General features: G+C 40.3%; 2 long non-coding RNA genes across 4 annotated transcripts; one reads left to right on the forward strand and one right to left on the reverse strand.

Annotated features, from left to right (window-relative positions):
• Positions 1-20436: 20436 nt before the first annotated feature.
• Positions 20437-113348, reverse strand: LOC134170200 (uncharacterized). 3 transcript variants are annotated; one of them, XR_009967152.1, is made up of 6 exons: positions 113122-113348; positions 111651-111751; positions 63979-65015; positions 49867-50017; positions 32855-32932; positions 32361-32541 (listed from the first exon to the last, which is right to left on the reverse strand). It is a non-coding gene; the product is annotated as an uncharacterized LOC134170200 (long non-coding RNA). The 3 variants fall into 3 exon arrangements; XR_009967154.1 differs by lacking the exons at positions 32361-32541; positions 32855-32932; positions 49867-50017 and adding an exon at positions 20437-20686 and having other exon boundaries at positions 63975-65015; XR_009967151.1 differs by lacking the exon at positions 49867-50017 and having other exon boundaries at positions 32361-32932.
• Positions 53943-63179, forward strand: LOC134170212 (uncharacterized). Its single transcript, XR_009967157.1, has 4 exons — positions 53943-54078; positions 56285-56335; positions 60752-60791; positions 62896-63179. It is a non-coding gene; the product is annotated as an uncharacterized LOC134170212 (long non-coding RNA).
• Positions 113349-144179: the final 30831 nt, after the last annotated feature.

The raw sequence follows: 144179 nt of genomic DNA on the forward strand, positions 1-144179 counted from the left end.
AGATTTGTCATTTTCTTTCTGAACAAATTTCTTTTCAATTTCAACATGAAAACAGCTCCAATAAATCGGTGTATTTTGGCCAAGCTTTGGTTTTGACACTAAAATTCTGACTGATCTGTCCAAAATTCATCAACATGGGTATCTGAGCATAATACGGTTTTTCTTCAAAGTCCTATTAAAAAGAATATAACCTTACACCAATGATATCAGCATGTTGAGACTGCTTTCTCACTCTCACACAGTGTTTGAGGATGAAAGGGGCTGTTGCAGGTCTGGCACATGATGCTGGCTGTTTGCAGAGATGCGTTAGCTCCTAATCTGAACAGGTAAATAGCAGTAAATTCACAGAGCCTATTTCACCGGAGTTAATGTTCTTGTGAATAGTAATAGCAGAGCACCACTCCAGACATCCTTCAGGAGGGCCGTGATTTACGTGATATGGGAAAGGTCTATTCTCTTTGTTCAATATAAACCATAAACAAAATTTGTCCAAATGACTATTATGAAAAGTAGCTTCACAGTATTGCATGAATCTTTCCACATCCTATATCTTATCTAAAGTTTATGCCTGGAAGATGGACTACTTGTACTGCAGGAACTCTATAGATTATCTCCATTACAGATTAAAGAGACTGTCTTTTCCGTGACTCCTGCCTAACCATTTGTTACCTCCTTAAATGAGTGAAGGGTCTTTTGATTAAAGGGTTCTTTGCCCAGGAAACCACTGTATTTGCAAACACAAATGCATATATACACTCTAATGAATAATGAAGGTTATTTATTGCCTGTGCTTGAAATAATGGTTGATTTTGGAGTGCCTTTCATAAAACCCACATCAGAAAGTGTGTTATGTCCTGACATTTTCATTGCAGTTCAAGTAAAACAGTCCTCGGAAATTGTCTTGCTACCAAATTGCAATCATAAAGGCATGGCTTCAGACTCTGGGAATCACTTCAGATTGTGAACTTCTGGATAATATATAACATAAAGAGTTTAATTGAATCAGCCAGTTGGGTTTTTGCCCAGAAAAGTAGAAATTTAAATGCTGATGCAGCTTTAGCTTCCAATGATACCAGTCAGCACTCCTTAGATTGGATTGTAAATAATCTTATTTGAGGATATGCAGTATGATGGGGATATACTTGTCTGTAAACTTGCTAGCAAAAGTAATTAAATAATTCCATTGTGTACTAAGACATATGAAAAATCACTGACCCCAAAGAAAGATTCGATAAGTGTTTACCAGCAGCTAGAAGAAAATACTGACTTTTTAGCAACTCTTTTCTTATTTTGGAGTTGCTAGGACAAAAGAAAACAAAATAATAAATCAAAACGCAGCAACAGAGAAATCTGTTTCTGACCCATGTTTGAAGATGCTTGTGGCAAATGCCTTTTAGCCCACTTGGACAGCAGTGAGAATCCACTGTCTGAATGCTTGGTCCACATCCCAGTGTTTAAAAGTTCATCTGGATTGGTGTCCTGAACATCTCAAGTGAGGTTTTTCAATCTTCAGCTACAGCTGACAGAAAAATAAATGCAAATAGGTTTCCCACCTGACCCATCATAAGGTATTGCATCCATTCAAGCCCAAAAAAAGGAAACCTGGTCAGTGCTTTTTACCGAAAATCGTTATTACCCCCAACTCACAAGTATCTCCAAATCTTTTATTTTCCAGAAAATTCACTCTTGCTTAATGAGAAATGCTAAAAGTGAAACATTTAAACACTTCTAACACCTTTCATGCTTTCTTGTGCCCTTTTTTTCAGAAACACTATGAAAATGAAAATGAACAATTGAAAGAATTAAGGGGGTAAATAGAAAAATGTGGAGCAAAAGTTCAAAAAAGTGAAAACATTGATTCTGTTTAAAAAGCGCAAAGCTGCATGTTTAAAGGGTTAGGGTTTTTTTATGATTTAGAACACAATTAGAACTTTCATCTACAATTTTTCAAGAAAGTAAAGACCTGAGTTACGGATTTTCATAAAATGTTACTGATGCTCTCTGATCTATAAATACAGTGATCTATAAATTCAATGCAAGAGGCATCTGATCTGAAGTACAAGGCAAAAAAGTTGTCTTAGAGACAGTAGTTAGGCTGGGAGATGATGGTCCTTTTTACTGTAGCTGTTAGTGTGTGTACAAAAGCTAAAGAATTTGTATTAAGTGTGAATTAAGAATTCACACTTCAGATGTTCTTGTTTTTCTACCCATACTACTCACAGGGCTTAAATGCTACAGCTGCCTTCATACATCCTGCTTCATGCTGTTGTATCATTAGCCCATGCAGATTCAGTCATGCGTGCTAGACTGGATCACTAATGTTGTTCCACTGGATCTCTAAGAGGAGAATTGGAGAAAATCTCAGGCATTTCACAAAATGATGCAGAACTCCTCTAAAACACTAATCTATACCCTCCAGCATGGCTATTTTTCTGCCAAAATTGTTGTTTAAGGAAAAGTTGTATCATCAGAGGCTATTGACTTGTAATTTTAAAGTTGTGTTTCACCTGGCAGTATAAAAAGGTAGCAACTTTATGGATCTAGTAAAATTCAAGTTGGACTCATCTTCCTTTCCTAGTGCACTTAGCCACAGTTACTGTTATCATCTAACAAGAAACCTCTGAGGGCTGAAAACACAATACACAAGAATATATGGACAATGTGCCTAGGTCACCTTGGTCACTGCACAAGTTAAAGGCTACCTGGTCGCATTGGGTTAATTTTCCTAGTAGCTCTGATGACCACAGAGCTAGGAGGAAATTACACCAACTCTGCACTATTTGCAGTGCAAAACCTCACTTTGCCACAGGTCTGTATCAAAAGTAGCTTAGCCAGGATGGAGAACCAGCACCCCTGTTTCTCCCCAAAACTTATTAGCCACCAGACCTACTTCAGCTCCAAAAAATGTGAATATATATCCAAAATCAACTTTGCAGATGGATTTTGCTTCCATTAAATTCCATGGTAAAAATAAAAAAATAAAAAAATCCATATAATAGGTTTAATTTAATTATGGGCATACAGTACTTGCAAAAAACCCTATAGCTTCATATTTGGATTTATGGAATTATTTTACTGAAAAAGAATTACGTTACATATTTAAATCCCTGGTGGCTACTAATGTTTTATTAAATACAGTGTAAATCCAGCTGCAACCATGCAATAAAACCTCCAAGGGGGCAAAAAAAGAGAGTTTTATATTTGATTCTGCAAGCAACAACTTGGTCTCCTGAATCCTGCCCATATGCCATTATGCTCTCCTTGACATTGATCTTTAACGGAGGTTCAGTATGCTGAACCCCTCTTTAAATGTACAGGAGGAATACGGTAAGATTACACACCACTTCTAAAACTTCATGCATGTGGCCCACTCACCAAACAAAACCTTGTGCTAAGCTGTTGTACAAAAGTATTTAATGTCTGTTAATAAAATACACAGAAATTCAGTGTGTAGTAAGACAAGTTTGATTTCCTTGAAGAACATCAGAAAATAATGATGTGGCTCTGTGGAAAGTCACCCATAGTAATTAGCTGGAGAATAAATCCATTTGGGTTTTGCATTTTCTTATCAGGACATGCATTTTCACTCTCATGTGCCCAGGGTTTGAAAGGTTTACATTACATAAAATTAGGACTATATAAACTATGAGCTTCATCTGTTTTCTAATATGATTGCCCCTTCCCTTCCACAGAGTAGCCTAATTGATAGCCTCCATTGTATGCGATGCACGTCAATAAATACTGAACATGAATGTGAATCAATATTGTGTTAGCACTGGGATTAAGCAAGCTATTTTCTCCTTTTTTTTAGTTTTTTGTTGGTTTTTTTTCCAGAACAGATGAATATAAGTAAATAAAATGACTGTTTGTCTGAAATTGTGCCTGAGGATTTAGCTTTGCATTTCCCTCTAGAAGCACAACATCAGCAGTGACTCTGGTCCTAGTACTTTTGCCCAGTGTGGATAATAGAAGCAAATACCTAGGTGGACTGCTGGGAAGAACAGCCCTTGTTACTAAAAAAAAAACCCAAAAAAAAAACTAATGCAAAAGATGTGACTTCTGATGTCTTCCTTTTTTTTTTTTTTTTTCCTCTTTTTCAAGCCACAAATTAGAGGAAAATTTATGAGAGCCTAGAAAATAATTTATAGGACCAATATTGACTGCTCTTGACCCTGTGTGTTATTTTGCAGTCTAAACAATGCCAAATCGCTTAGATGACCCAATACCATGCCAAAATCTATAGACACCTGATATATATTACACAAATTTTTAAGGCATGGAAAAAGCACAACACAGTGATAAATGACCGCAGTATTTCAGATCAGCTCTTGCAAGTGCAGAGAATAAAAGCTTTGACAAGTCTCTGAGGTTTTGGGAAAAGGCGGTATATAATGTTAGGACCTGTTAGCCATTAGATCAAAGTTCAGATCTAAGCCCAGAAAGACAAGAGCTTACAAAAAACCTCTGGACCAGTCATTGCCCATAAACACTCAACCGGTTCAGCTGCAGGCTAGTCTACTTGCTAAAGTGCTTGACATTGCTTTACATGGCCTCAGGGGAATAGCCTCTGATTTCCAAAGGGTCAGAACTCGTTATCCCAATGGTGACAGGTTGGCGCAGAAACCCCCCGCACACCCTCCTGCCCCTTTCCAATAGGCACTGTTAAATCCTCCCTTGCACTTATTATCTGCTTCAAGCAGAGGGAGACTAGTTTTGTTTCTGGTTTTCCAAAAGCACCTAAGTGAAAATCAGTGGATCTTAGATGTTTAAGAGATTTAGGAATTTAAAGTAATTTTTTTTTCCAGAAACATTTAACTATACAACCAGCTCCAAAGACCTGGTTTCAAAAGGGCTCAACACTAATGTAAATACCAAGGTAAATGGCCAAATTTCCTAAACACTTCAAGGCAGAGGCAATGTTTGCTTTATGAGGTCTAACTTCTAGAATTGATATGTTCATCAACAGCAATTTATTTAGAAGGTAGATGCACTTTAGGACAAACTCTTTCTGCCCCATGTATTTTTTACAGAAGCCAAATCTATGTGAACGACATCTCAAATGACTGCCCTAACCACAGGTCTTGGTAGGCAATAAGCCAATATTGCCATTGTAACTATTATTTCATGCAGAATGGTTTCATTAGGGGAGAGGCTAGGAGATGGTTCCCCCATTCTGCTGCCCTAATCGCACAGTTACAGAATCATTCCTGTGCTTGTTTTAGTTGAGGTTTTGGTTGTTTTTTGTTTGTTTTCCATTGCACAGAAATGAAATAATTTCCATTTATTCCCAATTAGAGGTATGGGCATTTTTATACTGTAAGTTAGCAAAAACTTTTAAATTATATATATTGGAACATACATGTGTATACACATTTATACATACAAATCTGTATTTGCTAAGACTGTATGCTTCATTTGCACAAATGCATAATCCACAGCAAGTAAAAAATCATAGTAGTGACCTCTTAAAAAATGTGCTGTGTTTCTTGCAACTGAATTTATTTACCTTTATACATAGAATGGGAAAGTACTACATTTTAAGGATGTATTTTGCAGGTTATTTTTCCAGTAACAGCAAACAGTTTCTGCACAACTACTCACAGTAGGTGAATTACCATTTTTCCTAGCTTGAATGCACAACAGTTAATCTAAATGGTGACTTGTGGAGAATGCATGGCTAAATCAAGGCTTCAGCTGGAGGGATCAGCTTAGTTTTCTGTGGCATCTTGTGTCACAATATGCCACACGAGCGTGGCTGCATGAGTGGATGGGATACTCTTAAAAAAGGCATCGCTCTTAAATGGGTTTTTTTCTGAAAAGCCAAAAAAGCAACCAAACAAAAAAATGTTAATGAACTGGATCTCCATGTGTCAATCTGTTCTTATGGTTAATTACTGTACCAGTGGAGGAGTTTGGGGGGTGGGGAAAGAACACAGGTTTGCCCTGCGCAGTCATTGCACTCGAACCTTTTGAATTGCAGCCTGCACTGTTAACCTGGATCACTGCTCCAAAACACCTGAGACGTTCACAACACTACAAATTCCAACTTTTCTTCTTTTTCTTTTTTTTTTTATTTGCCTCCCACCCTTTCCCCTTTGTTGCTATAGTAAAAATGTTTCTACTTTTCTACATCTGTCTGCTGTTGCCAACAAAACACTGGAGAACAGGAGGTGATCTTTCTGTTTTCGTTCCAGCAGCCTGGCCCTGAATGAGTTTAATCGGCTGAGAAACGCGACTGAAAAGAGCTTTGCTACCCTTTCTAACTTCACTGCGCTCAGGCTTTCTGTAGCCTAGAGAGTGACACCCTATGCCTTATTTCACTGTGGATTATTTAGAATGCTTCAATTGTGACTTGTCAATGTGGTCCAGGGTAGATCAAGGCAAAACCTCTGACAAGAAAACAGCAATGCGAATATGATGTGACTGGCTGCCACACAATGGACTAATACCTCTTAATTTGGACTTTTAGCAATCGTTTACCATCCTTATGCCCTTGAAGATTCCAAATCCACTCTTACAGAGAAGAAAAAAGTCCTTTTCTTTTTCTTGTCTCTCACTCCTCCCCCCCTTCCCCCCATAACTCGAGTGTATCGATCAATGTCCCTGTATGCATTTAATAGCTTTATTTCAAAGCACTTTACTCTTAAAAGCCCCTCTCACCAAGGTACACTATTGAAATACTGTGCAGGTGTAATTAAATGAGCCAATTTTTCGCCCTGGACTGTACCCTTGTTCTCTCTTTGGCATTAGAACTACAAGATGGTCATTTCTTATCTCTGGGCAGCACTGATTTTGGGTTTGTATCTTGTTTTTTTTTTTAATTAAAAAAATAATTAAAGTGAAATTACTTGGTTAAAGGTTAATAGATGTAGAGATTGACATCCTTAGCAAAAGTACTCCACTTGTAATGACAGTGCAGAAGTCTTAATATATTACCAGCTAGTTATGTCTGTACTACACCCAGGAGTAATATGGTCAGGGCATCACTGAATGCCAAGTATCCTGTGACTTTGCTGTGGAGGCAGCTTCAAAGTTATTCAGTTGCTGCTGGATGCTGTGACTATTTGCAGTGATCACTGAGAAACAGAGGGAAACCATTTATTTTACATAGGAAGTTTTCACACAGTGTTTTTTTTTCTCTCTTCAAGATCTACAGAAACAGTTCTAAAATAGCATTTCAGAACATCAGTGTGAATAAATTTCATACATCTCTAGATATTGTTTCTGTTCTTCATCAAGCACGTTGTACTAACACTTGTCTGCATGAAATTTTGCCCACAAAAAAGCTGCAGGAGGGCCTTGTGGGTGCTCGTGCACATGGATTTTCACCAAAAGGGTTAGAAGGTCAGTCAAAAGCTCTTTGCAATACGGGTGCCATCCAGTGAAGACAGAAACGTAGCTGTGCATCTTAATCAGACTTCATGAATAAGAAATACTCAAAGCAACAATCATAGTGAATGTGTGCCTAGTCCACATTAACCACATGCCAAATTATTTTGAATTGTGAACGGATTTGCTAAAACCAAAATTTGCCAATCGATAAGTCACAAGCAGAATAAAGGTATAAATTTCTCAGATAGATTGCTCACAAAGGATAGAGTGCTGCAACCTGGGATGGTATTGAACCCTATGACCCAGAGGTGAAGGGCTGGAGAGCCCATAACCAATCACCTCTGAATTCAGTGTACTGGACTGTCTATTTGAAAATTAAACAAAGACCCAACTGTAGTAATTGTGTCACCTTATGTACTTAAAGTAATTTCCCCAGCTCAGCTCAATATCTGGAGGAGCAAATGGAGAAATTGCCTGTTGTGTCACTTCTCTTCTCTAAGGCTTTATATCTACTCAATTTTTTTCCTCAGTGCTTCCCTACTGCTCTTCACAAAACCACAGCAAAGTTCCTTAGAACAGGCAATAAAATGCACAGATGGCTGAGCCAACAGAAATAAAACTAAAATAAGACCTTCACACAAATGTGAAAAGGTGAGACAACAAAATCTCCCACCTTTGGTAGTTCTTTTCTTTAAACATTTGTTAAGGTCCAATTTGCCCACACTGAAGTTACTGAGATAATACATTTATTTGTCAGATCACTGTTGTAATAGAATTACTTCAACTAAAAAATCTGAAAACTGAACTTGCTCTGGTGAGTGTCAGTCATGGAGACGTGGCATAAAGGTGACCTTCTAATTCTGCGTGGATACTGAATAACTAAAATCCATTCTGGGACATATTGGGTTTAAGAGCAGTTACTGTCCTTTGCAGCTAACGTTGGCAGCTGGAAGAAGAGGTTTTACTCAGACTGCTCACGCTTAGTCCCTTCTCAGTGCACTAAGTATGGTTTCCAGCCTACGGACAAAGTAGGACTTGAAAGCCCCTTCTTGCCCCAGACCTCAAGGAGTCAAAGCTGCTACTAGAAAAGAAGTCATTAGCATTGCTGTCACTTCTTTAAAGCAAATATGTGAGATGCCTCAAGGAACCCAAACCTAGCAAGACAGCACAGCGAGAGAAAGCACTTAGACTGATTCGCAAACCATGGTAAAACAAAATCTTCTCTGATGCATCATACCTCACCCAGGCATTTTGGCTGTGAGATCATTTCCATCCATGCCAACCTCCCACCCTGGTGGAACAGACTGATAATGAGGGCCAAATTCTGCTAAATATGCCACTACTTTCTGGGAGAAGAACAGTTTCTTTCACTTTGCCTCTATAAAACTATGGGCCCTTTCTACCTTAGCTGAGCCATGTTCTCAGCCAGGGTAAGCCAGCGTAGATCCACTGAACTTCAATGGATACGTGCTGCTTTACAACACCCAACATCCTGTGAAAATGAATAATTATGATAATAATAGCCTAAGAAGAAAAAAAAGAATCCTTATTAGCATGAAGATGAATTTAGATTCTGATTTTTCAGAATCCTATTTTTCCATCACGTTCCAAGGAGCTTAAACCAGAACAGAACAGGCTTTAAAGTCTCTTTTAAGACTTAAAACTTCCCTTCCAACCAACTGTGCTTATGTTACCCCATTCACCAGCAATTATTTAGCTTTAGCCCAGCCTTCCTACTTACCCACAATTACCATCTCCTTTGACATGGTTAACTAAAAGTGAGTTTTAATATGGATTTAATGTTGTTTCAGAAATTGGTGGAGCACCGAGGGTGCCAATGACCCTACTTTCACTTTGTACTAAAACTGTGTTGATCTGTGGTTTTTGGCTGCTGCTTGAATTTGACTTGAAGGTTGAAAGTAAACACATCACTCAAGCACATGGTGCATGAATTAAGGTCTTTCTGTCACCAGCCTCTGCTTTTTTTTCCCTACTCCCTGGGTCAGGCACCTCAGAGTCCCCCCCTTTCCCCTTTCCTCTCATGGGACCCTGGGGAAATATTTCTCTTGACATGAACTCCTGCGTGGCTAACACCTGCATTTCTTTCAGTGCACATTTCCATGGGGAAAGTTTTGCTTTTTTCATCTTTTTTTTTCCCTTATTTTCTCTTCCCCAGAAAATATTTCTCTAAGAATGATCAGCTTTTCTAAGCCACTCCAAACACAGAGACCTGTTGCATTTCCAGTGTTGGAAAGCACACTGCTTGACATTGAATTCCCTTTGGCCAAGAGATCATCTTCAAAATACGAGTGGTTTAAATGAACAGACTTAATCTGCGCTATTATGGGTGGTGATGGAATTGGAGACATAGCAAAGCCAGGTTTTTCTGCCTCTCAAAATAAAAATAATAAAACCTAATGTGGCAAATTTCTCTTGGCTTTCAGATATTTGAATGCATTCAACACATCTTTGACAAGTTTATACATACAAGGGTTTGCTGTGTCAAAAACCTCCCTCTTAGAGGATGCCATTTTTAACAGCAAAAAGGGTCATTGTTTGTTATAGTTTGAAGTAGTTCCTTAAACAAAATAAATCTATGCTGTAAAATAACTTTTCTCAGCATAAGTCTCTACATCAGTGCTTGTGCTGGCATAAATATGTTGGTTGAGGTGTATGGAGAGAGGATTGTTCTTTTTTTATTTTCACACACTGACATCTTTATTCCAGGGAACAAAATTAAGTGTAAACCAAACATTACTGTCTACAGCATTTTCTTGGGGTCAAGGTTTCCAGGGAATAATAGAAAAAGAAAGCTTCCTAAAGACATATCTTTGAGGAGTAGGGATGGGGGTTCCAATTTACTAGTCTTCATCTTATTGAGGGCAATAATTTCCCTGAAGACTTAATTGGCAGGCTATCACTGTAGAAAACGTTTGCTGCCGGCAACCCTATTATTTTCCATGAGAAATACAGTCCCGTGAGAAAGCACGTTCTCACTCTATTTCTGTGGGAAACACCAGGAGAAGAAGAATTCCAAATCCCGCGAGACAGAGCAACTGGAAACAACACCAGAAGCCCTCTTGTTTGTGTAACTTATTGCAAAAATATCAAAGGGGGGGGGGGTTGGAGAGAGAAGAAGAACATGTTTTCATAAAATTTTCACTTTGCAGGAGCTCAGTTTTAAAAAGACCCTGGATTTATATTTGACAGCCCAAAATCCCAAGGATGTTCAGTCTATTCCAGTTGTCAATTTACGATCTTTAAAACATTTTTAAAATTGACTGAACCTTAACTACATCCTACCTCATCTTGTACTAGCCAAGTTTTACAGATGCCATCTTAAAAATCAATTCAAAGAACAGCCATAAACTTGAAAGCTTCCTATTTGAAGTGTATATGGCAGAATGCAATTTTGTTTAATTTTAATTGACAGAGATGTCAGCCTAAGAGAATATTTTAGAATATTAGTAGGAACAGTAAACTCCTGCCTTGACACTTTTATGATATAATGGTATAATTCTCGGGAAAAAAATCACCACTGTCAGGATTTACACAAAAGCAGTACATGTTTTACTTTTTCCTCAGTAAAGGAGTGACAAATGTATTACTAATTACAAAATTACTTTATTATGTAGAACCAGTAATAAAACCCTTGACGTACACTCAGAAAGTCCTAGTTTTATTAAAAAAGACAGGATTTTTTTTCCTTTCTATTTTTCTTTTAAATTAGTATTACAGATCTTCTGGTGAGGTTTCAGCCTGTGGGATGAGGTTCAGTTCACTGCCCTCTGCATTTTTGCATGTTTGCAAGGCCTGTTTGTTCCTAAGGAGACAAATCCTCAAGTGGTGTAAAAATGCTATCGCTACCTATTTGAGCAGCCTGAGCATTAAGCTTGAAGAAACATCATCAGTTACTGCAAAAGATCCAGTCACAGTGATTTCTCTTGGTTTTCTTGGATACTGATTTTTATACATCTTTAAAATTTTTTATATGAGAAAACAACTTCACATTAAGAAGTAAATGCATCACCTAACATAAGCTACTCATGCTGTAAGTCCAGGTGAAATAGAAGTAACATGCACAGGAAACTTCCCTAGTTTTGAAAGTGGCCAGATTCTGAATCTACTTTTTTTTTTTTGCAAAAGTCTATAAAATGAAAAAGTGAGTTCTCAATCCTCCACTTTGGGTCCTGCTCCAAATTATATGTTACTGTCCCTTTGCACCACTGCTGTAAAGAAAATTCCCAGACAACAAAGAGGACCACAGTGATCCTCTTAGTTTGCAAAGGCAAACTAAGGAACTTGGCGCTGCTCTACAATAAATATAAATGCTCCCTAACTCCTCAAGGCCTGATCTACCAAACTACTTAAGTATGCAGCTGACTTTAAGCACATGAGTAATCCTTTTGACTTTAAAGAATCAGTCATGTGCTTAAAGTTAAGTATAGTGCCCTGCTGTATTGGGATCTAGCCTCCAAAACAAAGTATGGCTGCGATTCAGTGATTAATTACAGCCCACAGAAGGACAAGCCAGTTGGGTTAAACAAGAATTGGCCCAACCCTTTGCCCTTCTCCAAAAACAAATCTGAATAAAGGTCAAAAGAGTTTGGTTAAGGATGTACTTGCCAAACTTTCAAACCTTTTGAGGACCATCCACCACCAGTAAAGGCTCTCACATTGTATCCCTCTGGGAGTCCCATAGGCATAGTCGGTTGTAAACTCATTTTCCTATACGGTCAGGCACGCGTGTGGGGGAGAGGAATGAATGACAATGTGGAATGGCCAAAGCTGGTGTCCTGTGACCATGGAGCTTTTAATATGGAGGCACCGGAATCAGGATTAAGAACTGCAGCTGCTAAGATGCTAAACCCCACATACAGCTCCTATGGCTCAGATGTTATCAAGCGTAAAATCTTTTGAATAAAGCCTTACATGGGGGCACCATTGTAAACTGCTTTCCCAGTTAAAGCCTTTACGTACCGGTAAGAGGGAAAAGGTTGTATTTTGCTGTATTATTTTCAGTAATATGCCAAAGGCCACAGAAATCAATTCCCATTAATTTTAAAGGACTTTTCAGAGTAAAAATAATGCCCATTAAAAGCACTATAATGGAACTGCTGCTTAAACTGTTCCATTCCTCTACAGACGGTCAGCAACTAATTGTCTTCAATGAGATTTTTTGCTATAGTCTCTGTTTATGTTTGCTTATATCTAATCCAAATTTTCTGTCTTTAGTATTTATGTCAATCTCTGACATAGGCATCAAATTCTAATCCCAGCACTGCCACTATCTGGAGCTGCAGCTATGAGCAAGTTCTCATCTCAGTACAGGTGGCTGACTAGATTAACTACATACCTTGTGTTAATTCACAAGCTGTGGTCACACTCCACTTATGTGTATTTAACAGATACACAAATGAATGTTTAGCTGTCTTTCTCTAGCTACCAGAATAAAAGATCCACGATGGAAAAATTCCTCCATACAGAAAAGCATAGTAGAGATTATGTACCACAGAAACTCAAAAGACAACAGAATCTTCAATATTTTTTCATTAAATATTATTTCTTTTTTGATGTTCACATTCCTGGAAGAAACATATAGAATTTCAACCCAAGCACAAACAACAATAGTGGTTTAAATTTGAATGGCTTCCTGCAGTTTTTGCTGACTAAGCAAAAAACAACCTAAAAGAAAATTGAGGCCACAGGTTTCCAAGACTGAGTCAACAGTGTATAAGGAACCTCTGTAACGAGCAGCATAACATAAACAATAGTTCCTGACTCCTTGAAAAGTCAAACTAGCAGCAACAACATGGGTGGAAACACCATCAATAAAAGAAGACATTATAAGGGAGAAGAAATGTACTGGCAAGTAGTCCACTGGCAAGTAATGGGAAGGCTGGAGGTGAAGAGATTTAAGAAGTGAGAAGAGGAAACAAGGAACTGATGGATTTTTTTCTGCATTTTTTTTAGGAAACGGGTGGGAAAATAAGTTTCCTTCATCAGGTTTATCCCTCCTTATTCACAGCAGGCACATGGCCCATATGAAGTATTAACTGACTGCTTGTAAACTGTTCTGTTTTGCTATTAAGCCATTTTTAGCTGCAATTTGGCCAAGTGATGTGTGTACATCTGCCACCCTATAACTCAGCCATGACTTCTACCATGCTCTGAAGAAAGCACCACACCTGGATTGGCATCTCCCATGCCAGCATTCAGCCCTCTGAGATTTGCATTGAGTTTAGGGGATTATCACATTTTAAAATGTGGCTTTGTAAACATAGAGTAAGAACAGTAATCGCTAAAGCAGTATAGTAATGCTTTGTGCAGCTGACAAACAACACTGGAAATGGTCGGTTTCACGCCTTTCTCAGGAGCTATTTTTAAATGTATCTGCTATTCTTTTGGACAGCATAAAAAGTTTCAGCCCATGGTATTGACTAACAGGCTATAAACCCTCAGGTTTAAATGAAAACTGTAGCTTATTCTTGTGATATCTAGGTGAGCTTCAAAGCCACTACAAATAATCACTTAAATGCTCTTTCCTTGGTTTTCCAGAACTTTGTGTAGCTTACTAGATAGAGACACCTGAATCAAAATCTGTTGAAGTAAATTATTTCCATCGACTTCAATGAAAGTTGCAACTTGCCCACTGAGTTCTAGCCAGATCTAATTTTAAATGAATCCAGTTGGAAATCATCAGCCATTCTTCTGAATGCTGTGATGAAAAAGACTTCTTTATTCCTTAGCTCAGACTCATTGGGTTTAAGACCTGCCACGTGGGACTTACCACGTCTAACTAGCAAGCATTAAGAGGCCTTCCTTTTTCATTACTTTTGTCCTCTATATTGCATAAAATGAAGCTCTTTATGTTTGGGGATGGGTTGGTTGCAGGTTTTTCTAACATTGGTATCTTGCCCTGCTTTATTGGCTCCACATTTTTTGCATGAGATGCTTTCAGTATGGATACTTGACAGTCAAATCCTTCCTAAATAGTATCAACATTACAGTGTATTCTAGTAATACAAAAGACAAAAAAAAAAAGGAAAGAAAAAGAAAAAAAAAGCTAAAAAACAACTGCTGATTTTTAGTAATATCTGGCATGAAATTTTAAGGTAAACAATAAGAAATGTGTTGTATAAACATATAAAAGAATGCAATTCTGAAATCTGTAAGAAAATCTGATTTGGCCAACAGTTTTTACACAGATTATCTGTTAGCTTTCATTTCTAACAAACCATGTTATGAGATCATGCCTCTCTGTCTCATCTATCAGCCAGTTTCAATTTTGATGACAGGAGGAGGAGGAAAAATATCTCAGAAGACAATAAAAATCTCTCACAAGTCTTACAAATGTTTAAGTTCATGGAAATAGGAGCCAGTTAGCAAAAAGGGACCTAAATTGAAGGCCCACCACAGGAAAGAGTGAAATAATCTATGTGAGGAACCTACAAAGCACAAAGCTGGCTTTTGCTTCCAAGCAATGTTTTGAGAAGTTCACATTATATAGATAAAACGAGGATGCTGTTGAGCAAATATACAAGCCGAGATAAATTTGTTTTCCCATGATGATCACATCACAGTGGATGTAGAGGCTTGTTCATGAAGGCAAAGATTTGGGAATGGCCAAGTGGTCTGGAAAGGCCAATCTCCTGGCAATTCCCATTTCCCTTGAAACGCTGAGAGATTTGCAGTTTAGTAAAACTGGAGTGCTTCACATGCTTTGTTGCTTGGAGGCAAATCTCCACACACAGTGACCTTCAAAGTATATTTTTATACCCCCCTGGGCTTTCACATTCAAAACCTATTGCAAATATTGCTAGTCAAAAGTGATTTGCAATGGAGCTAAGATGCAACCTGCCTTCTGCAGCCCTTGTTCACCCTAAATAAGTTTGCTCCACAAGGATTTCTGCCAACTTCTGCAAGAGCATACAACTCTACTTCATCAAACCTGTTCCAAAGCCTGTATCAAGCCCCAGACCATGACTCAGCGCCACCCTTCTGAAAGAATACTGTTTTACCCAAAGAAAAATGATAAAAATGCGGAGACCACCAGATTTAATTCCACATGACCAAGGGTCTATCACTATTCTCAATGACTCTGGACAGCATACTTAATTCCCATGCCCTAGTTTCCTCAGCAATAAGTTGTACCAACCTCCGCTGTGGATCAGTACCAGATTTAAAGATGAAATTCACTACATGTTGTGCAGGCACTACTAGTTGTTATTTTTTAATAGAATATCAGAAGTGATCTGTAAACCCAAGCAATAGGAAGCACATGGGAGGCTAGAAGAATAAAATTAGATAAATTGGATCACTTAAGCAATAGAAATAGAAAACCTTTCTTTCATTTTTATGTTATACAGAAGGTTCATTATGTGCTGTATCGACAATATAATATTTTTCAGTGTCACCTGTTCATTAAAGAGTCATTTTAAAGGCACTTGATGGGTTCCAGAATCATACAATTCATCTAAGAAAAGTATTCTTTAGTTTGTATGTTACATTTCTCTTCCTGCTGGTCTGGTAATCCTTAAATGAAATGTCCCGAAGGTACTGATTCTCATCTCACATCAGTGTATATTAGTAAATGCATTAAAGTTAATAGATTATTGTCCATTGATGTAAGAAAATCAAGGCTAATGAGGCTACTTGGGTATGCAAGAATTACAGGATTGGAACCTACTGTCATTTAATATTTTGGAAGGTTATGTGCCTTTTCAAGATAGGACATAATTTTCCTTAACACAGCTTTCAATAGAGATGCATTAGCCTCTAGTGGCAGTAGAGGTGATATACTGTATTGCTAATTTAAAGGATTATCCATGAAAAGTGAATATATTGCAATAATTATGAAGTCTTGTTTGACTTCACTTTTCCACAAGTGTACTTTGCCGTGCTTTAAATACTTCATGGATTTGAAAAGCAAAATCAAGATGCTGTAAATTGGGGTGAAATAAAAAGCCTATTAGCACATTCTTAGAGCAGATTTAGGTTTGGAATATTTTCTGTGTGATTGCCATCATTACTGCATTTATATCCAAGCAGTGCCTCTACCGATTTGATTGCGAGCATGTGTGAGCGTGTGTGTGCACGAGCGTGCAGAAGGGGTCATGACATTTATTAAAGCAGTCAATAAGGTACGCACAGGACAGGCGTCTAACCCTGGAATATATTTATATTTATACTCATTTCTGATATGGAAACTAAAGAGGAAAAATCAATTGGAATCTAATGTTTCATTGTCCTTCACCTTGACTCTTTGGTTTAAAGTAAGCAGTTAAAGAATAAACATTGCTGGGGAGAAATAAATAAATAAATAGATGAAAAAGCCACTCTCTAACATTATTAGGACTTCCAAAGTAAATAAAAAGTGGTAGAGCTGAGAGCAAATTGCTGCAGTGGTGCCAGGGAGAATCCTGATTTTAGCACCGCTGTACCAAATTTGTCATTTAGGAAAGCTCTTGTTCCCTTTATTGAGTTCCACTGTAGTGAACAATTTCTGCCTGCATCCCTCGTGTGTCCTTTTGGTTTATTATCTTTCACTGTGAATTGAGCATCCACAATCAGTTTCACAGGAAGCCTAATTTCACACACTGCTTATACATATGATGAGGACTTCCCTCTCCCTCCCCCCTTCCCCATCCCTTCTCCCAATGTTCTTATCAAATGAAGAATTGTGGATAAGGGTTAGGTGCAGATAAACATGAGTGTAGCACTTCCAGAAAGGTCATGATCCCCCCATAAGGTGCTTCTTGTTATGCCTGACCTTCAGATTTTCATCATCAGCCCGCCTGACAACTTAATAATGCAGAGGTGCAGGATTCATTTCTCCCCTCTGAGAGAGCCAGTACGGGACGCCCTTTTCCCTGATTATTTCCCTGCACTCCCGGCTGCCCTTTATAAGCCAACCAGAACTCCATCAATCATGCTCTTCTCTCCTTTCCTCCTCAGCCCCCAGTCCTGAAAGCTCCAAAGCTGCAATGTCCCCTTTTGTCTTGCGCTGCTACACAGCTACAACAACAGAAACGACTCACTGCCTGAAAACACCCTTAGCAGACAGCAATCCACCTTCCTATTTCAAAGAGAGAGTCCTTCAGCTTTCCACCATGCTGATTATGTTATGTTACAGAATAGCTCTTCATGGACTCTAAGTGTCAAAGGAGGAAAGAAATTTTAGCTGAAATTAGAAGTTTTGTTCCTTTTTTTCTCTTTTTGATTTTTTTGCCTTCTTGTTCTTGCACTTCTTTTACTATAGATCAATAATAATTAAATGAAGAGGAAAAAAACTTTCTAGAATTATTCACTCTCTTTTTTCTGTTCTTTCTAACAATAAGGGATAAGCAAAGGCTTGATATATTCAGTGTATTAAGCATGTCAGTTTACTGAAAAGAATACAGAAAAGTTTGGAAGAAAGTCGTCTTAGGGTAGGAGGATAATGATTCAGATCACATTTTAAAGTCTGCAATAAACTCATATTATAAAATATGTATTCACTTCACCCCAGCCTTACTAGTGCTTTTTCAGCCAAAGATTCCTAGAGTGAAAACGGGATGACAACGCACCATGAGCATCTGGTGAGAGCGAAGTACAGTATGTTCCATGACAGAGCAGGGATATGCCAAGGCCATCTCCTATTGCCTAAAGCAGCTGCCATTTGTATCTCCAGGAGGGGAAGTATCCCCTGGTAAGCTACAGCTCAGCTGGGTATGAGAGCTACACTATACCCAGCAAGCAAGCTTAGATCCTACCCTGCCCAGTGGCAGCAGGATGCAAATCTGTGCCCAGCTGGATAGGGAAGTTAATGTGATAGCCCAGCTCACCGTTAAGTCACTGTGCTGGATCTGGAAGGATAAATAAATAAATAACAGAGCTGCATGAAGCACCGTAAAACCACTCGTTTGCCAAATATCAGCATTGTGGCTGAAATTAAGTTTTCCTCACTCCTCCTGTGCCAGGATGCACTCAGCACTGGCGCATGAGAAAAACTAAACTCATGGCTGTGGAGTTTTTAAACTGAACCTCCCCATGGAAAGTCAAAACCTGCTTAAAAGCAGAGAAAACAGCCTCAGCTCTATTCAGTCTCCCAAACAGGTATTGTGGGAATCGTTGGGAAGCCCCTGAATAATGTTTTACCATCTGAATTATTTCATACATCATAGATTTGGAAAATCCCAACACAGATTTGGAGCCAGTAGTGACATGCGGAATTGCATTTACTGGTTGTGAAAGCTAAATAACTCTTCAGAGCCTTCCTTTTCTTAATAAAAAAAAAAAAAAATTAAAATCTTTCCATGAAGATCTTCTTTCAAACTAATAACATGTCAAATATTGCAAACTGCCAGCTGAAGAAAGATGGAAAAACTAGCAAATGTTCAGAAGATGCAAGAAAAGGGAGTCTGTCCCCATCTCCCATTGAGTCAATTAGTGCTGTTTCTGACTCCAGTATGATTTGGACAAAATCCCAAAGGATCATCTGTTTCTTTTTGGGGCTGTTCTCCTGTTCAGTCTAGGGCTTAAGACAAGTCTAAAGAACATCTTAGAAAGACCAGAAAATGAGTCAAACCTAAGAAGTTGTGGTGAAAAAAGCTTAAGAAACAGATGAAAGAAGGAGGAAGAAAGGATACAAAGGATGAGGCACAGTGGAGAAAAGGGAAAGATCATTCTGAGATGGTACAGAAGAAAAATAGATGAGTGGTAATGATCTATGAGTGGGGGAGAACCTGTTTGAGGGAGAGAGGCAGGTTTGGACAGCAAAGGGAAGCACAAACAAGTGAAACAGAAAAACAGGAAGGAAAGCAAAGCAAACTGGTAGATATAGAGGAAAAGCAACAGGAAACCTGCAGTGCCCAGTATCCTTTCTTGACCACTAGATGCAGGAAATCACACTTCAAAAGAACAGCCAAGAACTGGAGACCTGATAAGAATGATACAGATGCCATCGCCACCAGATCAAAGTGTTGTAGGGACGGAGAACATAGAAGGAGGAAAAGCAAAGGATTAAAGTAGCAAGAAGTTGATCTCAAATGAGGCTGGAGTCCCTTTTTTTTTTCTTTCAATTTTCAACCCAAAACATGTCCAGCTTGTTTCTCTAAGCAGGGAGGGTGACTCCCTGGGATATTTCAACTACTCCCAAGTCAAGTTCCATTTAAGCTTCACAACCTACAGCAAATGCAAATGCTTTGCTTGGCACTTCTTCTTCATTTCAGTCTTGATCAGCTGCAGCAGCAGTGCCAGTGGCTGTCCACAGCCCTTTGGCAGAGTTTTCCTAGCTGCATCTCACCTGGGACCCAAGCTGCTCTGCTCCTCTCCAGCCCCAGCCTCAACACCCACAGGGGCATCTTTGCACGGTCCCAAGTGAATGAGGTACAGAAGGACACACAGGGTTAGGCTGCTCTTTGGGGTGGAGTTTCCCTCTGTGAAACACTGATTTTGTAAGGAGGAGGAAGACTGTTCCCTCCCGACATTTGCCAAGGGAAAATGAGGAATTGTTTGGATCCTGACCAGAGGGCCATGGCTACATCCAAGCCCTTGCAAATTGACTTGGCAAGAGAGGATTCTCCTGAGGAGTGGGGAAAACCAGAGAGATGTCAGTCAGAGAAGTAAACACCATATGCTTGTCTCACGGCATCTGACAGTAGTGAAGTGGACAGAGCAGAAAGGCTGGCAGATCTGAGAAATAGGGCAGTGTAAATCAAGACACATTCTCCTTTCTCTGCTTCCCAGAGGAGCTCCACAGACATGAGCAGTGTATTCCTCCTAAATCCAGGGGCCCTTCAAAGCCGATTGGTGTTTTTCATACTGATTATTTATGCTAAGCCTTGATTGAATGAACTGTAGGTTACAGAGAGGTGACTTTTCTTGAAATGTATGAGATAAATCCTTCTCGGTCTAGAGGGCAAAGAGTTAGTGAGAGAAAGGGAAAGACTACAGAACATTTAATATGGTGTAATTGGTTCTAAATAAGATCTTCTCCAGCTACATATTTTTTTATTTCCTCAGTGCTGAAAATTTTGCAGGCAAAGTTTGCCCAATACCTTCACTTTTCACAGTAAAATGCTGTCATTTGATTCACGTGAGGGTAGTGAAGGTGGAAGACAACTGTTCTCTGGTGCTCCTTTGCTTTACTATTCCACCTATTCTCTACTTTAAATTTGTATCAGGGCCACAATTCTCTCTCTAGACTTTTCCAGAAATGCTATTAAACAGTGGAGACAGGCTGCAGAGACGCCAGCGAGACTCCAGTCCATGAGCAAAACTCATTCCTTAAGTCCATCAGTAATTACTCACGTGGCATTCAGCCCATCAGGTTGCTATTGCTTTTTACGGATGGTTTTAAGCATTCAGAAAACTTTCTGAAAGCCCAGAGAAAAGATTAGAGCTATGGAAATAAACAGCCTGCAGACAAAAAAAGGTAGGTTGTTGATAAGACAAGTTGGTGAGGAAGTAAAAACCTTGCTAGGAAAATATTATTGAACTTTAAGTTAGAGCAAAAGCTTCTGAAATGTGTAAAGCTGTATTAACCCCACTATATATTGATACCTATAAGAAGAAATAGCTGAATTAGAAATTTTACAAGTGTAATCTCTGACAGGCTTTACACCAAATATTTACTTCTTTTATTCATCAGGTTAATAAACTCATAACCTTCTCTTGCGCTGGTCATTTCCTGGTGGGATTCAATTTTCTCCTATCTGGCCGCAGCACGCTCAAGTGTTCAAAGCAAGTTTCAAACACAGGTATATCTTCAGAGCTGCCATTCAGCTCGGAGGAGGTGGCTCTGAAGCCACTAGCTCTGAACCATTTCAGCTCAAAATCAATGGGAATTTGCTCATGTTGCGAGTGTAATTTTAGCCATTCAGGAGTGCCATTCTGTTCGGCAAACCTTTCTATTCCTCTTGTTAGCTCAACCCAGGAGTTTCCTGCCTTTTAGTTTAGAATTAGGAAAGTTTTGAGCTTTTTCGGATCTGTCTCAATTATTAGCTCTAGAAAACTGATATTGAGAGTACAAAACCTTCCCTCTCGTATGATCCTTCCCTTTTTGTTAACTTGCACACAGTAATGCACACAGTAAGTCTGCCTATTTAAGTAGCTAATATCAGTATGACATAGAAATTACACTCTAGGACATGGACTGTATTTCGTCTGACTATGCACATTTTGTTGGCGTTTCTAGCTTAAGCAACTATTAAAAATCTCCCAATTCACTGTAAAAAGAGTACAGCAGGAATGCTACCTGTGAGCAAGTGGATAGTAAACAAATACAAAATACACCAAACTGGAGGATCATTAAAGAAAAATAATCAACTAAATAGTCCATACTCTGAATGACTATTTTTTTTTTTAATCAGGGGAAGTTAATGAAAGGCCATAAAGCAAATCATTGCAAAAAGAATCTGAACCATAACCAGTAACACAGAGAAAACTTTGTTTAAATATTTTAAATGTTGTAACATAATCAAGTTCTTTTGCACCATGTCTAATCCAATGGCTCTTCTTTACTACATTCTATTTTTGATTTACTATTTTACTGTTAAAAATCACTCCTGTCCAAAGACATATGAAAAATCCATCTTTTTTCATTGTATTATTTTTATATTCTTTTTTAATGATATGGTATAAAAATCCTATTCTAATAAAGAACGTATATAGCATAAATACACTAAGACACTTTTATATCAATGGCAAGAATCTGTAGTCATTTAATACCCTGGTATGATGGATAAAAGCTCAAAAATAGCTTCAGAGGAGTAACCTTTGTGCTAAATTAACAAAAATAAATATTAACTTCTGAAAAATGTGATAGAAAATCTTTACTGCAAACCCCAAAGTATTTGTTCAGAAAGATATATCAGTTCCTACCCCAACTCAAACGAAAATGGTCATTTTCATCTGCTAAATATTTCCCGGGAATAATCATTGTGTTTGGTGAAAAGCTGAACAAAAGATCACATCAGAATGAAGATTTGTGAGCAAAGAACATATCCTACATGAAACCAAAATATCAATTTCCTCAGTGCCTTTCTGCTAAAGCTCTTCCTCTTCAGTTCTTCCTAACCAACTGCACCCAGCTTCCTCATGTCCCAGTTCAGTAACCAGTACCACTGCACAGTCAAAAATAAATGTATCTTTTTTATGTGGGACTGTTTTATTTCTCTGCCTTTTTTCACCAGTATATCCCAAGTTGGGTCCCTTTCAGAAAATAACACCTTGTTTTTGTTTAAAAAAGAAAGAAGTAAAATAAGCAGAAAACTACTTTTCTCTGCAGGAATTCACTATTTTTTATGGTTTAATATCTCATCTTAAAAAGCAGAAGAATATTTTTCAAACTTCAAATCCATTTGCCAATCAGTTTTTAATTGCTTCATTCTGCCACTCCACTGCAAAGTCTTCCTAACACCTCGCAGCGTGATTGTTTCCTGCTAACAGAGACATTTTGCAGACAGATTGAGTGTCAATATTATTAGCAGCAAATTATTCACATTGCGTGAATAGCCTTATAATCCTTAGTTAGTGTGAATATTCAGGAACCTATTGTTTTAAAAACGATAACTTTTAATAAGCTCTTGTGGTTCTGATGGCATCTTATGGATGTTATCAAGGGTTTTGGGCAACAGAGATAGAAATGTTATTCCTCTGACTCAAAGAGTGACAGTGACACCAATACCAAGATTGTCCCTAAAATGCTGAAGGCTGCAGAAAACACGTGTAACAACCTTGTGCCCATACTATTGGGCACTAGTACTTTTCTGCTTGTGTGGTACATAGATAAAGGTAGAGAATGTGTAGCTGTATCAACCAGTTTGCTGCTAAAATAGCCTTTCACTGTTTATTTTCCAGCTAAGTCAATTAGGCAAGGTGGTGCATCAACATGCAGTATGTGCTGATTTCAGATATGTTGGCAGGATTTTAAATAAACACCAATGAAAGGAGTATACATCTGTTAAAAAAGAAGGCAAGCTTCTAGGGAAATAAATACCAAAGATGGCATGCTATAACCCAAAACCACAGAAATTGGAAGACTGTTTTGTTGTTGTGTTGGTATTCTTTTCTGTACATTATTTCATTTCCCAAATAGCACTGCTGTGAGATGGCTTTTGGGCTGTTTTTTTTTTAACAAACACAAAAATTTAATCTTTCTCAGTTACAATGTTGTCTAGTTTGAATGCATGCATAAATAAATGTTGATCATCTGCTTTGGATCTAACTTTATGTGAAAGAATAAAGAGGTAGTTTTGAGCTATCTAATTGAAACACTGAGACCTGCCCTATTAATTCCAATTTTATGTCAACATGTGTGCTACCATAATTCAAAGAACCTGACTGTTCCAAGCCTGGTCAGGATTCATATAAATTGTGAAGGTAGAATCAGCCAGTACTTTTTTGCAAGGATACCCCCTGATCAACAGGGCTATGCTCTGCAGGCACATCAGCCCAAAGATGTGTGGATAAAATAGAAGGGGAAAGTGAAGTGTTCAAGGTCAGACAGCAAAATATGACAGAATCAAGAGTAAAACCTAGAGACCTTAATCCCAAGATCAGTGTACTACCTGCTGTATCTATAAGTCAATAATTATCCCAGTGTAACACCTAAATACCATTTTTGATGCATTTGGCTCACAAGTTGGTGCTCCCTCTCGTCTGATTTGTCAAAGCTCCATTTGATGGATTTGTTCCTGCCATGCTACAAAGGGTTAAGAGATGCCACCCACCAGAACAATGACTTTTATGGACAGCATTTTTCCTCCTCATCCCCCCAGCCTCTGCTTTATTAAACACTTGGTCAGTTATCTTAAAAATTAACCATATGGTGCTGTTTGTAGGGTATAGATTCAAGGCTCAGGAAGGGCATGATCTGTTTAGCCTCTCTGGGCAAATGATTTCAGAGTGAACAACACAGTCTATTTACTGTCATTAGTGGAACACAAGCGGGAGACTAGGAAACTTTTAAAACCATGGATCTACAAATAAAGAAACTAAACTACCCTAAGAAATAATCTGATGACAGTAGCATATAGAAAAAATGTGAGAAACTGTGAATGCATTGAATTGTTTCCAGTGTATTAGTATACTTCAATCCGTTTGCCATCACTTATTAATTGTACAGCCACAGGAACTGAGTGAACTACAACATCTGTGAGTCCCCATCATGATTCAGAATATTTGTTTCATCCATGATAATGCCATCTGACTACTCGCTTTATGGAAACATACAGGCAACTAGTTATTGCTCAGATAAAGTTTTGGGGAATAGATATTCTGGCCAGGGAAGTGTTTATATTCCCACAAACATAGTCTTGCATGGATTGAATATTTGATGTTCCTTCTTCTGTTGCTCAAAAAAAAAGTTATATTAATCAAATCAAGAGGAAGAAAAAATAACTTGTGATCTAGGTTACTAATATCTGCCAATTGGCAATCTTGAGCATCAAAACCATGGACAGTTTATAGGACAAAAATTTGGCAGTGTACAGTCATGCAAATAATTACTAAAAACGAATCAATTTTATGAAAAACTGCACGTAAGCAGAAAAAAGTCACTGTAATATGAATAATTTAAGCAACTTGAATACACAATATTGAGCTTTCTTTGCAATGTCATCAAAATCATAGAAATGGCAGTTAGAAATAGTCTATACTATTCTGACTCTGTAACCCATGGGAAGTTATGTTACATCTAGGTGACCTGTGAGTTTGTCCGTCTCAAAAATGGGTATTTTAAATAATATGAATCTAATCTCAAGGCTGTTCTCAGTCCAGTTAGTGTTTGGGAAATGTTCTCAGATCACTATGCTATATTAGTTCAAACAATGATGATTATTATCTTTCAGGGATTTTTATCCTCTGTGAAAAGCAAAAAGAATTACTGGCCAATTTTGTCTAGTAAATGCTGAATACTTGGAACACTTCCCGTACATACTCATTCTGTGGCTTTCTTGTGTCTGACTTATGTTTATCTTCATTAAGTGGAATAATGCAAGTCAAAATAGCTACAAGTAAACTGTCTGCTGGAGAGGGAACAGTTGTTAGTTCATGGGAAATGGATCGTAAAAAATGTGCTCCTCTGACTTCAGAAGAGCTCTAAATTGATCCATTTCCAGTTCAAAACTCCTTAAAGCATACTGAGCAATCTCACCTGATACTTCATCACCTGATGATGGTGATGTCTTTCTAGTTCAGAGGGGATGGATTACTGTGAAAGTTTTTGTCTCTATCAAAGTTCACAGAAAGTCCTGATTCGCATGGGAAAGTGGGGAGAACATCTATACTTACTGGAAGCCTGTTCAAATAAGCAATTGTCCTGAGTTCTTTGAACTTTGGAAGAGGTGGAGATGCAGTCATATAGAAGACGAACTACTTCCCTTGAAGGAGTACAGCACATATCTGTGCAGATTGATGGAGTCATAAGTCACTAGAAGCTAACCTGGGTACAGCCTGAGGTAAAGCTGAAAGCTAAAGTCATTCCAGGTGGGCTGGTAGAGGGAAAAAACAAATCCTAGACATTCACATATGAGGTCGTAACTTCTGTTCCATTGCAGCCCACATATAAATATTTTAGATTTATATTTTGGAAGTTTTAAGCCTCTCTATAAATGCATTTAACTTCAGGTTTTATTTTAAAATGCCTCTTGAGTCAGTGAGGTGCCACACTCCCTCAAGGATTTCAGGCAAATCTCTTTCGACCAATCCAAATCCATAAGCCAAACCATATGATTCCAAAATACCTTCAATTGCCTCCTGGATCAAATGTCCACATCTGGAAATGATGGATATTCTCTTCCCAGCTGCAGAAGAGGGAAATTCTGCATTAGGCTAAAAACACTGTGTAAATTGCAAGGGAGAAGGGTCAGCTTTCTAAAATTACAGTGGTCAAGGCAAGTCAAGCACTTTAATGGCAGGCTCAGATCCAAGATCAAAATCATTTTACAAATCTTCAAGCAGTTCTCCCTATAAACATGCAGAAATTTTTGGTTGGCTTTATATGAAGATAGCCAATGGGCAGCAAATTCTCAAAGGTAAAGACTAACCTCCCTTCACAAGGGACACAAAGCAGGTGCGCTCCGCAAGGATGAAACTGTGCCCCAAATTCTATTGATATAAAGCAGGAGAGAACTTTCTGGTGGGAAATGGCTGTAAATCACAGGAAGATCAATCGAAAACAACAATTCAAAGCTGAAATTACAGTTTTGAGCTCACCCTGTTGAAATCTCTGTGTCTAAAATACACTTAAAAATGTTAAGGAATTTGTTGATCAATTACAATAGGAAAAAGAAAACACTTTAATGAAGAAAATGGGAAGCAACTGTAGAATTTATGAGATGTATGACTGAATTTAAACAGACCACTTGTGTTATCCTAAGTACCCCTTTTCTTAACTTTATGTATAATTATCCATGCTGAGATGTCGTCTTCCTTAGTCTAATAAGAATCACTCTCATATTAAGTGATACACAAAGAATTCATTGGAAGGTATGTCACTGCACACCATCATTAGCAATAACAATACATTAATAATTAAGATGAAGCAAATAAACCATTTGTCTGTCTATGCCTCTGAGTCATTACTTCACAAAGTCTTGTCCGGGAAAATCTTGCTACTTCCAAAAGGAAGCACCTTGTGTCAGAGCTTAGGTAGAATGAAAGCATTCTCTAGAAAGGACCACAGTATAGACTGTATAGAGGTTTTCTTATGTTACATTTCTCCATTCAGGTAGCTTGGAAATACATGAAAATGGTGAAGCAAAAGAAAAAAGTATGGTCTGAAGATCTCTGAAATTACAAGATCTCAAAGCCAGGGTGTGCAAATCAAAGTGAATTACTCCTAAGCCAAAGAAAAATACACTCAAGTTTGGAGATTGATAGGACTGCACATTCTTGTCAGATACCCATCTAAAACTCTTGAGTGGGGAGCAAATCTTTCAAGATAGCTTTCTCACAATATTTCTAATGGCTTCTGTTTTTAAAGAGGCTAGAGATAACAGGAAAGCAGTACATATCCATGTTATTTTGACTCTTGCATCTAAGTGGTGGCTGGAATACAGAGAACTAATGCCAGAGCTGACGTAAATAAGCTTACTCAAAGACAGTGAGACAACACCAATTTACACAAACCAAGGTTCAAGCCTGGGAAATTTAGATACACACAGCAGTTTAGATAAGATACATCTAAGCAAATATTTTAGGTATGTATACACATCTATATATAACACTTTCTAAACCACTTTAATCTCAATCTACGTATATGGGCTGCTTAAAAACAAGAGGAATTTGCTCTTGGGAACTGAGTTGGAAGGATGAGAGAAAGTTTAGAAAAGTTCCTACTCTGCCTGATTTATTTCCTACCCACAAGTTTAGCCCCAGAACATCCAGTGAAAGAGGCTACTCTTCCAGTGTCATCACTGGAAGGAGAAAAGAAAAAGTCCTTTTTCCAGGGGGCACTTCAGAGGTGCTCTGAGCCATACGGTAGAGGATCTTCATCCCCCATTTTCTACACAGGACTCCTTAGGAATGACACTGATATAAGTTAATGCTCCTAAATAAACAGTTTCCCTAAAATGAGGCCATTTGATTGTCCTAGAAAATAAAAAATATACTAAATAATCAGCTCAAGCATACGATTAAATATTCCAGAAGTTTACTTCCAGTTTGAAGAGAAGACATACTTCTACTTCTAGTGCTCTGGTCAAGGAGTAAAGTTGTTTGACTCAATTCCCCACTCTTTAAAAGGAGAATGGGCCTATCTCCCAGAAAAACACAGAGGTTTCATGAGTGTTTAGAAAGCACATCAGAGATGGATACTTCAATGTGCTTTATTTGTTCTGGTCCCCCATCTTTCTCAACCTATTCCCCATGCCTCTAGCGGGGTAACATGAAACAAGAGCATTGCAATACTGTGCATTTTTCTTGGCAAAAAAATTAACCACAAAGTCCAGGGTTTGTATTTTTTTAAGCAATATTCACACAGGGCTCAAATTATGCGCATAAACATTGCTAATGTATTTGCTATTAGTCTGTGTGACACCTTATTCCTTTAAGTTTGCATCTCTTGCCATGGACTAGGAAAAGTCGTTCCTCTCTGAGAGGGCTAGTTAAGATGTATCTTGCTGTTTCCCCATATCTTTAGTATGCAGGGAGCGCAGAGATGGAGATAAAAGGAGAAATGTCTATCTTTGAGTCCTCTGCAATACAGAATAAGTTATCAACCTACTAACATGCATGTCTGAATAGACTCCTTTGGCAGGAGGGAGATTTTATCTGTCCTGACATGTGAATTCCTCCCTCATGTCAATCCATGAAAGTACTAAAGAATAAACTCTCTAGTAAAATGAATGTGGCATACCACTGGGACTTAGAGAGCATCATATTTTCCCCTAGTTACTTTTTTTTTAATTCTCCAACTGAATCCTTGATATCCATATAAATTAGTCACTCTGAAGAACTACTTGAAAATCCACTGCTTTAATCTCGTGCTTGGGGAGGGTGGCTCACTCCACCAAGCCTTGAGAGTTTGTTGTCTATTTTTTCCTCTTCAACTGAGCGATGTGCCTGCACATCCAACCCCCACACAGAAGTGTTCAAGTAGCATTTGTGCTGGAAGCTTTGCAGCTGTGCAAGTCAAATGAGCAGGCACTACGTTGCCCTCAGATCTGGTAGGCCCCAAGGTACAGATATGAGCAGTCAAAATGTCCTATTTAGCATCATGAAGTGCCCACCCATGCGCGAGGGAAAAGGATGCGATGCTTTGAATGAAGCTGACACAGCTGCAGTTACATTGTAGGGGCATGAGTGGGAAAGTCACATTGGTCTGTTTGCAGATGAATTATCAATCTGGTTTCACAAATATTTGTCTCCATGCTCATCACCAGTACAAGGGCTCTTCATTCACCAGTCTCTACAGCACCTAAACCAAGGCTGTCTCTCTGCTGAAATGGATCCCTTAGTCTTCACTTATGCAATAATTTCACAACAATAGTGGTGGTATGAGAATAATCACTTTTATATAACAAAACATAACCAAAATAGTAAAAAAAAAAAAAGCAACAAAAAAAAAGGTAACGTAAAAATTGACCATATTTTCATCTTTTGGTTTCCAGTGATTACCCCTAGATATTTGTGATGTACTACACAACATACCGGTTTTCACTGTATTCTGTCAAAGGCAAGAAGTTATACATTGATTTGTGGTGTGCCCAAGGTTTTGTGTCTCAGTTTAGAAATTTAACTGCTAAACAATTATTACTCCTTTTTACTAATATTTATAATCAGGTACACTCCAGACTCTAATGCCCTTCTTCACTTTCCCGTATTTTATTTGCACTGCTTTTATTTTCACCTGCTTTTTGTGTGCACTACATCCGATGCCAGTTGCAGTCCACTATACTGCTTGCCTTCTATTCCTTTTCATGTCTGTACATCTATAGCTAGAGTGTTGACTTCAAAACAAACATAAAAACTCAAAGTAAATCCACCAAGTACTTGATGGCCTGGATATAAACCCATGAAATGGGCTCATGGACAATGATACCCTCTTCCTTTTTGTGAATTTCCAAGGGATATCTAGAGATTTGATAGGAGCCTACACACTGAACTTATAACCAGAACCCTAAGTTTTAAAAAGTACACAGTTGAGGACTACATAAACAAATGTAGCAGCCTAATAATCCTTCAGACAAGAAAGGCAGGAAAAAACAAGAACCAAGTGAAGATTCTGGACGCAGATCAGAAGCATATTAGGCTAATGAGAGGCAAAGGGATTGAGGCGCTGCTACATAACAGGCCAAAGGAGCACCCTCCAGGATTTCTGCAACCTGCCTGTGGTTTCTTCTTCTGCTTTTAGATGAGAGACACTCCCTCTTTCATGAACAGCCTCCAGGGGTGGATGATCCACTGTGTCTATTTGTAATTGAACCAGGGACGGAAGAGCCTGGAGAACAATGCTGAGGTTGCCAATGAGTGTGCTACCACCAGCAGCGCATGCTTCTGCCTTTAGCTCTCTAACGAAGGAGTCTGAAGTTTTGCCACAATAATAAATGGATGGCAGAGGGTTGTAATGTACCTCATTCATTGCTTTAAAAGAAATCATTTACACCCAAGGGGACATTTTCAAACTGCTGTTTTCAGGTCTTTTCAGCTAAGCTAAATTAAATCTTTTTAAAAAACTTAGAGGTGAGTTAAAAATAAAAACCACTACCCTCTATTTTATGGATCTAAAGATTTTCCAATAGATTAAGACTTTTCATTTCTAATATTACAAATTCCTCATTTTGAGTGCAAAACTAGGGGGAATGGGGAAGAGACTTGGGTTTGGAGTTTGGAAAGGTCTTGGTAGGAGCTTCCTTGAACCTGAAAAGTAGGAAAGGAAATAAACCCCCAAAGCACACATCCTTATCCTCTCTTTTCTTTACCCTGAGCACCAGCTGGAAAAATAGAAAGCCTACAAACGTATGCAGCATTGACTTAAAAGTTACAAATGCAAAAGCAACCTGTTAAAGGAGAAGAGTCACACACTGGGTTAAATACAGAGTGGAGAAAGAAAACAGCACTAATCAGCTGTTTCATATCTGTCTCTCTCTAGACACATATGCACATACACACACAAACACAGCAAATGTGCTTGATCCTGCCCGTTTCTATGCAAGAGCGTATCACAGAGTAGGCGATAAATCATCCACTTGGGCATGTGCACACAGAAGCCAGCTCGAAAAATACAAGAAGCAGAGGAATTGCCATATTGAATCAGGCTGTTGGTCCATCAAGTTGGTATCATGCCTCCAGCGGTGGCAAAACCCTGATACTTCAGAGGAATGCAACCCTCAAAATCCACAGAGCACTTAGCTCGGTCCATAGGTGGGGGAGGGAAAAATATCCATCCTAACCCCTGCAGGCAGTAAATGTGTGTCCTATAGAGCAAGCTTGGATTTTCCCTATGCAGGGCTGCAACTGTAATTGCTAGTTTGAAGCAGGACAGCAGAACAATGTTTGCAAACATTCATTCACATAAAAAGCCGCTAATTCACTTTGACATCATTTGTGACCCTTTTCCAGGAAGGTTCATTGGAGCAAGCAGTTTTGTTTGTGGAAAGCAAAAGTTTGCTAAATACTCTGGAAGTGCTCCTCTCGACGTTTGTTTCAGAAATGACGTACACAAGCTTTTCATTTATCTCTGTGCCTTTCAATAACCCATACAGGAAACAGAGCTGCATGATGCGCACTCGAGCGGTGAAATGACAGCTTTCAAATGGTGGCTCGCAAATACTCAAAGAAACACACGACAGATCAAAACCAATGTGTGGGATGCAACTTTTGCAAATAAAATACTGTGTCTCCTTGAGGAACAGCCTGACATTCCTGGAAAATCATCCAGAGTATTTAACCCAACCTCTTGTATCAGCAAAATTCACAGGCTAGTTACACACTTTTGGGCTGAACCCAAAGTCAGTGTAAAGGGGAGGTTTTTTTGTCACCTATTTCTAGATCAATTTAAACATGCTATGTGCCACTGAAGAGTTTAAATGTCGAGGAAAAATACTTTGCTGTGTCCTTTCCTGCCCACTTCTGCTCACATATTTAGTCACCCCTGCTCGCAGTGAATTTTCCTGTCCCAAACCTCACCTGCAACAGAATTCCCCTGCAAACCCCCAGATCTCTTCCTTTTTATGACTAAGGAGATAGCAGGGAACCACAAATGGTTTTCACAACAAATTGGCATCTTTATCTGGTTTAACAGCACATAAAGCTTACACAGAACTTGTCTTTCTTGTTCTTAATTAGAAGTGGGCGTGAGGGGCAGGAGACAATGGGGATAGAAAGAGACACAAAAACAAAGGGTGAGCTCACAAAAATAGTTTTGTCTGGGGTCAGAACGATACTGTTACATTTATATTAGAAAAGATAAAGAAAACACCTACCTTAAAAAGACTGTAACTGTCAAAACTTGTCAGCACCAGTAAGCACTGACTCAGACAAAAAGGTTTATCCCGAAACATTTATCTACAAGTCATACATGGCTTTTTGTTTATGTGCCATAGACTCATACTGTTCCCAGAACTGCCACGCATCCACTTGCTTTCATAACTAGGTTTGCTGATATTTAGTCTAGGCAACTTGGTTGAGGCCCATGCTGGCTTCCAACAGGTTCATGAGCCTCAGGGAGCTATTCAGTCTGCTTGTCTTGAATGGGAAGTTTTGAAGTGAAGGTTAACTGTGCTAAAATGGAATAAAACTTCGGTCAAGTTGGTAACCTTAGGGTATGTAGAAAGAAGGGTATGAGCCTCTTCTTGCTTCCCTAAAGCCCTCTCAGCCTGCCTTTCTTCTCCCACCTCTTCAGATCAGCCTTGTCAGCATGAACTGAGCAATGCGGGGAACAGAACTTGATGCGATGTTCTTCCCTTAAATCAATTCCTATTACATTTACAATTTGTTTTGTAGCTTCTTTAAAAAAAAAATAAATTAAAAAAATAGAAAAGGGGGTGAAAAAGTCTCTCCTGTTGTGATTTCCACCCCCCCTCCAGTTCCCTACCTCCTCCCTAGGGCCTCAGCTTGTGCCTCTGTGTAAGTCCTGGGGTCCCGAGTGTCAAATGTCAGGCCTTGTACAGAGCTGTCAAAGAGGAGAATAGGCTGAGATGATTGATGACTGCAAAGCCTGAAATCCAAACCTCTGCTGCAAATGCTTCTTTTACAAAAAAGCTGGGGCAACCCACAGTGGCTATATTCAAGGTCAGCTCGCATACCATTACACCCACCGCTTTGGGCTTCTAACAAGCCAACGCATTCATGGAGGATTTCTCATCTCTCTGTCCCTCTGTGCGTGTCTCTGCCTTTCTCTCCCTCCCCTTACTCTCCTGGCAACCCCCTGCCAAAATTTTCAAGCACTTAATCCCAATAAAAAAAGGCATGGCCTCTTTTTTTTTTAATCTTCCCCTCCCCTCCCTTTCCTTCAGGCTGCTTTCGCTACGAGGAGCCACGGGCTGAAGCTTAATGCTGCACAAGTCAGATGACAAGATTATTAATGGGAGCAGGGGAATGTCATATCTGATTTCATGCATATTCATGAACGGAGTCATACAGCTGGGACCATGTGCCATGGAGAGACAGAGCAAGAGAGAAACTTTTACACCCCCTCCTTGCCGTGAAGAATCTGATCCTGGAGATTAAGAGTCCTGCCTTGCAAAATTCAATTGTTCCCTTTATATGTTAATAAAAAAGGGGAACCGTTTGCATGATAATAATGACGTTGTGCCAAGATGGTACTAATATCTCTTTTTATCCCTGTCACTGAAGTAACTGCCCTGAAGCTGATCTTAGCCTGGAGAGCACTTTCTGCAAGGAAAAGAGTACGTACGCTATCACCTAAAATCAGAATGAATTCCAAAGAGTCCCAACGCAGGTTAAAAAAAAGAGGGAAGAAAAAAAAGCTTTCCAAGTACTCCAGTGTTCACACTAAGTGAAAGGGGAGACACTAAGCGTAGGAGAACTTTACTAGGGTTCTGATTTGTACTCAGATAGCAGCTGTTTGAAAGAGGTAAGACATGAGGGTTAAAGTACTAATAGTATTTTACTCTGTAGCTTTACTCTGCAGTTAGCTCCTTTTGTATTTTTTTCCGATAGTGCCTTACATGGGGATTTTTATTCCCATTTTACACCTGGGTAGATTGAGGCATAAAGTTGTTATAGCTTATTGGCCCCATATCAGCCTTATCAGAAAGCTTCCCATTAACTTAGCAGGATAGGACCTATAGGCACTTCAGCTGAAGTCAAGAAGTGAATAGCAGAGCAGTAATGCAGCTATACCAGGGAGCTAATTTCATCTTCTAGTCTATGTTGAGAAATAACACATCTTCCTACAGGACAGCAGAACAAATAGAAAAATGTAGGCACTGTGACACTTAGAACAAGATCTATGGTATTTTTTCCTATTCAAAATCCATCAGTATTATTGCTGAGACTTTGTGAGAATTAAACTCTGTTATACCTGCCTCTCACACTAGTTCTAAGTAAAAGTCTATTTTTCACACTCTTAAAGTATTCCATTTGTCTCTGCAGCAGCATCTACTTGTGAAGAGACACAGTCAGCCCATTCCTTTGGACAGGTGAAGACCAAAATAAATAACAGAGGCAGCATGTGCAACTGTGAAATCAATTTAGAATTTAATTGCTGAAAACCATCTGACAATAAACTATAACAGTGCATGAAATGGACCTGTAATAGAAGTGGTGGCTATTCCTGGAGTAAATTAGAATTAGTTGTGGGGAAAGCACAAGATTACCGTAGGAGACCAGACTAGATACTGGCCCTAGCAAAAAGACAGATGACTTCTTTGCACCTTTAATTGCTATCATTCAAGGCCAGCAGCATATTCTCTCATGAGGATGCCAAACCGCTCACGTGATCCAAATGCTCTTTGGTACAAGCTGATCTGAGTTGCCCGTAGGGCTATCACAACAGGCTTCCTGGCACAGAATGACAGAATGGGAATGCCTGGGCAGATTCAGGCTTTATGAGAAACAGTGGGTTTATTCTGGTTTGCGGAAAGGGGATGAAGACAGGGATTATTGCTATTTTTCCTAGAGGGCTCATTTCATGACTGCACACAAATACATTCCCAGCTATTCAACCCTCATTGTGAAGTGTATACAGATAGTCCATATCTAGGCTGAAGCAGGAAATAAAACCAGAAGTATCTCTAGTAAGAACAATTGGAAACTTGCTGGGCTGTGGCTCCAGCAGGTATGGTTTAGCATGTGTTGGGAAAAGTGGCTGCAGTGTGCAATAAATCATGTTTCACAGCAATAGTAGGGCAACACATCTTTACTGGGTAGAGCTGGGACACATGGCAGGAACCTGGCTCCACCACTGGACTAGGGAATGACCTTGAGTGACTCACTTTACTTCCCCATCCCTCAGTTTCCCCATCTGCAAATGAACAGCAAAAACTACCTTCATTAAGTGCTTTCAAAGCATGTCATAAAAGATATTTCTGTTATCACTATGCAGATGGCTATGACTGTCATAATCAACTATCAGATGATAGTGACAGCCTTAAGGATTCCGCTTTAGCCCATACATAGCATACGGTTAAATATCAAACCATGTTTTAATTTCTGTATTTGAGGATGTCACCTCCTATCTCTAATCATTTCTCAAGTAGTGGTTAATTTAAAGGACTGAAAAAATGTCATTTTTCTCATTCAAACAAGCAAAGCAAAAAAAAAAGGGGGGGGGGGGGAGCAAAAAAAGGGCCCACAACTGATGGAGATTAGAGCAGTGGGAAGAACATGACAGTGATATCAGAACAGAGGAAATAACATGTTAATGACATTCAATATTCTCCCCGTGTCAAGTCATCAGCATTTTTATTGCCACTTTTCCTCCGAATACAGTATCAGAATTTATTGAGACAATCTGTCTCCATCACCTGTGATATAATATATTTTATTCAATAAGATATGAAATAATATTTATCTTTCAACTCCAATGACTAGTTTTAAGGGCAATAACAGCTTTTTACACAACAGTTACAAGTGCAGAGTTTGTGAGTTTTAGTGCTAGACCTAAGGGCTACAAAGACTTTTCCACCAGGTAGAGAACAGTGAAACCAGGTTTTTGATTGTATGCCCTTTGCTATGTTTCTCATTCATAAAATAGCTGGTGCCAAAAGACAAAACAAATGGTCCAAATGCAGCTCCTGTGAGCTGGTTGTTAATGGAAACTGAGGCTAGAAGAAGCTGGTCCTGGTCATAAATTCAGAACCTCAGCAGCAGAGCCTGTGTTTGATCTCCAAGGGGGAAGAGGACAGCCAAGAAAAACCTCTCACATTATTACAGAAGGAAGGCAAGCAGAAGAGAAGCTGGAAGAGTGAAATGAGGAAGGCTGAGGGTTTATCATCTCTGGCATGGAGTGCACGTCTGCAGTTTAACAGAACCAAGCCAACTTTTCAACTGGCCAGTTTGAATAGCAATAACAGCACATCTCTGCAAATGCAGATGCCATATCCCTGCTTATGAAAATGTTTAGGTTTATGTGCTCCTTGAGGCAGCTGCATTTTGCAGCTGTGCAGTGCAGGGCTGTTTCCTCTTATTTTGGGATGATACCACAGAAGGGAACCCTGGCTGCCTTTGCAGACCCCTACATACCAGCTTCCCTTAGGGCTTTCTATGCCAGCAGTTTGGCTACTCTGTTTTGATTCTCAGACAGGTCAAGGTCCCTCACAACCACATTGTCATCCATACTACCCCTTAAGTAGCTGTAATTCACTCCACAGCCAGCCCTAAGCAGCCTGATTGGCTTCAAAACAACTTTCTTCATGTACTTGAGATAGTGTCAATTTGGGGCACACACCTTTAAAAAGACAGAAGAGAAAGGGGGAAAGAACCAGAAATGCCTCATTGGTTTGGGTTTGGACTTTTGTTTGTTTGTTTCGGGGGGGGGAAGTTGTTTTGAGGTAGGGAAAAAAGCAGTAACAGAAGAAAAAAGATGGAAACCACTTTGAAATATAGCCACAGCTGCTCCTGTTCTTGCTCTCCTCCTTTCCCTCAATCACTCCACAAGGAAAGGCTGTGTACTTCAAATCATTTCCTGCCTGCAGCATCCTGATAAAGGCAGGCTTCCTGCCATTTGCCCAGCAAGCTGGCACTCTGTCCCGTGCTTGTTCCCCTTGACACGTCCTAAGGCCTTCAATCAACTTGCTCTGCAGATCTCTTAGCTGTGATCTGAGACACCAGATGCAATCAAGGATGAGAAGTAGCTATGCTTATGCCTACACAGCATCCCAGGCAGCAGTGCCATCCCCTAAAACCACATAACCCTCTCCCAGCCCTGCTTTTCTACCCTTTTTTTCAAGCAGGTCCAGCTTAGCTGACTGGCTCCAAGCTGCTTTCAGCAGGTTGCTTGCTCTGCCTGGGCAGCCCTAGCTCTTTCTTCTTGAGTGGCATTCCTGTTGCCTAGAGAAAAGAAAAACTACTTGGCCAAAAGTGAGAACCATCACTTTATTACAAGCCAGAGCTTTGGGAAGGGGCTGAAGAGCTCTCTTGTTCCCTTTGTGCATCTACTAGCTCATCAGGGACAGACTGGAACATGGAGCAACAGCCACAACATCTTGTAAAGTTCAGGTTCTCGAAAGCTGGTGTTGGAGGAGCAATGAACACATCAGCAGAGAGCAGGGAGTAACCTGACAGTGTCAAGGTAGGAAAGCAGTCAGGTTTTTATAGCCCAAGTGACACACAAGAAAAGTGAGGAGACAAGAGGAGTTGTGCATGCCCCTCAGGAAACCTAGAAATGCTGATCTGTCCTCTGCTGATAGTACTACTCAAAATAAACTTCATCTCCTCATGTTTGAATAAGGGATTCCATCATAGTTCAGTGGCTGCTGTGGAAATTTGACTAACCATGGTACCCCCTCCACCTGGCATCAACAGTCACCCTTGTACCAAAGCAACAGGTATGAGCAGGCCACATCTGCTTGGCAACAGGCAAATGTCATTTTCAAGCACATCATGTTAAGCCTTCGTCCCTGTGGTCACATCCATCTAAACCTACTGCCAGTTTATTCCCTTTAACTAATCCCCTATTACACAGCCAGTGGCAAATATAAACCTTGTTTTTGAAGTTGCCTTTCACGGGCTAATGGAAAGGACATCGCCGCAGTCGGCACTGGAGCCTACTCCCCAGCCACCCTGGCCAAGAAAAACCCTGGCTTCCCACAGATCACAATGTTTTGACCTTTTTAGCACTGCTTTGCCTGTATCCTACCATCTGCTCCCACCCAGGTATCCAGCAGTGGTGGATAGGGTGAACTGGCGAAAGGGCAAACATGCAAGCATGGGCTCCTACCTTCCTGGGGCTCTGCGCACCCTGGTGCCTCCTATACATCCACCACCAAGTAGACGTGGGCTGATGCTGTCAGAAGACCTCTCCAGTGCACATTAAGGTGTGCTGTCTCTCCCTCGCACACATGTACACTCCTCCTCTCTCCCCAGCAGTGTGGCTCCTCGCCAGCATATTGCACTGCCTCCGGGTATCTCACACTCCCTTGCTTGGCTGACTCTTTACTCACCTGACCCCACTGGATCTTTCTGATTTCATTCGTGCCTTCCCTTTAGGCACAAGACTTGTCGTTATTACATTTTCCACTCCCCGCTGGGCTGTTGCTTTGCCTTCCTAATAATTCAGGATATTTTCAAGTAATTTGGGGTGTTTAATTTGAATCTTTCTTCTTCCTCACTTCAGAGGAAGTAGGTATGTATGCAGAGGAAAGGAAGAAGCTGCTTCTCTCTCTGCATATTGACAGCCTTGCACTTGTGTGTGCATGTCATGCATCTTCTAGATAGTGATTGATATTCGTAGTCTATATGCATATACATATACATAGTATGATCATTGTGAAGCTCTACCCACTCCCTTCTCCTGCAGCGCTGAGATATGTTGACCTCTCATTGCTTCCTATTCACTTGACACCAGGGCTTCTAGTTTTATCCAAATGAGCGGGCTGAATGAAGTTCTTGGCACAATTTTTTTACTTCAGAATGGAAGACAAAGAGGTCTTTCGAGACTGACTTCCAGAAGGAGCTTCCTTTACCTTTGCTCCCAGCCTCACACACCTCAGACAGCAGGCAGCCTAGGCAAATCAAACAGGGAAGTCTTGGGAGGTAGAAAACAATATCCGCTACAGTTACTTGGCATCCGATCCGATTTACTTTGCACACATTATCATAGTCCCCGCTCATATGAGAAATCTGGCGTGAGCAGTATGGGCTGGATTTGGCCCATCATATTTATCCCAACAGAAGTACCCAGACTTTTATAGGGCTTCAAATATTGCAGAAACATTAAAAGTAAAGCAAACAGGTGGCTTTTTAAAAAAAAACAAAATTACAAATAACTGCAGCTTTACAGGCACATAATATCAGACAACTTACACAGGAAATATAAACTGTGCATGGCGAGGAGGCAAACTAACACTCATCAAATTTTCATTTACAACATGAGCTCCCAGTCTCATGCCTGATACATGAAGCTGGACCACTATTTGCCAACAGGGTCCTGAGAAGGGCTTGTTCTGTCCCAAGCTGCCCATCCTTTTGGGCAGAGTGGAGGCCCTGAATTTGATTTTGGATATGACTATCATGGTCTGGTGTCTTTCCCCTGTACCCTCATCTTAAGGAGCTGAACATCTTCAATGGCAAGACAGCTTTACTGGTTGATATTAAAAAAGTATTACCAGATGCCTCATGTATATGAGGGAATTTCAAAGTCCCATTAAAACTTCACAAACTTGGGTGCCAGGTAAGAAAAGCCTGAACAACACATCCAGAGACAAGCTTGAAACAAACCCCATCTTCCTTGTGTGCATCAGAACCCGAAGTGATGCCACCATGTGCTGACATTGAAATTCTCCTGATGCTTAATTTTCTGTTCTCTTTATTTTGGAAGCCTATAACACCTTTCAGGTAGACCTATGGCAGGCAACGATGGAAATGGGCGAGGTTACAGACCCCTGCCAGTGCCAACTGGCACAGGGGCACCAGGAACATTTTAAATTTGCTAATCCCCTCTCAAAAGATGCAAATTGCCAAGGCAGTTTTAATGCCAACTTGGCTGCTTCTCTTCAACCAAAGAATTTAATACAGCAGAGGTCCCCTGAGAAGGAAAAATAGATTAACCCCCCCTCCTAAACTTTGGTAGCTGGTTTTACATACTGCGAGCCTCAGGCTGTTACTTGAATTTCACTTCAATCGTTTACTGCAAAGTATCAGCTATTTTTTTTCCTATCCGCCTGGTTGCTCTTTAAAGGAGAAAATTTCATTAACAAACCATGGATATAAAATATGAAATCAGAGATCAGCTACTGCAGAGGAGAAGCCAAACATCACTAAAAAGGATTAGTTTCTTTCACTGTCTAGAAATTTCTCATGGAAGACCTTGGCTGCCCTTTTGATATTAAAACTTCCTAACAAGTATTACACAGGAGTTTTAAATTAGAACTTGCTGTCATTGGGACAGTTATAAACTCTTAAATATGTCCCTCTGCAAGTTGAGCTCCTGCAAAATGCATGTGTGCGTGGTGGAAATCACTGGGAAATGGGTGTGTATCTGTGGAAAATTGCCAGTCGGACCCATTAATTACAGCAGGAGTTCTGCCAGCTGATTTATAAAATGAGCACCCAAGTTACTCCAATTAATTCCCATAATTCCGCTCTGGATAGTGAGCCACTAGTCAAAGTAAAATAAAAGTTTTTGCTCCCAAGTGTGACCTAGGAAAACCAATTTTCTTTCCTACCGTGAATTCAGTAGAGTTCCTCTGGTTTATGCTGGGGGAGAGGATCATTGCTTCCCAGGTTGCTTTCTAATTAATAATTATATATAGTGCAGTTGGGCAAGGTTACAGGCCCCCTCCAGTGCCAGTTGGCACAGAAGCACCAGGAACATTTGAAATTTATTAATCCTTTCTTTTTTTTTTTTTTTTTTCAAAAGATGCAAATTGCTTTAAAAAAAATAATACATGAGAGCAGTACTGAGAGTTTTAGGCACAATCGCAAGTCAGGGACAGAGGCATCTCTGCCTGCTACTAAGAAATGTTGTCAGTTCCATTTCCATGGCTTTCTTTTGCCCTTTACCTTCTGATATTGGCCTCATTCCCAGCCATCACCTGAAAGCCTAAACAGTGTTCCAGGAAGCTATAATGTGCTTGTGTGTGTGTAAGGACTTTTGGCTCCCTTGGATGTTTGTATCAGGTCTAGGAATATATGAACTGTGACTAGCATACCAATCACTAGAGGTAATTGGAAACTCTATTTTCCATGGAAATTTAAAATTTGTATGTGAAAAGTCAAATCATTTTGGCGTTTGAGCATTCTGTTTCAACAGGACATCAAGGTTTTCTTGCAGAGTGAACGTTTTATTTCAAAGGCGGAGAAGGAGAAGAGTATATTGTTAGCTCAGAAACAGTTTCAGACTTTCAAGAGAAATTCAAGCAGGCTGCTAATAACACTTCAGTGGTATCTAGCATAATTGAAAACTCCACTGGAGCCAATCAAGTTAAGCCAGTGTAAAAATGGTGCAAGTGAAAAGAAGCCAGTCACGTTAAAATGGAACAAATGTATAAAACCACACTTCCTTTCCACCTGTTGTAGAGGGTCTTTTCCCCCTTTGCTGGGGAGTCAATCTATTCTTCATTCTGTTTCAATTCCATTTTCTAGTTCTTAAGCCCATGAGCAATGCAGCCTTTTCTGGCTTTGAATGTTTTATAAGAATGAGTGAAAAAGTACTGACAATATTTTCCTTGAAAATAGTTTTGTTCTAAACATACAACTCCTGGTTTGGAGTTTAAGGTATTTTCTTTCAATGTATGAGAGTGGAGTCAAAAAGAACCTGACTCTACAACCTGTTATCCAATACACTAGGTTTTCCAGAACAACTTATTACATCTGTTCTGTATCATCATATCTTAGGGGGGGTTTGTGTTCATGATGTCATCATGTCCCAAACCCACAAACAACATGAAGTTTACTCAGGTCAATTACAAATCTTCCCTTCCTCCTATTTTTTTTCTTTGTTTGTTTTATTCTGTTTCTGACAACAATAATCTCCTTTAATTGCCGGTTCTGCCAGTCACACAATGGACCTTGCCTTCTGTTATCTGACCAGTAGAGCTCGTAATTAGTGCTTAATTATAGTTTATAGAGCTACTTTGGTCTGATAGGAAAAATCTGCTTTGTTACAGTCAATGAAGTATTTAAAGCTATGTCCAGGATTGGGATAGGTTTATTAAACACTTGGGTAAGCAATAATAAACTAACATTGATTGAGCAACTCGATAGCTTTCTTTTATGCACTGGTTTTAGGAAAAAAAAATAAAAAGATCCAGATAGAATTAAAAATAACTTGGCATGGTAATGGAATGTCTCCGCTAAGAACACACGGCTGCCAGTGGGGTCTATCACATTGAATGTAACTCAATCTCAGCTCCAGAAAAGAGCACTTTGCAAAATATGTGGCAGCATCATTGCTATTATCTGAAAAGGAGGAGGGAGAAAGTATTCACTAAGGTCCTTCAGTCTGTTCAGAGCTAAATAAAGAATGATACTGCTGAGCATGGGTGTGTTTCTAAGGGAAGCTGCCAGAACTAATGAAAAAGCATAGAGTTGATTTTCTTTTTAATTTTGCTTCCCTGCTTTCCAAGTCTTTCAGGAGAAATTGGAGATTGCCCTGAAATCAGGACTATTTTGAGTTTTACACAGCAAATTCTGATTCAAACACATTTTATCTGCCTGCAGGTGCCCTCACACCTATCAGCTAACTGAGACAATATTATTCTAGGCTTGGTTCCAGTAGGTCTGCCAGGCCACACAGACTGAAATGGGGAAAAGAGAAATAAAATAGCAATTTTTGAGGAACAGAGGAGGGAAAGGATTGTGCAACATCATTTCTTACCAGTTTTCATGGCAGGCAGTAGCCTGTCCAACCCCATCATTCACCCCTCCATATCAACACAAAGATTAACAAGAGGTATCTTTTAAAGGACAAAATTATCATTTTTTTTTCACCAGGTTTTCTGAAGGGAAATTATTTTAAAGATCTGCATAAGAATTCAGTATATTCTCAGTGGGGGGGCAGGAGGGGCAATACTGCTTGTTGAGTGGGTTACATGTATCAAACCCAAACCACCAATTATTTCAGTCATATTGGCTCCTCTCTTGATAAGGGTGTTTTCCTCAGTTCTTTCCTTCTCTCCCAAAAACATAATACACGTTTTCATATCAAGTTATGATGAGATTCCCCCTTTTTCAGTTTGATGTGGGGCTTTTTTAGCCTTTGTTGGGGGAGGAGAGAGAAAAAGAAAGGGGAAAGAAAAAATCTGCAAAAACAAAATCACTAAGGAAGGTTTTTCTAAAGTGACAGCAGCATCCTTCCTTGTTTAGCTGTGGACAGATGGAAGGCCACAGAAATGTGCAGCTTCAGTCTATAGCCTGTTTATTCCTTTCATAAGTTTTATTTCTTTTTCAGGGAGGCTGATTTCCTCATACTTGAAATAAATAGCTAAACAGATGATTTATTCATTACAAGAGGTAGAGCAGTGATTATATTTGACCTTTTTTAATATACCTGGTTGTGGTTATTTAAACAGACTCGGATTAGAACAGGATTGGACATCTCTGAAAGTTGCATTTGTCCTGCTGCTATTGAGTTTGCTTCTGTCTCTTCCCAACTGATGAAGTCATATTGTTATCAGCAATATATATATATAATACTGTAACACGGTATCACTATATCTTGGGGAAGTGGAATTTGCACAGGTTGACTGTGCTGAGCTCATAGATGAATTTCTATTGTCCATTATCATTTATATCTAATATGATCCATTCTACACAGCTCGTCTCTAATCCCCATGCTTGTTAAGGAGCTTAAAGAGTAAAATCAGTGATTTTGGGGCCTTTTGGAGTTCAAGGTCAAAGTGATTATTTCCTTCTTTTTTTTTTTCTTTTGAAAGGTATGGACCCATCACCATTTCCAAAGTCCAATTCTTTCCTGGTTCCCTAATTAGAAACTGTACCAAGAGCATATCTGGAGGCTTTTATACATGAGATCAACCCCTTGCCCTGGGACCAATTATGGAAAAATAGCTTTACTCATTTCACTGTTTGAATACCCGATGATCACACATGCTGTCGTGTTCTACAGTGAAGCCACGATAAAAATCATACCATTAGCAATATTGGTCTATACCATTATCATAGTTTAAAGCAAACATACTCACACCAACACATAAGCCTATTAAGCACCCCTTCCACAAATACAGACTCATGACATACACTTGCATGCTTGAAGTCACATGCCTGGAAACTTATAGTAAAATATAATCATAAGTTAAAGTCACTATCAGATTTTCCTCTCTTGAATACTTCAGACTTTAGCAAAATGCAGGTTTTTGGAAAACCCAGGAAGCCAATAAAAAAATAATCTCAGTTGTTGAGTAAAATCAGGTATTTCCACAGAAAGTATGTGTTTTCCACTATTTGTTGTTTAGTTAAAACCTGATCATTCTTAGGTACATATAACCATTCCAAAGTCATGCAAACTGCTAGTATAAAAACATGGTTACACAACTAAGAGCTTGAATTACTACTTTACAACCTTTATAGCTCTGACACATATATTAGGACATATCAGACAGGTAGGTATAGATATACATATGTAGACAGGCACAAAGGCAAGTCAGCAATAAGCATGTGAACCCATTATCAGAGCAAGTCCCTGTGCGTAAACATAAAGCCTCCTGTAACAAGTGATTGCCTTTCATATTTAATCAGTATTTGAATGAGTTAAAAAAAAAGGGTCAGAGATTAAAAGGGATTGTTTAGGATTCAGGAGAGAGCTTTATGTTCCCCATTTTCAGAGCTGATAAAACATATAATGCGGGAATGTCCCTAAAATGCTCTTATTGCTCCCTCTGCCTATCAGCGCTTTGGTCCCGAGGTTGATGCTCATGCTGCTGATCTGAGCCCTGGTCATTGACCTCCTACTAACCTCTGTAGTAAGCCACAGATATTTAAACCAAAGGCACACTGTGGAGTTAGGCCTGATCTGGTGAGAGACAAAATCAGCTCCACGGGGCTTGAGCCCATGTCCAAAGTGAGGGGTACAGGAGAAACCCAAGGAGTCCTTTACTGAAAGGGTTCTTCTACGCCACAAGTACTGGAGACCTTTGCAAGGACCTGCTCTATCTAAAAGCATATTAGGAATTCAGATGAGGCAGTACCAGCATTTATCAGACATTTAACTTTTAAGAAAGTGCTGCCTACACATGACTCCATAAGTGGCTCCATGCTCTTGAAATGCTGCTGAAAGCCTAATGGAGACTGCTCCGTTACTTTCACCAGCCTTGTTCAGTGCTTTACCACAGGACAAAACACTTGACTTCTCTCTTTTTTTCTTTCTTAAAGTCCATAATGAAGACCAAATACCACTTCTCCCATTAATTAGCATGGATAGAGAGTCACAGACCCCCTTTGATCCTTTGAACTAGTGTTGATACTCAGAGCCTACTGCATCTAAGCCTCTAAGCCATTCTCAGTATCTATCCTCCTCCTTCTCTGCTGTGCACAGCTTAAAGGAAAGGGCTGATACTAGGTCAACAGGGTCAGGATCTGCTGTAATCCTGAAGGAGAGTTCATGGTAGAACCTGAGCATATCAAGCCAAAAAAAAAAGCTTTAGATTACTACTCACACAGATCTTTTCTGAAGTGATTTACCCCTAGGTTTCACAGTTCTCCCAGGGCAGGGCATCCTATAGGAATATCACAAGTAACAGACTCCACAGCCATATTATTCCCTTAGGATATTACCAAAACAAATCCATCCATGTAAAAGAACTTCAGTGGCACTTAAGTGGTCCAGGGGGTCAGTAAAGGGCCAAAAGCACTATGGCTGGTTCAATCTGTGAACAGTCTGATCTGTACATCTGCACTGCCCGAGTTGTTTTTCCTTTCAACAGGAAAACTCTCCCCTCCACCAGCTGCCAGTTCTCCAAAGGCATTTAGTATCATAATGTTAATAAATACCTCTATTCCTGTGCCAAGTCTTGCTGAAACTAACCAGAAAGTTCAAAACTTATGAGGGAGAGAGTGGCAGATGGATGGACAGAGTCAACGATACGTTACTAAATATTAACAGGTTCTTCCCCAATGACGTTTTAGCTTAATTACTCATATCAGCACCTTCTCAACTAAACAGATGAGTTGCATCATGGCCAAAAGATCATGAAATAGGACCCTTGTTGAGGCAATAAGGGGAAATGGGTAAAGGAGTTCATGACCTTCAATTTGAATCATTCCTTACCAGCTTTTTAAATTCAAACAACCATTAAAAGTAATTCCAAACAGATTCTATCTGCCATAATAGTGACTAGCATGCCCAAGAGATGGTATTTAAAGTACCTAGTCACCAAATTTCATAGTGCTTTATAAATCAGTATCAACACTGTGAATTACTTGTGAAAGCAAACTTGGCCTCTTGCAAATTCTGGGAGCAATTCTGAGAACGTAGATATGTTTCTGTGCACTTACATCAGCCCAGCAGCAACGTTAACCTAAATGCCTGGAAATATTTAGTTTTATAAACCCCACCAAGAAGTAATTCAGTGAAATTACAAAGGGGAAGTAGCTATCAAGCTACTTACATTTCATTTCAGAATAAGGGGTGTCTGTCCTTGCCAGTCCCTCTATCTGGGGGCAGAAGGATAATATATATTCTTACCATGCCAGAGATGGGAATGGGAGACACATTGTAAAGGCAGCAATGGGGAGGTCAGTTGGGTTGGATAAAGGCAACAGTCCAGTCAAAGCAACAAATATCCACCCAGCTCATGTCAAAAAAAAAAATTTAAGGCTTGTAACATATTGACAAATCCCTCACCAAACCAAACTGCAAGTTGCAACTTGACAAGCTGAAGCATGCAAACACTCGCAAAATAGACCCTACAGCCCTGATTCCAGCTCTGCTAAGCCAAGTAGGTTACTACTACCCCTTTGCATGAAGCACAGATAGCTTATTTCTGAGAAATCATCTCCCAGACAAAAACGGAGAGGTTTTTCCCACCTCTATAAAGGAAAAATGCCACTTTCAGGCTTCCAACAGGGAAAGGGAATAATAAAGGGGGGAAAAAAAGGTTTATAAATTATAGAAAGCAAGTTGACAGTGTGTCCTTATAAATATGAAGATTACCTATGCTACCTTCATGAATCTGAAAAGTCACAGTTTAAAAAAATATTAAAAACTACAGATTCAGCAAACCGAAAAATAATGGGCAGGTTTTGCTGACCAGGGAATAGTCTGCAATTTAGTTCTTTTCTTGTTTAACATTTACTGTATATTTCACCATCCAGAAATATTATTATGTTTACAGGAAAAGCCCCGTTTTTCACAGAAAGGTCCCACTATTGACAATATGAATATCACAGTGAAATACAGTCTGATACCTTGGAATATCCTCTGAATCTATTTAAAGTCCCCAAGGAAAATTCCTCTTTTTCTAAAAACAAAGATATTTGTTATGTCAGCCACTATACATTGACACACAGATATATATGAGTCTGTGAGCCTGTATGAAAGTCACACGCACAGTTTCTTGCTTACAGGGTTACTATTTCTAATAGCTCACCAAACCACAGCATTAGGACTGTTTATGGATAAAGTGATGGAATGGTCAGTTTAAGAAACACATAAACATGCAAATAAAAGTGCGTTCTTTCTCTTATCCAATGCCTATATACACAGTACATTTTATACTATAAATTATGCTGATCTCAACTGAAGAATCTAGGCAATGCCATTACTAACACTTAATCCTGTTCTAATCCATAACAAGTGTTCACTTTAGGTTGATAGTTACTGGAGCCTAAGGTGTCCCATCTAATAAGTGGTTTGAAGTGTCAAAAAGTGCTTTAGTCCCACATTGAAAGTTGCAGGTCAGGATATTTTCCATCAATTTAAAATAGATTAAATGCTCCATTACAGAAAGTCCTTTGGAAACTTGAATGGTAATTAATTTCAGCAAGTTTGGTAACAGAAAAAAATATATATTTTTATTACGAGCACGAACACTGAAATGGGTCACTTAATGCTTTCAGAACTTTCTTCCTTGCAGTACTGAGGAGTGGAGAATTAAATTGAAGCTGGCCTTCTTTAGCTAGAAAGGACTGAGAGTCAAACTTCCCTGAAAATTTCCCTTTTATATCTGCTGAACACAACTTTGGTTTTCTTGGGAATTATTTTTTGAAACACACCAAGTTTTCTCTATTAGTGCTGTATAAATATCATCTCCAGTGCAGAGCCTGGAGGGAGTTCAGGAGTATGACTTAATCAGAATAACTAACGTGTTCAGAAGTTTGGTTTGGAAAGTAGCTGAGAATACTGAATACATTCAGCCAGCCCTCCTTTGATTAAATAGCTTCGTACTTTACAAGGAAGACAAGTTCTCTTCACCATAAAAACGAATCTTTCCAATCTGAAACGGTGCCCACCAGATCTGCGTTTGTCTTCAAAGTCCTGATGAATTTTGGGAGCATGGAAATAAAGAAATGTAAGGGAAAAAAAAAAAGGATTAATAATTTTGAATTATTGAGCAAGGTTAAAATTTACATTTTCAATTTGGGAGATGAAAAGTTTTCAAATGATTTTCTGCTGGGGGGAGGGGAAGCAGAAATCACTTTTCTTTAAATAGACCCTTTCTATAGAAAAGGAAAAAAAAAAAATCTACTTTGTTCCCCAAAGTTTGATTTCCTGTCAGGAAAGCTGAAATGATACTTCCTGTAAGCCAACACTGAATGTTTTTGTCCAGTTTAGATTAAAGTTTGTGAATTAATCCCACTAAGCAAAGCTGGAGCTAGAACTGCTTTGTATGGATAAACAGTGCTAAATGCACAAATGAAGACTATAAACCAGCTGTATCCTAAGGAAATAACCAAGCTGGAATCAAACCTGAAGGATTTTTGCAGTCAATACCATTTTCTTGCCCTGCTTCTAAACCACACAGTGACTCTGGAGATATTCAGTGCAATCACCCTGGCCAAAGCAGTTCGCCTACCATAGTGGCACCAGTTCCAGCAACCTGTGGGTGAATTAAAGACATGGAAAAAACACTGCCCTGGAGGGATGTGACCCAGCAGATTTTCAATCAGTCATACAACTTCCTAATGCAGTGGCCTTGGAGGGGTTTAAGCAGGGTGCAAACGGAGTGCCTCCATTGTGAGCTGCAATTGGAGTTTGTCATTTTATCTCTAAAGCTGTCTTGTGCTTTCCCCTTTTCTCATTTATGCACCTAACATAGTATTTTCCACAGTGTACATTTCTCATCTAGTAAACACCTTGACATTTCTAGCCCAGCTCTTACAAAAAAGAAGTATGCAAACATATTCCTTCCTTCCAAGAGCAACTTGGTGTCATTTAATCCCTTGAATCATCTTCGGTTACAGACTGCTTTTATTCCAGCTTCCATGAGCAGATGCAGCAGCCAAACTAGGGATGCTCATTCCATCACACCGCTGTGGCTCTCTGCCTGCCCTTCTCCCTTGAGCCCACCACCACCGGGCTGGTAGATGGTCTTAGAGCACCCCACCACAATTTGGGACCTTGCTCCCAGTTTAGCAACTCTCTGAATCCTGGTTGTATCAAACCATCTGCTTGTGCTGTGTGAATCCAGAACAAATCCCGGGGGATCAGCAAATGGCTTTTAAAAGTAACTTGATCAGAGAGTTCAGTTTTGCCTGCATTTGTTACACGGCTTGGAAGGTGGCGTGTTTAACGTGGCATGACGGACTGTGGACAGGGTTGACCCATTGAGCTGTCCTCAGGTGACAGATGCCTGGAGTAGGGACAAAGGGCATGACGTGGGGGGAAAACTCATGCTCTTCCACCAAAACCCACCCAGACCTTGCTCCTTAACCTCCAGTGATTCAATAGACTTTAATATGGGCAGGGGAAAAGGAGGAGGAAGTCAGGCTCCCAAAATTGAGTTTATTCCAGGTAATACTTCTTACACAACAATCTGTTCCTTTCAGAAGGACACAGATTAGGGAAGTATTTGGTCAAGGGGCAGTAGAGGGCACTCCAGGCCAGATCAGGTTAAGTTTTGGTCACTTTATCTTTCCTTGTTGACGTAAATGCTCGAGGCCATGGCCTGGGGTTTTCCTGCAGAAATGTGTTTACAAGCAGGTCAAGGACTTGCAGACAGATAACCATTAGCAAAACAACTTTTCTATTGACAAAAGAGCACAGAATAGTGTTGGCAGATGAATTCTCTTGTTTCGTTAAAAGGAAAGATAGAAAGAAAACCAGAGAAGTTAAATCAGAAGGCTGGAATTCATGTGATTCTCATGACTCCCATTTTCCAGCTAGGATATAAGATCATGACTTGTCCCCCCATCCGCTTCCAAAATGACACTGAGGACTTATGCCAAGGTGCTGTACTCAGTAATAAATTGAGCTGGGATTTACTACTGGTTAGCAAACGTGTGAGGTTTGTTAACATATTTGTTAACTCCAATTCTGCTTCCAAAATGAGGATCTCCAGCCTCAGAAAACACTCGGCCTGGGAAGCTTACCTGGTTTCAGGTTTCCTTGCAACCCTCCATCCCTTTCCTACCCCCTTCAGCCCTTAGCGGGTTCATCAAAGGTTTTGGGAAAGTTCAGGAACCATTCGAGCAAACCCTGGCCAATTTATGGGTGCATAAAGCACATGAGAGCTGCAGCTCAAGGGAACCCAAACAGCTCAGGCTCAGTTTTGTCCTGGTTCAAACCTGTGTCTGCTCAAAACCCTGAGAGCTTAAAGTCAATTGGTGCCAGTGTTTGTAACCAACCAAAATTGCTACCTCTCTACCCAAAAGCACTGTTCTTCATGCACAGGAAAGGTCAGGATTTTAAACAGCCATGAATGCAGCAGACAAAGATTTTAACAAAAAGTAGTTAGAAAAAAAAATGCCACTCGAGAACCGCTGTTGCTTGCTACCTGTCAGTCAGGGTTAGGATATAACCAGCGGGGGAAGTGGCTTCTCGGAAAGCCTTGTTCAATCTTACTGGAGGAATTTGTGGTCTATTCTGTATACAGTTTGTGGTATCTGAGTCACGACCTGACTCTAAGACATGCTGGATTTCAAATGACAAACGCCGTCTCTCTGACGGAGGCCTCCCATTAGTCAGAAACCAAATGTGTGTGCACTGGGGAGAGCTGGGACATTCGATGCCCAAACAATAAAGCAAGCAAAACAAAATGAGCTAAACCAACTGGAATCAGCAGAAGAGGGTTCATGAAATTTATCTGTCTGTACAAGCATGTTAAAATTCAGCCAACAGTGCAAGCAGCTTCTATATGAGCTGGAGGGGAAGACTGGTGTGTGCCTTTAGGCACATAATCATGCCTGTGGTTTTACACACAATGCAGGAAAAGTGAAATTATTTTCAAGGACATGCTGGAAACTGGGCAGAAAGTACAGATGGATTAAGTCTGAGTTCTCATTAAAATAGTGACTCTCCGTTTGTTTTCTTTTGAGTTCCTTCTTGATCTTCCCTCCCCATCCCTTTTCTCACTCACGCACACAACCCGCCTTGACATCGACAAAGGGTCAGGAGGCTGTTGCTAACTTTTGCCTGTGGAAGCTGGACGATGTGGCATGTGCAGGCTCAGCATCGAAATACCACTCAAAACCCCTGCCTTCACCCCAACCCTCCCTTTTAAAGAGACAGACACTGTGAAATAAGCTATTTTTCAAGGAAGAGCTGCCTCATCTTTATTAACCAAGACATTAAGTGCTACTCCATTGCAGTAGCATTCCTGCTTCTCCAAAGCCACTTCCCTCCAGCCCCATTAATACTATTAAAAATTCAATAACTTTTTCTATCACCTTTGTTTAAATCATATTCCTTTATGAAGTATAGCTATTAAAAATGCCTGTAAACTCTTCCTATTGAAATGACATTTTAAAAGGCTTGATTTGAACATGGCTATGTCACTTAAAGTGGAAAAGTTTCTGTGAGTTCCCTTCCAAGCTGTTAAAGATTAGCTTGATGTAGATAAGACTATTCCCCAAACTCATTATCTGTCTTCAAAATGCACCTTAAGGACTACTTAATAAAGTCAAGGTTACGTGAAGAGTATTTCAGTGAAAACCAGTGAATGACTATTAATAAATCTGCATTACAGATTGGTTATTTTGTCTCTGTCTTTCATCTAAGCAATAGATGATCCTTCTGTTCTTTTTTCTTTTTTTAACAATAAGCATGTGTTGCCTCCTTGTACAGGTCACCAATGAATCAGAGGCAGCAGCAGTAGTACAGACCATTTTACCATGATTACAAATTAATGTGGTCTACACAAGTAAAATATTTTACAGAGAAGGGTCACCAAATAAATTATAAGTATTCCTGACTGGGCCAAGCTTACATTTAGGAAGAAAATCATCATGCTGCTTTTTGAATAACAGCATTTTTATTTCTCCTGAAATCTTGTTTCCTATTTATTTCAATGTTATAAGCATGAAATGTTAATCCCATGAGTACCAGTGCCAAAGAGCAGTAAGCTCCTCCAGAAGTGAAACACTACAACTTTTTGAAATATGAATAAATCCTGCCAAATAGTTTTCCTAAAGCCTTCTCATGTGTTGTCCATAGCACTTCAGAGCTGCTTTTTTAAGAGTTTGGCTGGTGTTGTACAGCTCTGCAGTACCCAGTGCTGAGGACTGCCATAAAGCTTCATCATCACCTGTTTCTGACAGAGCAGATTGGGAAGTTTCTGATGTCTAAGGACTGGAGTCTTATCTTGAAACTGGTCTCATTGATCACACAGCAAATGGCACTGTTCTGCCCTAGGTTCACATGCTGGAATAGTTTTCCCAGAGAGGTGGTGGATGCATCATCCCTGGAGCCATTCAGGCTGGATGCAGTTCTGGGCAACCTGATCTAGGTCAGATGTCCCTGCTCATTGCAGGGGTGTTGGATTAGATGAGATTTTAAGGTCCCTTCCACCCAAACAAGTCTATGAGCTTCTTCCCTACTCCTCTCTATGGAGAGGGTCAAGCTGCTCCAGAACACACTCATATTTCTCCCTGTGGACATCAAGGTGAGTAATATGGGGCTACTGGAGAGAGGGAGAAAAACCTACCCCAGCCAAGCTGGCTGGAAATTTGGACTGGAATTCTGAGGATGAACTCAGGCTATCTTTTACATTTCTCAGTACCTCTAATGTCTAAATACTCTTTATTTTTTTAGAACTATTTTTGGTTTCAGCTGAAAGCAGTCAACACAGAAGTTCACAGCTGTGTATGCAGCAAAAGGAACCACACAGATTTTTTGCTAGACTGACTTGCGGGAAATTGTTGATTCACTCTACATGGAAGAGCTCCAAAATACAATCTGTTACCTGTCATTCAACTATTCCAGAGGAATTTGCATAACACAAATGTGTCCATATTGGCCATGCTCTACCTTGTTCACTAAAGATTAGACTGATTCAAGGACAGAAGGAAATAAAAATGCAAATGTCTGTATATAATCACTAGCTGCCCCTTTCCTTTATCTTTAAATGCTTCCATGAACTCTATGATTGTTAACTATGCAACATGTATTTTTAGAGATGGGACTATATATTTTGCCATCTCATGTACTGGGGCCCCTCAAAAACTTTTGGGTAAATCCACAGGGATTACTGCACAGAACTGAAATCCTACTCAAGTCCATGCTCAGGGTTTGCCAGATGGAGAGCAGCTCTTGTCCAATAGTCACATACTTTATTAGTATGCTGCTGAACCTGGGCCTCTCAGCAGGGTATTTTGCCTTGATCACAGTAAATTTAAATACATCCACAATGCCAGCAGAGGCGAGCCTACCTCAGTGTGCATGTACAAGCATAATAATAACAGCAGCAGCCAACAATTCCTCTACAAAAGGTTGGATCTGTTTACAAAACACAACACAAATTTTAACCCTGAATTTAGGTTCTTCAGTTTAGGGGACTTGCACAAAAGTCATGGGAAATCTGGTAATTAGGAGGCAGGCCCTTGTGAGTCTCCTTATTTTACTTTCCAGATGAGATGCGATTCACTCTGTGCTTCACCTTTAGGAAAGAAGACTGGGGCAGGACCTTGCAGTAATACTGAGAGCTCATGTCATCGCTGCTTGGGAGAAGAGCTGGGCCACCTGAATTATCCTGGAGGAGAACTCTTCATTTTTTTCCACAGATAGCAAAAGATTTTGAACAGGTGAGTGGTATCATACAACCTAAACCTTTTATTCTGCATTTCACATCTTCCTGGTTTATCTAAAGCTCGTGCTACATTGAGTGAATTAGGAGGTTGATTGAAAAGTACATTATATAGTAATTACCTGCGAGATGTGCACTTCAGAAGTAAAGGTTTAGGGACACAGGAAAGGCATATAATAAAGAGTGGTGTGCTTTGAAAGGTCTAGGCAATGCTGCAAGAAATGACATTACCTCACAGTTGTCAAGGCTCAGAAGTTTTATTACCAAGGAATTTCACTTTTGCCTCCTATTCTTAACACATTGACCAGTTCTGGGACTGAGAGGATTTGCTGATCTAATATAGATAGTGATTTCGTAGGTTTGTTCAGATTTATATAGACAGCACCCTGGGATCAGGAATTACATTTAAAATGTAATAAAATGTTCTTGTGCACTTTTACTCACAAATACTGTACTTAAAAAAGTAAACATCAAATAATCTCAGATATCTTTCAAGAAAATGTTGACATAGCTCCAAGAGCTCATACAGATGACTGAATAGTTTTCTGAGTAAACTTAATAAACTCATATTCTTATTCTTTCAGTGTAGCATGAAGTATCACATCATGGAGAAGACAGAAAGCTGAGCCATATAATTTAGCAGAAATCTATTTTAAACATATATTTCAATGTATGAAGATGGAATATAGACATTTATGTAGGCATGTTTTTATAGTATTTACAGTCTTAAGGTTTAAGAAATGATAGCAGTTAAGTTTCCCCCATGTAAATGAATTAAATTCACATTGCTAAAAATATGTCCCTGTTCCTAAAGTGAGACCTCAGTCCTTTTCCACTCAGCAGCAATTTTACAATAATTTCAAGGGGCAGGATTTGACCCCCTAATGTGTTCAGAGGACTTTGTGCAAGTTAGGAGTTTTAGCACAATTGCTCCTCTAAGTAGTCAAAATGATTCATCTACATTATCTGTCTTTATTAAACAGTCATTTACCCTAGTGAGTCCCACTCAAGGGAATCTTTATTATTCAGACAAGCCCTTACAGTCATAATGACACAAAATATATAGGAATGGTTAATAATACTGTTATTCCTATGTCTCTGGGTAAACATCAGCTGGTAATTTTATCTCAACAGACAGGAGCAGAAACAAAAATCTACAGTTTACATAAGCAGGCAACCCATAATAATGTGCCGGAGGTCTGGTGAATACTTTAAAGCAAGACAGACCCCTGGGAGACACCAAATTTGGGTTCTTAATATATTTTGCCCAGCAACATAAAATGAAGTCTTTCTTATAAGAATTAATGAGACTGCTGAAGACTGAGCAGAAGTATCACTTGAACTCTACTGAGTCTGTAGCAGTGCCAAAGCTGGTGGCATGACTATTATTATCAACCTAAAATCATTTAAGAACAAAATACTAAAAAGTATATTCTATGTTATAGAACCTGCTTATATTCCAGGTTAGAACCTACCCAAACCATTGATGGTGCCAAGGCCACCTCCAGCTGAAAAAAGTGCCTTTGCAATCATTTCTTCCTCAAAAGACTACACGTGGACAATGCAGCTTAATAATATTGGCATGTCTCATGTCAGAATCCAAAATTAAGTCTGAAGAAAGGCCTCAGGGAGGCCTTTTTGTGGTTGGGAATATCTACAACCCTTTGAAATGTTCATAATAATGGCAGTCAGGGCCCCCACTTCTAAGTCAAGGGTAGGTGGAAGAAGGGGGTTTCCAATGCAACTTTAGGTTGGAGCCTCTTCATAGGATTAGGTGAGCATTTTCACCTCCAAGGCACTTCTAATTTCAGATGTGTTGGATGCTGAGAAGGCTCTTGATCCTTCAACTCTTATTTGGTGGAACAATGTATATTTTTAAAACTTTTACATCACTTTAATGAAGATCTGGTTTGTTAAAGTCTTGAGGGAACAGACTGCTCATTTTGTGGCTTTTAATCATCTACTGAGGCACTGAAACTTCATGATTCATGAGGTTTTGTACACTTCTGTGCTTCTCTGCAGCTTTTTTTAAGAAAAGATAAATTTTATCATCCCTCATAGGCTGCTTCAGATAACACAGGCCTTGGGGTAGCCTCCAAAGGCACTGTCCTGTATCAAAGCAGTGCAAAACACTTCATTTTGAAACTACAGCTGAAGCAGTCCAAAAGTCTGAGCGACATACTGGTAATTTTTCTCTCCTTCAGTTTTCAGATGTTCTGTGCCATCCCCCAGTGTAGTACCTCAGCCATGAGCATGTGAATTAGAGCTGTAGAATGAACACTGCAAGACTTTATGGAGTATACTGCTCTTTGATCTCCCTGGTTTCTGCACATAGATGAACACAGCAAGCTAAGCACAGCAATTAGCAGTAACAACTATTAACAGGCTTCACAATAGACACAAAAGGACACAAGTAGGTGGTTTACAGCATGGCAGATAAAAACAAAGTGGGTACTTTCTTCTGCACACCACTCCTCCAGCAAGTTTAGGCTAAAGGACCAGAGGTCTAACTGGCAAAAATTCCACTTTTAGTAAATAGACCTAAAAAAAAACATACTGAATTTGTGGCTAGTCCCTGCATCAGACGAAATACATTTGTCTTGTCCTTAACAAAGACACCTATGAACAAAATTTATGGGGATAACTATTCTTGGCTTCAGTTCTGACTTAAGACTGAAGAAATCAACATGGACATCACCATAAACACTTAGATTTCCATGCATGAGGAAATCGAAAGGAAAATCAGACACTGACTGCTTTGCAGAAGCATAGTAATTTCCATTGACACTGCTGCCCAGGGAGAGGGTGTAAGCAACAAAAGCAGTTATAGTGCTCAACGACACTTCACAAGCCCATCCTCTACCCCAACCAGCCCTATGAAAAACCAAGGAGAATACCTTAAGCCAACCTTCTGCTATCTGGCTCTGGTGCTTAGACCTCAGCAGACCTAAGGACTGAGCTACGTCATGTCTGGAGGTTGTTCCCTGTAGACCATTCAGCTGGGTAGCCCAAGGTGTATCCCATCACACCCACTCCCTTCCCAAACACTTCCCAACTGCCTGGGATACAAGAGCCAGGGCACAAGTGTACTGCGTGATAGTTCCATACTGCAACTATGGTAGATCACCCTGACTTTTCATGCTGCTTTAACAGTAGAAGCAGCCTCCCCCTTGTCCCCTATAAGCCTGTAAATGACAGGGCCACATTTGTTTGGTGTTGTTTTGACAAACAGCACATGCTGATTAGCACATCCCCATCAGAGGATAGATTTGCAGACATGGCCTAACAAAATTCATTCTTCAAAACAAATACCAGCCTTTAGAGACAACTCATAAGAGTATTGCATCAGAGATATCTCTAAAGCTGACATTTTCAAATACACATATTTATACTATACATACATATATATATATAGGAATAAGAAACTGGAAAGGAAAAAAAGAAGCAATAAATCAGAGAACATCTAAGGATCTTTAGCCATAAGCTATTTCTTAAATCAGGAAGGAAAATATGCATTAATCAGAACATTAGCTCCTGACAGTGCAACAACATCAGGAACACTGCTACTGTACAGAGAGTCATGAATCACTGTAGGCCTACAAAACATTTATATAACTTTAACATCATCATTGGCTTTGATCAATAATATAACCCGTGAAAGATAACAGGTTCATAACTTTCTCCCCCAGTGTGAACTCTGGATGTGTAAAAATCTATGAAAATAACAAAAATAATAATAAATAATTTTTGTCACCCAGCACTATGTCCGAGGGCATCTCAAAGCAGGTTAGAGGCACAGGCTGATTTTCTACAGCCATTACAGAGTACAGTGAAATCAAAGCAGCCAAAAACTTGTGCTGTAAACTCTGGCTGATGATGCACTGAACAATTTCTGCTGTGCACGCTGACCATGCCCTTCTGCCCATGATGGTGGGTGGGTTCAGAGGAAAGAATAACATAAAACAAAGATTTTGGTCAGTAGAGTAATCCCTACATGAAGCTCTGCAGCACACTGAATCTGGAGGAATCCCTGGGACCTTTTAGATGTTTAATTTTCTTGCTGCAGTGCTGCTTATCTGGGTTGGGAATCTTCGCAGAGGACAACTTTATGAGCATTTACTTTCTTTTCAGCCACTGACTTCAAATGCTTACTCTGAATAAATGGAGAACCAGAACACATGGATACATGCAAAATGTTGAGCTATATAATGCCCTCTGTAATGCCCTCCCTTTTTCTTTCCAATTAATAACTCTGGATGTTGTAACTAATCTAACTTGGACCTGGAAAAAGCACTTGGCTCATATCCCTTAATCGGTATCTTTAGCATGGTGGAGATAACTGTAAATTATCAAAAAGTCTGTTAAGTGAGGAATGGGACCCTGCAGCTGAAAGAGTTTCCATGGCCTTGCTACGTGCCAATGTTTAAGATTGAGTGCTTCGGTGATGTGGGAGTTATATTTAAAACCTCTATATACATTTATATCAACTTAGACTTAAAGAGACATTTTATCTTTTCCTCTCAGGGAAAAAGTGTCCTTGGATCCAGCTTCATTTAATCACCTTTTGTTCCAGCTATTGGTGAAACTTCTTATGGCATTGATTGCTTGAGGTTTGCTTTAATTCCTTCCTTCAAGAGTGAGTCATGCAACGTATTCACTACTAAGACACATTTTTGAGAGCTAGCTGGGGAAGCATGATGGAAGCAGATATCACAAAAAGATAAATTTTCCTTCCTTCCCCCCCCTCCTTGTTCTTTCACCAAAACATGGTACATGGTTAAAATCTAACAGGAACCCAGTACGCTGTTGTAACACCCTCTCTTCGCATCTAATCTGTAGAACCAGTCATCTGATCCCAATTCTACTATTATTGTAACGGGCATAACATGGACTGCAATCCAGGGTCAGGATAAAGAGCACATAAAACCTTCAGAAACATTTGTCAAGATTTTTCCCTTATACTTACAGATGTTAAAACCAGAGGCACAGAAGCAGAGGACTCTTAACACATATGCTAACAGATACCAAGTGCTAAAATGATTTCTAATACGAAAGCCTATAAAATAAGACTGATATTTCTGTAAACACTTCTTTATGGCACTTTGTCCCCCATAAACTCTCCCTAATGCCCTGTGCTTTTTAATGTTATCTTTATCTTAAAATTTTCATAATCAGAATCACTAATACAGCTGCCTGACGATGAATAGAGCAAATATATCCAAAATTGTATAACAGTTTTGACAAATACTTTTCTTTGTTTGGAAAAGGCTCGCTTTAACTAATCAACACTAGCCATTATGTGTCTGGAGATGCTAATCACCTAGTATTTTTTCCATTCCCTGATTGGAAGCCTGCAAGTTATTGTAAGGAAGATAAATGTGTGATTATACATGTGTTTGAATATTTCTCAGATTAAAAGTTACCCTTGACAAAAGTTGTATACGTTCAGTGATCCAAAACCATGTGTATAAGTATCCACTGTCTGAATATCCACAATAATTAATGATGTGATCTCCTTATATATGCTAAATAAAAGCTAGCACTATCATTCATAAAGATATCTGGAAATTTATTTTTGTTATTACTCAATTGCACTTTCAAAACTATTTCTTTCAACAGGAAAGTGAAAGTCTATAGAAAGCAAATATATATATACACACCTTATCATACTTAACAGATCTCCATATCTTAATCATAATGAAAAGATGAAATAAGAGAAAACAAATCAAAGCTATGAGAAGACTTTCCCAGCAGCATTAATGTATCAGTTTCTCGACTGTGTAAACTAGTGTAAACCAAGTTAGGTCAACCTAACAAAACCAGCTCCAGACCTCTGAGCTTTTCTTAGGAAAAAGTACTTACACTTTCTGCTTAAAACAATTTTACAACATGACTGTGCTCACATTTTAGGGGGTTCTCTTGTTTTTCAGTCATAGAGAAATGAGAGTTTAGGAGGAGGATTTTCATTTTGTTTTTAATAATTCACCCCAAAAATTATCCTCAACGATTATTTTTTCCCTGCTAAATAATAAAATGAGAAAGCTCTAATGACACGTCAAAATTCCACCTTTAACATATTCTGCATCACAGCAAGGTAGACTTTTGGTATGTTGGCTTATTAAAACATATATATTAATTTGGTTATTAGTCATATTAGCCTATAAAATTCACTTTGTTCCTCAGACAGTACAGAAATCAGTGGACCTCAACTGTCCTTAATTACTTTCTCTGACTGTGATAACTCTTCTCAGTGGGTCTGACATCCAGAGAAGCCAATGTAAGTCCACAGTCTTTAACCCTTTTGGACTAAGATATATACATCATTATTCTCCCTACTCTTTCTTCTGCTTTCCTAAAACAACAGAAAATGAAAATAAACTTTTACAAGCCTTCAATAGGTTGTGCAATATTGGCCCGTTACTGGCAGGATCAGGTTATGAAATCTGAATACATGAATTCAGGTGGGGTTTGTTTGTTGAGACTGTTTATGCAGTCTCACACTCCACGCAGTAAAGGTTTAGCTATAGACAGAACTAAATTTTGAAAGATAAGAAAGCTCTCTTAAGAAAATCTGGAAGAAAAACTTCAGAGCTAATAGGATACTTGCACTTGAATATCTTAATCACTGAACACAATGTTATTGAATTGCAATCTCTTCCTTTGTCTTCCAGAAACTTCCAGAGTCACAGTGAAGTTTCCTGCAGTTTTAAGGTAGGGCTGTGTGAGAACTGTGTTTTTTCTCTAAAACAAAATAAAAACCAAGATCAGCTTTGAGAGCCACACTCTCACACACGCTCCCTCTCCCTCTCTCTGTTAGGCTTCATTTGATAGCTATGAACTGTGGATAAAGAATAAATATGGCTTTTCAGTGCCCTAGGACTCTCACCTGACTTATTTATGTCTGACCTGGTAGAACACCACTGACCTTGGAAAGTTTAATTGAGGCTGGGATTATATGGCACTGCTTGAGGCCACCTGAATTTAGAGGGTGTGACACACACTTTCTCTTACTGACTCTCTTTTATCTGCTGGGAGATGCACGTGTGGGTGCACATTCACACACCCCAAATTGAGCCTAGCACTGGGAAAATACCTGCACTACTGTAAGCCTACAGTGTGCAGTACCATAAGGGAAAAGATTACTAGTGCCAGGTAGAATGCACAAATGCATAAGGGTTGGTTGGATTTCTGTGGGTCTGTTGTCTCTTTTCCTTTCACAGCATGTTTTCTCTGAGATTTGATTTTTATTGTTGACTCTTAACTTTTTATAACCTGATTCTGCCTAAGAACTGAGAGCTTAAAGTGTGAAGGAGAAAGAATTATACTGACACTGATTATTCACTTGTACATATCATGTTTAACGTTCTTTAATTAAATTTAATTAAAGCATATGATGAATGCTGATCATTTCACTCCTTTTTCAAGAAAGTTACAGATGCTTAAAAATCCCCACATTGAAGTTAAATGTAAAGAGAGAGAAGGGGAAAAAAAAATAAAGGGGGGTGGAAGAAAAAGATCCATAAGACTGAAATGTGGAATAAAATGAAATGGCATAGATATCCGTTAGCCAAAGAGTACTATCTTTCCTACTGGAGATTGTCCCTAGATGGATATAAACAGCTCTCATCCGGGTTTCTTCAAGGCAGAGGCCAACATAGACGTCATATTATGCATGGAGTCTTTTTATGGCACAGAATATTGTCCACTGGAGACCGAGCAGACACCACTAAGCAAACCTCACCTAAGGCCACAGGCAAGCATCAAGCCCAAAGGGGATTCCTCTCCCATCAAAAACACTGTCTCTTTTCCAGCCTGTAATGTATATTTTGCCCTGTCATTTAAAGTTTATCAGTGCCAAAGCCCTGAGACAGCCTGGCTTGAGCCAAACAGGTAGGTGCGAACAGTGAACTACTGGAAAGGTTAAAATATTCCTGGATGGAAGGAGTCCAAAACCTCCTCTGAAATTAAACAACTCCATAATGCTTTCAAGGCAAAAATTATCCATTCTATGCCTTATTTCTAATGTGCCGCCAGACTGAAAGTGTGACCGTTTTCTGTTTGTAGGTGTCATAGGAAATGAAATGAGGAGAGAGTTGCTGTTAAGAGCAACTGCAATTCCCCTACCTCTCTCCAGCAGACTATGCCATGAATAAGGATATCTTTTATTATTTTTATAGTTCTATGCAGTGATGTAGAGCTTACCCGAGTCCCAAGCAAGGTGATACCAAGATCTAGACACATTAAAATCCTGGACGAGCTGTCAATTAAATATATGCTCTTTACAATTCATGGTCTGATTCCCAGTGTCTACATTATTAAATCCACAAACATTGCCAGCTAGGGATAATTGCATCTGTAAGGGAAAACATCCAAGATGGGTGAAGAAAGCACCACAGTAAAGCTATCTGCGGCTGTCTCTCATCACCAGTGACATCTTGCAGATGCTGCAGACAAACTGCATTTTTGGAGGTCTCTAGTGAACGGAAGGGATTTTAGAATGAATAACAGACCTCAAGAGGAAATTCTGCTTTTTCCTCTCTTTTTTACCAATCCCTCTCTTCCCACTTGGTGAAGCAGCAGCTTAAGCAGCAGCCCTTTCCAACAGCCAAGAATAACACCAGTCCATGGAGCTGAACTGTTTCAACAGAGCTACGCTGCGCTCCACAAACCAATTCAATGCACTGCGCTGCTGCCATCCAAGAGCCTAGCTCTGAACATCTGGGAAGCTGAATACTCACTCAAAACCAAACATTGCCACTACCGATCACAGTAACATTTACACTGATTTTAACTCAATTTCCATCCAGTTCAACAGCCTTTATTGTGCTCTCAGAACTGCTGGTCAAGATTTCAGGATTCACTGACTTACTAATACTACAGTTAAGTCCCTAAGCAGGCCAGTAAGGCTGTCCCACAAGTGTATAATTAAGTCTATAAATTAAATATATATATTCTCATCATTAATCTGGACCTGACAGACCTTCAGTATAAACTGACTTGCATTTATTTATTCTAAATGGGAAAACAGCACTAATACAGATACAGTTCTGAAGCACTAGAGACAATAACAAAAAAAAAAGTGTTGGGAAAAAAAAAAAAGGATTTTTTTCTGTGATCCTTATTTATTACATTTTTAATAGAAAGTCAGTGGAGGTCTTATCTGATGTCATTTGGTTTAGGTTCCATGGTATTTTTTGTATTTGACCAAATTCCCTTATCTTCTCATTGCTTGCGTTCTGCTCTGCCAGCATCCAGCAAACTGATATACTTATCTTCAATTTTATAATAAAGTTTTAGCTTCCACAGGGTAGAAAAAAAAAGAGGAAAGGAAAACTGTGTCTAAGATACTAAATATATCAGGCATGTGCGAGTGTCAAGAAATCCAGCAGTTAACCTTCTTCTTACCATAGAAGCTTTAATTGTTAAAGACATTTGACTCACAGGCTCATGACTGTTTTTCTTTTATGCAAATTCTTAGTTATTGCTATTTATATGGTCAAATTAAGAAAACTGTTATAATCTCAGGCACTATGCAGTGAATATTTTGAAGCAAGGTTGGTGATCATTAGTTTTCTGTGATTGCGGTTAATAACCAAAGGTGAAAAGATAATTAGAAGTGACAATTCTGAGGCAGGGAATATAAACCAAGGACTAATGAACAAGTTATTGTGCAAGTGTCCATCTTCTCTTTAGAGATTTATTCCCCACTCTATCATGACATTTTTTCCTTCTCTTTCTTCATTAGGTTTCACACTTGTTATGTCTCTTCCCTATCTCCTCACCACTCATTGTCTCCAAAGTTCTACCAAAAACAGCCTGAAAATCAACATAAAAGCCATCTCCTTACTTACCCTGCTTGTCCATTTATTCTGCTTATCTCTTGTTACATGCGACCTACCTTAATTTGCTGAGAGAATGTCCTTTCTTGGTTGTACTCCTTCTTCAGAGGTCCCATCTTAAGAAGAGTCTCCTTCCTCTCTGTAGAAGCCAAGATCTGATTTGCAAAGCAAACCAAACTCTTTCAATCATCCATTTGCTTGTCCAGCTTATAACCAAGGCACATTTGCTAAGTGTTGAGGATGAAAACATAACATTTTTTCTGGTTTTGATATAATTAAACAAAAGAAAATAGGGTAGAAATTGAAGCTAAAAGACCAGAGGTACCAAAGAGAACAGAGAATGAGAATGTAAATCAGGATCTAGGTTCCCAGCTGAAATAAATCAGTCTCATCAGTGAGAGTGGAGCAACACCAATTTAAAACATCTGAGGATCTGGCCCAAGGTGAGCTTTATTTTGCTTTGATTAAAAAAAAAAACAAAAAAACCAACAACACACCATATCAATAAAACTGGAAAACAAAGAACATGGCCCTAGTACGTCAAGCTGGGCTGGGTCTGAAGAAAGGGAGCTAACTGGCTTATTATATAGATGTTATACTTTGACAAAATGTGACAACTACACCTTTTCATTTCCCCAGTGGCCTCCAGGAGACTTAAGATTTAGTATCCTATAGAACACTTTAAGCTTGAGAAACTTCTTCTTATGGTTTCTTATGAGTCCTGGAGGCTGTGAAAGAGATTACAATGCTTTATATTAACTTCTCTCAGCTTGCGAGAGATAAGCTAGTGGACTGATACCAAAGTCTCCCCCCTTTTCACTGATCTGCAGAAGTGGTACATCTGAAACTACAAGTTCTTCCCCTCTAAGTCAGAAAATGAGCCATTTGCAACAGCAGCTCCACAGTTTTTCACAGCCCTGCCAAGTTCCAGGCCAAAAGTGTCAGCATTGCCACGGCTTCTGATCTTGTGCAGCCATCAGTTGAAAATGTGCAATTTCCATGCACATCTATTCTGGGCTCAGTGCAATTGCAATCCCCGGGATAGCCAAGACATGGTGAGATCAAGTCTGCTTACTCTGTTTTGAAGTCAGGTTGACTGAAAAATAAGAAATAAAAAGAAGTGAATAGTAAGAACCAAAAAGAAAAAAAAAACAACTCTTGCATGTTTGCCCATCCTTCCTTTTTCCCCAACTGACGGGGTCTGATAAAATCCAATGGAATATTTTGCTGTGGAATAGTAGATGAAAGAATAACCTTCTATGTCAGGCCTTTTGAAGGCTTGTATTACCTGCACATCATTCAGCTGTTCTCAGAGTAAAGTGCATGCGATTTTTGCTGTCTGAGCACACAGTATAAACAGAGTCAGCTCTCCCCAATGTCCCACAGATGGAGATCCACAAAGACAATTTGTTGTGTGCCATCTAAGCAAGGGAGGTTGTTACACACTCATGTGCTCTGTTTCTCATGTCTGTATTTCAAAGGTTGGTCCTGATGTATTTATATTCCTTGTGATGACATCTCTTAAAATCATGAAGTTCTGGGAAACAGAAAATTGACCAAACGCTCTTGATCAGTTCAATGGATGACCACAATGTCTGTTCTTCCCAAGATTCTTAAAGCAGCACAAGACTGGAGAGAGCTGGGCCCACTTTAGCTCCTGATTAAACAAGTGTCTGAGACATGTTATATCCTACAGTCAAGACAAAATAGGGACATCTGTCCCTATGCAACAAAATCCCCAAAGCACTGATCACCACTGTCTATTGCTAAATCCAAAAATCCCACTTTTGGTAAACTCTCCTCCATAAACTGGAAGTTTCATACTTCGCACATGTGGGAAAACTTAGCTCAGGGAGGTGTCTTATGCCCCATTCCTTGAAATCAGAGTCTTTTAGGCTGAGAATTTCCTTTTGAAGGAAGTGGGAAGTGGCTGAGAAACACACTGAGCTGAAAGACCACAGGAGAAACACAACACCATGGAAGTATTAAAAAGAATTCAGAGGAAGCCCTGGGCCATGAGGCTACCAGCCAGTCCTGCTGTCCTCTTCAGATAAAGTGTTCTAAAGAAATAGGGCAAGCAAGGGATTTTTTCATTATGTTACTTCTAAGTGTGTTTACAGTGTGTCTTACCTGGAGGAATATCTATCTGGGCCAGGACAGATCTAGGTTGCTTCTTATCTAGGGCTTATGGACAGTTTATATTCTGTAACAGAATCTCTACCATGCAAATGGGCAAGGTTACTTTTAAGTTTTTCCTGTGGTGGGAAGCCTCTTTTTCTCATGCCATGTAGACAAATGTAAGAATTTTAGTTATGTGCATCCACAGCTAAAGACGAGATCAAAGGCCTCTTTTTTAATGTCCACACAGGAAGCCAACTTAGAAGACTGCAGACTGAAATTCCCAGGGATCTTCAGTACAAAACACTTCCATACAGCGCTGTCAGCTTGAACATTAAGACCCTTGTTAACATCTTACATGACCAGTTGGGCTGAAATCGGGCCAAAATCTTCTGAAAGTTTAAGTAGGCTTTTTTCTGCCCCATCTTTATATTTCTTTGAGCATCTGAAATTTTTCAGTCCAAGCAAATGGTTCCATTTGAAATATTGCAAGAGATGTCTGGTTCCTGTGAGGCTTTGAAAAGGGTTTTGCATCTGCAGTACATTCACCCTGACAAGCCTTGGATAAGCTTCACAATTTGAATGTCTACCAGCTTATCACAAATACATCTTTTTACACTCAGATCTTTGCATGTGGAAACAAGAAAAACAAACTCACAGATAAAACAAAACTATGTACATATACACACACACACGTAGTTACTTACGTGTAGTTAGATGTAAATTTAGCATACATCATCCAGACAAATGATGCTAGAGTCATAAATCCTGTCTGCAAATTTTCATTATATTAAAAAAAAAAGAAAAGGAACATTTGTATTTGAGTCCCCAGTTACTATCAGACCTTGGGTAACGTTACTGTGTATGTGTGTGTGTGTGTGTGTGTGTGTGTGTGCGAGCACATGTATATACATCTATGTAAATGTGTCTATATATAGATATGCACTTCTGCATTTCTCACTTCAGCCTTATTTGGGGGGGATATATTTTTTCTGCTTATTTACCACTTCCCCTAGCCTGGTGTCTTTTCCCCTCAGCCCACTAAGTACTTCAGTTTCAATTGTATAAGAGGCACAATTTGATTTACAGTGTTAAGAGATTTTAAACAATACATTTAATGCCAATAGGGGCCTGAAGCAACATCCTGAAGCAACAGGCTATCTTTCCCTAGGTTTAAAAATTAAGATTCACTGGAGTATGAAGGTCAATGGGAGACTCGGGAAAGGGCAAACGGTCTGGTATGATTACACTATGTCTGAACCAAGCTGGCTTTCCCAACAAAAATGTGTCAAGTAATGCAGACAACTCATAGATATGAATTTCTTCACTGTGTTTCTGCCAGTGCTATATTTGAAGAATCATGCCAAAGAGTTTAGTCCCAACCCTTGTGTTTTGTATTAAATAACAGGATTTAATAAGAACTGTTTATATTTTCATTACATCAGAAAAATGTAATAATAAACCTATGGAAAAATTCCTCTTTCCCAAGCTCAAATTTTAACATATCCTGAAACACATAAACTGAGCCACAATTGTTATTGAATGACAACCAGCAAAAAAAGTCACATCTGCAGCTCCTCTTTGCCCTTCTCTAGGACTCTGCATCCAGCCTGTAGCCCATTCCTTGCTGGCCTTTTTTCCCAGGACCGTTCAACAGCACACAGAGGACCAGATGAGCTAGCAGTAAGCATTTCTGTATATTTCCCTTGACCAGTGAACATCCTTGGACTAATGAAACCAGGACACCTAGAAAAGGTGACCAGAAGAGAGACCATAATGCAACCTGCTTTAAGAGGCAATGGTATGCTCCTGACTACTGTCTTCCATGGGACATCCCTACTCCTGAATCTTGTGATTGTGTACAGCAGGGATAACCAATAGCTCCAACACTGAGAGATGCTAACCTTATAGATACTACTCTGTACAGTCAAAGAAAAACTTCCTGGAGACACCAGACCTATTACAGGGACGCAGTAAATCCAGCTGTATGCTGCCACAGTGAAGATGCTAAAAGGCCTGCTCATCCAACAGTTAGGAGCAATTAGGAGATAAAATGACTAATTTAGGCTTTGGTCCAGTGTAAGAAAAGTAGATCAACACACATGATTATAAGCAATTAGAGGTCAGATCCACTGAACTCAAAGATACAAAGTAAGGTTTTGACTGAAGAGGAGCGACAGCTTCTTTTGGGACATCTGATGAGTTGACTGTCCCAGATGCCCATCCTATCCCTCCTTCCACAGCTATGAAAGCTATGGAGTCAATCAGCTCCTGAATAATGTACAGTTTGAACACTGTTTGAAAACCAGATGAAATTGGTGATTTAAAATGCTATGCATAAATTTATGCAGCATGCATAAAATGCTATGATGCAAAAGATGGTGTGTCAGGTTTGACTGACAAGCAGTACAGATACCTTTGCATCAGCAGCAGTGATGGAGGCAGCAGCCCCATCAGATATCCCAAGAAAAGCCATTTTGCCAATCAAAGCCTTTGTAACAGATCTAGATGAGCATTTCAGCTTGTGAAATTCACTTTTCTTGAGAGATATGACAAGACCTCCAAATTCATGCAGACTTACTTCGAAATATGGCCAGATGGGGTGTAAGAGGGATCTATCTGTTGTACTGACTCCTGTGCAGAATTTCAGTCTAAGGGTCCTATCCTCTACAAGAGAGATCTGGGCAGAGATAACACATTACCCAAAAACATCTGAACCTCCTGCGGATTCTTTCTGCAAAGGACTAGAAGTTAAAGTAAAACAATAAAAATAGTTCATTCCCACTCTTTCATTGTTTTACCCTTCACTGGACATATCACAATAGAAATAAGGGATTGGGGAAAAAAAAGACATATCGTTTATGTTAGCACAAAGAACAGTTCTATCATAATATTAGCCACATATGGTCCAGTGTTAGTTACCAGACCTTGAAAACCAGGAAAAGAAGGCATTAATAGGAAGGTTAACACAGTTCTGGCTGAGTGGGGAAATGAGAAGGCCAAATGTACATTAGTCAAAGAAAGAAAAATAATATCCCAGAAAATGAATAAGAGATAACTATCCTCCGAATAATACTATATAAATACATTTGCTGTAGGTCACATAAAAGATTCATAGCACACACATGTACAGGTCAAATTACCTTTAAATATTAAATTTCTTTCCAGCGGGGAAGAATTTCAGATTTATGCTGTTTTCATAAAGAAAAAGGATGCACCCCATGCATTATTATTTGCTGACAAATGATAGCTTCTGGGTTTGCCTGCAAGATATAGGTTAGAAACTGCCTTTTTCATGATTAAAAGAAGAAAAAGAGTGAATCATCATGAAATTCATTTCTTATCCAAGGAGTTTCTGCTTTCTTTTGCTCATTAAATCAATATTTTCTTATTGTGGAACTATAGAAGTTAGCATTGGAGAACACCTATCAGGTCACTTAAAGTAGTCCATTTTCCCGCTAATGTAGTATTTTTCCCCCTGCAGCACATTTGGGTGGCCTAGCTTTAAAAGATTCAGCAACAGGGTTACATTGTTCCCTGGAGACATGATTCCACACACCTCAGTGTTCAGACATTTTCATATTAACAGGTCTAAGCAGAAATAACAGAACCACAAAAACTTATGATGAAAATAAGGTATGAGCTCAAAGCTCAGCATGCAACGACACAGAGTGGTAAATCTATCAAACAACTGGTAACAAACTATTACTACTGAATTTATGGTTCCAGTTTGGCCTTTATCAGTTGAAAACAAATGTGTTATTATCTTTTGGCTCTTTGATGGTGCCTGTGGAATGAGCTGTGACTCTTCCAGATGGATAGATGTTCAAAGCGTGCAACCAGCTTCTCACGGATCACCCTGAAAACTGAACTCAACTCTTGATTACAGTCAAGCAACTCATTCATTTAAAATACATCTAAAGGCCCAGTACAAGCTCATACTAAAAATATCTCCCAAGCACATTATAATAAAATATCATCCAAGCACATTATAACATCTATCTCAAAATACTCTGAGTGCCTTTAATAATACCCAGATAAAGATTCATAAACAGTCTTAATTGTGTTGTGATTCTTCACCTAATCTAAGAGAAATTGGTTTTCATTCCAGACTGGCTAAGCCTGTGGAAGCTCAACCACCCTTAACTTTCAGCGTGGTTCAGAGTGACAGCAAAACCAGGGAGAACACCAGAAGGTGCTGCCAGGTTACTTTCAGGATGGAGCAGGAGGTAAGTGGTAATACTGAGTTCTGGAAGAGATTAACCCTTTGTCTCTCTGGTCCTAATGGCATCTACTTAGAAAAAGAAGAAAAACATCACTGCCATTTTTTTCTCTACCTGCAGAGTTTAAGAGACTTTTTTGCTTTCCACGTGTACTCAAAGTAATTGCATGGACCTGTTTACTTTTAGAGCTCTGAGTCACAGGGCTCTTGTGGATTTAGCAACAGTGAACTCCATCATTCCCCATCCTCCCTGCAGTTGTTTGAACTAATATTTCTGACTGCAAAGTGGCTGAGGAGGTACCTTCTGCCAACCCTGCAGTAACCTCTGGCAAAGAGGCAGTCACCTCCGGCAGCCCGGACCACCCCAGTTTGTGAGTCAGAGCCTCCAGGCTATGAACTCCCAAGCAGGGAGGCAAAGTTCAAGGCAGAACATATTGCACAGAGGAAGCTGTCTCCATGAGCTGCTCCTTGGAAAGTACAGCACATTTTGTCTTCATTCATTCAGGGGTAAATACGGAACCAAGGCTAAGTCACTTCAAGGGTCTTCTGTCACGCCTTGGCTGTTTGTATGTAAAACTTGGTCCTGCAGGAAAATCCCATGGTCACATTATTGACTCATCTCCCTTGCTGGCAGGGTCTATGGGAAAACTCTTCCCTAAGCTTTATGCTATGTACCAAAACCTCTTCCTGGTGAGGGGTTTCATGAGGTCTTTGTGCTGCTAGAGCAAATTAGGTCCTGTCTTCCAAGGTGGTGGTAAGATGCTCCTGTGGCTCACCAGTCTTGGTGGCCACACTCTGCAGAAGGCAATACCAATTCAACCAGCATTATTTCCTTAGGATTATTTTCAGTTATGGGATGTCCATCATTTGCAATTAAAACCCTGTTGAGACTTCTTGAATAGGGCTTTTTATATTGATTTAAATCAACATAAATAATAAATACAATGAAGTATACCACTTCAGCCAGGAATTGTCAGACATGGGAGCTTAAAATTCACAGCCCTCAAGTCTTCATTAGACAAATAAAACTCAGTGGGTGGAGAGACCCATGGAAGGCGAATACAAAAGAGGCATGTTACACACGGGTGCAAATTTGTTTTCCTTTCACTGCAAGTGAACGCTCAGGGGAAAATGTTTGCAGCGTGAGCCCAGCTCTAATTTCAGTAATCCCCACAGCTTCTTCTGAGGGCAGGAAAGCCATTCTTTCCATTCATGGCGTTGACTTTTTGTTGCCTCCATGCTCCGACCACTCCTGCAGACCATCTGGCAGAAGTGAACTGGCTAACCTCATTTTCCAAAGTGCACACCTCACCCCATTGCTCCAGCCGCTGTCCCTCTGCCTAAGGACGCAGGCACAGGAGATTTCTTTTTCTTGTCTCTTCCTTTTATTTTCTTAGTGTTGAGGCTTTAAGAGGGGCAGCGTCCGTCTTTCCTACCGCAGCCCCTTGATCTCAGTGTGCTCTCTTTTCCCTTTCTTTACTGCCACCTCTCTCCCCGCCTGCTTTGTGTTTTATCTCTGCCTGTAAAGTTGTGTGATTATGGATAGAGAAGTCACCACACAAACAGGATAGAATTCACCACAATGGCTGTTTTGTTCATATACATTTCACTGTCTGTCTCTTGTCGGAGTGTGGCTATCATCTTCTACTAACAATATCCCTGGGTAAATGATAAAGTCAACTCTGGAGTAAAGCTAGACGTTTTATCAGCATGTTCAAACTATCCCCTTACAGCTCTGTACTTGCCAACTGCACATCCTTTTCCTACACAAAGACTCAATGCACATTAAAAAGGCACTTATTGAAGCTGGTGTTTGTTTGCAGAGAGGGTGTGGATCCTGCTCACTGTGGCAGTCACTCTCCATGTTTTTTCTCTCATCACTCAGAGACAACTGGGTGATGCAGTTATGCTCTCTGACAAGCTCTTGGCTCAAGTTCGAGGTTACTTTGCTTCTTGCCAGGTCATTCTTCTTCATTCCTCTTCTGATGCTAACTGATGGATTTCCCCTACGCTGACAAAGGAGTTGATCTAATGCCTTGCTGCAGGAGAAAAGTCACCGCAGACAAAAGATAGGAAGCTCTGAGATCTGTGTTGGCTGGTATCCTGAAGCCACAATAAATTGATAACAGGAGACCTTAATATACTATCCATACGTCAAAAGGCAAGAGAATGATAAACCTCCAAAAGTCTTTCCCACTCTCAAATTTGGCGATCAGATTAATGCTGTGAAACATCTCCTAATAAAACTATTGCATCCACATCTTGCCAGGCAAGGTTTAGCAGCCATCTGTATTGATAAAGTTTGACCTGTAAGACAAAGTAAAGCTGTGAAGCAAAGGTGATTCTTAAATTCATTTATTTCTCTCTATAACATAAACAGCAGTTAAGGTTAGTGGTTTTGGATGTGAGTGCTATGCTTTGCCTGGAAATGCTCTTACTATATTTGCCTCTCTGATGCTGGGATCTGAGCGGATTTCTCACAAACTTAATTCTTTTTCGAGTACGGTATCCCTTTATCTCCAAGCTTTTCCTTGTGTCCGTTGAAAATAAAGAGCCTTTGCAGAAGAACTGCTCTGTCTTCAGAGTTTATATAGCAGTTAGTGCAATAGGACCCTAATCCTGGCAGGATGTTTAAGAGATTAAGAAGAGGAGGAGGATGCCTGTTTATACAGAAGGCTTTCTCTTGTTAGTCAAATAAAGAGAAATTTTCCTATTGGTTTAATTCTTAAATGTTTTGACCTCTTACACTTGGGTTAAATTTGGCCTTTTGTTCTACTGCAGAATAAGACAGTGTGAGAAGAGATGAGCTAACTACCTAATTTAGTTTCATAGGGGTTAATGCAAAGGTTTGCATTGCTCAGTTTCCAGCTTCCTACATCCTAAGCTAATTCCACTTCAAGCCCAATGGGAGCTTAGCACCTGAATGGACATAATGTCTTAGAAGTCAAATAAATAAGAAGAAAAGGATGAAAGATTGAATTTAAAAGGAATGAAAAACATTTTTCCTTGTCTGAGGATGTGAACCCTTCCAGTTTTGCCTGAACTTAATATTATTGAGCAGAAAAAGACTGCACTATAATGACTGCTTATCTCTTTCTTTTCTCTATTTCCCTTGAACAGCGGTTGGGAGTTTTCATTTCCTATGTCATTTATAATGTGCTGAGTTTTGTATTTTTGTTTTTGTTTGGCACGTGTGTTGTGAAAAGAGGGACTGTTATAGATTGCATCACTCTTCTTCACCCCAACCAGCATTAATGATAAAGTCACCATTTCTCCTTGTACTGCAGCAGGTTCTGATCAGGGATGGATGACTCGCACAACTATATACAAATTATAAAGCTCTTTAACACTTGGTGACTGATCCAAATCCAGTATCTACTAACAGTTAAGCTTAGGCAAAATAATGTCTCTAATTTGAAGGCATACACACAGTGAGAAACTGCTTCTTAAAATGTCCATTTTCTGGTAATTTCAGCAGAAAAAACATCATAAAAATGGTCTTTCTAGGTCAGAGCTATGGCACATTGGCACACATATGTGTTGTATGTGCTTGGCAGTACCTGCCCTGTTCTGTTCAGTATGTAAGAATGTCCATCTGGATTTGTAGAAGTTACCACAATTTTTCCTTTTTTTCCATTCTGGTCCTATTCCAATTCCCAAATCCAATTCCCATCAATTCCCTGGGAGTAACCAGAATGATGAACTTTCCCCAGATTTGTCCCAGTGAAAACTTGTATTCCACATTTAACTTTTCATCCTCAAGCCAAACCAGCTCTTGTCTAAATTCCTGCAGTTTGTAATATTAACTTTTATAAAACCTTTTTCTCCCACATCATCTTTCTAACACACAGAAAAAATGCTGTACCATAATTGACTGACTGTCCCAGGTCATTCCTCCTGGGGACATTAGAAAAAGTTTAGATTTAAGATCTATACTGAAGTGTTGCCATCAAAGCAACATAAAAGGTTTCTGCAATGTTAGATGCTGTTCTGCCTCTGCCTTGCCTAACAAGTGGCTTTAAGACTGTTAAGCAGCTGAACACATCTGGCTTCAGTCACCTAAGCTTGCAGGTCACTGGATTGCTCTTTCTGTTGTCTTTTGCCATAAGGATTTTTCCCAACCAGATCGAAAGCTTTTAAGTAGCTGTATGTTTGTGCCAAACACTAATTGAATGAAAGGGAAAGATGTGAGCCAGATGCAACAGGCTAAATTCCCTCTTGAAGTTAATGGAGTTACTTCAGATTCAAACCAATGCATCTCTGATGAGGATCTGGCCTAGACGTTCAGTTCCAAGAAACAGCAAGACATATTGAAAAATTGATACAACCTTGTCTGAGAAGGAGCAGAAGAATCTAAGAAAAATGTGATATACAGATCAATTAACTTTTGATTAAAGATACCTATTTCCTGTTACAAGCAACACCATGTACTCCTCAATTCTTCAAACGAGCGGAGGATTTTGCAGAAGTTAATTTATCTATTTTGTTGGACATACTTTGCCTGAGCATCTTTTATCTGATTTTTCATGTCAGAAGATTGACCATTTTGCACCTGCATAGCAGCTTATGAAACAATGTTTATCGGTTATCCTCACTATTAGTAGGTACATGAATCACTTCTTTAAGATACATCCCATTGGAAGGCAGCATTCAGAAACAGCGAAGGCTCAGTGGTAGAAGGAAAAAAATATGTGGAGTTTTAATATTTGAGATACTTCCCCAACATTATGATCTAAGTTAAAGACATAATCTTCTCCATGGTAGTTGCTATTTTCCTATGGAGTTCCCAAATTAATGGGGAAGCCCATTTGAATGCATAACATAATTTTGTCAATAAAAATGTAAAAACCTGTGGATTTGAGCAGGAAGATTTCCCATGCTTAGGAAGTACTACTATTTTATGTTTCTTTTCCTACTTCAAAGCAGTGATAACTTGAACTGAAATTTCAAAATAAACTTTTATTATGAGTCAAAACAAAACATTTCATCTGCGTAATATCAGAGTATTCATTCCCACAGTGACCTTTTAAACTTGAAAGAATTGCACAATAAATACTGACTTTTCTTTCATAAAAGTCACTTGAAATGAAAAAATAAATCTATGCTTCAGTATAGACACATGATATTTCAACATTACTGAAAAACTTCATTGCACTCTTTCACAAAATCAAATGTCATTGAAGCTGACGTTTTGCTCTGAAATAGATTATTTTGTTAAAAGCTGCATTTTGACTCTCTGGAATTGTTCAACAAAATTTGTACCTGGCTTGAAATTGGGCTTTCTCCCTTTGAGAAAAGTGGAAGTCGAGGTGCTGGGTAAAAATCTGACCACCCATGAGAGGTTTGCTGTTGATTTCAATACAGCCTGGATTTCCCCCATGGAATTCAACGGCGTCATGAAATTTAGAAGTACTGGCTCCACACTATTCAATGGCAGCAAGAGATTAAAGAGGAGTTACACAGGATGGTGATAGTAGAATGTAATGTATATGGTTCAGATTTAGTACATATCACAGAATAGGCCACAGAGGTGAAAGGGCAGCTGGGCAGGAATTCCAGCTGAACTAGCTCACTTGTCCCTAATCCCTGCTATCTGATGAACTGCCCTGGCAAGGACCACAGTAGTACAAAAATTATGCCAGTGTTCCTGTGTCAAAGGTGACAGAAAGCTAAAAATCACTTTGCATCAGATGGCTGTAAAAGATTTCCAAAGTTTGTCCTGGATCAGTTTCCCCAGCCATTGAAGAAACAAAAGTAGAGCTCCCCATCAGCGCATATCAGCACTCATTCCTGTATATCATTTCCGAAAGGCTTCAGCTCAGAGACTCGTTTTGTCCACCAGCTTGGCTCAGAGGTGTGTCAACAGGGGAATACCAAGAGACCAGACTTAAAAACACTGTCTGAATTGGAAAACAATCCCGGGAATGGAGAGGAGGACAGAAAGGGAAAAAGAAAACCCAAACCACTCACCAAAACAACCCACAAAAGTAAATCTCTTTACATTTATGAGAATAAACCAGGTTGCTCTGGTCTGACAGGGCATACCTGTAGGGCTACATACAGACTTTGATTAGCACTTAAATGTAAACAAAAAGAATCCATTTGCGTTTTCTGTTGCCAAACATAATGTGTTACGATTGCCATTAAGGGTCATTGCTATCTTAACACAGTGCCTTAGACAGTTTGTGCCCATTGTTTGCTTGCTGCCTCAGCAGAACATCTCAGGCTGCTGGCATTTTTTTCCCTGATGTTGTCTTTCTCCTATTTTAATGCCATTTTCTGAGATGTGCTTATTCCAAAAAGCACATCCCAGAAATACTTTTTTTCTCGACCTGAAAACTGTCCTCCATGAAAGCCCGTCACTCACCACCTCCTGATGCAGACTTATTTAAGTGCTGACAGCCTCATCTCCTGTATGCATACTCACTGAAGTTCCAGGGTGACCAGGCCCATAAAGCTTCTTTTGACCTTAATGGAGTGTAACCTGGGCACCATCTTGGCATCCACTTATGCCATAATCAACATTTAAATTAGTAAATTCTTTTCTGATCTATGGCCTCCCTCCCCCTTTTCCTCCTCCCTCTCTTTTTTTACAGTTCCAGGGAAAGGGAAACAAACCACAAGCATTCATTAAGCAAACAGCTGTGGACTGGAGGAGATCAGAAGTGCAGTCTGGAAACCATGTGTGCTTCTTGCGTTACAATAATTGGGAAATGATGATCAGCACAGGTATGGAAACACAATAGTCATAGGTATAGAATATATCCAAATCCTACTCAGTATAACAGATCCACTCAGAAATCTACTTGATCACTGCAGAGCTGGTTTGCAGCACAGAGAGCGTAAACATGCAGCATGTGAAAGTACTCAAGTGCTGACAGAGTCCCCTCCCCTCAAAAATATGTTTATATAGAACATAATGCGAACGTCAATTAAAAAGATTGTGTTTAGCCGCCACATTTTATTTGCTTCTCAACCTGTGATGTAATCTGTTCATCTGTTAGCTGTTCACTACATTAGGGACCTATGTATCATACCAGCGATGAATGCGTTGCAGAGCGCTGTGCTACTTCTGAATTACCTGCGCCAGGTAATATTATACATGCTCATAGATCTGCCCACCAGCGTCTTAGGGTCTCAGAGTGCCATGGGACAGTTTAACATGTGAATCACTTCACTGGTGTCCACAAATTAAAATCACATGTCAGCATGGAAAGCATTCAGCTGTCACATTTCTATTGGAAATAGCCTTCTTTATTTCACTTGAAGCACCAAAGACTTTGACTCATCTCCACAATAAATTATTCTAAACCAGCTTAAACTATCTCGTCCATATATCACTTAATATTCTTAAGGTGGACTGAGTGAAAGGACCTTTGGTTTCATGTAGCATCCACACACTATGGGCATGTTGCAGTGTTCATCAGATGGGCTGTGGGACAACCCTGACAACCATTCCCCACCTCAAAGCTGAAGTTAACAGCACTGCAGACACTTTGCCATTGCTATTATCTTGTTACAGTGTTATGCTGAATTGGAGGAGCATCTATTAAAGAAAAAAGTAAATCTCATTTTCCACTCAGTCATTGACCTCCCTGTTGAGAACACACACGTGCACACATAAAACCAAATCATATTATTAAAAAACATCTGGACTAAGAACTTGGATTAATACTGATGACCAGGTCTTCATAGGCTTCCCAGCTGACTTTGGCAGTACACACCAATCACAACTGGCCACACTTGGCTTCACCCCAATACTCGCAGGTTTTGCTCCTTAAGATGATGCTTTTTAACCTTGAATGCCCCACCTCCTTCCCTGTTTCCCCACTAAGAAGAAATTGAGCAAAAGCAAATTCTTTATTTTTCCACTCTTTTAATATGGAAAAATGGACTTGATAATAAGTGATCTCCCAAGAAAAGGTATAGGAAGAGAAAGGAACAAATTCAGCATTTTCCGTCATGATCAGACTCAAAAATACTTCTTTTCACATAGCCGTCATGTGTGACTACTCTGATCACTGTAAATATTTCCAAAGCATTTTGGCCACAGACCTTAATCGCTGCTATGCTGAGCACCAGGACAGAGCCCTGGAAATTAATTAAAACCACAAAATAATTATGCTTTAAAGTAAATTAATGTATGCCATTTATCTTTCCTTTTTCCCTTTCCCTTTATCTTTTATTTACATTCATCCTCTCATTATAAACAAGGTCATCCTAAAATGATGAAGGCACGGTAAAACATATGCACTGGGGGGTTAGTGCTAACCCTGTACAGTCAGTCTTTTTATAGGGAAGCCCTAAAATTACAAAGGATTTTGTCAAGTCCAGAGGCCTTCCCAATGTATTTCAATAGAGCAAAAAGCCTGCTCTAGTGAATGAACACCCTGTTATAGTGAACAATCATTTGGCAGCATAGGTTATTTTAATGGACACATCACTTTAAACGAAGCCTTCACCATCTGTTCTGCCCTCTAATTACAGATGCAAAAAGAACATAATTCACAATTGCATCATAAAAAAGTAAGATATAAGTGATTTAAATGCATGTGTATGTTCTTTATTCAATGCAGCATGCAGCTGTTATGTTGTTTTCATGTTTCAGACACAAATCAGGATGAAAATGACTCTCCTTTGATAGAGCGAATTCCCTCACACAGGACGTTTTGTGTGTAGCAAACAAGAATTCGCTAAGGGCAAAACCTGTAGTTTTTCACATAAAAACCAACCTCAGACTCTGTAAGAGGAAGATAGAATTTATGTCCCTTAGCCAGAGGATGTGCAAGGCTGCGAGAGAGCCTGTTCACAGCTACTCCCTTGGAGTACTGACAGCAAGAGCAGTCACTGATGCTCCACAAGGCTAATCCAGAGGATATTGAAGTCCCAGAGGGGTTAATCCATTGGTATCAGTGGGTCAGAATACACACACATATATAGAACTTCTTTTATTTTTAACTTCAGTGTTCCAGCAACATATTTCTCCCTACGTTGCCATACTTTCTTCCTAGTTTTGCCTACTTTAATTCCCTGGGAATGCAACCTTGCCTTTGACATTTAACCCCAACATTTCAGCCCTCAAACACCTTGCTACAGGGCAGGAGTCATGGCAAGGCCCTTCCTCCATCCCACTGCACTGGGATGGGTTTCAGCCTAATAGAGGATTTCACAGTAGCTGCACAGAAGATGGCTCAAAAAGAGAAATTGGAGAGTTCCTGCTGAGTAAGAACTCATCTATCAGCAGCAGAAAAAGGCAGGAATATGCAAACAAATAATCCATTCTAAAACTTAAATGATGCCATAAAATGAAAGAAATGCCAATTATTCTCAAGTGAGCCAAGATAGTTAAAGTGCAACCTTTTATTGGACTAACAAATTGGTTTAGAAATACAGCACACAAGCTTTCAGGATGAAAATGTATTTTCTTCAGGTGTTGGCAGCTTTTAAATTGAGATATAGTCCAATCCAACTTTTCCGTAAGGATCAATGTGGCTCCAGACATTTTATTCTTTCTTTTTTTTTCCAGTCTTTTTGATCCAATAAGTTTTCCTTAAAGATGGCTGCTATTTTTTATCTACTTAGAAAAAAAAAAACAAATCTCAAGTGAAAAATCTTTTATTTTTTCACAACCCCATAAAATCGGGATATTTTTCTTTCTAGCTTCAACAGGAAATGTAGTTTTAACAGAACTTTGTTCTCTGTGTAGTTCTTAAAATATAAATGCCCACCACCTTTCTTATTCCAAGTTGGAGATGATTCCTTTACAGATTTCCTTACCTTGATGCAAGAACTTAATAATATCTTAAGTACACATTTAAATATGCACCTAACTAAGCACGGAGTAGTCTTAAGGTCAGATGCATATCCAAATGCATATTGTCAATACATATTAGTCAGCATAGCTGACTCCAGAAGATGATTTTAACTCCCTTTCCTTGCTGTCAGGAGTGAACTAAAAGCCACAAGACCTTAATAGCTTCCGTTGTCTTACTGGGGTGAGCAGTCAGTGGTCTTACTGGAGTCAGATTTTATTAGACTAGATATTATTGCATAAGATGAATATGAGGAATATTTTTGTCTCACCATCTGCAAAGTGGGGTTAGAAATGTTATCACCTTCCTTTGAAACGTCTTGAACTCTTCAAATTTAAGAAATCCCACATCAAGGCTTCAAAAGTATCTTTTTATAGGTAAGGTGGATGGAAAAATGAAATTGCAAAATTGCCATTAGCTGTTTTTGTCTTTCCCTTTGCAGTCAGTTTATGGGGTAGTCAAAACATTTCATCATTCAATATGCTCATCAGAAGTAACTCACTTCTTTTTTTTTTTCCTCCCAAATATTTTCTGTTCCTTGTCTGTGTGTTGCAGATGTCAGCCCTGAGCAAACTCTCACATGTGGTGGGTATCTGGCCACAGTGAAAGACAGGACATTCAGCTATCTTACACAAGGCGTTTGACCATTCTCCCCATATGTCATGGTATTACAACCAGCATAGTCAATTCTGTTTGATAGCTGAGCATATAATATGAAGTAAAAGAAAATTGGTTAGGTATGTTGGACCTCAGACAGTTAAGACTTAAATGTAAGTCAGAGAACTTCAAAATCAATGAGAGTTTTTACAAGGCAACAATTCAGGAAAAGGGTTCACAGTGCCAAGACAGCTGTGTACTGGTAAGAATCCTATGTGCTTCTTTGGAATAAAACATATACTGGAAATAATGCAATCAAGCAACTCCTTAAAATGAAAAATTACAGTAAAGCACCCTTAAAATAACAGAAAGCTTTGCCAGCAGTTCCAGGCTTGGTATTGGTAGTGTGCAAGATGTTGCTTTTCTTCTGAGTAAGCTATTACTGTCAATTCCCAAGAAAAAGAATATTGACCAGCATTGGACTTTCCCAGTGTCATAATGTTCAGCCAACATAAACAGTTCAGATCGAGTCATTGTTTGTCTCATTTCCAAGACAGTTTTCCAACGTATGCTAATTTGTTTAGAGAAAAGAACTGCATGGAGGAGGATGACTATTTAAGTCCAGTATCAATGCTTTTCCCCAGGCAAATTGAACGGAAATCTTGATAGCAGAAACTTGCAACATTTTAAATAGCTACTATAGAAAGACTGGCTCTGGAAGGGGAATCAAAAGGCTATTTTTTTGGCTGAAATAAGCTGGTTTTGACCATGGGTTTGGGATCAGAGTAGGGGGTGGGGGGAAAGAGACACATCTTCATGTTCTTCAGTCTGCTTGTTCATTCTTGGGGGAATCTGTCACACCCCTGGGGATGCTCTGATCCCAGCCAGCTGGAACAGCCTTCCAATGAGTGCTGCCAGCCCCGACTGTGAGAATGTCCTGAGCCTTTTTCAGCCGTGCTCTCAGCCCTCCACTTTTCACAGGGCAAGGAAAACATGGCACAGACCCAGGTCTGCTAGTTCTATATAGCACAAAGACACCTCTGTGAGAGAGGACTCTTGTTTTGGCTGCTTGAGACCATTTTACTCTTCTTGAAGGAAGGCTCTGCCCAAGTTCTTCAATTTTGCTACCGAGCTCTTCTTAAACTGTTGAAAAAAGCCACAGTAATAGAATTTGGAGAGAAGGGAGAGAAAAGGGGCAGAGCAAAGTAAATTCTTCTTATCCTTGCTATGGTTTAAAGTATCTCTCTGCACATTAAGCAGCACATCCCCACAGGGGTTCCAGAGACAAGTTAGGTGAGAATGAAAGTAATATCATATCGCCCACTCTCTGTATACTTCACTGTGAAGATCAAACAATCCAGTCATGCTAAAGGATGGCCCCTTCCAAGGGCCTGACTCCACTTCAGTCTGCACAGCAGAACCATGCACCCAGTAAGAGATGCCCCCAATGTGACCAAAGGGAGAGAGGTGTATTAAGGCCCCTAAACCATTCAATGCCTCCCCCACCTCACAGACATAATATTGCACTGCTCTAATTCCAGCACCTATTTGGCCCTCAGCCCAGTGAAAGACTCGACCTCTTTCCAGACCTTAGACATGCATTTACATACACTGCAACATGTCTGTGTACGTTATAAGACCTGCCATATAATTTTAGTGCCTCTCCTTTCAGCAAGGTCATGGGAGTATGGGCACTCTGAGAAAAAATAATAAATTAAATGCTAAGTATAAGGAGATGGAGTCAGATTTTTAAGGACACTTACTCACATAAAGAGAGCAGAGTGGTGCCAGCTAGCTTTCTAAGCTCTTTAGCCCCTAATTTCAGCTGACTTCAAACAGCTTTGAAAATCAGACTTCAGTAGCCTAAGTTGATTTTGCTGACTCGGAAATAAATCTCAATTGATTTCTGGAAGTGTGAGTGAGCAAAGAGCACCCTCAGCAGCCTTTGACTTCAGATGATGCTCAGTGCCCCAGAAATTAGGTCACTCAGTGCTCAGGAGGATCACTGAAAAATGCAGGCACAGAAAGAAGTGGGTAGTGTTTGCTGGGGTGACTTGGGAAAGCAAGAAGTTAGTCCCTGGCCAAATTGGCCAGGACTCTTCCCAGGGGACAGGTTCTGCCCTACTGCAGTCAATTGGACTTTGTCATGACTCCCTGGAGTTAGTAGTTTTGCCCAGGACTCCTCTTCCTGCCAGACAGCTGTCAAATCCACTGGGTATTTTGTTTTCCTTTCTATTGAAATGCGTGACATAGTGATGGGGTAGACAGTTATACCATTTGCAAGGACAATGTTGAAGCAAAAAGGCTTCTTTTCCTGTCTATCCCTGCTATCTCACAGAACTGAATTTATATTTCAAATTCATGATCTCTCATCTTCTGTTTAGTTGCCAAGTCCTAAGGGCTAATATGACTCAAAACAGCCTGAGAGAACTTGCCCGTCTTTACATTCTTAGATTTGCCGACAACTTATCAAATAGACACAAACTACACTCTTTAAGCATACAAGGCAGCCTTTCAAGTAACTCCAAGATCACAGGTCAATGAGAAGCCAAGAAACAGACTCGACCAGGCTACAAGGCCTGAAAAAATAACAATATTGTTAAGAGGGAAAATGGAAGTAATCATTGTCAAGCAGGACCTTTTCTGTGAGGCTTCCCTCCAACATACCTCTGTACAATAAAACGGCTACAGGTGCTCCTGTGCTTTTGCCTCTTGCACACTGGGGAGATGCTTAGTTCAACTTTAAACAGTCTAACTTAAATACCAAAAGCCATCTAGCCAAAGTCACGTAGATCATAGGCTAGATTATTTTGTTTCTCCACAGCCCTCATGTCCCAGGCTTAACATTTATTTTTCTTACAAGTATAGAATTCCCCTTAATACATTTTTAATTAGTTCAGTCATCCTCTGTGGTGTCGTTACCACAAGTCCACCGAGGAGAAGGAAAAAGAAGGGTCAAGATGGACAAATACTAATGACTTGGGATGCTGTGCTCATCACTGAATGACTCAGTGTGCTGGATGACATGGACACATCCAAAAGGGCATTCTGTAGGCAGTGAGCATAGTATCAGAGTATTTTCCAAACAGTTGAACTTGGCTATGGCCCACCAAGTTCAGATGTGAACAGAAGTCTCATCATTCCTAAATTTCCTCTTTCACTGGTAAAGATACTACTATTTCAGTTCTGTCTCCAATATACGTTTTGACTGTATCTACTTTTCCAGGTGAAACTATTGTGGTTCTAGTTGAAAGACGATGAAGGAACTAATGAATGATCGCTTTGCAATAGATAGAATTGCTTACACATTTGTCACGCTTTTCTCCAGGAAACTGCAACAGAAAATTAAAACCTTCTTCCTGGTGCAGATCTTGTGGGAGCATTTATTTTTTTTTAAGAGATGTTAGAGTTTTAATTTACAGAAATTTCTACATTTTCAGCTTCTTTCCAAGCTTTTCAGGCCATTTCTAGCATTCCCACGAGAAAGAAAAGAAAGCCACCGTAACAAAGCAGGAGAATATCACAGCCCACCTCGTTGCTGGGGAAGAGGTACCAGGGCTTGGGTTTCGTCTCTCCTCCCTTTGCCCTCTACTATCCCTATCCTGTCCCCACCCCCAAGAGAAGGAAGATGGTTCTAGCTGCTCGAGGTAATAAAGTAAGGCCTGGGAGGAAATGTTGGCTTTTGGGAAAACGCAAAATTGTGTGACTGCATTAAAGTCAACACTATTTATCTTCACCTCTTGTCCTACGGGACGACAAAGAGACACAACTGTTAGACCCAGCCCCTCTGTGCAGCTGCAATGCAAAGAGGGCAGGGACTGGTACTTTCAAGTGTCAGACCTTTTGTGCCCAACTACTAGTTTATGAGGCTGATGTCAAGCATCTGACTCAATGAAGCCTTTGTCCTAGGTGTATAGGGCAGGACAGTGGAAAAACTACCCTGTCTTATATCCCAGGCTCATCCATCTTCAGCTCACCCGGTTGCTCCATTTTCATTTTTTTTTTAGGCTACCCATTGCGTTGCTAGTAAGGATTCCCCCCTCCTGGGTTAATGTACTGGAAAATTGCTCTGCATGTTTATGTGGGGGTCCCTTCCAACTGAAAGAAAAAAAGGAAAGAAGAAAAAAAAAGACTACTTGGAAAGAAGAATATTTTTCCCACTGAACTCACAGGGCAGACCCCAGCTTGTGGGTTCTGACCCTGATTAAGAGAATTTCAATGACCTGCTAGGAGGTTTATTGTGAAGTCTGGCAGAATGCACTTCCGAATGAATTTTTTTATTATTTATAATTACAAAGGTGGATTTGAATGGTCTACATTCCTCTCCTTCACCAACCTACTCACTCCAAAACCCCAACTCTAAACCACCCCAGATCAGCTAGACCCACTTTGCTTCAGGCCTTCTCCAGCTCCTGGACCTTAGCCAGGTTCTCTGTTTTGAACCAGTCCCTCATTTTTTTTTTCCTTTTATACAGTTAAAACTGGCTTGCACAATACAGATTGAACTCTTGTTGACTTTGGACCCAAAGATAGGACAACACAAGTGGTAGCATGATATGAGATAACTTGTTGCTGCTGCTGGACAAAAATAGCCAAAATACATGCTTACAAACAAAAAGTTTTCAGTATTGAGGCTGTTTTTAGCTAAAAGAAAATTTTGCACAGTCTCTGGGGTTTGAGCTGAAGACTATCTTTGGACAAAGTGAAATACCATGAATGTCACAAACAGTGCCTGTAAACAAGCTAAAAACCAACAGTCCTATTTTCCCAGGTCCAGAAGAGCAGCACCTTGACACATGCTTATAGATACTCATAGTAAAATATTGAACATCTTAAGTGACTAGGTTAAAGCCAGGTACTAAAATGCATAATGTTAATGCTCAGGTGTTTTTCTGCTCCCATTAAATGTGGTAGTAATTTTTCTGTCTTATTCAATGAGATAAACACAAGAACAAAATCTTTAAGTCTGTCTTCTTAAAGCTTATGGTACCAGGAAAAATATCCACAGCTGTTTATTCATCCTTTTTTCAGTAACACTGCATCCTGTTACACTCAGAAACCAAACTCCTCCTAGTTAGTTGGAAAAAAAGAAAGGAGACTTTTATAAGCAAAAGGTCTTTAAAACACCTTTATCTGGTTGCATGTAGTTGGAAGATCTTTCCAGTTCTGGGATTATAGTTCATGAAGCAATGTCATTTCTAGTTATTGCTTCTCAAAATTAATTTCAAATCTGACTTTGAGGAAACATTAATTCCTCCAGTGTATAATAACAAATTTTGGTACATGGAGTTTTCTGGTACAGCCAGTAGTCACAAAATCTACCACAGAAGTTAGAGAGGGGTCCTACCCTTCCCGAAAGCTCCTGGTTACATCTTGACATTAGCTCTTTCATTACTAAATATAGATGTGGGCAGGCACCAGGCATTTGCTCCAGATGTTTATGACTGATGGTGTGCTCAGACCAGGGGGTGGACTGAGCCTCACCTCCCAGAGAAAGGGTTTCCACCCTTCCTATTCTCTTTTCTAGGAGTCAAGTGACGTCAAACGCCTCATGACCTCAAATCCTGGCCAAACCATTGGCATGGTTGACCTGTTTATTTGGGTAGAGCATGAAAGAATTTGGGCAAAACTGACAAACGAGGCTCGGATAAGGGGAAACCTTCAAGTCAAACACAAACGTTACTATGAACACCCCTAATCTCCCAGTTTGTCCCTTTCCATAGGCAAAGGTCAGGAACATTTGGTCCCCAGGGACCCTTAACAAGCAGATGTTACTGTAACATGCCCAGGGAATCAAGCATAAATATGACCCCTGACCCCAGTTGTCAGCTGATCCGCTGAGACTCTTAGAAATATACTCTTAACTTTCATAAATTCCCACTTTTTCCCACCGTCCCACTCCATTCTTTCCCTCCCCTCTCCCTTGTGTCTCCTAGACCCATAGCTGCCAAGCGGCGCTTGCACAGTTGATCGCAGCCTGACCCCTCTCTTCACCCGGGTCAAAGGCCTGAGACCCAGGGCAGGGCTCTTTTCTTGCTAAAGGCCAGCTGATGAATCATTCCCAACTTGAAGGGAACAGAGGAGAGGGGAGGAGTTTGTCTCTCAAAAGGACCTCAAACAACTGTGGCCTATATATCAGCATTTACACTATTCTGACACTCTCAAAAATTCACTTTCCTCTCTGGGAACGGCAACAAAAAGTGAAGGGGGAAGGGATGGAGGAGCCAAGAGGCGCTCACCAGCAGCCTGGGGAAAAGCCAAAGCCTGGTCCTGATGGCAGCAAAGGGGGAATCTCCCTTTGTTTGAAGGGAGATGTTAACGTGAACATCTTTCGTTACAAAAAAACACTCCTGTTGAATAGGAAAGAGTGGGAGAAAGGAAAAAGGGTTTCCAAGGGAAGTTTAGATAAGCTGCACCAGGCAACTATATGGAGCAGGTTCTGCTGGACAGGGCAGCTTTGTCCAGTGGTGGGAGCTGTCAGTGTTTCTCAGTACTTGCAAAACAGCCTCTTCTGCTCAGCCCCATGTGGCATTCGTTTTTATGCCTTTAACATCGTACGTCTCCTTCTGCCAGATGATCCACTGCAGACCTGCAGAGCTCATCAGCACAGAAATGTTTCGGTTCTGGACTGTGTCACACCATCTACCAAGGAGGGACTGTCTCATTCTAAATGAGCTGCAGGAATCACGAAAACCAAACCCAGACACCTTCCAGCTCCACCGAGACACCACTCTGGCTTTCCAGCGCATCCACCTCAGCATGTGTGACTCAGGCCGGCAAGCATCTGGAGACCGCAGGCGGAGGGATGTGTAATGCTCCCTAGACATTGTTTATTTGTGTTTGATTCCCTTCACCTTTAGAAAATCACAAAGACATTTTTGGCATCACACCAGCTTTGATTTGAAGTGGGGATTTCCCTGTGCGGTTCTCATTCCCTCTCTGGGCACGGTTAAACTATAACTGGGGTGGAGGAGTGATTTCTGCCACTGACTAGTATGGATGCTTGGGCAGACATGGCTGAGGGCTGCACCAAAACACATGTTTCCACCACACCTGGGGAGTGGCTGCCTTCTCAGCTGGCCTTTTTCTCACTTCCATCCAATTTGTTGATTCTAACAACACATAAAATAACATGGGTTTTCTTTTATCAGCATCAGAAAGATTTAAACTGTTAGCTTCCCTTCTTCAGAACCAGATCTTGATCCAAAAAGAAGGAAGGAGGAGTCTCACTGCTCCCAGTGCAGTTTAGGGTTTTACTTAGCCACATTTTCTATTTCTCTTTATCTTAAATATATGCCATTATTTTGTCTGCAGCTGTTCTTAAAGAGTTTTATTGTGAAAGGTGATCACTTTAATAGGTTATAAATGTTAAAATACCACAAAGAGTGTTATCTAAATCTCTTTCCCAAGAATTTCAGCCGGGCTTATGTGTGTCTAGGTTACAAATACTCCCTACCACATGTTTGATTGTCTCTTGACTGAGTTATGGACATGGCACAATCTCTGATGTTACTTTACTTTCTGAAGTAAAATCCTGTATTTGTTTTTGGTCTCTTTGTTCAGGTGGATGCAATTAGAGTTTCCCATTCTTCAGGGTAGAATCTGTCTCTTAACCCACTCCCTGAATTGGTTTTACTGGCTTGCTCGGTATCAGTGGCAATAGGGGGCTTGATTACAATAAGCCACCAGTTAACATATACCTGTCACATCCATTTTAAGATAGGAGAAGAGGACTTGCTCATGTTGCAAAGGGTTTCCTATTCTTTTTTTTGTCTTTTTTTAATTGATGTACATGTGTATTATGGTGGGAGGTTCAAGAAGGGATGTGATATGCACACCTTGAACATAGAAGGCTGGTTAAAATTTAAAACTGCACATTGCTATGGCTGGGTGATGTATTGTGTCAAGCACAGTCTCGAGATTTAAAAGTCTATCTAGTGTGGACAAGTAAGAAACATGAGTTTGTTCACAGAAAGACATTGCCTCCTAATAGAAAAATCAGTGAGAATTTTGCCATTAACTTTAAATGGAACTAAGGCTTCACATCAAAACTTTTAATCAAAAAGTGTGAGCTAGCATGTTCAAACAATGCCTTCAAATCCTAGCCAGGACAAATTCTAAGACTTACAGGAAAGAAGAACCTTATTCAAAAGCCATTCATTCAATCTCCTGGTAACTGATGAGATGGCTGCAAGCCCCAGTTCTGTCCTCCTAAGCTGCTGCCATGCAGTGTTTTCCCTCAGCAATACCATTTCTTTTACTTTATCCTATAGTGGCTTTGCAAGAAAAGACGACATCTACATGAACCAGGAGCTCAGTTACTGTCGTTATTTCTCCTTGGAGCATAGCAAAGCTCTTTTCTGTATCTTTCAACTTGTGCAATGTATTTTTAGTCTCTACTACAATGATCACACTTCAGTTGCCTCCAAAAGTACATTTACCTTCAACAGGTCTCTCTTGATATGTAAGCCTTACCCCTGAGACAATTCTATTTTGTCCAGATAGGTGCCTATGCTCACATGTAAACCATGAAATAAGGATCCCACCATCACGTACTAGATCAGAAAATTATGTATACTTCAGATCTTCAGCCTTCATCATAAATAGAGAAAGAAAATAAGTGTTTAGGGGAATACAAAATGCAAAATAGGGGAAGATTGGGTCTCAGCAGGGTCAAAAATAGTTTTTATGCATAAACAACAGAAAGAGAATGGAAATCTAGGAGTTCAGTGTACTACAGATTATTTTCTGGTAGTGTGACTTTGAAATCTTAGCAGAAATGAATTTTCCCAAGTCTCATTAGCCCTCCAGGGGCATTTTATCACTTTATAAAGTCTTCAGATGATCCAGTAAAATTTGTTTTCCTGGGGGTGATTTAGTCTGTGCTAGGTCCAGCTCATGATGTAATGTAGAAATCATGCATACAGCCATAATGGAGAGAATCCACAAAAGTACCCACAACATTTCCGTACACATAACTCACAATTTAGATCAAGACAGGAAATGTTTTTCCCATCCCATGTGTAAATCTGACATTTAAAAAAATGTTCCTATCTCAAATCAAGATGAAAAGATTAGTGAGTATTTTTAGACACCAAAATTCCATGCATGCACCAAGGAAAAGAGGATTAGATTACTTGAAGTCTATTTCCAAATGGTTTAATTTCTTCTCTAACTCTGTATTTTCTTCTACATGAGTTTCCCGTAACTTATATTGCAAGCAAAACAGCTGATTTTGGTCCAGGAAATGGAAGAATTTTTAGAAAGCTGTGGAGTAGTTTTCCAGTTTCATCAACCCTTTTCTTTGCACAATTTGGCATCTCATGGAAAGAGCACCGTTTAATAGAAGAGGATTTGATGATAGCCTCCAATCACCTCCACTGCAGTTACGTTATTTAGGTACTGAAGTAATTCTAAATACTTTTGCTGGTATACACACATCTCTTTTTGCACACATATGAACCTGTGGAGAACGTATTGAAGAACTGGTATATTTGTCCTACGTGACTGACTCCCTGTCGCATGACACAAGGCGGCGTGATACCAAGTTGTGGGGAAAATGTTTATGAACACTGACTCTACAGATCTGCTCCATCAGATAAAGGTGGAGTAAGCCACAACTTTGACAATTATCCCTAGGTCAGTGAACAGAGGTAAACAGACGCTTTACACACAGTGATTTAAACCAGCTGAGATCCAGGTCCTGTGGGCTCTCCCCATGTCACAAGTCAATCTTTCAAAATCAGAATTCTCCCATCAGTGTAATTTCTTACCATAACATGGTTCTTGCTTTTTTCTTTGAGTTGCTCTCTGCAACACAGTCCCCAAGGTCTGATGTATTTATTTTGCCCAAATCTCATGCCTAGCCCACTTTTATTAACTGACAAACTGCTAAATCACATGGAACAAAGTTTCTAAGGAACCACAAACATTTTTTTTTACAGATGAAAAAGCACTTCTGGGAAAATCAAAGCTACAAGTATTTCAAGTTTCCAAATTTTTACAGACTTCTGGAGTTTTCTCCCATCAACATTTACTTCTATTTTTTCAGGTTTCTAACCTCCGTTACTACCACGCTATACAAATAGCAGGGGTCAAGGCTGAGGGCAGGAGCCTAACAGGTGAAAGGTTGAATAACTCGAAAGTAAGAAATTGCAGTTTTCAAGGAAGAAGCTTAACAGGTTTGGGACTTCTCAAACACTCACAAGAGGTTGTTCCTGACTTACTTGGCCAGGCCAGGCTGACATTACATTTCTGATGGTCACATATTTTTTCTTTCATTGGATTTCTACACCATCTATCTAATTTTGTCCTTGCCCTTGTAGAACTTTACCGTTTCACTTGGGTATATCATTGTTTTTTTCCTTGGTTGTTTGTCCTTCCTTTTTAGCTTTTTTTTTCTCCTGGATTTTTTTCCCCTTCTGTTTGCCTTTGCCTTGCGTACATATGTGACCTTTAAAAGTGTAAGTATTTGGGGCTACATAGTAGCTTGCATACTGGTGCTCCAGTTCACCTGCACTGGGAGAAGTTATAATGCAGAGCATACATACTGAATTTCAAAATCTGTTCTGTGTCCTTGAAAACAATCTTCCCTTAGCTTCGTAACAGCAATAGTTTGTGAACCAGATTTCAATTAAAAAAAAACAAGTTTTTCACTGGGAGAAAATTCATCTAAAATGTTTTGTCCTCTGTATTGTTCTTTGTTGTTGTATTAGTTTTCATTTTTCAATATGGGAAAAAAAGGATTAATTCCAACTACAAAGGGGAGGGAAAGTTCTGAATTATTTCTATAATTAACATAGGTCCTGCAGCTGAACTAGTTAGTTGCCTGGGGTTTTTTTATTCGATGGTATGAATTTGAAGCAATTGCGCAAAAACCTAAACACAGATAGAGTTATAGTAACAGCAGCAAAAATATAGAAAATATCCAAAGGGAACACCATAAAGATTGGAAAAAGCTGGTTCCACCTATGTCAACAGGATAGGGGGAGGTTTTTGTCTTCTAGGACTCCTGTCAAGGAGACATTTATCTGTTGAAGTCCTTTGCCCTGAAAGGAAGGAGTTGTAAAGCAGTAGTGGCTGAAGACAGATATTCAGGCAAGTTTGCTTGCAGTTGCTTTTGTTTCCAAGATATCCAAGGAAAGTTTCTATATTCAGGCTTCCCTTTTTCATTTTGCTTGTCCCTATGCCATGCTCATTGCCTATCATATTTAGACTCCTGTAAGGGCTAGAGACAGTCCAGCCATTGCTACGAGAACCATAGTAAGCAAATGATGCTCAAAGCAAACAACCAAGTCTAAAAGTTCCTACATGAGGGCCAGAGCTTATTCCTGGGAAGAAACTACCGAAAGACCACAGAGAGACACAAGACTGCACACACCCTGTGTTTGACCTCTGGAAAACTATCAAGGAATGTCAAATATGAAGTATCCCAAGTATCTAGCAAACACAGATCCTGGAGCCCCAGCTCAGTTGCAGTGAATATTGGCAGAAATTTCTGTCCTGGCTTTGCTAAAGAGCTAGATCTGACCCTGTAGCAGGATAGGTGGGTCCCCTCAAGCTGAAAGGTGGCTGAGCAGCTTCATGATGAGAGGGCCCTATGGACTGTGGGCATCACCATCCAATCCCAGGCTAAAGCTCGTCTTGCCATCTGGGAGATTTCACAGCACTTGAGAAAGATCACTTTCTTTTTTCCTTCATTTTTTTCCCTGTTTTTGTTCCAGTTAACTGGTAAAGTTTACTTTTTACAGTAGCTGGAAAGCAAACATTCACAGAATAAGAAAACTTCCTTGTGACACAGAACAACATTACCGCAGAACAACAGCTTAAACTGTGCTTCTCCATGTTCAGGATATGTACTTTGACCATAGGCCATTCATCACACACTGCAGTTATTGGTAGTGGTTAAACCACAGACATCCAATTGCTCAGAATTGGCTCCATGACATTCTCTGGTTAAGTTAGTGCACATGGCAAAATACATCATATACTTACAGTTAAACTTTAAATGCAACTCTCAAAAAGTCCTATCTGCAGGACTTCTTAGTGCTATCTCCTGCAGTCAGCGACTAACTCATCCTGTAAGCATGTGAATGTGACTGTTACCAGCATCTTTTTTCCTGGTCTAATAGAATGAGAAATGTAAGTACTCGGAACAACTAGAGGAGTAGGCTCAGCCCTGATGGAAATGTAAGGACTGGAGAGCTCTGATCATGTTACGGGATAGACAGTTCACATTGTTTTGACTGATCCTGGAGTCGAAGGGCCACATGCATTTAAGCTAACTTTGACCTACCAATGAATTCACAGCTGATCATTACAAACACCAGAAGCATCCTACAAGGGTATAAGAAACAATAGACAGATGAATATAGAGCTGTGTTTCTATGAACCCTACAACAAACACTACTGTGGCCATGGGGTATGTTTCAAGTGGGAAGGCATGTGCAGAGAAGGTGGTGAACTCACTGCTGAGCCACAAAAACCCCTTTGCATTGGCTGCACTTGTTTCATGAGTAATAAACCCTCTTACAACAGTGGAACCCTCATCACAGCACCTGTGTATGAAACCAGACCAATACAAGCTTTGTGCTCCAGAAAAGGTAGGCTACAGCCAGACAGTGGACTATAATTCAAGTTTTCAGTGTAACCCCAGTTTGGTGATGATCTCTGTAAATTATAATAAAAAAAAAACCACAATGATGCTAATAACCCCAGCACCCTGTTCAGAAATCAAACACAAAGCCTAAGATTAACTAAGATTATATGGAGCAAAAAACAAATGATAGGGCAAGGGATGGGGTGAGAAATTTGAACACTTTGTGTTTCACATTCAGTTGATCCAAAAGACCTGATCCAGCTCTGATGAAGAGAACTGTGTTGCACCAGGCAAGAATTTGGCCAAGAGGACTCTTTTTAATTCCTTAAATGGCTAAAACTATCCCAAATGCTGCCAAGAGTCAAGAGAAGCCATATTCATGTATTTCCAATTTCACTCAAATATAAATATTCATTGTGCTGCCTTTTCTTCTGTTAAGTAAAATTTCAGGTATGTGAAATTACCTTGCCTCACAAAATTCCTTACTTTCATAGTACTAATTGTAAGTAATTACTTGCACTGCTCCTTTAAGAATAAGAACATTATCAGCCAGCCCACCTCAGGGAATAAATATGCATCTCACTCTGATGAAATTTGCACACAATACAGGTCAGGTAGTTAATGAAGCCATAAACCATAATATGTCTGAGGCACTAAACATCACCTTATTCATTTGGCCTTGGTGTTTAAGAGAGCAAGAGATGTTTATTGCCATGAGACACCCTCCTCGCCTTTAGGATCACCATTCATAGCCAGCTCTTTGTAAATAAACATATAACCTTTGCAATGGTAATTTAAGACTGTGCAGTAAAGAAGATGCAGTGAGTGCATGGAGAGTGGAAGAGAAGATAAAAAACCTCATGAATAAAGTCGAAGGCTGCAGGCTAAGGTGTTTATTAAGTCCCAAGCTGTTTTTTTCCTCCACTTTTCCTCTCTGCTGAAATAAAAACAATGATTGCTATGATGCTCTAAAATTAGAGCACATTTGTCGTTTTTAAAAACAGCTAACAACTGAATTTCAACTGTGCAACAGCATAATAGGTGTAGAAAATAGATCTGCCCCAGGCCTAGCCTCTTCTGTTGTGTAATCAGCCAGTGAGAAAGCAGGAGGTCGGCCCAGATAATGTCAGTTTTCCACTCTAGAGTGGTGAAGGTATAAAAGGTGTACATTAAAATGCATCAATGAAATGCTGCAGTCCACCAGGCTGACTTCCCGGGACAGAGCGGGTTAACTTTCCAGCCACGGCGCCGTGCCTTTAGTATGTGTCACAAACAAAACCCCTACATTAAAATGAATAAAAACCCTGACTCATAAAAAGAAGACTTTACATTTCAGCCCCAGGATCTCAAAGCGCTTTGCAAAGAGGCATGAATTAAACCTTCCAATATTCTGAAAGGTAGTGAAAGAAGATAACTCCGTCTGTTTTATGGCTAGGAAACCGATATGCAGGGCCCTGACCAAGGTCACATAGCAAGTATGAGACAGATAATAGTTACATCTCCTGATCTCTGTTCCTGTGTTTATTTCTCCTTTCTCATGCTCTGGCTCTGACAAATGATGTAATAGCTTTCTCAAAAATTCTCATAATTCTCATTAATCACTCTCCACTATTTCTGCAGCAGAAAATGGAATGGTCCCCATGCTCACGTACCAGAGAGGTTCGAAAAATGCTGCAAATCATCAGTTTTACCTGTGACCACCAAATCACAATGAAACCGCATGCTTTCTCAGACTTGCTAAATAATCCGCAAAGAACAGGGCTTATCTTTTAACTCCTCAAACAAGAAGAATACCCATCCCATCATTGTATTGCTTGAAACAGTGCATGCAAACACACAGATGTACACACAGTTTGTGACTCTTAACTGCTCATTGCTATCTGTGATGGAAGGACTGTTTGATCTTTGAGGATGTTCAGCAGTAGGATGGTGCAAATTGTGTGGCGCAATCAGCTTCTTTAATCACAACTGCTTTTAAGCTAACTTTATTTCCCCCAATTATTGTATTTATTACAAGATCACTTCTCATGACAACTTCCAGAAACCTCAAGGCTATTTGTCTGTGCTTGGCCTAGGACCCTAACCTGCCTTAAAAAACAGTGGATGGCAAATATCAGAACTAGGCTATCAACCCCTTCCTCTTCATCTAACTACACTATGCTCAGCAAGCTCTATCATCACCACTTCAACAGCACATGAATCAGAGATTGCCATACCATGGGAATGGACTTCTCAAGCAAAATCAATAGCTGCTTTGCACTGGTATCGCAGAGTCAACATTTGAGATATTCTGGTGAATGTGTGCTAATCTTGTCCCTTTTGAATATTCACATGGTTTGCAGTTGTTCCTCCAGAGGACTTCTACACCCTGTTGCATCCGCAGCAGCCAGCGTACATAGGTTAGAGTATGAACTCGCCCTGCTGTGACTGGCTGCTAACAAGGAAAGTGGATAGATCCAATAATAAATACGCTATAATGACATAATAAAAGTTTGGGAAATTGCAGGAGTCATGTTTCTCATTCAGAAGCCAACTTAAAATAAACTTGAAAGCCTGCAAACATCACAGTTTTTGTCTGATGAAAAAGTCCCAACTGAACAGCCCAATGAAATGACTTCGCAAGAGTATATGAAAGACATACCACAGGCAAATTGAGATACTAAGTTTGGGGTTTTGATCCCAGAGAGAGAGAATAATGTGTCCCTCCGTTTATCCATGAACTCTGCAGCTGGCAGGGGCTGTGTTCTGTTAGTAATTACCATGAACAGATGAGGGAAGATATTCCAGCCCCCCCCCCCCTCCTTTTTTTCTTTTTGACCTGCAGTTAGAGAAAATTTGCTTGTTTTATTTTAGGTTTAAAAATGATGAGGCAGCATCAACCCGCATTTCACCCCAGAGCTGTTGATTTTCCCCGTCTTCTCCCCCTTCCTTTCTTCCTCCCTTCCCACCCCCCAACATCTTAATTTATTTCAGACTATGAGTGTGCAGATTCCCAATTTAGTGAGAACAGTTTGCTGCCAAGGCCCTTCAGGGGCTTTCTCTGCAGTTTATTTTCTTAACTACAAGCTTCAGGTTGTTTTGTGTGTGCGAGTGGTAGGGAAGGAAGGAGGGGACTGCATTCCTTCCTCCAACTTTACAACAGAAAAGGTTCAGATTTGCTCTTAGCCAGCTAAGTTTTGTCCTTCCTTGTCCTGCTCTGTATTTGGTTGCTGCCTTCCTTCAGCAAACACCCAGCTGGCAGCCTTGGTGGCTCACAGAGTAAAAGCATTAGACACATTTGTTGTTGAAATGGTTCTTTCTCTCTGCTCCCTCTTTTTCCCTGCTTGAAACAACTGCCCACAGAAGGGTGACAGAGACTGCTCCGAGTTCATGCCTGCTTCTAGGAATATCATTGATGAGATGAATTCTCTCCCCCTTAAAGGTGGGATAACATGGGAGCCTTGGTGGGTGGGACCATAGGTGTGCCCAAAAGAGCGCTCTAGAACTGCTCAACCAACCTTGGTTTTAGCAACAAAACCAAGGCAAATATCCATTTTATTGAGCCTCCAAACTATTAAACATAACTTGAGCAGCGTTTTTTTCCTAATGGGAATTCTGTCAGGACAAAAATAATGATGATTTATCCAGTTGGAGAGAACTTCTAGAGCACGTGGCAGGAGCAAGGGGTGGCCCAAGTGAAGACCCCCAGTGCTCAGGGGGTTCCATGATGTCCCATAGTTGTGCAACAGCACACACTGCCAGGGTCTGGCTGGCAGCGGGCTGCGGTGGCACCAGGCATGTGCACCCCATTAGCCCCAAGTATTTCCCAGGCGGAAACACAAGAGGCCTTGCTTCGCTCCAAGTTTTAAGAAATGTTGGTTGCTGTTCAATTGGGAGCGAAGCCAAAAGGGTAACAAAAAATAAACCTGCTTCCTGCAAACTGGGAAGCCTGTGCTGTGGCTGTTGTAGCAGCCTGCTGCCTTCCAGCCAGGGAACAGCGCTGGAGAGGGACTAAGGTCCCCTTGGGTGATGGACCCTGTTCATATGAGCCCTCCAGTGAGCACCAGAGAAACTTCACACAGCCTTTTCTCTTTGTGTTGCCTTCTCCACAGCCCACCCCAGCAACAATTATTCTTGGATTAGCTCTACTTCTGGGATCCCCAGCAGCATGTCCCTGCCAGAGGGGGCATGGAAAAGGTGAAAAGCAAAGGAGCCCATCACCATAACTAACACAGCTCCAATGCCACAAAGGTATCAAACACTCAACCCAAACCCAGATCAATCCTTACAGGGATACACAGATATGATTTCAACCTGGTGAACCATTAGAAACGAAGAGTAAGTGCAGGAAACCCTAGCATGTTATCAACAGCCTTTGAGCAATAATAATAGAAGGTTCATTTCACAGAGGAAATTATTTAATATAAACTATTCACTCAACTCTAAACACAAGCCAGCAATATAAGAAAAATATGAAAGTAGCTTTATTTTTACAAAAAAATAATCCCGGGCAGGTTTTCTTTAGGGAAAGCAAAGCTTCCCTCCCATTAGCCCACTTCCTGCAATTCCACAGTGCGACTGTGTGTTGGGAATATACCCAAATTTATTTTTATGCAGATTACGGTAGTCTCATATTTCCTTAATACAGTTTCATAGCAGATTTCCTTTGCCCATGTTAACTGAAAAACTGTTTAACATATGCCTCACAACCAGCCATTGTCAGACTCAGGGTAGCTTAGGGACTCTCTCTTTTTTTAAGAGGGGAGGTGGGGGGTAGTGGTTGATGCAGCAACTTTTTGTCATGTTGTTACAACTGATGATCTTAAAAGTTATATAGGGGTGTTTTTCGTGTTCCCAGAGACTTCCATACATGGTGGGTTTTTAGTTCTCCCCTTTCTCCTTTAGTTTAGTTACTGCCCAAAGATTGACCAGTGACAACTGCAAGGGATCTGTTTTACTCTGTTCCTAGTTCCAAATAGCTGTGGTCAAAACTAAAGGGACTTTCACAAGACTGATCCAGAAGCCACAACTGGAACTTCCAGCCCCTATGGATGCGGTCCTCAGGACAGCACCTTACCTCTGCATTGGTCAAAGCCAGTCCTGCAAGGTAGCTTCCTTTCCTACATGGGATCAAGGGAGAAGTGGAGGGGTTGAACACAAACAACAGTGAGACAAGTGTCGTCTACGACAAACCACCTCTCCTTCATGCCAAGTGGCATCACAACTCTAAAACTGTGTAAGCCACAAGACTCTGGTAAGAGGACCTACATGACCTGGTCTCTGTCACCTCACTAGGAAGAGCATTAGGAGAGGCTGTTTCAGAAGGAAAAGGAGACAGCAGGTCACACAGGGAAAGGGAAAATCCAAGCCCAGAAGTATGGCGGGACTAGATCAAACAGAGGAAAAAAAAACTCATATGCCATCTGCAAGTCCTTTGTGGTCAAGTCATGGAACAGTGGGACACAAAACAGGAGAGAAATGAGAGAAAGAGATATTTTCTTCATTTGTTCCCCTCCTTCTAGCGCAATGTATATTGGATCAGTTCACCCACTTTTTCTAACTCAGGGAACAGATGGTGTCATATTTGAATATAAAATGAGTTTTCATTTGCTTTGCCATAAAAGAGGAAAAAAATACAAACAAACAAGAAAAAAAAAAAAAAGAGCTCACCCAAAAATGATGCTATAGGTTTGGGTTTTTTTACAGACCTGTGGTCCCAGTTACAAGCTGAGCTTGTTTCAGTTCCCGGATCTAATTTGTGGTCTATTATGGTCCTTTTATGCCTGCAGATGTACAAAATGAAAAAAAGTCCCTTCTACAAATGGAAATACTTTTCTACTTAGACAATGTTCATGTTTTGAGGAAAAGTGAAAAACTGTTTAACCACATTTGGCAGCAAAATTCCAACTGTACAGGCACAGAGTTTGCTGTTGTTGCTCTGTGCTGTGTAGCTTTGAATTCAATTAGAATTCAAACCCACTCCTTTTTTTAAGGTTCTGTTATGTTATAGGAAACAGCTTCTGAAATGAATACTTTTCTCATGGTACATCTTGTCAGGATCTATCAGAAGGACTAAGAAAACAGAAGAGAACCTCTTCACATGGTAATGCCAGGACAAAGATGAAGAAATCAGATTAAACAACATAGGATTTAAGAGACAAATGGATTGTGGCTGCTGTTCTTTTCCAAGGCGAGAGTTTCATCCTTCAAGAGCTGAAATAAGCGATCTGACTAAACACTCCAGTTGTGTGACAGTGTGACTTCATAATGTCATCGTGGTGATCGGTGGAGTTAGTCAGAAAACTAAACTCATATAGCAATAGAGGAAGCCAACAGGTCAGATGAACAATCAAGACCTTTTTCTGAGTCTATCTGCAGTCTTTCACTTGCATCACTTTTCCCCTGCTATGATGCTTATAAAAGTTTTGGGCTGTTTGCAGGTGCCAAAATATTCTCAGAATAAATTTGCACTGAATTTGAGACAAGCTGACTGAAGACCTCTCCTGAGTCCCTTATTTTCTCAAATTCCACAATTACGATGTTATTGCAAGTAGAGCCTTTTTTTCCTCTTTAATTTACACTCTGCTGGCTTACATATTACCCTCCAGCACATCTATAAAAGACCTTGGTTGCTGAGGTGGGGCAGGAATTGAGTGGTTTAGGATTTGGTAAAGGGATTAAGGAGTCTTTCATTTCTAGGTCACTAGTTCAAGACTGTCATGACTGTAGGCTGTCTACTGACCTGTGTTAAATATATTGGTGGTTGTTGCTTATTCCCTATCAAAAAATCACCACCACATTTGGCATTGATTTGACTTTATAACAGAGTAGGATTGGTATGCATTAATCAGAAATGTTGCAAAGCTCCGATCAGGATGTGAAATCTCCCAAGGTTTGAGAATGGATGTGTTTGGGGTTCTGGTTTGACTTCTCCAAGCAAAAAAGTCAAGCAGTGAAATGTGGGTTTCAAATTGTCTAGTAATTCAGAGTTGTTAAGAGCCAAGTCCTACTTTTAATTTTAGCTGTGCCGTTCCCTTACGAAAACCAGTTCCTTTCTCTACTTCTCACCTGTCAAACTGCAAAAAAGGCTCCCAGTAAAATACCCTTTTTCTTATTTAGCTTCAAGAGATCCCTGAAGACAAAAAGAAAGGAAAACATAGAAATTAGGAGATTATTAATGACTCAGCCAACTACAAATCTCAGAGGTAAAAGGAAGCCGTTATCACTTCTGTTATATTTTAGCTAAACATCAGAAGAAATAACAGGAGTGTGAAGATTTGAGTTCATTCAAATTAAAAGAATATTCCCCAAAAAAAATTCAAAGCTTAGACCTTCAAATAGGTTTTCTTTAGCACCTTAGGCAGGAAGCTCCCCTACCTTCCTTTTTCTCATACAGACACCACACTATTCAACAGGCTCTTTGACCTTAATGGGATGTTATTTGCTGATTTGGAGTCTCAGTCCCAGCAGTGAGTTCATAATAGCAGTCAGCTGAAGAAAGGCAGCTTCCCTACCTTCCAACGACTGCACATTTTAAACCATCAAGCTACACATTGCTTCTGCCAGCTCTCAGAGAGATGTCAAATCAAGTAAAAATTCAAAAAGCAGAAAGCTCATTGAAAGTACAAACCCAGCTAAAGTGTTAAAATGCAGCATTATCTCTGGTTGGGAGGCAGCTTTCATAAACGGCACAGAAAAACAATCAAATTGGAAGATAAATACAACCTGGAAACAGCAGGAAAAGTTATACTGAACATAAATCTGCTTGTGATAATTTTAATTAAAACTGGATGTGATACAGTGTTCAATATGATATTTCCTTCATTCCCATTTGTTATTGGGATTACATTTGTATATCCTGCTCAGCTGTAGGCCTGCACCATCAAGTCCAAGGGAGTTCAGATGCAGTGAGGACAAAACAAAGGCTTAAAGAAAGCAGGCAGGAAGAGGAAAAAAAAAAAGGAAGAGGAAGAATCCCAGTTGCTTTTGTAAGCTTTCACCTCTCACAGCCTCCAGGATGCTGTGGTGACCATATGTTCCATACCTGACCATATTTTGATTTGGGACCTATTAGCTCTGAGGAATTTTCTGCTTTGAAGTTTGAGATTAAGCATGGGCCTGGTCGTGCTGGTTTTTCTGAGCTACTGCCTCCCCCCCACCAGTGTTCTGGGTGCTGTCAATAGGCCTTTCTCTTTTTCCTCAATCTCCTCTTGTGACCAGGTGTGGAAAGGAGTTGGGTTTGTTCTGTTTCCCTCATCTCATTGTGGGCTTCACCCTTCAGTGGATAACCAGCTTCTCTTTTACCTTTCAACTCAGCAAGAAAAGGACAAGGTCCCTCCTTAAGGGGTTGCAGGGCTTCTCTGCATACTTGTAGGATGCTGGATCCCTGGGTCTCCATCAGCCCTTAACTGCATTCAGCACATTGTCTTCCCACTTAAACATTTTGCTATGTGTCCACAATAACTAGATTATCTAAGCAGCAGCACAAGAAAACAGTTTTCTGGTGTTGTGCTGCTGTTTTGGTGTCTGGTGGGGGGCAAAGGTTTCTAAATATCTTCTCTATTGGGAGGATCCAGAAACCAAAACAAACCACTCTTTCCCTTCTTCATTAAGCCTGTTTGACTGCAGCTTTGCTAACAGCAAGAACGTGCTACACTGGTGTGAAAGCAAGAAAGTAGAATCTGGGAGATGATGCCCCACACTTGAGTTGAATGCTTCAAGATACAGCTTTTCCTGAGCTGCTGCTTCAGAAATCATCATGGCCAGCATTTTCCTTGCTAGCTAAAAGAAAGCTTAATTTTTAGCTGTAACAAATTACTGTTCCCCCTGAAATTTTCATAGTATGGAAAATTCCCATTCCACCCAGTTATAACCCCAAAAAACAGTCATATGGGGAGCTACAATACCTTGCATACCCTTGATTCTTTGTTCTCCGAGGTGAAACAGGGTGGGAATTTGATGCCATACCCAGTTTTGCCTACCTGGTATGGCTTTGTTGTACTGAGGAGCCACGAGCAGATGATCTGCACCGCAGCACTGGCACACCTTGGCCTGGCTGAAGCTTTGCTCTGATTAAAAGGGCTGTGGCAATTCAGCAAACTGGATGGGGATCTTCACAGATGGTTGGGGAATGGGTGTGCTCCATATTTATTTATTTTCTCTCAGAATTTGCTGGCAGGCCAAATATTTCTGCATTGTGAGGACTGAAGAGAAAGGAAGACATTTGACTGTTTATAGGAATCCCATTTCCCTTGTCTGAGATGCCTGTGCTTCAAAAAACAGTATCATCGCGGCCTGGGGATATCTGCTTACAACTTTTGAAGGAGATCTGTAGTCATAATCTATCAAAGCTTTAAATGAACATGAAACCAAGGAGACAAAATGAATAACTCACCCTAATGGAATAGCAGATGGTAAGATCTCACAGCACATCATGGTACTGTTCCAGCATTCACTATATAATGTTTCTTTTTCTGAGCGAGAATAGTGCTCATTCTTGTTGTTTAATGTCTACAAGGTCTGGTAGAGACTAAATCATGATAAGAGCCACAGACGTTTAGGAAAGCCTGAAATTGGATAAGTGTCAGTCACTATCACCTCCATCAACCTTAACTTCCTTAGTCACAATGTAAACAGCTCTACGTAGTTTTTCATCATTTACTGAGAGAAGGGGAGAGAAAAATATATCCCAAACACTTCTGGACAGCAGCTGTGGGCGGAAAAATATATAGGATGGCAAAGCTTGTGAAGTGGGTATGAAAAACAGTGCTAGTTAAACATGTCTGAATACTGGGAATCCCAGGGCATTCCTGTGCTTCAGTTCAGAAAAGAGAGGGATGGTGCATTTCACAACAGAAAGTCTTAAAAATAAAATAAAATAAAAATAATTGCTTTGGGGACCCGAGTTAAAATGCAGGTGTTTTGAGGGGAACATAAACATTTTTTCCTAAATGAGGCGTTGAGGGCTGGGAGAAGGGCAGTAAAATTAGTGGAATTACTGCCTGATTTTAACCAGATGATTGCTGCAGTTGGACACCAGTGCGGTTTCATTAGGGACTCTAATTTACAAGCCATTCGCCACATTCCAGGGGAATGCAGCAACACACACACCCCACACACCCCCACCAGTTCCTAAGGAATGCCAGCACTGAGCTTTATGGCAGCAATGCTGTCTTTGGGGCTTTTTTTGTCGTGGTTGCTATTGTTGGTTGTTTTCTTAAGGCCAGCTTGACGGTAGCACTGTGGCCAAGCTTTTGGGGAAGGGAGAAAAAGAGTCACACTGCCTTAACCTGGGCAGGTAGTCCCAGGAATCTGTGTATATGTCCGCTGGTGTGAAGAACATATGGTCCTTCTACTAAGAGCTGCCCTGATTTATACATACTGTGCAATCAGATATATTACATCATTTCAGTGTTAGATACTAGTATATTCCAGATACAAAGTGACCCTTTTCCTGGCCTTCCATTAGATCCTAAATTGTCATTGAAGTACAGTCCTGAAAGCCTGAAGCAGGTGAGGTTTTGGCCTCATGTGACCTAGCTCAACATAAATTTGTCTGATCTTTATAGAGGCAAATGGCCTAATGAATGCTGTGGATAGCGATTTCCATGTAGCCAGCCCTTGGGATCTGGTATTACTTTTTTCATAGAGGTATGAGATTTCTGCCTCAACCCACCTGGCAAAGCAGCAATAACTTCTTTTTCTTTAGCAAATAACACACAGCTGTCCTACATTCCTTCTGTTCACCCTGCTTAGCCATCTTTTGGACCTACCCACATCACATCAGCATAACTTTCCCATGTATCCCTGAGTATTATTCCATTGCCACAGTGCAAATCACCAAAGCCAAGAAACAGTAATATTCATTCTTTCCTTGTTTCATGGGTTCAGAGCCCTCTTTGTAGAGAATAAGCATCCTTTTGACATATCATTATTTCCTGGTTTTCTCCCATTCCTTCTTTCTATTGCTTTTTCTCACTGAATTTCACCTTTCCTATCAAGAGCTGCAAAGGTTCCCTATTTTGTCCAATCAACTTCCTTCCCTGTGCTGCTTGCAATTTTCTTTCACATTTTCAGTACATCTGAGTTTCATTTTTCCCCAATGACTGTTCTCTTGGCTAACCCACTCTGCAATTTTGGTAGGCTCATTGAGGTCCAACGGCCATAGTTAATGTTTGCCTGCTGTTAATCCTAACCCTCGCACCTAAATTATGATTAAAAATACTGAACAGAATCCCAAAAGCCGGAGGGGGTTTGAGTCTGTCACCAAGTAGTTATAATACGTGCATGTTACATATTAACAAAGCACACAAGTGCAGGAAGTGAGGTTTCCTTTCAGTTGTAATATTTATCTCCCATTTTTTTGAGGGCAGCCATTCTGGTCTACCACTGCCTCTCCTCTGCTGCTGTCAGATCTCACAAGTTCTGCTGGGTTGGCTCAAATGAGTATTTCAATATGAAACCTCCTCTTTAAAACCCAAAACAGATTTAGTAAATAATGTCCTTCCCCCGAGGCAGGAATGAGCCAGCAGAGCAGGAACTGTGCCGACGGAGGAGTAACATTACGTACAGAAAGGAAAACAGCAAGTCCCCTTGCATTAATTCATTCTTTGGGATCTTCTGCCCTACTTGAGAACCTCTAGTGAAATATTGTGAAGTCCTCCTCATCTTGAGCAAATTCACCTTTAATTTAAACCATTCTTCATGTTCTTAAATTATATAGGGTCTTGTGTTGGTGTGGGTAAAACTGAACATCATCTCATACTTCCAAAGACACTTTGGCTGAGAAGATGTGGTTTTCAAATATAGCTTGCCTACAGAGAAGTTCCAATTATTCCCTTCAAATATTACTTATTCAGTATTTGGGTCATTTTTTCTCTGCCAAAATGCATTTGTGAATCAATCCAGCATCCTGTCAATGCCTTTGTTAACCGTAAATATTTGCTAACAGCCTATATGATTAAGTGGCAGCTTACAACTCTTTGCAAATGCTTCTCTCAAGGAATATTTGGAGATCACTATTCTGGTCACTGCCTGAGCGTGTGGGAGTCCACCGAGCTGCAGGGTGATGATGTTAGTCCAGAACTGACTGAAGCTATATAAACTGTACAATGACTTGTGGCACAAAGTAAATGATGAAAAAAAAAAAAACCACTTCCAGATTCCATTTTAAACCATTTGTGCTACCCTTCATGAATATGCACCAATTTGCAAAATGATTCAGTTGTGCAGGTACCCAAACTATTACAGCCACCCAAACAGCAACCATGTGTTTTCACTGAGCAAAGAGCTAACTTGACAGAAACCAAACCTCAACTGGTGGTTGCCTTAAAATGGAGTAATTTAACTACTAGTCTTTATTTGCAGAGGTAGATAAGTTTAAACAGACATTTTCTATTTTTCACTTTGCTACATCTATAGACTTGCTGAAAATCTTCGTGAATGAACAATATTATTATAACAACTTACTATGGTATCTTTCCATTCTTTTACATATCTGACATGCAAAGGCCCTGTGGCACAACTTCCTGTAGTTTATAAAGCAGTTATTATGACAGTCAAGCTACCAGATGAATTGTCATGAAGTCACTCTGATTTCTCTGGTTTCATCCTTGGAATGATAACAGACTTCATAACGTGGAAGACCTTTCATTTGCTTGGTTGATGGTTTTGCTACATAGTCAGGATTCACTGCACCATCAGGGCATTTTGGAACGTTTCATGACTCAAATGCTTTATTCTTACTGACTATCTCTGGCATTTAGACTCCTAGCTCACCTGTTTTGATTAGTTTGGAAAACCAAAGAAACTTCTTTAAGGGTAAAGGATGTGCATCAGCTCTCTATATTAGCCAATCTATAGGAGTCTCTCTTTGGTACTAACAAGGAACAATCTGGCATGAGTTATTTCCCATTGCTATTCAGAGACCTTTCAAGACTTCACTTCTTGTTTTCATAAGATCACCTTGTATAATTGAGGGCTAAAATGCAGGGCAATTTGTTCAGATCCCTTCCCAGTCTGCTTATCATCATCTCATGGACCTGTACAACTTACAATGGAAAACAAGTTGAACAAAATAAGCTGGAATTTTTCTAACACTACAGTGAATGCAGGCAGCTTCTGATGATCAATTTAAGTAATCTTCATTCCAAACAGCATTTGAAATGAGAGAACCAATGCTTCATAGACATAAAAATAAAACTTTGAAATTTAGTTGGTTTACTGAAGAAAACACTTTTTTTTTTTTAATGATTCTTAAACAGTAACAAAATTTAGTCTCATTAGGAGAAAAAAAAGAATGGATTTTTTGCTGCCTTAGAAATCTTTTAAGAGTAAATACGTTTGGGGATAATTCGGACAACGTGAAAGCTGTACTGAGAATGTCTTCCACAGGACTGTCTTAGCTTGAAGGGGTTTTAGAAGAAGATGCCCTGCTTCATAAAACTGTTCTGTTGACACAGAGGTCCAGATAAGTTTAAGAATTGGAGCATCGTGACTAATGAAAAAGATAACACAAACCTCATGACTCTTCATAATTTATATGAGTGTAATTAAAACTACTGTCTTTTATGGATGTGTTTATTAGATGTACAATCAATAATCAGAGATGTTGTTAGAAAGACTTAACATTATAGAATTTACATTCTAAGAAAAAGACTTTTGCCTAAGTCACTAAAAATGTGATGTCCTCATTGACAAAACGCAAAACCTTGTGAACTAGAGCTAGTCAGACATCCAAGACAGGAGGCTGATGCTAGAAGGAAGAAGACCTACTCCATCTCTGCTGCCCTGATCCCGAGGAAGCTCTAAGGTGAAGCACAGCACAGATGTTGCACACCAGTGCTCAGCTGCTGAAAGGGGATAAATGACTAATAGCCTTCACAAAAGGCCAAACAAAGTGTCATAAGCTCCTAAAAGCTCCTAAGATGAGTTTCAGCTTTTTTCCTATAATTATCTCACTTCTAGGCTAAACTTAACAGAAAACCCACTTGGTTTTGTAAGAAATACTTTCGTTGTTTAGGAATGCAGATGTTGCTGAGATTCAGAAGAAAGCCTACTTTGATTTGGCCAGCTGTCTCCTAACAAGATGTCCACAGACTCTTCATTGTACCCTTAACACTTAATCCAGACAGACAATGACTTAATGCTAGCTCTTGACACAAATAGACACTGCAATATATCGAATAAGGCTGAGGCCATCAAAATAATTCTCATTTGAGAGTAAATGCAGCCTGAACCCAAGTTTGGGAGTCTGCTGAGTAAACACTACCAAAGGAGAAATAAACATGTTCTCTTGGCCTGAACTACCATAACTCTCTCAGCTGCAGAAAGAAAATACAGTACAAGAGAAAAAGGAATGTTTAGATATAACTTAGAAGACGGAAATTTTCTGTTCATGTTTAGAAGATCTCACAATAGCTGACCACAGCCATGTGTGGTAGCTGACATCTACCCCTTACCCAAAAACATGCTCAGGCAGATGGAGAAAGAGATTGCTGGGATTTGATTATCAAAAATAAAACCACAGACCTGGATGAGCTAATGTTGTTCCAGATGCATTATCTTATAATCTCCAGGAAGAGAGGAAAGGAACATTGTATCCTCCCTTAAAGAAGTCTTGCAGCAGGCTTTATTTCCCCACTGCATGAGAAGAAATTGCTGCCTAAAATTGAAAGGGATCTCCGCCCAAGTCCAAACCAGAAGAAAAGTTAGGTCTGAAGAACAGCAAATAGTGGAGTGAATCTCAAGTTTCCGTTCATCTGCTATGACACAAAAAGACCCCCCCCGTGTCCTTCTATTCTGTATTGTTCAGGAGATGAACCCAGGTTGATGACCTATTATTTTTCTTTGTGCTTATTCTTGCCCCACACCACATTTCCATTTTTTCCCAAATTCCTTCTATCTTGCATCAAACTATATTGCAGAGCTCAGCCAAAACAGAGCCCTCCAGAAAACATCCCGTGACAGTATCTTCAAATAAAATCTTAGAGTTAGTCATTTAAGCCCTTAGCAGAGGGGTTGGTTTTAAACAGAATTCACTTTAGAAATACTTCCAGAGTAACTGTGACATCTTTAAAGCCCTCTGACTCTTCCTGGGAGGAGCAGCCTCATCGAGTGCATTACACTGGGTGCTGCAGTAGAGCCCACACTAGTACTTGTGCATTTGACCCATGGGTCACTGAGCTCACTGATAAGGTGGCTGCCCTCCAAGGAGACATGCAAGCCTCCAGTCAGGTCCCACAGTAATTGCAGGGTCAGCTTTTTTGCCACATACGGTGACCATTAGCTGAAAATGTCAGAGACCAAAGGTCACTGCAGTGCCCTGGCAGTATTTATACACTTGAAAAGTACCTGGGTGCCTTTGTGTATCCCAGCGTTACTGCTCCTATGGAAAACCAAGAATCTGCTTTTTAAAACAAGATATGCTTTCTCTCTCTTATATATGCCATATACATGTTTTGCCTTCAAAAGTGTTATCTCATATTTAAAACAATGTGATGGGGAACAGAATTCATCCCTCCCTAAAGCAAAGGATGCTGCTACCATTGTTTCTTCATTGTTAAAAGGTGAAAACCTCAGACAACGAGAGGGAAAAAAAAAAATAGAAAAAGAAAAAAAGGAAAAAAGAAGAAAAGAGACAGTTTTAAGGGCTTTTAAAATATCTAATGCTCCAGGATCTAAACTGGCAAGGAGCCAAGCAGTGTCTTAAAGGGACAAGCACTTTATTATACTTTCTAATTCTTCCAAAGTCTGTCTGCAGGATATATGAGCTGGCTCTAATATGACTACTCTATTCTCATCCTCCAGTGGTATACTCTGGTCTCAGCTCATAAATTGAAAATGGAAGATCACTAAATCAGCGTGGACTGTTTCAGAGGGACATTGCGAATTTCCAGTCAAATCTTCTGGTTTATCTTAAATATTTCATCTTAATGTCACCTTTAGAAAAAAAATCTTTCATTCAAGTAAGTTACAACATACAGTTCTAAACTGATTACACTCCCCCACTGACCTTCTGGAGGAAGGCTTTCACGGCAGTACAAATACCATGCTGGCAGCTCTCTGCTGTAGCTTAGGAAGGAGAATTTTTGGCATGGCAAATGCTCTCAAGACACGTTACGATGCATAAACAAGGTAAGAGGGGGTCCACATTGCCATAACACAACCTGTACACCACCATGGCTTTTGGTTAAGGCTCCTTTCAGAGTCTACCACTTCTTTAGGGGAGTCCCATGTCCTTTAAACCAGCATGACCAACGTGCAGATCATCATAATTTACTAGGCCAAACTATTTTCTGTGTTGCCACAAATTTCAGCAGTCTAAGCAAGAGGAGCCATTTTTTGAGGCAGGAGGATGCAGTAGTGAAAAGGATTGAAAAAGATACAGATGAATACTCTCAATGAGTCAGGTACAGCCTGACTGAATCTCCTTACAATAATAATAATAACATCTTCCTCCCCTGAGGAGTAGCACTTCCCCAAAAGCTCAAAGAAACAACTAGAAGGGAAAGATTTAACTGAGAAATTGTATCACAAAATGCATTATAAATGTCATTCATTTCAACCAATGCCAGTTGTACTTGGCAATAAACAATGGACCCTTGAAATACAACTCTTCTGTATTCTGCTGCTAAAATAATTGAGGAGTTACCTGAGAAATATGTGTTGATAAAATTGCTCAGAAGGATTGAGTCTTTCTTTCTACCCCGGCCTATATTCTTTCATCCTCTGAGTGGAGAGGATTTTGGGGTTGGGGACTTTAAATGAAGCTGGGAATTTCCATGGCTGCTTATTTATACAGGGCTATGCACCACAGTTAATTCACCCTGACAAGAATGATGTTGAGCTTTCTTGCCATATGATCTTGTATTTAAGATCCTGTCAGTTTTGAGGACTCTAAATAAACCTTCTTTTAAATATTTAATACTCTTCAGTGATATATGCCTTTAGGCTCTGAGCCTGGTCCAACCATCAAAACTTAGAGTTTTCTATATTTCCCAACACCACAGTCTTCCTGTATAAATTAAATTTGCACTCTAAATTCTCTGATGGATTCCAAGTTGTTTGCTTCTCATCTGCCATTCCCCTATATCTAGAAGGAAATGAAAATCTCTTTGAGTTTCTTCTAGAAGACTTCTAAGGTATTTGTATAGTAAAGTCATCCCATCCCAAAAACAAATAGCCAGAATATTTTTTGATAACGTCTCTGATGGTGTGAATGATGCTCAGGCTCTCTACATCTTGCTTCCTTTTTTATAAAGGACCTGATAAAAGAAGTCAAAGAAATGGCAATTTCTTTGTCTACTTCTTTGGGTCAGTGACTTCCTCCCTTTTGTTCTGGTAACTATAGGAATCAGAAGAACAACAGGCTACCTGACACAGATCAAAGATCTTCCTGGAGTAAATAGAAGCCACCTTGCAATAGTGACCAATTGAAACATCATGTTTAATGTGGGCTTTTACCAAATTAGCCAACAGCCTGTTGCTTGAGAATCTCACCCATGTCACTAAGAGAAACATAGGTTAAAGCTCTCACTTTAAATGAGATTGATAGAGGTTTGGATTTCTGTCCCCACTGACTATTTCATTTTGACCACAAGTTCCACAGCAGACCTGTGGAGATTTCCTTCTAATTACATATGTCAAGTAGTCAAACCAGCTCAGACCCTCATTCAGCTCTCCCAACACTGCAAAGGAAAAGGTGGCCAAAGGAGTTGGTAGATCAGAATTTTCTTCTCATCTTTCCAGCGGCCTCAACCATCAACACAGTTCTCAAGGTACTGAAGGACTGGGACCTTCCAGGCAAGATTTATTTGCTCCCTTGTACTCAAAGTCCTGCAGAACTTATTTTTTCCCTGCATCTCCCCGTTTTCACTCCTGGATGTGCCACACACAGATAATCCGGGTAGAAAATCTGAGACACACAACAAAATCCCTGCCCAAGAGTCACAGAATATTATCTGAATAGGAACAGGGCAGATGGGATACCTGTCACACGCTCCAGCCACAATCAATAGCAAAGGCAAAAAAGCTCTAGCAAGGGCCTTCATCAGATGGAAACATAACTAAAACAAAGTATATGTCAAGTTCAGTTCAAGAGAGGTTCCTAGAAGATAACTTATAACAACTAGAATAGAAATTCAAGCTCTTCTTTGACAGAAATCATCCTTAACTCCAAGTAAGAGTGTTTAGACTTCACAGAACTCAGCAAAATTGCCTTTGAGTGTCAGCAGTGAACACTGTATATTCTTCTAAGACTTCACAGTGCAACTGTCAGCTGTCTGTTTTCTTTCTGCTATATGCAGAGTTTATACAGACACTCCCAGAGGAGCCTTTAATTGCATGTCATGACAAGTCTCCCAACCTCTTTGCAGCTCTTCCACTTAACACATAGTGTAAACTCACCCAATCTCCCTTCACTTTCTCCTTCCTGGATTTCTCTCTTGGAGCTCTGTGGAGGCCTGTGTTGAAGCTTCATTATGATGGAGTGGACCCAGTGGAGATCTCTATAAAAAGCATCCGACCCATTTATCAGGACAGATCTCTTTAACAAGTCTATATAAACCTCATGTGTTGAAGAGACCTAACCTGTGACTCAGAGACAAAACTAAAACCTGAAGTAGCTAAGAAAGAGGGGTCTTTTTTCCCCTGATTGCTTATTCCTACTGTTGTTTTCATTGTGCAAGAAAGTCACTAGCTTTTACTAACGACAGCACTGAGTGGTCCCAGCAGAGAGACACCATCATTAAAGAGAGAGAGCTATGCAAACGCAGAGACCATCCCTGCCCCAGAGTTCCTATAATATAAATAGTAAAGGCAGTGGGAGGGAAATAGAAGCACAGAAAGGTGAAATCCGTTGTTCAAGATGACCCTACAGCTTAGTAGTCACTACAGAACATTGCTTCTCAGGGCAAGTGATTTTGTAAGAGGTCTAGATTTGCACGTAATAAAAAAGACAAAACAATTATGAAAGACATTGTAAAGCCTAGTTACACTTGTAAAGGGGTTCTGCAGAACCTCATATCCCAGTGTGTCATATTATTCCATTTTTGTACAAATTCCTTTAATTTTCAAGTCAAAGAGACATTTCTTTTGCACTGCTTCTGCCTCAGACTAGTATCCAAAAATCAAGGTGCACCAGTAAAACATTTATATTTAAAGCACTGTATGTTTGCATCAAATTCCTCCCCCACTCATTCCAGCCACGGTTTAACTGTACGCTTAAGCACATGTTTAACTTTAACCACACAAGTAGTGCTATACACATCAATGAAACTACCTGCACTTAAAATTAAGCACTTGTTTAAGAGCAAGATGCAGAGAGACATACAGTGGGATTTTAAAAACCCCTTGAGCATTCGGTGGAAGTTAGGTGCTTAATGTGCTTAAGAGACATTTGAAAACCCCACTGAGATGGTGTATCTGCTGCTGGATGCCTCTAGAAACCTGGCAGTGATGCTCAGAATGATACAGTGATTGATTACAGTGAGAATTGCACCTCTAATAAAGTCCTGATTGCCCAGGGAAGCTGCAACAGATATGGCTAAAACTGGTGCAAGGATCATCTCTTTTTCCTAAAACACCTCTTAGAGCTTCATCCAAAATAGCAGTGGGGTGTTGTGCTATTCTGTGAGCTACTCAAGCAGCAGCTCTCAGGCTTACAGAACCAGCTTGTGGTCCATCTATGTTTACTACTTTCCAGACTTCAACAATCTGGGGTATAACATCACCCTGTACAGCGGTCAAAGACCCCAGCCCTCTTTTTCCCATCTTATCTCACCAAATCCTGCATCTCCACACTCTCTTGATCCCAGACTAATCCCTCAAAGAAGACCCAAACCACCCAGTCTCCAGCTCTGACAAAATCAGCACTCACCCAGCAAAGCATCCAAACGCCTGAGGACACTCAGAAGCTGAACAAACACCTCTAATGAAGTGATATAATTTTTCTAAGCTAATGAGAAGAGGGTGACCTGAGCCCACAGGTATGAACCCTAAAGGACAAGAAGCCGAGGAGATAAGCCCCCACTCTCCACACGAGCTAACAGAGGTCACACCGGGCAGAGTTTGAATCTTTCTGGCAAACAGCTCACTGCAGCTCTACACCTGGCTGGGTTTAATTTGTTATTTATGTCAGCTTTGCATATTTGTAAAGTTCAAGGGTTTATTGCCCTGGCCTGACCTTGCCAAGTCAGAGCTCACATGTGGTTCTCTAGTAGCAATTTCTTTCTAATAAACTTTACTTGAAAGAACATGTGTGATAGATTTTGTTGATGATTAAAAAGAATGGGGCTATGTTCATTGTTAGCCAAGCTGGTTTTGAAGTTTTGTTGGAAGTCACCTCTGCTCTCATTTTTAAAGAAATGTCCCCTTCCCCCTCACCCCTTTATTTAACTGCACACCCTAATTATGTTTCATGTTGAAGCATGTAGCATTGTCTGTGTCTATACAGTAAAGACACTTCCCCCATGTGCTTATTAAGATTGTTAAAGAGCATTGTTCGGAGTTGTTCTTTAATCAGAGCATGTGCAAGCACCAAAATCTGGGCACACACAAGAGCAGGAAAATGCAAGTCTCAGATGTACAAACATGTAAAAAGCTACCAGAGCCTGGCACATTCTTTAGCAGCCCCAAAGACTGTTGCTCCCAGTTTGCTTTGTTTTTCCCTGTTAACAAAAGAAACAAATATTTTCTGTCCCCACACTTTGTGTAACAGGGTATGATCCTAGCTCCATAGGAAGCAACACCAAGTTCCCTTCACCTTCAAAGGGCTCAGAAATTCATCCCCTTATGCTCAAAAACAAATAAGCCAGCAGTTCCCTGGGAAGTGGAACTTCTAAAACATGATATGTTGACCTTTCTGCAGTGTGGGTTCTCATGTGGCTAAAAGCAGGGTGATGCTTGTCTCCATAGTGAGCAATTCCAGCCACCTGGGTGCCATGCAGGCTCGAGCACTAGATGCACTTCAGGGACTGCATAAACTGAGGATTTTGTGCTTGGGCCCACAGACCCACATTTAATCCAGCAGTGCCCATCCTTCTGCTAAGTGTGGTTGATACTGTCCAAGTTTAAGAGTTATTAAAGGTAGATAGACAACATGATTGCATAAATCTCACTTTCTTACAAATCCCAGATGAAAATGTTATAACACTGCTAGCACATCCTGAAATCCTTACTTCCCCCAAACTCTTAATTTTCCCACAGCTTATTGTATTTTCAGCTTATAATTCTGGACAGATAGCATTGAAGGATGTTTTCATCTGATGTATGACAGCAAGTTAGCATGTGCTTTAGTGATTACTTGAAGAGCATGTATGTGCAAGTACTTTCCTGAATCAACAGCTTTGATTGTAAATCATTTGAGGCAGGATTGCCATTTATTAAATGTGTGTACAACGACCTGCCTGAGATCCCTAACACTACTGTAAAATGACTAAATAAGTAAATAATAGTGACATTCATGCTCTGACAGCAGCTGTGAGACTTTCCATTAAATGAAGAGCTCAAGAGGCAATTGCGCCTAATAGTGAAAGCAGGGAGTAGGAAACTGAATTCCTGGTTGTCACTCACGGAGCAGGGTCAGGATGCAGGGTAGCTTACTCCTGCCTGAAGTATCAGCTCATAGCTCCCTCTGTGAATGGGACACTGGCTTCAGGAATTGTCAGCCTAAGTTTTCCCTTACTTAGTGGCAAAAGACAGTAGTTTGAATTACACTCAGCGTGGGTTGGCCAGTAAAAGCTGCAGGGCAAGAAGCAATGATCAGCTGTGTGTCAACTGATTAGAAGAGCTCAGCCTGATGAGATCTGTCCGAGATTTGCTTTTTCCAGTACCACCAAAACAAATCTTAACTCTTATTGCTTGTCTTCTTTTCCTATGAGGTGACTTTTCAAAGAACCAGGCAATTTTAGCAAACTATAAGAGACATGTATGCAGGTTCTCATGTTTGTATGTGTATATATACAGACACACCTCCAAATACTTCCCTTCAGCTTCTCTGTTTCTTTGGCATCACAGCTATCTCTGTCTCCATACACAGTCTTCTTGTCACATTCATTGTCCTTACCTTTCCCACCTCTTTCTTACTTCAAATTCTTCCCCTCTCTCTGTGAATGTCACACCTTTTTAGCTCTAAATGTCTTTTCATGGCCCAAATAACACCACATATTTTTAAACAAATAGCACCCCTTTCTCCTCTTACAAAACTTTTTAATAATGTTCTCACTTAAAATGCATAAATAGTTTGGCAAAAGCACAGTTTTACAAGGAACAACAAAATCAAGGACATCCAAAGCCGACTAGAGAGCCCCATATAGGCAAACCAAGAGCAGAATAAAACTGGGGTTTCCAAAGCAAACTGGAAAAGTTTCAGCAAAGACCTAGCCCTTATTCTGACTACAGCTTAATTGGACACCCTGGTGTTTGAAGGGGCTTGCTGGAAAATAAAACAAATGTACCTATTGTTCTTAGAACAAGTATTATAATAATAATCATTCTTTAAGCATCAGCAGTGCCTTTCATCTAAGGACCATAAAGCACAGAGCAGACATTAATGAACTAAGCCTCTTGGAGTTCCTATAAACAAGGTAGACATTTTAGACCCAATTTTAACATAAGACTGAGGCCCAGGTAAGATAACAGCAATTTGGGTTTTACATTTGTTGTTGTTTACTTAATTCTATTTAGGCCTAACAATAAGTATTACTTGATCTTCAGAAGCCATAAGTATCCCTTATCCAATGGCTCTTATATAGTAGTATCTTTAAAGCTCAATTTCTACTTGTTGCCTTAAAAGCATGTGCTTAGATTCCTCTGCCTCAAAATCCCTCCCAAAATCACACCACAAGTTTGTGCAAGGACTGGAAGAATGTAAAGCTCCTGGTTCCTAGTCCCTTCATCTACACAGTAGCCTGCCATGATTTTCATAGTATAGCTAATGTCCTGTAAAGACCCAGGCATAGTCTTCACTTTCAGCATGAGCAATTCTATTGAATACAATATTAAACACAGTGAATACAGTTGATTCAGCGTGCAGGTTTTCTTACAGGATTTGGTCTCACATATATCCTTTCTAGCCTTTAGAAACTCTCAGATGACTTCACATACTCACCCAAGAGTTTCAAATATGAAATGGAGCTAAATCCCCACAAAACCTTGTTTTATCAACCTTTGCTAACTTTTCAGTGATTGGCCAGGAAATTTGTAAGCAGTTTCCCAGGCATTGGCTTAACAAGAAGCTTCCAGCCTTGCTTTCAACCAATCCAAGTGCTAAACAGAACACTGCCCAATTTATTTTTTAACAAGGTTCTCTACTACTGAAACCAGTATGAAGTGCAATTATTGGATTAACATTCAGCTGTTAAATTATCCTCCCAACATCTTTCCAGGCCATTCTCTTAGCTCTTCAGAAGAATATTTTATTGGAAAGGGTAAATGTATAAAATTCTACTGTTAAAACACTTAACAAATCTCCCCTGTCAGGCCAGTAAACTGTAGTCCACCCACTCTGATCTGAGATTGCTGTTTCTCTGCTCCCCCCTTCCCCACCTCTCTTTTCTTTGTTTAAAATATGCTGACCACACAGTGACCTCTCGTAACCCATTGGTCGAAAATTACAACCAGCCACACAAACAAGCAGCTCGAGGTCAGAAAGAGCAGGGTCTGCTAAAAGTTAGTAATCATACATTAATTCCCTGACATAATTAATCAAAATGAACCACCGTTATCTAGCGCGGAACCTTTAACCTATTACAAAGGGGTCAATTTGCAAACCACTTGAGCATGGGAGTTTGGTACAAATAGCATACTCCCTTCATCTGGGATGCCCTAAGTAGGCAAAAATGCCTTTGAAGTCCCAAATCTACCAGATTTAGATATAATTTCATCAATCAAGTTAAAAGGCTGCCTTCCTTCCAAAAAGGATTTCATGTAGATCTGTCATCTAGCTCTGTTCAGTGGGTGACTGAAAATCCATTTGTTAGGCTCTTTTTGTCAGGATGGAGTGGGCTGCAGTTGGCTCTACATGTCAAAATAGCTGAAAGTTTATCAAATTGAAGGCTAAGAGGCATGATTTGTGTTAGAACCTGCACTGGTCTGGTGAAGGAAGCAGTAAATCTCAGCTTTGTTATGCCAATCAGCTCCAATTCTGGATCTTAATTGTGTTTTTATTTGATATAACTATAATTCTACCTATATAGAGCATGAAGCTATTCATAGGGAATCAGAGACAGGACTTCACACATCTGTACAGCTTGCAGGACCATGCTGCCTAATGATCCTTTATGCTCTCACCCGAGCAAAGTCCCTGTGAATTAGTAGTATCTCCATCTTAAAAGTAGAGAATTGAAGCCCAGAGAAATAGCCCTGATCTTTCAAGCGATTTTGGTGTCCAGCTCCTTTTCACATCTTAAATTCCCACTAAAATCATCATGAATGGGGCATCTCAACAGGAATCAGAAGCCTAAATACTTTAATATTTGGGTTTAAATGGCATGTCCAAGGTCAGATAGAAGGAACTTGCAGCAGAAAAGGGAGCAGATCCAGGTCTCTGAAGTCCACTGAATCAACCTTCTTTCATCAGATTTAAGACCCCTACAGTCCATGAAGTCTCCCTTGAGTGTTATCTAATCCTCTTTCATATATACCAATACAAACACTCATCCGTATGTATATTTAATGTATTTATTTATTGCATGCAAGGATGGATGAGCTGTAGAGTTTTGGAAGAGTATCTTCTTATCCAGTGACATTATACATCACACAGGTGAATCTCAAGGGGTTTATGATGTTACCAAGACCCCAAAATAGAATTAATTTTAAGCCGTTCACTGAATCTCATTTTCATGTCATGTAATATATGACCACAACAAAGGTGTCAAAAATATTTCAAATTACTTTATATTAATATTAGCGCAACAACTGCATTTGGAAAGTATCACACCCACTTTAAAAGTTTCTGGGAAATGTAAAACAAAGTCATTGTTAAGGTCAGTGTTTTAGCAGAGGTCACTTGAACTACAATTCCCAATATGCACATGGAGTTGACATGTCTGGCTTTTAAAACAAAATCACAATTCATCATCTGAATGTCAGATCTGTGGCTTATGAGTTCCCGGTGTCTGAATGATTATGACACTTATAAAGTATATTTTATTATTACAGCCCACTCATTGCCACTCTCCATATGTGAAGTGATGGATATTTTAAATGTAATTCTACTTATTTATATTTATATCTTACTAGTGACAGGTAAAAAGCATCAACAAATCACTGCAATTTTTAACTAGTCAGATACAAGATTTATTTTTAGTATAGTTAGTATGCGCACTGTGGTTATTAGGAAGAATGATTCCCACCCAGAGAATCATTGTTTAGTCATGTTTAATTAAAATAAACCCAAAAAAAAAAGCAACCTCAAAACATTCAGGAATGTCACACAAAGGTAAAAGGGAAAATAGTAGAGATGCATATCACAAGAAGTCTTTGTGTAGAAACAAGGGGTCAGACTGCACTCTCCTTTCTGCTTTGACTGCTAGAAAGGCTGGTTTCATACAGGGGTTTACCAGCCAAGAGCCAGGAACTGCACACCAACTGCAACATCTTGCATTGATGGAAATGGACACTGGAAGTTTAGAGGCTAAAACTGTCATTAACAAGAAAAGATTCCTTACAACATACTACTTCTTCAGATTCATACCTTTTCTGGCATCAGTTCCCATGGTGGCTGGACAGCATGCCAGGCAAAATGGGGGATGCTGAAGTTCTACAGTTCTTCTTCCAGAAGGGCTAAAAACCATGACTCAAACCCCAAACTGCAAATAATACTGGGCCTGCTTCATCATTCCCATTTTGAAGACCCTCTTGCACATGAGTTTTGCAGCTGCTCCTGGCTATAGCTTAGTGCATACCTCTCAAAAAGAGCAGCATTGGACACATACTGCAGGGTGGGATTTTCCGTTTTCAATTGCGGACAGCTCTGTGCAATGGGATAATACAGCTCCAGGTTGCTGAAAGACTGTTGGCTCTGTAATCTCAGATTCCTCCCAAGAAAATTGGTACTTTTCTCTATGCCCAGTCCCCAGGTGCATGAGCTGAAAGGCTGACACTACCCTGCTGTAGGGAGATTTTGTAGATTAGCAGAAAACTTTGATGCTTGTCTCTACTTCACTCCACACACTGTACCAAGTCACCACACGCTCTAGTACAAACTACTGAAACCCTCACTTAGCATATGTATAAAACGGATATAACTATAATTAATGACCTCCAGGGTCTCTGGTAAAACCATTTAGCATTTGTCAGGCACTCCGTGGGGTTTTGGGTCAAAAACAATAAGCACAAGGTAGCATTAGGAAGAGTTCCATCCTCAAGTTATAATGATATATAATAGGATCTTCAAGTTACAAATAAAATCACACTGCAGAAATGTGTAACACAGAAAATACAACTGAACACATCACACATCCAAATAGACTTAAGGGTGTCTAACATGTAGATGTATTCTGGACTAGGGCATTCACACGGTGATAAATCTGTTCTTGCACAGATAACTTCTGTTGCTGTAAACAGACGGGAAACAAGTGTGAAAACACCAATTGCAGCAACTTACAATAGTAGTTGCTCTAAGGTATGAGTTACCTTGAGCTTATTCAATAATAGCACACAAAGGACAAAGGGGTTGCTGGTAGCTCATTCTGCAAAACCATCTGAGCTGCAAAGGCTTGTGAGTCACACTCCAGAGCATCTGCAAGGAAAAACACATTACATTTTCCAGGCCAGCAAAACTCCTGCTCAAAGTGGGAAACTCACACATGTTCAAACCATTCCCTCCCCCACACACCGTCTCAACTCCCACAGGATAGGGAGTTTATTAGTTAATACTTGAGCTTAAATCTTCATCTGAGGAAGCAATGAGCATCTAAGTCCTCCCTTCTTGCACAGAGATGAAAGTTTCTTAGCTGGCCTGTTCTGTCCAACCTCCCCCCTTCCTGGAAGAGATGAATCCCTGCTGAAGAAATCTGAAACCTCTGGCCACCCAGCATATTCTTCAGAAATAAAAGCATCTTCTCTGAGAAAATGCATGCATGGAATGAAGCACAATGCAAGGCAAGCTCTGCTTGCTTAGAGCTGTAGGAAATGAAAGGTAAAAGCCAAAAAAGCCAAACGGAGTAGTGTTAAGATAACAACAGGACATTGTTTTGATCCCAGGAGATCCTGTGGTTTTTCTTTTTAATAGTGTCACTTAGAGTAACTTATAAGAGAGGCAGGGAAGGTGACACAATTTTATAACTCTGCAGGGGCTTCACACCATGGGACAAGATTCCTATTGTACTGAGAAACATTGGAAAGAAAGGGGGGAAAGGAAAAAAAAAAAAGAGCTTGCAAAGCAGATCTAAAATTACACCTATTCTCAAGGAAGATACAAATCTAGGCCAGAAGGATTGCTCATTACAATGAACTCCTAGGAACTTTCCTAGCAAGTGCTTTGCAGGTATTTATCAACCTAGCTGAGGGCAGGTGAAGAGGAGCAGGGGGGGTAATCAGCCTGCTTTCTCCCCACAAAACAGTCTAGTTTTACAATTGATCACATTTTGTTTTCAGATCTCCCGAGTCCAAAATTTGTTCAACAAACCTCCAGTCATACCCAGGAAGGGTATGACAGGGATGTGGTAGAAAGAGGAAATTTCAGAGGTAACTGATTCTCATGGCTTTCCCATCCAAGCTCATGTTCAGGCAAGCAAAAAACCCTCATCTTTTTAGCTAACAGGACAAAGCGAAAGCAGAAGACCATGTTTGCAGGGTCTGTCTGCGCATTTTGCTCAGGACTGGATCAGTTCTTTGAGGTGCAGCCTCTGCACACTTCACCTCCACAGTCAAATCCCTGACTCCCACATTGCTTGCTGCAATCAGTCTGTGCTGAATGTATTTCCTCTTGATCAACTGTCTTTACCCAGATGCACCCCACATGGAGGCAGGACACTTCTAGTGAATACAAAGTCATTTAATAACAGTGGTTTTTCAGCGTTCCCCTTTCCTCAGTCCCATCCATAGCAGCAGAGGTGGGTGGGCACGATCTGTAGCACTAATGAGCTCTGGACCTCTTGAGGCAGCTGGTGTACCTCATACAGGTACAGACAATAGTTTCAAAGCCTGGCTTCAACAAACTGGTTGCAAATTTCAAGCCACAAAGTTGGAAACAAACCAAAGGTGCTGCTGGCCTCCTACAGGAGAAAACCATAAAGAGTTAAACCCAAAATAAACAACAGAAAATAGGTTCAGTGGGAAACAAAACGTAACAAACCGAGTGGGCACCTGTGATTTTCAAACCATAACATAAACCCATGACAATAATTACAGTGGGATGGTCCCCGGTGTCCCACTAGCATTATTGCGAGGTAAAGTCTTCAAAGATCTTTATCGAAAGCTAATTTCAACTCTTTGGTTACAGAACTTCTTTCATTCCCTTTCCCACTCTGCATCACACAATGCTCTTTTTGGTGTTTCCGTTCACACAGCGGGCACTGATCCCTGCTAGGAAAGGTGTCAAAACTTCTGATAAAACGACTGCTCACGCAGAAAAGTCTCACAGCCGAAATTTGGGAGCCGTACGAACTCCCACACAAAGCAGGGCTGTCAGATCAGATTGCAAGGTGTCAGTTTACCCAATTCAAACCTGAGGCTCTATTAAATCAAAACGCACAACAACCCCCTCCCCTACACACACACACACAAATGGAAGACGTCAATCAAAAGTAATTAATAGTTTTCCTTCCTCTCTTGCACTCTGAAGAATACTGGGAGACAATAGTCTGTGAACTCAAATGACTGATGAATAACACGCGCTTGAAAAATCATATTTATGGTAAAATATTCACTGAAGTTGTCAGCGCTACCTGAAGACTTGTATTCCAGATGCGCAACTTATCCCAAATTCCTCAGCGGTGTCTGTGCTAAGATGTGCTGCGCAATGTAAAGTTTCAGAGGTGACAGAAAGCATAGGTACAGATGGGGAGGACAAACATAGGGTTAAGCCAGATGCAAGGGAAAAAGCTTGGGGCCAGATTTGAGCCTTCAGCACCCACCATTTACGTCAAGCAACTGCGAATGATCTCATTTCCCAAGTCATCTGGGGCAAAATATGGCTTTGTGTAGAGAAGCCAATACTTATGGGAACACACAAAATAAATAAAGAATCCTATTAGGCTTCACTGAGACCTGGAGGGGTTTAAATGAAGCTCCTCCAAGCTGAAAGCGAGATTTCTTCATTTATCCAGCAATATCTGCATAAAATGGGAGTAGTACAGGTTGCTGCCTCTTCATCTCAACATCTTACAGTGCACCAAGTGCTGCAGTGCTACTTCATGCTTTGTTTTCAATTATTAGGTGTGGATTTACTAACAGAAGGATATAGAGGGACTAACAGGGCCATACCTCCATACCCTTTCTTCTCCATCAGCCCACTAATTCCCATGCCATGTTTGTGTCCACCCATGTCATGCATCTCAGCTGTGTATCTCTCCTCTCCCCACAATACAGCCACAGATGTGTTAAATCAACTCTGCGTAAATGGAAATACATTAGTAGGCAGGCAACTGTGAACTTAGGAAAAGCCCTCCCATTTGTTTCATATTCCTTGCTCTGGAAAGGAATATCCCTGCTTTGGTGCAGCTTTCTTTCACCTAAGCGGGGATTTTTGGGATATGTGGATGGCAAAGTCAGCTCTTTCCAGCTGCACACCAGCTTTACACAGGAGCTCTCCATAACTCCCTTCAGCCAAACCGACCTGACTTAGCAAAAAGAGGCTATTAAACCTGTTGTGCAGTTTTTTCTTGCTATTTCCCATTCAATTCCCTATGTACAGGCATGATCTTGCAAAGATTTCTGTTTAAGCATTACTTACCCAAGTGATATCCTTAAAGTCAATTGAAGAGCAAAGACGGGCTTCTCAGCACACATGCTGAAAGTCCTTGCATGATTATGAGCAGTAAATGACTCTACATCATTCCCTTTCACCAACTCATACTGTATTTATAGACAGATGCCATAAATATATTTTGGGGTTTTCTCCAACCTTTCTTTTTTTCTCTCCACATTTTTACCATATTGGCTAGAACACTCTTACACATCCTTAACTTACTCTGAATGACAAGTTGTGGTATATGATCCAAGTAGCTCCTCCCAGCCTACTTGCAGGCAACCTAATGGAAAGAGGACCACTGCACTGGGTATCTTTAAAGCACTAGGCCTGTAAGTTGTTGCTGCTGTTGTAACCCCATAAAGCTCTTTTCTTTTGTTCTCTTCTTGAGACTGGTTCCTAGTACCCTTCAGACATTTTATTGATCTTTCTCCTCCTCTAGCTCATACATGCTAATTGTACCTCTGTAGCAAAACAATCTTATTATCATGTTAATTAGTGGGAGGGTTGTTGAGGGTTTCCAGTTCATTACCTGCTAATTTCAAGATAAATGAATCCACAGGTTACTAAGTAAATAAGGTCACCTATCAAGTACTTGTAAACGTGTTTGTAAACAAGGAGGGGAGATGGGGAGGGAGAGAAAGGGAAGTATGTTTGGCTTGGATGGTGGGAAGTAGCTTTGGATACGGATTTGGCATCCCATGCTGGGGTGACTCCATTTCCCTTGAACTCATTTGTAATGGAAAGCGAATGTTTGCTGTCCACCTGGTTCCCCAGTGGGACGTTTCCTCCCTGCAACTACTTTGTGAGCTCAAAGGGCTCTTTGTGAGCAGATTACTCATTCGGAGGTTTGCTTGATTGTTGCTGCCTTTTGTGGTGAGAGCCAGGAGTGAGGACATGCACTAGGCAATACAGCACCAAAGGGGGAACAAAAAAGCATGGTAGTGTGAGTCACAGTAACCTCCCCCTCCACATGGCTCAGGGTTATTCATATTGCCTTTATACACAGGGCAACAGGACAAAGGAATTCAATGGGAGAGGGGAAATAAACAGTCAGATCCTCTGCTAGGGTAAAGTGACATACTGCTTTGAAATCTGTGCCTTTACACCAGATCTCCAAGAAGGTTATTCTCTGACTGGGACAAGCAAATAAAAGGACCACGTAGAAAAGCATATCTGAACCATTGCAGAGGTAATGTATCGGGGTCAAAATGCAAAGTGATACTGAGCAGGGTCCCTAGGGCTCTGTCCTCAGACTGCATGGTTAAAACTAGTGAAATAAAGAATATATGTATTAAATGTTCAGAGAACCCCAAGCTGGGGAGGGGCAACCAGCTCACTGAAAAGGAGGAGAGAAATTCAAAGAGATTTTATAAATAGGGAAAAAATTATCTGAGGAAAAAAAAAATAATAGGATACCAGTCCCTATGGGCAACTTCAGAGTCTCAGTAGGGGTAAGGTACATCAAGACAGAGTGAGCCTAACAAGGTGGTGATTCTTCATTAAAGGACATAAAGAGATGAGCAGATCTCCAGTTAAAGAGGGAGGAATACTATTATGATGTTGTGGACAAAGAAAACATGATATAAGCATGTATAAGCAGAAGTGTTGCCGCCCAGAGTCCTGAATGACCTCCACACCATGCAGTCCTCTCTGGGGCCAGGTTTATAAGGAGAGCAGAAACAGCTCCATGGAATTTAGCCTGTGAAAAAGACTGAATGAACATAATTGTTTTAACTGAGGGTCTTCAGAAAATTAAGAGATGAAAGAAGGAAATAATCTGCCCTTCAGAGCCATACAAATGAGTTTGCAGCAAGTAGAATTCAGGTTTGGGGAAAAAAACCTGGATGCCTATATAAAAATGTTTAGTGTCAATGTAGGGGCCCAAGGATATCTAAGGCAGGTTGGCAAACATGATAAGGGACCTGTGGGAGGCTTGTATCTTGTGATGAGGCTGTAGACTTGGCAAGATAGAATAAGAGATTTTAAATGACAGTAGAGACCTGTGTTTAAGCATCTGAATCACTCCCTAGGTAAAATTTCTTAAAGCTATGGGCAGTGAAACACTGGAGCAGTTTGCTTGAGGATGTTGTAAAGTCTTTATCTTTGCAATAAGATGGCATACTCTACCTACCTTGGTGCACTGGGATCCAGCAAATTCCCACACAAAACCACCTGGGGTCTTTCTCATTTTGTGTCTAGATTGGAAATCACTGGCTAGCTCCTTTTCCCAGCTGTGGTACTCATGGATTCAGCTCTCTAATTAATCCATGTCCAAGTCTGTTTCAGAAGCATGGAACTGTTCACAAACTCTCCCGTGGTGGTCCAGTGGGTTAGACCTGAGAAGACACAAGAGCTGGGGAAGTAGCAGTGAGTAATTCATCTGCCTCATCCCACCTTTTTCTCTGAGGGAGATGTCTGAAAACCCTGTTCCAGTTTGCCAGATTTGATTCAAATTCTGTTTAAAAGAGACACTTGTGGTAAATTTCCTTTTTTCCCCCATAGTTACATTTAAAATTTGTTATTTGTGCCAGGAGCTCTGTCGTATGAGTCACCTGATCTCCTTCCACCAGCTGGATGAGCATATAGCAACTTGTATCATCAGCTTCCAAGGGCGAATGGTCATGAAAAACAAGTTTAAAATTGCTTTTTGCGAGCATGCAAGAGAGAAATAACCATTTGAATGTTTGCTAAAAACAACTGCAAAAGCACTACAAAAACAGGCCAGACAAATCCATTTAGTTTTCTTCTCCCCACCCCGCCTCCGTTTTGTTTGAAGAGCAATGGATTATTCTACTTTACATGAATTAGAACGGAGAAATAGCCTCCTTTTTAAGCACAGGTTGATATCAAATGCCTGTGAAAAACAGCAAGGCCTTCTGTGAACTCCGAATTGCTTGTGCATTTACTTAGATACCAGCAACTTGGGGATTTTAAATTTCACAGCAAGCAGTTATGAGGAATATGCAACATGATCTTATTATTGTAACTAACCAGCTAAAATATATGCATGAAGCACAATTAAAGGGTGTCCTGCGTATGTATTGATTTAATTTCTCTTCCTTGCCATATAGGGTCAAAACAGACTTTAAGCAGCAATGCGTTCTGTGTTATTTTTCTTGTGTGGTTGGGAATTTTGGGGTTGGTTCTCTGTTGTGAACTGCATAATTAATCCAATGCTTATTAAGACAGACTCAGGCATTGGTGTCATCTGGTTTTGGCCTCCCATTCAGAACACCTTTAAAGTTTCTAACTGTGTAACACATAGATCCTCCAGAGGCATAGTGGTTTAGCAGTGAAACTGGCATCTGAAACACTGAATTCTCCATTCTTTTTTTTAATTAAGATAATAAATTGGTCTTAAATTATCCCTGAAATCAGACCAGTGTTGATTACAATGGGTTTCATGCTGTGACAGCTCAAGATGATGTTATTTTTATTCCTTTTCAACGAGATCTTAATCTCTCCCTGCGTGTAAACAAATTGTCACAGTAACCTTGTTCTTTAATCTCCCAGCTGAAGACCTTTAAAGCATTGGGAGATAACAGATCTAACTGAGATTTCATCAGCTTTCAGGCTTTTACAGATATGCCGCATGCCTCTCCCACTGCTGCAGCCTTTAAATGTTGAAGGAGAGGAGTGCACATTACACTCAAAAGCTTTCCTTAAGCGTTTGAAAATAGTATCCGCCTAGCAACATGTGATTCAGGGCTTGCATCCACTGACAGAATTTGGATGCAGGCACAGCAAGCCAAATTGCTACCTGTTGTAGCTGGTGCAGAACTGTCCCACTGGCTCTCTTCTATCACTTTGGCTCACACAAGTCAACCTTGCTCAAAAAAGGTCAATGGTGTTTTAATGCTCAAAAGAGCACTGTATGTCAGAAACACCAGCTTGCATTTCTTATTCTTCTCCTAGCAGAGGAAAAGAATTTTGAGGGGCAGTTAGTAAAAAGAGAAATGAAAAGACCAGAGGTAACTTGCCTCTTCCCCCATCCCCTTCACCTGCTTTGCAAATATGAACTGATTTATCTTCTAAAGCAACAGATACATAATTATACCTAGTCAGCTATTACAAATGGGGTAAAAGAGACAAGTTATTTGCCTAAGGCCCTGCAGCTTGCCTCCAACCTGGCTCACAAGCAGTGAGCAATTGCCCACCCTGGGGAATCCAAATCTCCAGCCTCATTACTCTCCCACAAACAATGTGAAGCAAACTCCCAGTATTAACTAACATGAATAACTGGGTTCCCAAAACTCTTCCTTCCAGAGGCAGGGATTACACTGTTAACTCCACCTGTGAATACTTCTTTAAGTAATAACATCAACAATATGTACATCAGTCTATTTCAGTGCATTCAGATGAGTATTTCTCATGTTTGAGGCCATGTAAGCATCATTATTCATAGTGGTAGGACTGGGAATATTCAACAGCATCCATAAACCTGGTGTGCATTTCCTTACAGGTGAACATTATTTGTGAGTAGACATATGGGTACATTTTCCAAACACAATACAGGAGCCACTGTACACACACAAAAAAATCTGTTCCTGTTAAAATGGCTTTTGCCCAGGCATCTATGGATGTTTGGAAAATGTGCTCCATTTATTTACTGGCACGCCAGTTATTTGTCTATATAACAATGTTTTCTGTTAAGTTAAAAAAAAAATTATTGTTCCTACAGTTTAAACTCTTTCATTGCAAATTCAGCCAAAACTATTCCAAGTCAGACAGAAAGGCCCCTCTGCAAGCAACATTGGTATCTGCATCAGGCTTTCAATAATAGCGCCCCAGATTTACTACTGACTTTCATTTGTTTTACTATTCTTCCACATCAGATTTTAAAGTACTTCATATATTCCAGAGTATTTGAAGGTTTTAACAGATACGTGTTAACAGCATGAGTACCAAGTAAATATATATAAATATATATAACACAAATTGGGTTTTATTTATTAACATTACTATCAACTGAGAACTATTTCTTTACTTCTGGATATTTGGCATTCTGAGAAATCCGAATAAATAAGTGCCTTTCAGAAGGAAAACAGGTAAAACTAAGGCAAAGGATCTTAAGCTGATGAGGCACATTACACCCAAAATTTCTGCATCAGAAATAACAGAATTAGACAACAGTAATGGCAAAAAAAATAATCAGGTTTTCCAACATTAAAACATTCTCCAAGTACCCCCCGTTCATCAAACCAACCATGAAGAGTGAGCCACAGAAAAATTAATCTAAGGATGCAAAAAGCTGCACTCAATAGGTTTGAAACACTCCTTGTTCAGAGTGATTTTTTTCACTCTGAAATTCCTTCAACTCTCTTTTTATCAGCTTCTGCCCCTGAAAATGTAGGCAAATGGACTTAATGGGCTCAGAGATGTTTCCTGAGAATCAGTTACTGGTCATTTTCTGAAGATACTTTAAATCTATAATAGGAAATATTTACTTACCGAGTTATTTGCCAGCAAGCTAGTGAAGTGTCAACGTGCACAGTATGGTTTGGGAATATTTACTAGCTGAAGCCTGAAACTGAACAGCAATAAGCCCTGCTTGCGACATGAGGGGAAATATTGTTATTCCCTATCTTTATATGTCACAATTGCATTAAGTTCAAACAAATATATATATTTGCCACGGCTGAGAGAGGTTAGATTGCTCTAGAGGCACATTCTCTCTCCAACTAAACACTTTTGACCACATGCCAAACTCAGTTACTGAGCCTCCGCGTTATCTCCATTATCTGCAATCACAAGAAAAGGGACAGCCATCAACAAAACCTGCTCAACGTGAAGCCAGGGCAGGAATCTGGCCCTTCACAGCTGTAAGAAAACAAATGAAGTTATCCCATTGCAGCACTGTAAACTACACCTCCCTCAGTTGTTTTGCTATGGATATTTCCTTAGACTTATGTGAAAAAGTATTTAAGATACTTGCATCACAACATGAGGCTGCCTCATCACTTCTGTCCTTACAACATCCACAGGTTACAGTCCACGATAACAAAATGCAGTTTTTCCTCTACTCTGGAACTATTTCCTAAGTCATTAAATGTCTATTTTTTCTTCCTGTAATCTTTCCAGAAAGAAGACCTTCCTGATAAGACATTATTAAAAATGTACAGTGGTTTTAAGAACCACTAAAAGGAACAGCTTTAAAAGTAAATATCAGTAATAGTTTCTGCAGTTTAAGTCTATATACTTCGTACCCTCTATTCCTTATCCTAGCCTGAGCTACCAAAATACCACAGCCTGAACTAAGCATAACTTGTCTTGCAACTTCTGTAAGAATGAAGATCAATTTTCTCCCTGAGCAACAGGCTAATTCATCAGCAGAGACTAAAACATGGCAAGAACAAATAACAGAGAGCAGAGAGGAGATACAGGGAGAAAGGAAGTGAAGAGACTGGAGGGAATATAAAGACAAGGCAATTTGCTAACTAGTGCGACCCAATGGAGCCCCTAATTCTGTTTCACTTAGGAGGGAAGAAGCTGCACCTGTGTGAAACCCCACCTTACTATTTGCATAGCAGTATGCCCCAGAGTAGAGTAAGTGGGACTGGCTGCAGTGCAAGGCTGTGTGATCTGTCATTCACTAAGTCTTTGGCACTGGTTTGCCTTTCTCATATAAACACATCCTTTGCTCTCATTAGTGTATTTTGAGCCTTCTGACATAAGGAGAGGCATCTCCATTCACCATGCTGAACTGTGGTGCTGCCAACACAATTTTAAAGCAGATAGTGTAGATGATTACTTAAGTGAATTTACACATGATGGCAAATAACTATGCTTAATAATACTGAGAGAGCCTTAATGATTTCATTTTAGTGATTTAATTTATAAAAGCAAAGCTTAATCATTTAATAGCATCATTAAGAAAACACCACAGGAAGTTTAGAAATAAAGAATCATGCATATCTCCTGAGAAATGGGTTTTCTTCTAGCATTCAGCACATGGCAAAATAAAATGGAAAGCTGCAAGCTTCTTAAATAATTGCATTTGAAATATAAGCAATCCCTAAAGAATTCATTCAGCCTCATCTTCTGCAGGATAGAAGAATTGCATTTCTTTACGCCACAGTGTGAAAGAGACTTCACAAATAAAAGACACAACAGGTGTCATAGGTGATGGGTATACTTGTATATTTTCTTGGATAAGGACTGCCTTGTGAGCAAAATGCAAATGTCAGAACAATTAAAAATAGATGTTTGTATCAAAAGCAGCAGTTTCATATAAAATCAAACCCTGTCAACACATTTGGCAATGGAAGCATCCCTTACCAGCACATGCACAGTGCATGTGCCTGTGTGTGCATGTGCACACACAAGCGTGCCTGAGTTCCAAATTGAAATCTCCAAGGACTGGATTAACCAAGAGTTTGCATTGGGGTAATGGAAAATATGACCTCATTAGCACTAGGTTTGTCATTTGCTCCATAATACAAAAGTAAATTACAATGTATTAATGCAGTTAGTGTTGTTTTTAATGTGCACTGGGATACAATAAAAGTTTTTATGGGGGAAGTGTGATGGCATGTTTTCACTACAGCATTAGCACTGGTCTTCTGATAGGGCGGCCACTCATATTACCCAGTAGAACACTCCTATAATGATGTAGTAAAATTTGACTCTGATATAGTAAAATCTGTTTATGGCAAAGCTGCTTTTTCACACAATCAGGCTGGGGCAGGGAGCAGAAAGGACATAGCTAAAAGGATTATTTTCTAACTGCATTTTCATAGAAAGTGGTCAAAAAACCAAACAAACAAACCAATATTCCTAGGCTTCAGGCCTGCCCAAAGGAATTACCATGCCATAATCTCCATTTTCCTTTGCGTAGTTCCTCTGTTTCCTCAGTTCGTCTATAGGTTTGTCACCTAGCAGCTGCCATAAATTAGTGTCCACATCTTGGTGAAGGAACCTAAACAGGAGTATTGTAATTTAACACACTTTTAATAGGCTTGTCGTGGAGTTTTGCATGTACAACCCAGCCCGTGTAAAACAACCTCAGGCACATTCGTGGTGGTGGAGAAGGAAGGTGATGGTGGAGACCAGGGGGTGGGGTGAGATCCTTTCCTTATTGAATACAGAGCTTGCTTGTATTTGTAGCAGTGCTGGCAGCCTGTACCCTCCTGCCCATGCTCCTTATGTTACCAAGAACAGGTTTGTGGTATTAATGAAGGTTTGCAGGTGCTCTTTTTAAGCCGTGGTTTTGTCTTTCTCTCTTTCCTAACTGGACAAAGAAAGTTTCATGCATTTAAACTTGTTCTCCTTGGTCTTCCTAGGTAACGGCTTCAAGCAACACCAGTCATGGCTACCTATCCAGCTCCCCATGCACAACAAGACCCACTCCACAATTGCATTGATTTCCAAACTCTTACCTTTAACTGTATCAAAACTGAGGCTGAATCTGGGTTTCTGCAGCAGTGACTCATTACAAGCTGAGCCTGGGCTAAGGTACCAACCCACACCATGACTGATGGCCGTTTTGCCTTCAGAGAAAACCATGTTCATTACTGACATGAACAAGGGACATGTTGGCGTCTGGACTGGAAGCTATCATGATGGGGGAAAAAATGTAACCCATTATAGCAGCAGCAGTCACTGTTCATGTCCTTCCCTGAAACAGTAAGAAGAGATAAAAGCCAAGAGCCCAGCTCTCATCCACTGCCTGTCTGCTTTTTCCCTGTTCCCTTCCATCACCAAGATCCAACCTTTCATTTTTGGGGAAACTAAACTGGGTTTTGCTTTTGCTTTTGAAATGCATTGAACCAGCTTGAATATCCCTTTGGAGGGATATGGGAAAAGAAGAGCTGGAGAGCAAAACTTGCTAGGACAAAGCTGTGAGAGGCATTCATTAAAAGAAAAAGATAGTCATAAAGTCCTGAATAAGGCTTTGTAATGAATGGACCCAAGTAGCCTGTGCCTGTGGCTCTCTTGCTGGGCTAGTGACAGTAGTTGAAAGTTATTTATTTGTTTGTAATATAGTTTTCCACTGAAACACTTTAGTAATAAAAAGACATGAGAGGAGACACATTAGAAAGGGTGCCATACATCAAAATGAAAAGTACCACATAAGCTACATGATAAACGTAGGATAAAATGTACTTTGTTTTCGTCAAGACAAAGCAATAAGGAAAATGCTGTGTCTGGAGTAATTCTGAGCTTGGAACTTCAGCCGGTTATTTATTTTTATTAAGCAAATATACAACCCTGTAAATGTACCTGGTGCTAACTAAACAAGAATAGCACACAGTCCCAGTTCTGAGAAGTTCACAGCCCAGTGTGGACAATACACTGTGCAGGACAGACAAAACAAAAGCTTGTGATTCAGGGAAGCATTGAGGTATTTCAGGTGAAAACAAGCAGAATTTATGAAAGAAGCAAATAACATGGCTATTGAAGCTTCATATAATCATTAACAGGTATGAACATATCTTCTCTCGTTGCCATTTATTGATTTATTCCCTGGTGGCATATTGTCTAAATCCTACACGGGGAGTCCTAAAGCAAGGGCAGCCTTTGTGGTATTTGTACAGTGCTTAGCACCGCCAGGTCCCGATCTTTCACCAGGGTCTTTTCTATTTCTCTTTCAAGCATAGCTAATATAATGAGTAGATTTGAAAAGGAGAGTGAGGGAGGAAAAGCATCTGTGAGACAAGAGTCAACAAAATCTGAGGGTGACACCAGGAGACTCTGGGTGGGAAGTAAGAAAGGAGGAACCGAGTCGCAGCGGGGGCAGAGGCAGTGGTTATCTACTTCTCTCTTATTTTGTTAGGAACTTTTGCAGTTTCACTTGAAAATGCACAAGGAGAAGAGAGAAAAAAAGTTATTTTGACTTACAAAAGTGTGGAAAGGTCATTAGGAAGACTTGAGAACCAATAAAGCTCTTTAAATCCTTCCTACTTGTAATGCATAGAGCAAAGCTTACAGGAAAGCTGCAGCTAAGAAAATTACAAATGGTAATGCTATTATTTGGCATATAGTTGCCAAAGGCATTCAATATAAAGATTTTACAGAGGTGTCAACTGATATATAGCAAACACACAAACAGTCTCCAGCACTGTAACATATGCAAGGAGAGCTGAGGCTAAATATTAAGCATATGAATTACATATTCTTGCAATGTGAGGCTGAGAAAATGCTTGCTGTGCACCATAGTTAAAATGAGCAATAAATACCAGGGTTAATGCTGGCAGTGTCTTGTTGTGGAAGGTTCCTCCAAGCCCCCCTCTCCCAAGTTTGGGTTTCAAACCATTTTCTGCTGTGTTGGATAATGAAGTGATTAGACTGCTCCTTTCCGAGACTGTTACATATTTAAAACAGGTTCCACCACTGCCTCATTTTAAATATCAGTACCTGTTTTGGGCGCCAGAAATGTGAAACATGAACATCAATAGCTTTCTGCTGCCAAGATAAGAGCATGCTGCAGAGGCCAAACATATGTCTTTCTTTCTTTCCCCGAGGAGGTTTTTTGGATAAGGAAGAGGTGTGTCTCTACCTGAGCTGCTTAAAATGACTCAGCCACATATGGGCCTTTTGTAAACTTCCCTTTATTCTTTCTCCATGGGGCAGTGAGAGATTTTGGTCTCAAAGTTATTGCTATCTGGGATTAAAAGGCTGGGGCTGCCCGAGATTGGGCTCCCCATAAAAAGTGGGTTTAGCTGCTGGGGAAGACCCTTATGGAGGCAGCTCTGCAGGGTGCTTTGTTTCCTCAGGAAGGGTCATCTCAAGGCTTGCCCTTTGAAAGGAGCAGCAGGATTTATGTGATAAAACACACTGTGCTTCATTGTGACCTGCATCAATGCCAGCCAAATTCAGGTGAGGGAGACGATAGCAATGCAAATGTGAAACGCTGCTCTCTTTTCAAAGAAAAGCTCTTGTGCAGGGCCAGGAAAACCAGGATCTTGCTTTGCTCACCAGCCAAGGTGATGCCTTTGCCACCTCCGAAGTGCTGGAAGTGCTGCCTGAGCCTGAAGCGCTGGGTGAGCGCCCGCACGGGCAGGTCGTGTGAGCGGGACAAGACGCAGCTTTGTATTCAGCAAGCTTGCCCAAAAGGCAAATTAGTTCTTGCAGCTCAAGTTTAATGAACAAAAAGTGCTCGTAGTAACCAGACTCTCACCTCCCTCAAACAAGGTGGGGTAGTGTCAGGGCAAACTCAGTGGGGACCCGAAGAAAGATTTTCCTTGTGTTTCGCTCTGCTTGACTGACTCTGTGCAACCGAATGCAGGTCTGATCCACTCCTGGCTGCCTTCCCTGCTGTCTCTGCAGAGAAGAGAGACACCTGAGACAGCCTCTCTGCCAGTGGACCAGGATGCATGCCCTCCTGCAGTGACTGCCACCGTGCTTTCCTCCTGTCGGGTGCAGGAAGAATTGATTTCATGTCGTGCCCTCACAAGACAAGAGTGATATAGCTTAGCAGCTCCCCACCCGGAATCCTGGCTCCCAGCCCTGGGCACTCTCTAGAGAGAATTGCAGCCCCTAACCAATGCTTCCCAGCCAAGCCAGCAGCTGAGATTTCTTCTGATCCTTTCCACACTACCATGCCCTGTATGCAGAGCTCTGCTCTTTCCAAAGCTGTCCTTGCGCACTAGTTACTTGCCCATGCCTTGAAAGCACAGCACAAAAAACCACAAGATAATATACATCAGGTAACCCCAGGAACTCCAGCTGAGTGTAAAGAGTGTCACTATTTAATTTTTACTTCTTCAAATATATGTCATTAAAATCAGACCACGTCGGGCCAGCCTCACTGTCTCACAGGGGTTTACATCCGGGCTGAGGGATGGTAGACGTGAAGCTGCAGGGCGACTTCAATGTCACCCTTTCTTTTACATTTAAAAGGCCTTAATTGTGGTATAACCATATGAATGGAGTAAATCGTCTTCAAACACTAAGGGAACAGCGGGAACAGCAGTAAGGGAATGTAGACCTGGATAGACCCAGGAAGCAACCCCAAAAATACAGGGAGTTTTGAAGAGGGAAAATGATCGTTGCTTCATGGGATTTTGGCTCTGGTGAAGAGCCAGGGCTCCTAAATCTTCAGAGTCAGCACCATCCAATTTTTAAGCAGTTAGGCACTGACAAATAAATGCACCATTTAACTGCCTCTTCTTGAAATTAATAGGAATGAATCATCATGGCATTTTTGAAAAATCATTCTGAAACAGCTTAGGTGCCTAAGTATCTTTAGCAGCATAGACCTAAGCAACTTTTCAAGCACTAGTTAGCCGCTGCTTCCTAATGTGTCTCATAGCACTAAATCACATGGAATAAATGGGGGGTTTAATGAATGTAAGAGGACAGGGCTTCAAGTGCCAAATTCCTCTTTGCCTTGTGTGAAGAGTTGCAGTAGCTGTGAAGCTGGTCTTCCCTCAGTAAGTTGGGCAAAAATGTTGCACCCAATTTCTTCCATCCTCTTTGCCAGAGTAGCAAATGCATCAGTTTTATTGCAGTGCTGCTCTCATTGCCTTTAATTCATGATGTTGCTTTTACTTTTCCTGAGACCCTGGGCATGCAACAGTTCCAAATACTTCCCAGAGAGGTCACACAGATGTCTGACTTCCTCTCCCCAATACCACAACAGCAAACAGTAGCACTGCCTTGCCCCTAAAACTCTGACACACAAGACCCTTCTTCAGATAGGCTTCCTCCCATTTGCCTCTTAAGCTCCTGATGAGTTTGAAATTGCCCAGTTAGCTCCATGATGAAGAGGCAAAAACCACACTGCTGTCTCAGAGACATCTAAGTCTAAACTGCTGCAAGCACAAGGGTTGGAGGGAGATGGAGAAGAGCTGCCAGAGTGAGAACGAGCAGCTAAATCACTGCTGTGGTCATGAGCTCGCTCTCAGCCAAAGGCTTTAGTCCATCGGAGTTGCTGTGAGAAGAAAAGTGAAGGGAAGGCATTTGGGAGTGCTTTGCATCCTTTTGTGTTTGATTTTGGATGGCTCAGGAGGCACAGCACATTCAGATCCCAGTGTCATTGTCTAAGGGGTTGTTTATTTTCATTCCCCTCCTCCCTACACAGAAAATTAAATTTGGCACACAGAGACCGGGCACTGATGACTCTTCAGGGATAGATTTTTATTACATTTAGGAGACAGTCAAAATAGTTTTTGACATTATTTTATTCTAGGAATTATAACTGAGACCCTTAGGGATGAAGACACGCAAAGCCTACAGTAAAGCAGTGGGAGATGCTGATTGCCCAAGGCTCCTTTGAAATCCCAGATCATGTTATGGATATAGTCACACAACTGAAAGTGATCCACTTACCACAATTTAACCAGTTACTGCCTGCCAGATGAGGCGTGGGAACCACTTTCATGGTCTAAGCAAATGTGTTATCCTACAAGTTGTGGTACTTTAAGAACACGGACGCGGTTGCTTTGGCTCGGTCAATGGGCTGTTGCTGGTGGAGCCACAGTAATTCAACCATCTCAGTCATGTGCCCGTACCTCATGGAAAGGATATATTGCTCGTATCAAACCAGCACTTCTAAGCTTCAAGCATGTGGTGGCCTCAGTGTGGCTGCTCCTCCACCTGTGTGCGCGGCTCACAAGGCTGAAAACAAACTATAAAGGATGAATGAAACAAATCAATGGGTCAAGGGCAGAAGGCAATAATAATACTAGGTAGAATGAATAATAGGTAAGTAACACATGTTTTCTATGACTGCTAGATGTCCAGAATTTCGATCCTTTATTAAATTTGTGGAAGAGAGAGAATTGCTCCATTAAGAACATACAAATATTTGTTACTAACATTCCTCACTCGAACCCATTGCTGTTTTGCTTTTGGGAGCAAAATGGTGTATGTCCTAATCTTATGCTCTATCTGCACATGATTGCAACTCTGCTTGTGCAAAAAATCTCCATATGTAAAAAATCCAAAATCTTAAAACGTGAAGATAATTTTCTTTGAGAAAGTTGCATTGTTTAATCTAACATTTGGAAAATCTAAAACAAACCCTCCATGTTTTTGGACCGGGAACCTCAGCTGGCTACTTGATTTAAACTGGCCAGCTACATCTTTTCCACAGCTCTGTATGTGGTTAATAATAGTACTACTTTGAAGTTAGCCAATTCCTTTCCTCTGACAGTCTCACAGTGCTTTTGAAATGTAGCTAGATGTTATTATTCCCATGTAGTGGCTCAGAATAAACCACGAAGAAAGTAAATGATTTGCTGAAGGCTAAAGACTAAACTAGTAGCAGAGCCCAAGTTTTCCATGTCCTAGCCTATTCCTGTAGGCCAGTGTCATCCAATTTGGGGGTCTTAAAATGCTATATATTCCCTTAAGGAGGCATTTGAAGGCTATTCACACTGGCCTTTCCTTTATCACATGGCTATTTGGAATTGAACTGCAGGCCTCCCCATCTTATATGGCCACATGGTAGATGCTTGTCCCACGTCATGTCAGATAGCAGCTGCTGTAAGACTCAGGATAAAAAAAAAGAAAGAACAACAGAAATTGACCTGAGAATCACAAAATCTGGCCAACAGCTCACTCCCTGCCCAACTCAAAATATCAGCCAGAAAAAGACGGCTGCAGAGAGCAGGCTCTGAGCAGGATAAATTGTTGTGATGAGCTGGGAGCTATAGATATGACACTTCTGCTCTTACTAATACATCTGCAATCATTCACTGTGTTCATTATCACAACGGTTCTTGTATTTTTATTCATCAGTGAAAGCAAAATGACCGAGCCTCTTGATGCCTTTGTCTGCGAAACACCTTTGTCTGCTGTTTTTGTATCACCTTTGCCATCGCAGCTATAACAAATCACCTTGTTAATGTTACAGTGCTTGTTCTTGTGGCCCAGGGTGATCCCTTGTAGACTGGTGGGCCATACTCACATAACTATAATCCACCACATTTTCATGCAATTAGTATGCGGCAGAATTGTTCTCAGATACTCGCACACATACAAAAAGATTAAATAAGTCCCATTTAATGTCATGAATTGTACTGTTAGGAGTTAATGAGGTCTGGTAGGTTGCCAAAGTCCGACACACAGAAAGCTCAGGCAGGCCAGGAGAGAGAAAGGGAGGAGTTGCTGGGTTCAGCCAGATAGACCTTGAAGTGCAACAGCTGTGCCTTGTCTTTGAGGAGAGGATCAAGTAGTGAATATGAGATAGGCAAACGTTGGCTTAAACTTTCTTCTCTCTTTGATTGTCCTTGGACATCTGCCTCATCTCCTGTCAAGAATGTTTGGCAGCTGTGAGCCCAGAATAACGCTGCCGCTCAGCCAGGGCGCTATCGCCGTCGTCTAATACTTTAAGCCAACTAGTCTCTGCTGTGTGCTTCGACCGATACTGAACTATGCTAATGCCTTGAGCTAACTAGGCTTTCTAACAGCCCGTGAAATACATAGAAGTGGGGTCTGCAGTTTATTTTCCTCACGTGCTAATTGGCTTTAATTGTTGGCCAATTGGATTTCAAGTTTAGAAAAGGGTGCCCCAGACAAAAGGAAAAGTGTTAACTTAAGACCGTGGGAGAGATGGGCCTTTCTGTTCAGTTTCTAATGTAGCAGACTTTATGCAGATGCATAAGTCTCAGGGCAATGGCTGTCCTAGAAAGATTTCTCAAGCATAACCAATGTGGTTTCCTATAAAATATATGCTTCCATACAGGCTGAATGTCATTAATGTTCAGTTATTTGCTGGAGTGTAAATTCCCATCTTTCAGAACCAAAGTGCTTCTGCTTATTTTGCCTCAAAAATAAAGAGGTGGGTAAGAAGAATACCAGATTAATTCTCATGTGTCAGATGTTTTAGGCAGTGGCTTTGGAAGTAGAATTGTTTTCTGCAAGAAACAGCCTTCATTTTGTCCCCAGAGTCACAGCAAGACAGTAGGAGAAGGGCTTCCATCCTACATGTACCTCAACACTTGTCTAACAAGAAACAAGCCCTCTCTGAATAAGAAGGGCACTCCGTTTCTGCACCCATTCATCCTCTGAACAGAATATCATATTGTAAGATTTATTCTCTGGCGACATCAGTTTTACTACCACTGCATTTCAAAAGAGTTCATGGGAGGAGAATCTGGCCATGTAAATACACCTGTGAGATCAACCAGCCTAAATGACTTTTGTGTCATCTGTAATATACATATCCTCCCGACACCCCTTGTAGATAAGGCAGTGCTATTATCCATCTTTTGCTGAGGGCACAGAGGGGGAAATCCTCAGAGGTAGTTGGGATCATAAATACCTATGAAAATATGTCCTAGAGAGACTAAAGGCCAGCTTTTCAAAACTAAATTAATAGGATTTGGGTGCTTAACCTGCTTAAGCACTTACAAGAACTTGCTGAAGAACTACTGAAAACCTGATCAGAAGTGATTTGCCTAGGTTGTATCAGCTGCTTTTTGCAGGGGAGAAATCCATGTCCTAAAATCCTATGGTAGGAATTTAGTGCCATTAGGACCCAGCCAAGTTCCTGAGCAAAACTTCAGACAAATCCTGATCATTATCACCACATAAAACACCTAGAAATAGTAACAGGTCATGGCATTGGGAAGATCTGTTGATTGGAAGCAAAGTTTTCTGCTCCCTTTCCTTTTATGAAGTGTATCCCTTAAACAAAAAGTTCAGTTCAAACCATTTTCACTTGCCCATTCAGATGAGGGCACAGTGATGTTGTTACACAGAAGCGGCAACTTGTCTTCAAAGCCATGTAACATCCATTACCAGATGTTTATTAGTCAGGCTTCAACCTTTCTCTTTGACATGATTTTGCAAAGTGTTTTGGAGATCAGTCTGTAGTAAAGGCTGAGATTTTCTTCCATTACTTCTGGGTAGATAGCACTATCCAAGCAGTAGAAAAAAATGATAGCATTTGGCCCTAAAAAGCTCATGAAGAATTCTCCTCAGTGAGAGGTTTTAACAGAGGCTGGAATTATTCAAGGTGGACATGGTAGAATAAACCATGTTATTCTAACTTACAAGTAGCCTTTGAAGGGCTATAGCTAGTGATCCTACGTTTGTCAGACCGGCTAATTTATAGCAGTAGATTGAGGTTAATGCACATGTACAGCAACAATTTAAAAGACAACTTTTTGCTGAAGATCTATGCACTTTTTTTTGTGCAAGTCACACCAAAACCCAGTATAGGCAATAAAGGTGTTCAGGCACATGCTCATTCTCTTACAATACTCAATGATTAAGTTTTTTCTAGCCTTTGACTTCTAGAGCAGCCAACATGTCACCTCTAGTGCCTTTATCCTGATAGTCCAGGGCTACTTTTTCTGGAGCAAATACTAATTTGTTCTTCAAGCTTAAGCCTAATCATGTGAACCCTTAGGTCTCAATCTCTGATGGTGTGGTTCAGTGTTTTGAGAAGCTCCGCTAAGTGTTTCCTACTCAGGTGCATTTTACTCAATCACTCCAGATGGTATCAGAGCCGAGAACGCCAAACCAGCACACAGAAATGTCCTAGCAGTAGTTCCATCTTGGGTGAGAAATAGAAGTCTTATAAATCTCATGACTCACTGCCCTAACAGAAGTACGAGTATAGCAGGCTGCTTTATCCAAATCAAGCTTGAGCTATGAACATCTCGACACCTTTGCTTGTAAAAAAAGGGTTTTCAACAACTATGAAAGGATTTGAGTTCCATCCTATCTCCTTACCCTATGTAAACTGCTATAACAAAACTAAAAACAGAGGAACTATGCAGAAGAGTGACAAATTCGCCAAATTCCTCTCTGTTAAATCTAATGCCTAGTGGTTATAGCATGCTATTCTCCATGAAACACAATATTCTCTCCTGGTTTACAAAGCACCAGGGGGGAATACACTTGCAAAAACTTCCAGCTACAGTGAATCTGACCTGGAACACTTGTCTTCAGGGGCAAGACCTGAGATCAGCCTCCTCGGCAGTTCAGAGACACCATGGGATTAGCACGAAGGGGCTCCACTGGCTTCTGTGAAACTCTGGGTCAGTCAGTGCTCCTTCCTGCTGCTCAAGGGCATCTTGCTTTCTCTGACAGCATTCATGGGAGGTACTTGCTGCTTGTAAGGACAAACTGCCCGAACTAAACTCTTTGCTTCTCTTTCAAGGAGTATCTCCTTCCTCTAAGAGCATCCTCACTATGCGAGGAAAAAGCAGTTGATAGCAACTCTGAGATGAGGCTATCACATGGTGCTTCCCCTGCATACTTATTTTCACATGTGATTGTCCCTATTTGGCTCCCTTTGTGTCCTACGCTGCAAGAGATCCTACGGCCACCACCGAGGAAAGCTGGGCACTAGACACTTTCTGCAGCTAGTCAACACGTCTCTGGGCTTTGTCACGAGGGTTAACTGCAGGCTGATGCCGGTCACCTGCTCCCGCAGCAGTGAAGTGTGCTGCTTTCTAGTGCTCAGCGGCTCCCGAGGAGCTGCAAGTGGATGCGAGTGGCAGATGCTAACAGACACCAGAGAGCCTGAACCGCCGGCCTTGCCTCTCACTGACAAATTACACCTTCAGCACAAACATTTCAGAGTGTAACTTATCTCCCGATCGGAGCGCTTGGCCGCCCCTCTTCGCAAAGGCAGTGTCCTTCCAGGTGGATTATTTTCCACTCAAAGACTGATGCCTGCAACAGCAATCTTGAAAGTCTCCTGCTATCTGCTTCTCACTCCTCACAAGACAAGACAAGACCACCCAGTGATTCGCCTGAAGAAATATTACACCAGCCTGTGGGCCGGCATGCCTGAAATTGGCCCAAGGAGCATATCGACAATGCGTTACCCAGCTTAGAAAACACAAGGGGATTAATAACTTGGACAGTGTGCTGGATAAAACTAAACTCAGATACAATTCCCCATCCAAACCCCATCAGAATTTTAATCTTTACAGACTTTTAGCTCCATAGCCCAATAAATCCTTTCCATAGTGACTCATTGTTAGTCTGATCTTCCTTATAAAACACACGGTGAAAACAGGGTAACATTTTCCTTTCTTATTGCTCTCCTTTGTAAAACCATCTCTCCTTGTATCTCGCTGCCATTTGCCTGTTAGTCATGGGCTTCACTCCTGAATGAGCCACTTAAGAAATGTTACACTGGTGTCAAATTGATACATGTCTTGTGAATACTTTATACTTTCTCTTTATTTAATGTGAAAGGGCAGAACTGATCAAAAATCAGGGACAAAGTTTCAGCCAAAATGCAATTTTGCTGTTGAACAAAAAACAAACCTTTAGCAGAAATTAGAATACAAAAAACTCACACAGGGCCACAAATATTTAATGTTTCAGATTTTTCTTTTCTTTTGTCCCTCTTGGAGAAATTTAAATTCCTAGTTGAGGACATCACTTACATTTCTTAGGAAGCCCTCAAAACACGCTTTCAAAATGATTCTGTTGCGAGATGTGGTAAGACGACACTGCAAATCAGAGGGGTTTGCCTGCAAAGTCCAGCCTGGTAAAGTGTTTTCCCAGATATTTCAAATCTGGGAGCCATGATGTATAAATCAGCCCTTGAGGAAGAGTGCCCAGGTTTTATACAAGTTCTGAGCAGGGAAAACAGCAACAACAGGAGTGAGGAACAAACATAATATTGTCCTGTGAATTAGCTACCTATTTGAGGCTGCTGCTCCCTTTTCTTCCATAGGATAGCAATAGCAACATCCACAGAGTACTTCATGAAGCCCCTCTCTCTAGTATACATTGCCTTTTCAGGATCAACATTCCATTTCTGATGATGTCCTGGTAAGTGAATCTCAAATTCATTCAAGTTTCTAGTGTTTTAACTGAGTGGGAACATGAAGACATCATTAATAGTGCCCCAGGAGCAACTCAGGTAAGAAACTGAAGTCCTTGTTGAAGCAGTGCAACAAGGTATATAGCACTGAGCACACAGGCAGCTTCATGGACTATCATATCACTCCCCATAAGCTTTAAACAGTCAGCTTACATTTTGAAATTCAGCCTTGAATGCATAACAGAGTCCTTGACCACCCTCCTATAGAGAACAAGCCCCTGTTTATTTTGGCAGATGTTCATTTTTCCTTTAAAGCTCGCTTCTCTATCTTCTGACTATTCAAGGTATTTTCCTAAGCACAACGTTATTGTGGGTTTAGCCTGAGATGCGAGTCAATCCCCTCTTTTAAAGCAAACTGATTTCCCCACTCCTTTCCCTGTGATATCTATTTTGGAGGCTCTCAACTCCCTGGTGGGCCAGTGGGACATCCCGCAGCCTCTTTATGGCTGGTGGTCTGCAGGAGGGAATAGGATTACATCTCTCAGCAGCCAATGGTGCTGCCTGTAGGTTCAATAAATGGGCTTAAAAAAAACACACACACACACACAGCATGTCCTTCTTACTCTGCTTTGCGTGGTGTGACTGAACCTGCAGAGCCAGTGAGAGCGAGTTCCATAGTGATAGCGGTAACCATTGACTTTCCCTTTCCTGATTTCACCTCTTTCATTATGTTGGAGAGCTTTGTTCCAGACTAGGAGATTATGCAACGGGCTGGAGGAGATGTGACTTCAGTGAGATATAGCACACAAAAAAGTGTGACAAATTGCAATGACAGGGGCTCCGATGGTAGCTTGTGATGGAGTGAAATTAAATCCCTAACCAAACAATGCAGCATTATGCTATATTCTATAGGCACCCTTGTTGAGGGTAGGTTGAGAGAAAAAGAGACGGGCAAAAAGAAAGATGCACACATACTTTCCCCATCCATGTTCCCAGCTAGCCCTTTTCCCTGCTGTCAGTTTGGGATTAAGCAAAAAGAACCACCCTTAATTCTTGGGCCCAGATGTAGGAGATGTGTGACACAGGGAGAAGTGCAACAGATTGAAGAGATGCCCAGTGAACACCCACAGATTGCAGTGCCATCCCCTGCTTTTCTGAGCCAGCAGCGCTGCCTCCCTGGAGACATGCCTGGGACTGCCTGTCTCCATACCTTCACACGCAGCATCCCAAGCTATTTGCCCTCCTTCCTAATTAAAGTGCTCCCTGAGGAGCGCTGGAGGAGGAGGATGTGTGTACACCTTTGTACTCAGCTGTTCCAAACTTCCTTGGGCAATAC

Source organism: Pezoporus occidentalis, unplaced genomic scaffold (assembly GCF_034315485.1).
Source record: "Pezoporus occidentalis ecotype Australia unplaced genomic scaffold, CSIRO_AGI_Poc_V1 ctg11, whole genome shotgun sequence".
Taxonomy (NCBI): Eukaryota; Metazoa; Chordata; class Aves; order Psittaciformes; family Psittacidae; genus Pezoporus; species Pezoporus occidentalis.